The 110,504-nt window shown below is 42.1% G+C and overlaps 1 protein-coding gene across 1 annotated transcript; it reads right to left on the reverse strand.

Annotated features, from left to right (window-relative positions):
* Window positions 1–13,081: 13,081 nt before the first annotated feature.
* On the reverse strand, window positions 13,082–97,674 carry LOC132867306 (ankyrin repeat and SAM domain-containing protein 6-like). The gene is made up of 16 exons (XM_060900129.1): window positions 97,211–97,674; window positions 71,217–71,743; window positions 61,256–61,300; window positions 60,895–61,099; window positions 60,628–60,734; window positions 60,358–60,497; window positions 56,319–56,565; window positions 49,078–49,127; window positions 48,795–49,004; window positions 46,398–46,566; window positions 32,690–32,880; window positions 20,008–20,221; window positions 18,053–18,120; window positions 16,820–16,936; window positions 16,606–16,690; window positions 13,082–16,446 (listed from the first exon to the last, which is right to left on the reverse strand). Exons 1-16 carry the CDS (start codon window positions 97,543–97,545, stop codon window positions 16,406–16,408), a joined length of 2,751 nt encoding a protein of 916 aa, XP_060756112.1. The 5' UTR covers window positions 97,546–97,674; the 3' UTR covers window positions 13,082–16,405.
* Window positions 97,675–110,504: the final 12,830 nt, after the last annotated feature.

Genomic DNA, 110,504 nt, shown 5'->3' on the forward strand with positions numbered 1-110,504 from the left:
GTGAATCCAGAGCCTGACACTGGGTGTGAGGCAGGAATACACTCCGGATTTGATGCCAGTCCATGCACTCACACGCATTCACACACCCATTCACACCTTGAGGCAATTTATCTTAGCTAATCCACCCACCTCTGTGTTTTTGGGAGGTGAGAGGGTGCCAGAGAACCTGGAGGAAACACATACAGACACGGGGCGAATATGAATAGAAATTTCACATAGTCACCTGAGCTCAGGATTGAAACAGGTACCCTCGAGCTATGATGTGGCAATGCTACCTTTGATGTCACTATGCTTACTGAATAAATGATTGATTTAAACATATTTGTACGCAAACTGTGTGACCATAGATACATATAATGTAATATGTTTGCACACAACAAACAAAAATGATTTTTATGGAATACTGCAATATGAATTCCCCAGTATTTGGAAAATACCATCAAAGCTTTAGCCAAACTCTGGAAAGACCATGCCTTCAGTAAATCCCTGAAGGTCAGACTTCTTGAAACACTCGTCTGGCCCATCGCAATCTATGGTGCCGAAAGTTGGACCTTCAGGAAAGATGATATGAAGCACATATGAAGCATTCTAGTTGTTCGGATAACGCAGGATTTTACAGGTTAGCTGGGTAGAACATAGAACTAATGAGTCCATTCTGCAGGAACTGAACACTCAAAGGAAACTCCTGCCTGCTATCACCAGACGTAAGCTAGCCTATTTTGGTCACATAACAAGAGCTGGAGGTCTAATATGCACTATCTTGGAGGGCTGAGTGGAGGGGACTAGATCAAGAGGTTGGCCTAGGAGGAGATGGATGGATGACATTCAAGACTGGACAGCCCTGACCGGTGCTGCGTACTCTGCCTTGGCACGGGACAGGCAGGGTTGGAGGAATGTGTGTACGTCTCCTAGGATCGCTGACCCTCAAACATGAGGATGGCCATTGAGAGAGAGAGAGAGAGAGAGAGAGAGAGAGAGAGAGAGAGAGTATTTGGAAAAGTGATCAAGGTTAGTAAAAAAAAAAAATCACTCAAATTTGAAAGGAATGGGTCCTCATCAAATTAAGGCTGAGTCATGTTCCAAGTCTTTAGTTGGGAACTTTAGTTATTGCCTTAAATTGTTAGTTGTAGGCATTTTATTAAGCAAACATAAAACACTGGTATATTAATTTAAAGGAATGCACTGCTGTGCACATTGTAAATGGAAACCTTTTTCCTGATTAATGCCAGAAGTTAACATTCTATTGTATGTAACAGAAAAAAAAAACTTTATTGCACTTTCTCTGCTCATATTCTTATTATGGTGAATGTACTGAAAGCATAAAAACAAAAACATATATTCTTCATTTATTAACAACATATTTTGATCAAACCAGACCCAGGACAGCTTCTCCAGCTGATCACCTGCAATAACGAGACTAAACAACAGTTCAACAATACCCTACTTCTGGCTCGAGCCTCATCACATCGCTCCTCTGGAGGACGGCCCCATATGGACAGTTGAAATACACACTTAGAAGATGGTTCTGGACACTTAGCTTTGCTATGATGGTGGAGGACTAGAACTGACATGCTAACTTTAGGACTGCAGTTGTCATGAACAGTTTTGCACTCAAGTCAATCAATGAATATTTGATAACTTCAACAAAATAGACTCCATGCTAAAACTACAATGAATTTCCTGGTTACACAGTTGTACTTTGTGATGGCACAACATAGGGCGCAGTTATAGAAGCGAGTTATTTATAACCATGCTATCTGATATCACCCAGGTGAGGATGGGCTCCCTTTTGAGTCTCCATCCATCCATCCATCCATCCATCCATTATCTGTAGCCGCTTATCCTGTTCTACAGAGTCGCAGGCAACCTGGAGCCTATCCCAGCTGACTATGGGCGAGAGGCGGGGTACACCCTGGACAAGTCACCAGGTCATCACAGGGCTGACACATAGAGACACAAACAACCATTCACACTCACATTCACACCTACGGTCAGTTTAGAGCCACCAATAGATAGTTTTCACATGATGTCACAGAGTCGGGGATTCCCTGGTGGCGGCCATCTTGGAGGGCAAGCTTACCGTACGGGTCACTGAGCACACATTGTAGTGCGCGAGTTACATTCATTTATATATTATTTACATTTATTTAAAGCTAGCAATGGTGCAAACTTGTTGTATTCACAGCTGTCGTAATAGGTCAGATGATGACGTCAAGCGGAGGTTTTATGGAATTCCCACTGTACGGGAGCACGAAGGCGAGCAAACAAAGAAACTCAGCATACAAAGGAGAAATCTATGGCTTGCGAGAATCAACTGCAAGGATTATCAGCCTTCCAAACACAGCAAAGTCTGCTCCGATCATTTTATAAGTGGCAAGTTGTTTAAATAAACAATCAATTGTGTTTAAGTTTGTTTTTGGAAACCAAAACATCATGCGAACAATCTCTGGAGAATGCCTAACTGGAACCGCTGAGTGTACGTTTACATTGTAATGTACACTTAATATCGCTCGTTTGTCACGTTTCTATTTGAAACTTGTCACTTCACTCACGCAAGGGTCATTTTTGAAAAACATTTTAGGTCTATTCTGTAGTCCTGAGCGGTGTGCAGGACTGCGCAAATGTGCGCAGCTTCCCGATTTAAACTGTTTTTTTCTCATCCTTATACTTCCTGTTTCATGGACTGTAACGGAATTGCTTATTTAGTAATTTTAATACAGAATTTACTTTGAAATTATAATCAGACACTCCAACGCCCCCCCCCAAAAAAAATCGGATCTGCGCGATTCAGGCGGCATCCGCCAAAAGGCGCGCTGTGAATATATATAAGTTATATATATCAGACAGCCTTTAAAGTTTGATGAAGTCAGTTTCAGGCTTTGGAACAGGCTTTAGCAGTTTCAGGCTTTGGCAGCCCTGCATAGTCACTTGAAAATGCACCTTTGTCCACTTCGTAGGGGTCAATTCCCCCAGTCAAGGCCAGTTTGGCTGCATACCGTGAGATGTGTATCTATATACTTCTGTTTGCTTGATTTTGCCGACATTGATCTTTATTTTAGAAAACTGACTATATAACTTCATAAATTCGTCCGAGATAATGTAGCCGGTAGTGGCGATGGTCCGTTTTGTTTGCCCTCCAAGATGGCGGCTGGGGGGGCATTCCCCGGAATGCCGTGACGTCAGTGAAAACTAACTATTAGCCTAATCTGCATGCCTTTGGACTGTGGGGGAAACCGGAGCACCCATAGGAAACCCATGCAGACACGGAGAGAGCATGCAAACTCCACACAGAAAGGCCCTTGTCTGCCACTGGGCTCAAACCCAGGACCTTCTTGCTGTGAGGTGACAGTACTAACCACTACACCACCGTGCCGCCCCCCCTTTTGAGTCTGGTTCCTCTCAAAATTTCTTCATTGTGTCGTCTGAGGGAGTTTTTCCTTGCCACCGTTGCCACAGGCTTTCTCACTGGGGATGAATAAATTTATTAGGGATAAAATTAGTTCATATGTTTAAAGTCTTTATTTTTCTGTAAAGCTGATTTGCAACAGTGTCTGTTGTTAAAAGCGCAATACAAATAAACTGACTTGACTTCAAGAAAGGACACAAACATTTGTGTAGCAGAGGCATCTTTCACTGATCATGTTTTTATAGATCAAGATATAAATGAAATTTTTCTAATAATTTCTACCATACATTTCCATGCTACCTGCACTGTCTTTGGAAGAGATATAACAATAAAAGACAATAATATACTTTATGCCACAGCACTGTTGAATCCTCAAATCTGATTGGTCAGAAGGTGTTGAAGTTTCTGTAACAGCACGGTTCAGACAATAGTACCGATTGCAAGACAAATCACAGGTTTATATTAATACTAATATAATTAATTATACTAATATAATGAATATTAATTGTAATCTGAGTCATTATTTCTAATAGTAACGGCTAATTCACAGGTATTCAAAGGCTAATAATAACTGCATGGAAAAAATATTATTTAACAAAGAAAATGATATATAACAAAGAAAATGCTTTCTGTAAGGAAACATCCATCCATTATCTGTAGCTGCTTATCCTGTTCTACAGGGTCACAGGCAAGCTGGAGCCTATCCCAGCTGACTATGGGCGAGAGGCGGGGTACACCCTGGACAAGTCGCCAGATCATCACAGGGCTGACACATAGAAACAAACAACCATTCACACTCACACCTACGGTCAATTTAGAGTCACCAGTTAACCTAACCTGCATGTCTTTGGACTGTGGGGGAAACCGGAGCAAACCCACACAGATACGGGGAGAACATGCAAACTCCACACAGAAAGGCCCCCATTGGCCACTGGGCTCGAACCCAGGACCTTCTTGCTGTGAGGCGACGGTGCTAACCACTACACCACCGTGTCGCCTCTGTAAGGAAACATTTAAATAAAATTTATTGAATTACTCTTGGATATCAGTGCTTTGTAATGGTCTTTTTTAAAGTTTTCTGCCATGGTAAGGTCTTCAAGATAGACGACTTTATGCTTTTACACTAGAAGAGAAAAAAAATCGAAGTAAACAATATCTGACAGACAGTCCACACATAAAAAAGTAACTATAAACTGTTAAAAAAAATGTCATTTATAAATTAAAAAATTGCAATCATTGGTAAAATGCTGTGGTTATGACAGGAATAAAACAGTTCCGGATATGCGGTAATGGAACAGCACACAATGTCGTGCTTTATTCCTTACTCTTTATTTTTTGTTCTTTAAAGAGGTGTCAAGGAGGTGTGGGTCTAGACAGTAAGATATAATGAACAACAGTGACAATAATCAACATTTCAATGGAGTATTGCTAACTTACTAAAAATGCATTTCATATGAGGGAAAACAGAATTCCTCTCAGCTTATTTGCATTTTGGATATGGTTTCCAAAATATCGCTTCCCTTGCCAAGGCAAACAGTATTAAATGTGTTTAAGCAATACAGAATGTTAAGTACAACCACAATTCCCAAAAAGGTTGGGACACTGTGTAAAACATGAATAAAAACAGAATGTGAAGATTTGCAAATCCTGGAAACCCGAAATTTAATTGAAAATAGTACAAAGACAGCATATCAAATGTTGAAAATAAGAAATTGTATTGGGTTTTTTGTTTTGTTTTTTAAGTATATGCTCATTTTGAATTGGATGTCAGCAACATGTTTCAGAAAAGTTGGGACACCGGCAACAAAAGACTTGTGTAATGCTAAAAAAAAAAATGCTAACTTGGTTAATTGGCAACAGGTCAGTAACATGATTGGGTATAAAAAGAGCATCCCAGAGAGTCTGAGTCTCTCAGAAGTAAAGATGAGGAGGGGTTCACCGCTCTGTGAAAGACTGCATGGGCAAACAGTGCAACAATTTAAGAATAACGTTCCTCAGAGTAACATTGCAAAGAATCTGGGTATCACATCATCTATCGTACATAATATCATTAAAAGATTCAGAGAATCTGGAGAAATCTCTGTATGCAAGAGACAAGGCTGAAAACTGACACTGGATGCCTGCGATCTTCAGGCCCTCAGGAGACACTGCATTAAAAGCAGACACGTGTCTGTAGTGGAAATCACTGTGTGGGCTCAGGAACACTTCAGAAAACTATTGTCTGTGAAAATAGTTCATTACTGCATCCACAAACGCAAGTTAAAACCAGATATAAACAATATCCAGACGGCCACCTTCTCTGGGCCCGAGCTCTTTTACGATGGACTGAGGCGAAGTGGAAAATTGTCCTGAGGTCTGACAAATCAAAAGTAGAAATTCTTTTTAGAAATCATGGACACCATGCCCTCCAGGCTAAAGAGGAGAGGGACCATCCGGCTTGTTATCAGTGCACAGTTCAAAAGCCAGCATCTGTGATGGTATGAGGCTGCATTAGTGCACATGACATGGGTAGCTTGTACATCTGGGGAAGCATCATTAATGCTGAATGATATATACACGTTTCAGAGCAATATGCTACCATCCAGACAAAATCTTTTTCAGGGAAGACCTTCCTTCTTTCGGCAAGACAATGCCAAACCGCTTTCTGCAAGACAATGCCGAACCGCTTTCTGCACATATTAAAACTGCATGGCTCTGTAGTAAGAGTCTGGGTGCTAAACTGGCTTGCCTGCAGTCCAGACCTGTCTCCCATTTAAAACATTTGGCGCATTATGAAGTGCAAAATACGACAAAGGAGACCCCAAACTGTTGAGCCACTGAAATTGTATATCAGACAAGAATGGGACAACATTTCTCTTTCAAAACTACAGCAGTTGGTCTCCTCAGTTCCCAAATTACAGAGTGTTGTTAAAAGTAGAGGTGATGCAACACAGTGGTAACCATGCTCCTATTCCAACTTTTTGAAATGTGTTGCTGACATCAAATTCAAAATGAGCATATATTTTTCATAAAATAAAATTTCTCAGTTTCAACATTTGATATGTTGCCTTTGTACTATTTTTAATGAAATATCGGGTTTCCGGGCGGCACGGTGGTGTAGTGGTTAGCGCTGTCGCCTCACAGCAAGAAGGTCCTGGGTTTGAGCCCCGGGGCCGGCGAGGGCCTTTCTGTGTGGAGTTTGCATGCTCTCCCCGTGTCCGCGTGGGTTTCCTCCGGGTGCTCCGGTTTCCCCCACAGTCCAAAGACATGCAGGTTAGGTTAACTGGTGACTCTAAATTGACTGTAGGTGTGAATGGTTGTTTGTCTATGTGTCAGCCCTGTGATGACCTGGCAACTTGTCCAGGGTGTACCCCGCCTTTCGCCCATAGTCAGCTTGGATAGGCTCCAGCTTGCCTGCGACCCTGTAGAAGGATAAAGCGGCTAGAGATAATGAGATGAGATATCGGGTTTCCATTATTTGCAAATGATCGCATTCTGTTTTTATTTACAGTTTGCACAGTGTCCCAACTTTTTTGGAACTGGGGTAGTAGAGCAACACCTTAATAGGCAGTTGACAGTTAACAACATACAGGTATACGGTCCAACAGTTCATTTTGATTGTTTTATAATTCCCTTTGTTCAACTGTGCTTGATACAGCAGGTGTGTTTCACATTGTGATGTGTGAGGCAATCACAGATGAGCTAACATCATCTAGGGTTGCTAGGCTTCAGCAAAACTTCCAGCCCATTCAAATCTCAAAAACCATCCAAAAGATCTAAAAAACAATTTGACCATTTTTCTTTATTTTCTGAGTCTGCATGGGAAACAAAATCACTGTGGTGCACACACACGCACAATGATATACACACATTGATGTACAGTACCAGCCAAAAGTGTGGACACACTCATTCATAGTATGGAATAAGTGTGTCCAAACATTTGGCTTGTACTGTGTGGACAGTATTTGTAAAGATTGCAAGAGGGAAAAGGGATTATGGAGTTTGGTGAAGGGGATTATGGAGTGGATAAACTCCATAATCCCCTTTTTCCTCTTGCAGTCTTTCCAGTATCTTACAATCAAAATGTACATCACGGACTGTCGCACTTACAGTGTTTCCTTGCCCAATGGGCCTTGTTCCAGTTCCCATTTTTTATCACTCGGAGTAATAACTCTCTGGAGCTAAATGGTTCTCACCTGCCCATGTTAGCGTACATGTGTGTCCATGCTTCATTACCTAAAATGCAACTTAATATGGTGCAGCCACTAATTCAAAGTCATGAGTACAGATTTACTAAGAGGTAAAATGCTAAACTGGAGTTGTGTAACTTTCACAGGTGTACTGATTTTGCCATTGTCAGGAAAAGATTTCAGAGCACTGAGTCTTCACTGACTGAGCTACTGTTTGCTAGCTAGCTGACATTATCCATCATTTTAATCAAAGTAATGTAAGTATAAGTAGTGCATGTAAGGTACCGCCTGAAAATATACTGGTAAACAGCAATCAACTTAAGGAAAAAGTTCTCCATGATTTTAATCTAGCAAACACTTGCAGTCAGTAGATTACCCAAGTGAATGAAGAAGTGCTCTTATTGTGATGATCATTCTGTTGGTGGATTTAGTTAAAATAATCAGATTATAAAGAAATGTAGGGGTGGCACAGTGGTGTAGTGGTTAGCGCTGTCGCCTCACAGCAAGAAGGTCCGGGTTCGAGCCCCGTGGTTGACAAGGGCCTTTCTGTGCGGAGTTTGCATGTTGTCTGTGTGGGTCCCCTCTGGGTGCTCCGGTTTCCCCCACAGTCCAAAGACATGCAGGTTAGGTTAACTAGTGACTCTAAATTGAGTGTGAATGGTTGTCTGTGTCTATGTGTCAGCCCTGTGATGACCTGGCGACTTGTCCAGGGTGTACCCCGCCTTTCGCCCATAGTCAGCTGGGATAGGCTCCAGCTTGCCTGCGACCCTGTAGAACAGGATAAAGCGGCTAGAGATAATGAGACGAGATGAGATAAAGAAATGTAGTTAGTATTCACTGTCTTGATTTACGCCGTCACTTCATTCAATGATGTTGGTTTCCTAGTTATAAAATCAGTACAATGAGCCAGCTTAGACATCAAAATAAGCAAAATACCAAAAAAACCCAGCAAAGAACTTGCTGAGGGTTCCCTATCCTGGGTCCCATTCTCTAACGTGAATGAGCAGGGTTAAAATTTGTCCAGCAGCCAGCCACGACTCACTTCACTTTTGACTCCCTGTTATGACTTCTAATTTAAGCCTGATTTATAGTTGTACATAGGCTCTACACAGAGCCTACACAAGTGACCTGCACTGTTGTGAGCATTTACACCAATCAGCCATAAAATTAAAAACACTGACAGGTAAAGTGAATTACATTGAATACGTTGTTACAATGGCACCCATCAAGGGGTGGGAACATATTAGGCAGCAAGAGAACAGTCAGTTCTTGAAGTTGATGTGTCAAAAGCAGGGAAAAAATGGGTAAGCGTAAGGATCTGAGTGACTTTGACAAGGGCCAAATTGTGATGGCTGGATGACTCGGTCTGAGCATCTCCAAAATGGCACATCTCGTGGGGTGTTCCCGGTATGCAGTGGTTAGTACTGAACAAAAGGGGTCCAAGGAAGGACAACCGGTGAACCGGTGACAGGGTCATGGGCAGCCAAGGCTCACTGATTTGCATGGGGCATGAAGGCTTGTCCATATGGTCCAATCCCACAGAAGAGCTACTGTAGCACAGACTGCTGGCTAAAACAGAAAGGTGTCAGCATTAACTTTTTCAGCAGTTTGTGCTACAGTAGCTCTTCTGTGGGATTGGCCTTCGACACCCATGACCCTGTCATTGGTTCACAGGTTGTCCTTCCTTTGAAGACTTTTGGTAGGTACTAACCACTGCATACTGGGAACAACCCCACAAGATGTGCCATTTTGGAGATGCTCAGACCCAGTCACCTCGTCATCACAATTTGGCCCTAGTCAAAGTCACTCAGATCCTTACACTTGCCCATTTTTTTCCTGCTTCCAACACATCAACTTCGAGAACTGACTGTTCTCTTGCTGCCTAATATATTCCACCCCTTGACAGGTGCCATTGTAATAACAATCACTTCACCTGTCTCTGTTTTTCATTTTATGGCTGACTGGTATATATTTGCACACTGGTGTGTCTGCATTACTCTGCAGAGTTCCTGCTTATGTGGGTTTCTCTCCTCAGTTTCCTCTTCAGGAGATAAGATGTATGCTCGCGTGAGTTAAGGTCTGGTGACTGACTTGATCTAAAACCTTCTATGCTTTCCCCTGACTAAGTCCTTTGTTGTGTTGGCAGTGTGTTATTGGTCCTTGTCTTGTTGCGTAATAAAGTTCCTTCTAATTAGATTGGATACATTTCTCTGTATGCTGGCAGACAAAATGCTTCTGTAGACTTCTGAATTCATTCTATTACTACCATTATGAATTCATCAATAAAGATAAGTTGGCCCATTCCAAAAGCAGCCATGCAAGCCAAGATACTGCCTCCACCATGCTTGGCCAATGAGCTCAAACGTTTTGGATTTTGAGCAGATTTTTTGTTTCCTCACACTTTAGCCTTTCCATCATGTTGGTAGAGGTTAATTTTGGTTCCAGAACTTTTGCAAATTCCAAATCTGGATTTGCAATTATTAGTGCAATGAGTGGTTGGCTTATTTTGATATGGCCTCTATATTTCTATTCTCAGAGTCTACTTCAAACTGTAGCTTGTGATCCCTTCACCCCTGCACTATGGAAGTTCTTTACATCACTGACTGTTGTTCTTGGGGTTTTCTAACTCTAACAATGTTTTGGTTACTTGCTGTTTATCTCATCTCATTATCTCTAGCCGCTTTATCCTGTTCTACAGGGTCGCAGGCAAGCTGGAGCCTATCCCAGCTGACTACGGGCGAAAGGCGGGGTACACCCTGGACAAGTCCCCAGGTCATCACAGGGCTGACACATAGACACAGACAACCAGTCACACTCACATTCACACCTATGGTCAATTTAGAGCCACCAGTTAACCTAACCTGCATGTCTTTGGACTGTGGGGGAAACCGGAGCACCCGGAGGAAACCCACGCGGACACGGGGAGAACATACAAACTCCGCACAGAAGGGCCCTCGCCAGCCACGGGTCTCAAACCCGGACCTTCTTGTTGTGAGGCGACAGCGCTAACCACTACACCACTGTGCTGCCCACGTGTATATATCATTCAGCATTAATAATGCTTCCCCAGATGTACAAGCTACCCATGTCATGTGCACTAATGCACCCTCATACCATCAGAGATGCTGGCTTTTGAACTGTGCACTGATAACAAGCCAGATGGTCCATCTCCTCTTTAGCCTGGAGGACATGGTGTCCATGATTTCTAAATAGAATTTCTACTTTTGATTTGTCAGACCTCAGGACAATTTTCCACTTCGCCCCAGTCCATTGTAAAAGAGCTCGGGCCCAGAGAAGGTGGCCGTCTGGATATTGTTTATATCTGGTTTTAACTTGCATTTGTGGATGCAGTAATGAACTATTTTCACAGACAATAGTTTTCTGAAGTGTTCCTGAGCCCACACAGTGATTTCCACTACAGACATGTGTCTGCTTTTAATGCAGTGTCACCGGACGGCCTGAAGATCGCAGGCATCCAGTGTCAGTTTTCAGCCTTGTCTCTTGCATACAGAGATTTCTCCAGATTCTCTGAATCTTTTAATGATATTATGTACCATAGATGATGTAATACCCAAATTCTTTGCAATGTTACTCTGAGGAACATTATTCTTAAATTGTTGCATTGTTTGCCCACACAGTCTTTCACAGAGCGGTGAACCCCTCCTCATCTTTACTTCTCAGAGACTCACTCTCTGGGATGCTCTTTTTATACACAATCGTGTTACTGACCTGTTGCCAGTTAACCAAATTAGGTTTTTTTTTTAGCATTACACAACTTTTTTAGTCTTTTTTTGCCCCGTTCCAACTTTTCTGAAACATGTTGCTGACATGCTCATTTTGAATTTGATATATTTTTCAAAAAACAGTAAACATTTCTGTTTCAACATCTGATATGCTGTCTTTGTACTATTTTCAATTAAATTTTGGGTTTCCATGATTTGCAAATCTTCACATTCTGTTTTTATTTATGTTTGACACAGCGCCCCAACCTTTTTGGAAAGTGGGGTTGTAAATAATTCCTCTTGTTCAGATTCATTACACCCACAAATGTATTTCATATGGACCTTTGCACATCATCATTGCTGATGAAATATTATGTGTCAGTGAAATCTAAGGGTTGTTTCACTGTGTTGTTTCAACTGTTGGTGATGCTTTTGCACTTGATTCCACAAAAGAGCCAAATAATTTACTAATTTTATTGTGCAAATTTTCAAACAGTTTACCATATGATGGTGGGTAGAATTTCAGGTTCTCCATGTCTTTTACTAAACAATTGTTCTAGAACTTCTGGCATGTTTGTTGAAATGTGTTATGTTTTATCAAATGGGTGTAGCTAAGGGTCTGTTCCAGTTAACAAACAGAAATAAGGCCTGCCAAACCTTGAAATTCATGAGAAAACCTGAAAGCAATGGGAGAAAAATTATCTTCTGGAAACGTCTCATCTCATTATCTCTAGCCGCTTTATCCTGTTCTACAGGGTCACAGGCAAGCTGGAGCCTATCCCAGCTGACTACGGGCGAAAGGCGGGGTACACCCTGGACAAGTCCCCAGGTCATCACAGGGCTGACACATAGACACAGACAACCATTCACACTCACATCTATGGTCAATTTAGAGTCACCAGTTAACCTAACCTGCATGTCTTTGGACTGTGGGGGAAACTGGAGCACCCGGAAGAAACCCACGCGGACAACATGCAAACTCCATACAGAAAGGCCCTCGCCAGCCACGGGTCTCAAACCCGTACCTTCTTGCTGTGAGGCGACAGCGCTAACCACTACACCACTGTGCCGCCCCTCTGGAAACATGGTTTAATTAATTTATTTTCCCCCATATGTGTCCTACTAAATGTAATTAAGTAATGCAGGCAAGTCTTACTTATACCAAATGCTGCAGGAGGGCTGTTTGTTTTTTGCTTTCCATTCTCACAAATCAGTTAAAAACCAGACTTGTCTTTTAATAATATCTGAAGCAAAAGAATGAGCCATGTCCCACTATTGTATACATCAAATGCAAGAGCTTACATGCTCAGTTTCCCTGACTGTCATTGAAAGTGCCCACAAACACTATTATAATTTGACCCATATTTGAGTTCCCCCACAAAAACCAACTGAGAAAAGATTTAGGTTATAGAACACTGATGGCCTCTTGACTAAATTTACATTATAGGCATTTAGCAGATGCTCTTACCCAGAGCAACATACAACAGGACCCCAACATACCCACAGCAGTGGGCAGCCTGGGGGTTAGGTGCCTTGCTCAACAGCACTTCAGCCATTCCTGCTGGTCCTGGGAATCAAACCAGCGACCTTTTGGTCCCAAAGCTGCTTCTCTAACCTTTAGGCCATGGCATGCAATGTTGCTAAAGTTTAATTAACTCTCTCTGTGTTGAGAAAATCCCTGTATAAACTCAAAACCTCTGTAAAAGACAGGAACACCACTCTATTTTTAAAGTGAGGTACCAGCTTAAACTTAAGTGTTTATTTTTGCATTTATATTAAAAAAAAAACTTTTTATGCAGTGTACATATTGCACTTTACATGGGCTAATTATACACAAAGTTCACATCATAAAATTAAAATCATTTCATAGAACCATGATTTAACAAAACACAAACAGTATTTGGCGATTACTCTAGAAGCCATATGATTGACTGTTGGCAGTTATACTACTGCTTTGCGAAAGAGTATGGATTCTTATCTTGCAGCTTGTACATATTAATACATGCATCTACAATACATGAAGCATCATTTTCCTAATTCCAGGCTTCATTATTCTCCTTACAGCTGAAAACAGGGCCTGTTCTAAAATTCTCAATATGTGTATTAGTCTATGGCCAAGTTTACATTAGACCGTATCAGCGGATCATCAGATTAACGTTTTTAAAACGATTAGTGTGCACACAGCAACACCAATACACGATTCGCGTGCACACAGCAACACCAATACACGGATACGCTCGGCTCCGCAGGCATCCTGCGCTCCAAATCACTCCGCCCTGAACAGCGAGTGCCCTCTGGAGGGTGCGCACTCCGGCCCTGCGCAGCTCACAGAGCGTGCGAGTGAAGTGCACAAGCAATGATTCGGGACTGAGCCGCTGTGTGTGTGATCTCAGTGCATATCACTTACCACTTGCAAGTGGAAGGATGGCAAGCCTAAAGACAATCATAACTACACAATGCGCAGTATTTGCATCAGTATTTGCAGTATTTTCATACTTTTATACTCTTTAATGAAAGGTGATACAAGGCGGAAGTCCGCGCCGTTTTTCAGCAGTCGCGTCACATGACCAACGCCAGCGAATCAGGAAGGTGGATGTCACAGTGACGTTGTCCAATGACGACGCCAGCTAGAGCTCAGCACAGCGTATCCGCGTATCCTCAATGTTTACACAGCACCGGACCAGACACGATCTAGATTGAATACGTGGACCCTGGTGGATTCCCGTTTCCCGGCGTTTTAATGTAAACGGACAGTGCATCCGCGAAGAAAACGAGACAGATACGGTCTAATGTAAACTTGGCCTATGTTAGGCAGTACAGTATCGCAGCAGGTCATGTTGGCTCCTAACTCAGGTTACTGCCTGTGCATGTTCTCCACTGGTAACACCATTTCTCTCATTTGTTTGTATATACACTTGTTTTTAATTAAAAACAACAAACAAACAAACAAACAAACAAACAAAAAAAAAACCTATCCAATAATAACCCAATAACACCCGTCTCTGGTATCATTTGTCACAGCTGCCCACTGCTCTGGGTGTGTGCTCATTGCTCACGTGTGTGTTCACTGCTTCAGATGGGTTAAATGCTGCAGTGCTTTAGAGTTGTTTTTTTAAAATCAAATAAAAATGTTTTTATTTGATTAAAAAAAATCATTACTGACTCTAAATACTCTAAAATTGTTTTTGAGGTGCTGCAAATTGCCCTGTTAAGCCTGTAATATTAATTCATACTCAATTTTGATTTGGCAGGGGCTCTGAAATGCATACACCAATCAGGCACAACATTAAAATCACTGACAGGTGAAGTGAATATACAGAGGATATTACACAGTCTCCTCTTTATTATATCGACACATATTTAAAAAGGGGGGGGGGGGGGGTTCCCAGCGGGAAAACACCAGGAGTGACATCATTGGAGTGAAATACATCACTCCAATCCATGACGTATTTCATACGAAAAATGCGAGTTTTTCAACACAAGAAGATAAACTTCATATCTTCAAGCCAACGTGTGATGTTCTTTTTATTATATAGACACATTCACAAACAAAGTACCCAAATTTATCAAAACAACTCATCCATTTCCTCATGAGTGAAGATATTAAAAAATATGTTACTCAATGTCCTGGATGTAGCTTGTATGAAAAATACGAGTGGCATATTTCCCACTAAAACACTTGTGTCTATATCATCATACTGGTTACCTCATTACAACTGCATTTGTCAAGGGGTGGGCTATATTAGACAGCAAGTAAACACTGAGTCCTCAAAGTTGCTGTGTTGGAAGCAGGAAAAATGGACAAGCGTAAGAATCTGAGCGATTTTGAAAAGGGCCAAATTGTGATGGCGAGATGACTGTCAGAGCATCTTCAAAATGGCAGGTCTTGTGGGGTGTTCCCAGCATGCAGTCAACAGTACCTATCAAAAGTGATCCAAGAAAGGACAACTAGTGACTCAGTAACACAGTCATGGACGTCCAAGGCTCCTTGATGTGCATGGGGAGCAAAGGCTACCCTGTCTGCTCCGATGACACAGAAGAGCGAGTGTAGCACAAATTGCGGAAAAAGTTCATACTGTCTCTGATAGAAAGGTGTCAAAATACATCGTGCATCACGACTTGCTGCACATGGGGCTATGTAGCCACAAACATGTCCGAGTGCACATACTGACTCCTGTCCACTGCCGAAGGCACCTACACTGGGCAAGTGAGCATCAGAGCTGGTGTTACTTTGCCATGTATCACCCACCTAAACGTTATTTCAGACCAAGTACTACCCTTCATAGCAATAGTATTCCCTAATGGCAGTGGCCTTGTTCGGGAATGGTTTGAGGAACATGACAAAGAATTCAAGGTCTTGACTTTGCCTCCAAATTCCCCAGATCTCAATCTGATCAAGCATCTGTGGTACGTGCTGGACAAATAAATCCAATCTATGGAGGTCCTACCTCACAACTCATAGGACAAAGGATCTGCTGCTAATGTCTTGGTGCCAGATACCACAGCACACCTTCAGAGGTCTTATGGAGTCCATGCCTCGAAAGCTCAGAGCCGTTTTGCGGCACAAGAAGAACCTACACAATATTAGATAGGTTGTTTTAATGTTATGGCTGACCGGTGTACATCGTGTCATCTGAGATACCTTATTTGTCATCATGCCTCAACTTAACTGTACACAGAACCAACGTTGGTAGAAGATGAATTTGGATGGCAAAAAATACACATATCAGATAATAAAAATACAAAAACAAGAAATGACCTAGACATCATAAAACGCTCTAGGACTGTTCCTTATAATGACCGTTCATATTTGCCATCCAACTTTGCAACACTATCTCAGTGTTTGCATGCATTATTCTAGATGAGACTGCTTATGCAGAGTAATGTGTGAGGTCCTTTGCGACTTTTCAGCTGCTTTGGGTATGATGATACAATCCGTCTTGGATGTAACCAGGATGTTCTTTGTCTTGGAGGTGGACAGATCCTCCAGTAGCTTGTTAGCAACTGAACTTCAGAGTTTCTTGAAAAAGTTAGAGCACTAAATAGAAGTTCCAGGAATAGCACTGTGAGAAGGCACTATTCTCCCACCCTTCATCTGGCCAAACGCGTTACCTTTTATTAAGGGTGTGCAGCTGATGTCTTGCCCAAACTGGAGTTTAAAAGATAAAGAGAAAGTGAAAGTATATTAGAGCATCCAGATACACTGAAATGGTAATAAGTGCACAAAGATTCTACAAAAAACCTGTGAAAATACACAGTATATCTCTAAAGGCTGAGCTTTTTGTGTAATAGGCAAAAAGTGATTAACCTGCAGGATGCTGGTTGCTTGCACTACTCCCAAAAGAGGACTGGAAATTGTGGATAGTTTCTTGCAGTATCTGTCTTTCTCTTCCCTGAAATTAATGCATGAGATTATAACAAAATAGTTTATAAACATGGCACCAAAGTACTTTGAATATTAACAGGAAAAGGTATCAAAATTAGGACAAAGTTGTCAACCAGTTTTTAACAGAAAAAGGCACCTTTCCAGCGTTAAGTTCAGAAATGGCTGCCAGAATCTGTTGTCTAGGCCCATCTGTTTTAATCCCTAGCTCCTGCAGATCTCTGTCAGTCAGAGTCAAAAAGGCCTCCATGTCTACCTGCAGATAAAACAATAAGAGTAAATTAGAAAGATGAATACACATAAGCATCCAATCAGGGCTCAACATTAACAGTCGTCCGACTGTCCAGGACAATCAAATGTTTGGACCGGACAAATCAAATCCGCATCTGCATATCCGACAGGCCAAGCTGAATAGTTGTTGAAAATCACCATTTTGATAGTAATTATTCAAGCGTTACATCAATAAAGTTCCAACAAAACCAATTCAATCCCCTCAGTGATCTGGCCGTGTTATCGCTTACGAAATTCCAGGAAAGCCGAGTACAGCAGGTGTATGTATAAAAATAACCAAGTTGTACTATCGAATTATAGATTGACTTTGAATTCATCGAAATCAGAGAAATGGTGATCAAATACTTCAATAAATTAAATATCTGTGGCGAATTTTCATTTCATTCAGACATTCATTCCATTTTTCTTTTATATGGTACACATTAACGATCACAAATTTTGTCAAATATTTTGCAGGAATTTTACGACAGTGCCAAACTCACTTATGGTTTGTCTTCATTCACAACGTGATCCTGTCACCCTTATCATGTCCAACTTGTTTTCTTTCGGTTTCATTTCTTTAATTTAATTTATACTTCAGGTTTTACTGGATTAATCAAGATTTAACTTTATTTCCTCCAGAAGAATTGAATTTGGGTGAGCCTAACTCCTAAACCTGCAGATCAGGTAATGGGTTATAGCAACACATGCACCATAATGGGGCATCGGATAGTTTTTGTTTATTGTTACAGTTAAAGTTTTAATGAAAAATTATAAATCATTAAAGCATAATGATCATCATAATGATACCTGCTTTTTGTTAACCGCTTTATTTTCATTTGAACTAGTGAATACATAGTAATAAAATGATTATGGTCAGGACAAGTGAAAAATCTTGCTGCTTGTCCGAATGGACAATTGGATTAAAAAAGTTAATGTCAAGCCTTGATAATTACAGTGATTGGGAATAGGTGTAACTTAGTCAAAGAAAAAATCAAATATTTGTGCTTATTCTCAACATTTGCTTTCTTTGTCATAAAAGTTATTTAGATAACATTTAAATACAAGTTGTTACAGACTTTACAGACATCCCTTTCGATACCTCCTGTTCTTCAAAGATGGGCTGATATTTCTCCAGGGAAAGTTTTCTTAGTATACCTGAAAGCTCGTCTGTAAAAAGGAATAAGGGGAAGGTAAAAATCACAACATTATCAGTGAGTTTGGAAATTATTCAAACCACTTCACACATATGATTTTTGTACATTTTACTGTGTTTTATATTTACAGCACCAATTCTTCTGGGGTAAGTCTCTACAGTCTACAAGGGTTTGAACTGCCATCTTCAGGTCTTTCCACAAAAGTCCAATGGGGTTGAAGTCTGGGATTTGGCTGGGCCACTCAAGGACATTCAGAGACTCGTCACAAAACCATTTAAGCATCGTCTTAGGTGGGGTTTACATTAGACCGTATCAGCGGATCATCAGATTAACGTTTTTAAAAACGATTAGCGTGCACACAGCAATGCCAATACACGATTCGCGTGCACACAGCAACGCCAATACACGGATACGCTAATCACATGACTAATCCGGCACGTAAGTTGAAATGTGTCAGTGCGGCTCATCGCTTCCTCCTCAGCGGCTGCGCTCCAAATCACTCCGCCCTGAACAGCGAGTGCCCTCTGGAGGGTGCGCACTCTGGCCCTGTGCAGCTCACAGAGCGCGCGAGTGAAGCGCACGAGCAGTGATTCGGGACTGAGCCGCTGTGCGCAAGTCACTTACCACTTGCAAGTGGAAGGATGGCAAGCCTAAAGACAATCATAACTACACAATGGGCAGTATTTGCATCAGTATTTGCAGTATTTTCATACTTTTATACTCTTTAATGAAAGGTGATACAAGGCGGAAGTCCGCGACGTTTTTCAGCAGTCGCGTCACACGACCAACACCAGCGAATCAGGAAGGTGGATGTCACAGTGACGTTGTCCAATGACGATGCCAGCTAGAGCTCAGCACAGCGTATCCGCGTATTCTCAATATTTACACAGCACCGGACCAGACACGATCTGGATTGAATACGTGGACCCTGGCGGATTCCCGTTTCCTGGCGTTTCCAGGCGTTTTAATGTAAACGGACAGTGCATCCGCGAAGAAAACGAGACAGATACAGTCTAATGTAAACCTGGCCTTAGCTGTATTTTTCAAGTTATTGTCCTGCTGAAAGGTTAAACCTCACCATAGTCTGAGGATGTATCCACTCTAGAGCAAGTTTTCAATAACCTCTCTATATTTGGCTACATTCATCCTTCCCTCAATTCTGACCAGTCTCCCTTTCCTGCCACTGAGAATTACTTCCATACTTTGATACTGCCACCACCATGCTTCACAGTAAGGATGATATTAGCCAGTTGATGAGTAGTAATTTTACTGAGCAGTGGCTTTCATTTAGCCAATTCTTCCATAAGACTCTGATGGATGGCTGTCTTTCTGGTAGGTTCTCCCTTTTCTGCAGAGGACTTCTAAAGTTCTCTTAAAGTGACCAATGGGTTTGTGTTCACTCCCTGACCAAAGCCATTCTAGCCTGGTTACTGAATTTGGATGGACAGACAGCTCTAAGAAGAGCCCTGGTGATTTCAAACCCCCTGTACTCCTTGGAGCATTCAAAACTTTAGATATAGTTATATACCCATGCCCAGATCCATGTCTTGACACAATCTGATCAGGGTGGTCTATGGAAGGTTCCTTGGACTTCATGGCTTGGTTTTTGGTCCTTATACAGATGGACATATACCTTTCTATATATCCTGTCTAAGTTATTGGTCCAGTACTAAGAACACCATACTGGTAAGGTGATCAAGCTCCAGACACAACTCCACCAAGTAATACAGGCTGATGATGCCGGCTCAGGTATGTTAGGAATATATGAATTGGTACACAAAAAAACCCAAAAACAACAACAAAAACTGATATATCTGGTATACCTAGTCAAGTCACAGTAGTGTAAAAGACCATGCATTCCTAAACACCATCAAGTCTGATCAATTCTGTTTGTACTGACCTTCATCAGTGATGGTGCCACTACTAGATCCACCACTACTTTTAGAACACGGCTGGGAGGAAGCAGAAGATAAAGTTTCACCACTGAGAGGTTTTGGAGTTGGGGATGGCGATGGAGTCAGGGTGGGGGATGTACTCTTAGATGTGGAGGAATTCCCAGACTGAGGCCTCTTCTTTAGATCAACCTTCTGTGGAGCTTGGAGGCTGACATTATACTGATAAAAATTAACAATAAGACTCCTAAGACACACTTATGTGGTGTAGCTAATATGACTTCCAAAAGAGAAGCACACTCACTGATCACATTATTAAGAAAACCTGCACAGTCCCCTCCAAAAATACTGGAACAGAAAGGGCATTTCTTTTGTTTTTGCTATACATTGAAGGCAATTTGGGTTTGAGTTCAAAAGATAAATATAAGAATATTAGTGTTTTAGTATCCAAGATCAGTCGAGCACTGAGACCCCTTTTTCGAGGCCTCATCTCGGAATCAACTGCATTTTTACTCGGATTTGTCTGGGTCTCAGACATAGAGGACTCTGGATTTTATTTCAATACCGGTCAAGACCACAGTTGTGGGGGCATCACTAAATTGCCTGCTTCAAATGCAACCAATAACATGATTCATTACTAATTTGAAAATGTTGTTACTGTTAATGGTTGTCACCCTGCCCACTTTCACATGCACTGGTCTGGTCCTGGTCTTTACTCAGTCTCGCACTGTCTTGGTCTTAGTCTTGACTTGGTCTCAACCTGTAAAAGTTTTGGTCTCGTCTCAGTACACTCTGATCTTGGTCATGACTTGATCTTGGTACATTTGGTCTTGACTATAACACTAGAGAAGATAGATCAGAATTTCAGCTTTCATTTTCTGCTATTTACATCTAGAGGTGTGAAATGGAATGGCCATGGAACCTTTTGTTTGAACCCATACATTTTTCAGGCAATCAAAAAAATATTGAACAGGTGACTGATGAATGTTTGCCCAAGTGTGCCCTGTTAGATTAACTGTTTAAACAGTTAATGGCTCTGAATGTCTACTTTTGGTTTGAGCCCTGGGTTTCACCTGTGAAGACTGCATTTGTTGTTGCCAAGGAGAACAATAGCAGTTGATGATAAACATTCTGAGCTGTGAAGAAAACCCCCCAAATAGTCAGTAATATCACCAACAACCTCCACAGGGCAGGGGTGAAGGTATCGCAATCCACTGTTTGAAGAAGACTTTGAGGGAAGAAATAAAGAGGCCATACCACAAGATGCAAACCACTCATTAGCAGTAAGAACTAGAAGGGCACTCGGTAGAGTGCATACCTTCACCAAGCCACATATCTGGATTTGCATCAGAATTTAAATGAATTGTTCCTTGGCCCATGGCCCACCCATCCTCAAACTTTATTCAAAATCTGTTCACTACTTTTTGGGTTACATTGGGAACAGACAAACAAACAGAGGCGAAAACATAACCTCATCCAAAAAAAGTTGACAGAAGAAAGCCAGATAGGAATTAATAAAGAAATACAGCAACCACCCACAAAAATTCTGGAACTATAAGAAGTTTATCAAGATTAAGTGATGGAAAGGCCAAAGTGTGGAGAAAGAAAGGATCTGTACATGATCCAAAACATACAAGCTCATCAGTCAAGCATGGTGGAGGTAGTGCTACGGCTTGGGTGGTCTCCCACCAGAGGTACCATGTTCCAAGTTGTTTAAAACACATCTAGATGGAAATATCAGGAAATGAAAGCTAAAATTCCGATCTATCGTCTCACATCCATCTTTTGATCTCATACCCAGATGTTTTCAATGTACAACCCCGATTCCAAAAAAGTTGGGACAGAGTACAAATTGTAAATAAAAACGGAATGCAATAATGTGGAAGTTTCAAAATTCCATATTTTATTCAGAATAGAACATAGATGACATATCAAATGTTTAAACTGAGAAAATGTATCATTTAAAGAGAAAAATTAGGTGATTTTAAATTTCATGACAACAACACATCTCAAAAAAGTTGGGACAAGGCCATGTTTACCACTGTGAGACATCCCCTTTTCTCTTTACAACAGTCTGTAAACGTCTGGGGACTGAGGAGACAAGTTGCTCAAGTTTAGGGATAGGAATGTTAACCCATTCTTGTCTAATGTAGGATTCTAGTTGCTCAACTGTCTTAGGTCTTTTTTGTCGTATCTTCCGTTTTATGATGCGCCAAATGTTTTCTATGGGTGAAAGATCTGGACTGCAGGCTGGCCAGTTCAGTACCCGGACCCTTCTTCTACGCAGCCATGATGCTGTAATTGATGCAGTACGTGGTTTGGCATTGTCATGTTGGAAAATGCAAGGTCTTCCCTGAAAGAGACGTCGTCTGGATGGGAGCATATGTTGCTCTAGAACCTGGATATACCTTTCAGTATTGATGGTGTCTTTCCAGATGTGTAAGCTGCCCATGCCACACGCACTAATGCAACCCCATACCATCAGAGATGCAGGCTTCTGAACTGAGCGCTGATAACAACTTGGGTCGTCCTTCTCCTCTTTAGTCTGAATGACACGGCGTCCCTGATTTCCATAAAGAACTTCAAATTTTGATTCGTCTGACCACAGAACAGTCTTCCACTTTGCCACAGTCCATTTTAAATGAGCCTTGGCCCAGAGAAGACATCTGCGCTTCTGGATCACGTTTAGATACGGCTTCTTCTTTGAACTACAAAGTTTTAGCTGGCAACGGCGGATGGCACGGTGAATTGTGTTCACAGATAATGTTCTCTGGAAATATTCCTGAGCCCATTTTGTGATTTTCAATACAGAAGCATGCCTGTACAGTATGCGATGCAGTGCCGTCTAAGGGCCTGAAGATCACGGGCACCCAGTATAGTTTTCCGGCCTTGACCCTTACGCACAGAGATTCTTCCAGATTCTCTGAATCTTTTGATATTATGCACTGTAGATGATATGTTCAAACTCTTTGCAATTTTACACTGTCGAACTCCTTTCTGATATTGCTCCACTATTTGTCGGCGCAGAATTAGGGGGATTGGTGATCCTCTTCCCATCTTTACTTCTGAGAGCCGCTGCCACTCCAAGATGCTCTTTTTATACCCAGTCATGTTAATGACCTATTGCCAATTGACCTAATGAGTTGCAATTTGGTCCTCCAGCTGTTCCTTTTTTGTACCTTTAACTTTTCCAGCCTCTTATTGCCTCTGTCCCAACTTTTTTGAGATGTGTTGCTGTCATGAAATTTCAAATGAGCCAATATTTGGCATGAAACTTCAAAATGTCTCACTTTCGACATTTGATATGTTGTCTATGTTCTACTGTGAATACAATATCAGTTTTTGAGATTTGTAAATAAAAACGCATTCCGTTTTTATTTACAATTTGCACTTTGTCCCAACTTTTTTGGAATCAAGGTTGTATAGCAACGATAAATTAACTGGCCTTGCTGTTCCAATACTTTCAGAGGGGACTGAGTATACAGTACCAGTCAAACATTTGTATACCAACTCATTCATAGGTTTTCTGTAGTTTGACTATTTTCTACATAACACTGAAGACATCAAAACTATGAAATAACATACATGGAGTGCAGAATTATTAGGCAAGTTGTATTTTTGAGGATTAGTTTTATTATTGAACAACAACTATGTTCTCAATCAAACAAAAAGACTCATAAATATCAAAGCTGAATATGTATGGAAGTTAGAGTGGGGTGTTTTTAGTTTTGGCCATTTTAGGAGAATATGTATGTGTTCAGGTAACTTTCACTGTGCAGAATTATTAGGCAACTTAATAAAAACCAAATATGTAGCCATTTCACTTATTTATTTTCACCAGGTACACTGATATGACAACTCCAGATTTGCAAATAAACATATCTGACATTCAAACACAAAACAAAAACAAATCAGTGACCAATATAGCCACCCTTCTTCATGAGGACACTCAAAAGCCTTCCATCCATAGATTCTGTCAATTTCTTTATCTGTTCACGACCAACATTGTGTGCAGCAGCAACCACGGCCTCCCAGACGCTGTTCAGAGAGGTGTACTGTTTTCCCTCTTTGTAGACCTCACGTTTTATAATGGACCACAGGTTCTCTATGGGGTTTAGGTCAGGTGAACAAGGGGGCCATGTCATTATTTTTTTCACCTTTCAGACCTTTACTGGCTAGCCACGCAGTGGAGTATTTGGACGCATGAGATGGAGCGTTATCCTGCATGAAAATCATGTTGTTCTTGAAAGATGCTGACTTTTTCCTATACCACTGCTTGAAGAAGGTTTCTTCCAGGAACTGGCAGTAGGTCTGGGAGTTGAGTTTGAGTCCATCCTCAACTCAAAAAGGTCCAACAAGCTCGTCTTTGATGATACCAGCCCACAGCAGTACTCCACCTCCACCTTGCTGGCGTCTGAGTCGGAGTGGAGCTCTGTGCCCATTACTGATCCAGCCACAGGCCCATTCATCTGGCCCATCAAGAGTCACTCTCATCTCATCAGACCACAGCACCTTAGAAAAATCAGTCTTAAGATATTTCTTGGCCCAGTCTTGACGTTTTATCTTGTGTGCCTTACTCAGTGGTGGTCGTTTTTCAGCCTTCCTTACCTTGGCCATGTCCCTCAGTATTGCACACCTTGTACTCTTTGACACTCCAGGAATGTTGCAACTCTGGAATATGGCAGAACTGGATGCTAATGGCTGCTTGTTAGCTTCACGCTTGATTTTCCACAGATCATGTGCAGTTATTTTGCGCCTTTTTTTTCCCCACACGCTTCTTTCGACCCTGTTGACTATTTGCAATGAAACGCTTGATTGTTCGGTGATCACGTTTCAACATCTTCACAATTTCAAGAGTGCTGCATCCGTCTGCAAGACATCTCACAATTTTATACTTTTCAAAGTCTGTCAGATCTCTCTTCTGACCCATTTTGCCAGAGGAAAAGAGGTTGCCTAATAATTATGCACACCTGATATAGCGTGTTGATGTCATTAGACCACACCCCCTCTCATTACACAGATGCACAGCACCTGATATACTTAATTGGTAGTAGGCTTTCAAGCCTAAACAGCTTGGAGTGGGACAACATGCATTAAAAGGATGTTGTGGTCAAAATACTCACTTGCCTAATAATTCTGCACTCAGTGTATGGAATATGGAATTATGTGGTGAATAACATGTTAAACCCCCTCACCCCAAATGTTTCATATTTTAGATTCTAAAATAAAAGTAGCCACTGTTTACCTTGATGATGCTTTACACACTATTGGCATTATCTTAACCAGATTCATGAGGTAGCCACCTGGAATGCTCATCAATTAACAGGTGTGCCTCGTCAAAAGTTAATTAGTGGAATTTCTTGCCTTCTTAATGTGTTTGAGATCAAACCGTAAATAGTAAATAATAAAAATTCAGTAAATAGCCCTGTTCCACAACTGTAGTAACCCATATTCTTTCCCTCATCAAAAAATTCCCGTGCAGGGTTTGGCCAAGGATGGCTTACATGACATAAAATAGCGCCACCATTGATTAACCAATGCATCTCGTGACGTCCAAAAAATATAATAAATATATAATAAATACATAAATATATTAATGTGAGTCAATCATGGTATATCATGGATATACCATGAACTGACGTCACGATTTCAAGCTCTATGGCCGATTTGAGTCACAGCTGTGGCTCAGCGAGCATTTCTGTGTGCATATCATGATCACGCCTAGCAAGGCATGGTATATGGTACAGTGCACATGCACAGGTCGAAGGTCGCCCTGACATACAGTGGTGCTTGAAAGTTTGTGAACCCTTTAGAATTTTCTATATTTCTGCATAAATATGACCTAAAACATCATCAGATTTTCACACAAGTCCTAAAAGTAGATAAAGAGAACCCAGTTAAACAAATGAGACAAAAATATTATATTTGGTCATTTATTTATTGAGGAAAATGATCCAATATTGCATATCTGTGACTGGCAAAAGTATGTGAACCTTTGCTTTCAGTATCTGGTGTGACCCCCTTGTGCAGCAATAACTGCAACTAAATGTTTCCGGTAACTGTTGATCAGTCCTGCACACCGGCTTGGAGGAATTTTAGCCCATTCCTCCGTACAGAACAGCTTCAACTCTGGGATGTTGGTGGGTTTCCTCACATGAACTGCTTGCTTCAGGTCCTTCCCCAACATTTTGATTGGATTAAGGTCAGGACTTTGACTTGGCCATTCCAAAGCATTAACTTTATTCTTCTTTAACCATTCTTTGGTAGAACGACTTGTGCGCTTAGGGTCGTTGTCTTGCTACATGACCCACCTTCTCTTGAGATTCAGGCCCTGTCCACACGGCAACGGATTCAGGTGAATCTGATAAAATTGTTTATCGTTTCGGCCTGGCGTCCACACGGCACTGGCGTTTTGGGTGCCCCCAAAACGAAATCTTTTGAGAACGGGTTCCAGAGTGAAAAAATCTGGCAATGGCACCGTTGCGAAGTCGTCTGGATGAGTAGAACGGATTTGTTTACGATGACGTTACAACCACATGACTAGAACAAGCAGCACTCTTGCGCGCATCATTCGTAACAACAGAAATTGGAATTGTTTACACATTAACCTGACTGACCTGCCAGACAGACAATTTACACCTGCTTTGATGAACAGAAAGTACAGCCTTCCACACAAAGCAACAGTTACCTGACTATAATGGAGGCAGAGGGGAAAAGGGAGAAGAAGGGGTTTATGCGTGTAACAGACGTTGCGTTGTGTTGTTCACCAGTCTTTTTATTCTGAAGAAATGAGACACAAATACACTGCTGAGGACGGGCTGCAAACGTCCAGTGGCATTGGCGCTTACATTTCCAAAACGAACTGAAAGAGGCCAGCGCCTCGTTCCCATAACTACCTGCACTCTTAAAGGGCCAGCGCAGAATTTCCCCACCACTACACACAATGGCAAGTGGAAAAAAAATAAACCCGTTACATGCGCATGCGTCCTACTACTTCTTCTATTGGTCTGATGTCTCCGATGGGACCGTCTTACAGCGCACATAGAGGTGTGGCATGTGTATTGCATCATTTTCAGCAAGCGTTGCGTTGCCATATGGACCTGATATTTTACTGATCCGTTGCCCATGTGGACGCAATTTTTTTTTTTACACGCTAAAAAAAAAAATCTCGTTGCCGTTGTCGTGTGGATGTAGCCTCAGTTCATGGACAGATGTCCATGATAAAATGTTTGTAATTTAGTGTTTAGTATCATATATTGTTAGGTTATTATTTTTAAATTTATTGTATGGTATTGTATTTGAATTTTGTTTTATTTATGTTCTTAATTGATTAAAGGTCATAGGCAATGTTTTTCAATTTATGCACATTTGAAACTCTATATGTTAAAAAACCCTCTGTAATTTTCTTCTGGTCCCAAGAAGTATTGTTAATAAGTAATAATTAAAATAAAGTTAGTGTGGATCGCGGCGAATTTCTGTTCGGCGATTTTCGTGACCACTCGGCGCGTGACGTCATTCAAGACAATCAAACCGCTTGAGTTGAGTCCACTTCCGTTTACTTGCATTGCCGTTCGGCTTGAGTGCAGACGTGTGTTCGGGAATTTCCAAAGAAAAACCATGCCTTATTGTTGTGCAGTGAACTGTAACAACGGGACTGGTTCAAGAAGAAGTTTTTACCTTTTTCTGAGAGAGGAGAAGAGGTAGAGAGAGTGGATTGGCTTTTTCTGGAAGAGGAGAAGAGGCGGAGTGAGGGGATTGGCTTTTTCCGAAAAAGGAGAAGAGGCAGAGCGAGTGGGTTGGCTTTTTCCGAAAAAGGAGAAGAGGCAGAGCGAGAGGGTTGGCCTTTCCCGAAAAAGGAGAAGAGGCAGAGCGAGTGGGTTGGCTTTTTCCAAAAGAGGAGACAAGGCGGAGAGAGTGAATTGTGCGTGTGAAGCCAGAGGGTTGTTTTTTTCCGAAGAGGAGAAGAGGCGGAGAGAGTGGATTGTGCTGGTGAAACAAAATCAAGCAGTCAAAGAAGAAACGGACCACCAACGCTCAAGCAAAAAGGAGAAGATTGGAGGTAAACATTTTTACTTTTGCTTGCAATTGACAAGTCAAGAATCCTGAGGATCCTGTACAATCATTGTGGAAATGAGACAAAGGGATATTTCCTCGCTCAGAGCAGGCTATAAATAGTATAATGCCGCGGATGGCAGGCTAATGTGGCCTACCGGCGCACTGTCAAGTAATCGTTACCTATATCCACTAGGGAGGGCGGTTTAATTATTCTTCAAAAGGGCTCTTATTTAGTATTATAATGAAAGTAAGAATTCATCATAACTACCAGGATAAATAGTTTGGGCGCGAGTCTTGTTGAGGTCCGGCATTACCGCGATCAGAGTCGGCAGAGTCGCTGTCCGATTCCAAGGCTGCACGGTCAAACCAGTGAGCCACATTCACTGATTGCTTCGCAACAGCCATAGGTTCATACATATATGGTTTCACCTCTCGATATTCAATGTGGAGACTTCCTACTTCAAAATTGCTATAACTTTCAGACATTTTACACAACCTCTCACGACCAAAGTCCGTACACGGGTGCTCGGTTTGCAAGTAAACACAGAGCTGCTCCCAGTCTGTTTGGCTTGAATGACGTCACGACGATGGTCCTCTGGCGGTGAAAGTGCGCATAAGTGAGATGTAAACAAACTTTCGGAAATTGGGCAAAACAGTACATTTTATCAGTTTTATTCAATTTTAGGGGGCAAAACAGACACTAGGAAGATTGAATTCGCTTTTTGGGTCGTTCTTCTATACAATAAAGTTAATATTCTACGTTTCACCTCCGACCCTTACCTATAACCTTTAATAATCACTGTTATTTACTTAAGCAGTTTAAAGGAGGAGGGCTTAGTATAAGCTTTTTTTAGGCTTCTCTCCTCCTCCTGCACATAGATTTTATGATTATTGTCTATTCTTGTTTTGTTTTCTTTTGTGCAAATAAATAAATTAAATGAAAGTATCCTGACATTTTTCTTTAGAATTCTATCTACCATCATTTAGAAAACTATCTACCATCAAACATAATAAGTTATCTATAGTTATGTTGTTTGTTTATTTATTGTCTTAGTCCACTCTGGGTTTTTTTCTATTTTTATTTATGTATTGTATCTTTGTTTTACATTATTCATTTATGTATGTATATATTTGTTTCTCTTCTTATATTCACTGCATAATCACTCAGTTTGCTTTTTTCTTTTATTTATTCTGTTTTTCATTTAATTGTTTCTTATTTTTTGTCTTTGTTTGTAACAAATGTGGTGTTTGATTATTGTTTTCATGGGTCAGGTTTTTTTTATATAAGCCCTCTTGGGTTTCATACCTCTCCTTCGCACATCTCAATTATAATAATTGTTTACATTATTTTAAATGATATGCTTGTGCATAAATAAATAAATAAATAAATAAATTCACTGGTATAATTCAGAATTCATTGTTCCATCAATGATGGCAAGTCATCTTGGCCCAGATGCAGCAAAACAGGCCCAAACCATGATACTACCACCACCATGTTTCACAGACGGGATAAGGTTCTTATGCTGGAATGCAGTGTTTCCTTTCTCCAAACATAACGCTTCTCATTTAAACCAAAAAGTTCTATTTTGTTCTCATCCGTCCACAAAACATTTGTCCAATAGTCTTTCTGGCTTGTCCATGTGATATTTAGCAAACTGCAGACGAGCAGCAATGTTCTTTTTGGAGAGCAGTGGCTTTCTCCTTGCAACCCTGCCACGCACACCATTGTTGTTCAGTGTTCTCCTGATGGTGGACTCATGGACATTAGCATTAGCCAATGTGAGAGAGGCCTTCAGTTGCTTAGAAGTTACCCTGGGGTCCTTTGTGACCTTGCTGACTATTACACGCCTTGCTCTTGGAGTGATCTTTGTTGGTTGACCACTCCTGTGGAGGATAACAATGGTCTTGAATTTCCTCCATTTGTACACAATCTGTCTGACTGTGAATTGGTGGAGTCCAAACTCTTTAGAGATGGTTTTGTAACCTTTTCCAGCCTGATGAGCATCAACAACGCTTTTTCTGAGGCCCTCAGAAATCTCCTTTGTTCATGCCATGATACACTTCACCAAACATGTGTTGTGAAGATCAGACTTTGATAGATCCCTGTTCTTTAAATAAAACAGGGTGCCCACTCGCACCTGATTGTCATCCCATTGATTGAAAACACCTGACTTTAATTTCACCTTCAAATTAACTGCTAATCCTAGAGGTTCACATACTTTTGCCACTCACAGATATGTAATATTGGATCATTTTCCTCAATAAATAAATGACCAAGTATAATATTTTTGTCTCATTTGTTTAACTGGGTTCTCTTTACTTTTAGGACTTGTGTGAAAATCTGATGATGTTTTAGGTCATATTTACGCAGAAATATAGAACATTCTAAAGGGTTCACAAACTTTCAAGCACCACTGTATACAACAAACATGGCTGCGTCCTATGTGGAGTTAATGCTGAGATTCAACCTTAACACTTTTAGTTTTGAATTTTTTGATGAGGGATATAAACCAAATGATTTCTTTGACTTTAACTGTGGCATGGTTGTTGGTGCCAAATGGGCTGTTCTGCATATTTCACAAATTGCTGATCTGGGATTTTCACACAACACAGTCTCTACAGTTTACACAGAGTGGCGCGAAAAACAAATAACATCCTGTGAGCAGAGGGTCGATAGGCTGAAAAACCTTGTTCATGAGAGAGATCAGACGAGAATGACCAGATTGGTTTGAGCTGACAGGAAGTCAACAGTAACTCAAATAAGCACACTTTACTGTGGTGATCAGAAAAGCATCGTAGAACGAGCATCTCGGACCACCTCACCAAAACTGAAAAGATGAAGACTAGACAAAGACCAGGTGATTTCCCCCCCCTAATCTTCAACTGCTCAACTTCTCTGAGCCTGTGCCCATAATTGCCTCAGATTCCTGTTCTTGTCCAAGAGGCGTGGAAGTCAATGTTGTCCTGCTATTATAGCCCATCCACCTCAAGGTTCCATGTTCTGCACATAATGAGATGCTGTTCTGCTCACTCTGGTTGTAGAAAGTGATTGGTTCAAGCTGCCAGGAAATACTCACATCATTTTCCTTACACCTCTCATCAATAAGCTGCTTCCATCCACCAAACTGTCACTTACTCAATGTTTTTTTGTTTTTCACACCATGCTGTGTAAACTCTAGAGACTTGTGTGTGAAAATCCCAGGAAACCAGCAGTTTCTGAAATACTCAAACTTGCCCATTCATCTGGCACCAACAACCATGCCATAGAGATCACACATTTTCCCCCCATTCTGATGTTTGATATGAACATTAAAGGTAGACTGCCTTTCATATTTTTCAAGTGTAGGTCATAAAAAGAATTTTCCCCGACACCCAATTATTTTGTTTAGTGGACCGAAAGCTACTGAATTCAAATCACAGACTTCCAATTTTAGTTTTTTTTTTTTTTTTAAATAGAGCAACTAATGAATTTAGGGCCACATGGCCCTAAATTCTCCGCTATTTTTTCCTGCTTCACCATGACCCAATTCAAGATACTACAGTACGTCATGCATTACGTTGTGGGCTTTCCCCGTTTGCGCAAGGCATTGTGGGATACAAATTTGAAACAGGAAAGAAAAATGGAGGATGTGAATGAAACGTGAAAAACCGACTACAGTAACGGAACATGAGAAGAAAAGACGTTATGTTGCGAAGGAAAGGAAACACAGGACCAAACTAATAAATCAATATCAGCAGTCAGCGAGCACCTCGGTGTGATCAGCTGTTCGTTTAGCGATAGAATGATGGAACTGTCAGTGCACGGTCAAAGTAAACCTGTAGATGGCAGTAATGCAACACTGGATGCCAGCTGCTGTAAAACCCAAAAGAAGGAAAAGAAGAAGGTGGTAGACCTGCGCATGCGCACCGGACTTCCTCTGTCCGCTTGACTGCGTGAAGCGAGCGATTTCATGCACATTATTTGCCCGGGAATCCCCTCAAATTAAATAACTTCCCAGCCACAGTATAGCCTGTTTTTTTTTAAGATATTGCAGAAATAAACATACATCACAATGACCAAATTTCAGAGGGAGCTAAATTTCACCGATTTTATGAAATCGAAAGGCCGTCTAGCTTTAACTGATTGCTCTTGACCTGTATCTGCATGCTTTTATACACTGCGCTGCTGCCACATGATTGAATAACCAGATAAATGCCTAAATGAGCAGAGGTACAGGTGTTTCTATTAAAGTGGACGGTGAGTGTACAGTTCAAGAAAAATCCTAAACCATATTCACAAGCTAATCTTAACATTAACAAATCTTAGCTAAGAATCTGAATCAAGTTAAACAGGAGCCTAAAATTTAAATTAGCATGCAACTTAGCTCAACAAACATATTGTCAGAAATTTCACCTGCGATAAGTGGTTCGGTGAAGTGTCTCAGTGATTCTTAGATCCAAATGTTGCACAACATGTTGAATTAAAAAAAAAAAAAAACTTATCCGACACTAATTTCATCTACTTGCCTAAAAGGCATCTACCTTTTCTACCATAGCTGTGTTTAGCAACAAGTAAATTATTTAAAGGCAATATAAAAATAGACCAAATTACTTTGTATCTCCTGATAAGAAAACAATATATCAACAAGCCCATACCCATCTGGAGTCACTTGTCACTAGGCTAGTGGTGGGGTTGCTTTGAATACTGGGCAGGTTAATGTCAGGCACAGTGGGCAGCGGCGTAGAGGCTGATGATTCATGGGTTGGTGTTTTGACATCCAGCAGGCCTGCAGCCCTTTTCCTTTGGGCAGCAATTTGAGACAGTACGTTGTCAGATGCACTGCCACCTGAGGAGAGAGTTGATTGAGACAAAACGGGTACGACGATTAAGAAAAGCTCCCTGAAACAAGCACCCAGAGCAAGGGTTTCATCTTTGCAGCATAAATATATCATTCTTGTGTTAACCCTGATGCAAAACAAGATGCATTATATGTCAAACATGGTAAATCGAGTCCAAACAGAGCTTTTTCCTACAAAACCTAGGAAAATTTATTAATTAGAAAGCTTTTCTCTTAGTAAATTGAAATGATGTACTGTAACGTTTCATCAAAATGCAATTTCCTGGAAAATGGGGGGGGGGCTTAACTAAATTTAGGTAACAGGCTAACATTAATTATTCTATCCACATTCACCGGATAGGAGCAATCGCGTGCGCTGATCGTGTACTCCACTACTAGGCTATCAGCTCATATACTGTGAGTAGAGAAAAACAAAATGGCAGAGCGTGTTGCTGAACCAACCGAGGACGAAATAAAAACTTTACTCGAAAACAACCCCCCCAAAAAAAGCAACAAAACATGGAATGAAAGTATTTGAAGGTAAGAACATATCTTTTTTTTATTTTTCAAGAATTATTATTATTATAGCATTTTTCACAAATCACTACCATCATTTCACCAGTTTGTTAACATTCTAAGTAGAAATGATTTTGTCGGACGTTTTGTATAAAGTTATTAGTTATCGAATTTGCAAAAAATAAAAATGCTCCTGTGGCAGCGGGGGCATGGTCAAGCGCCGGTCTGTGACAGGAGGGCGGAGTCAGGGAAGGTAAGTGGCAGAATCACTACACCTGACATCAATTAACCTGTGTTTGTGTGTGTCTTCCCAGTGACCGCGCCCTACTTAAGGAGGGAGAACGAGGGCAGAGGAGCCCAGCCCGAACTAGACGCCGGTTGCGTGTGTGTGTATGGTTGTCTAGGAAATTGTCCACTGAAAAGTGTGGCAATAAAGCCTATTTGCAAACCTGATCTCTATCCTGCCATCCTCTGTGCTCCACCCACTCATATAGAATCGCTACAGTGGTGCCGAAACCCAGGACATAGTGGAGCACAGCAGCCGATCAGCCCCATGGAGTCCTCCCCGTTCGCCGACCTGGTCCACGCTCTCGCCACGGCCCAGCAAAGCCAGCACCAGGCACTAGTCACCCTCCGCAAGGAACAAGAGCGGCGCTTCGAGGCCCTGGTGCTGGCCCAGCAAGAAGATCGGGAGGCGTTCCGGCACCTCCTCGCGTCGGCGGGGTCCACCAGCGCTCCCACCGCGGGCCCATCCCCCTTCACCTTAACCAAGATGGGTCCGCAGGACGACCCCGAGGCTTTTATCACGCTCTTCGAGCAAGTCGCAGAGGCCTCGGGGTGGCCGATGGAGCAGCACGCGGCGCGCCTCCTCCCCCTGCTAACGGGAGAGGCGCAGCAGGCCGCGCTACAGCTCCCCGCTGACCGCCGGCTGGCCTACGCGGACCTCCGCCGGGCCATCCTCCAGCGCATGGGGTGCACCCCGGAGCAGCAGCGCCAGCGCTTCCGCGCCTTGCGCTTGGAGGAAGTTGGCCGGCCGTTCGCATTCGGCCAGCAGCTCCGGGACGCCTGCTGGCAGTGGTTGAGGGCCGACAACCGCAACGCCAAGGGGATCATCGACCAGGTGGTGCTGGAGCAATTCATCGCTCACTTGCCAGTAGGAACCGCGGAGGGGGTCCAGTGCCACCGCCCGGCGTCGCTGGATCAGGCAGTCGAACTGGCGGAGGACCATTTGGCGGCTGTTCCGGCAGCAGGACAGCAGACAGCGTCTTCTCTTCTCTCCTCTTCTCTCTCTCTCTCTCTCCCCCTCCTCCTGTGTCCCATCCTCGCCCCATTCCCCCACCGCGGAGGCGGGGGCCGGCACCACCCCAGCCGGCCCGCCGCACCCGCGGTGCCCTCCCGTTTCTCCCTTCTGTGTCTGTCTCTCCCCCCCCCCTCAGGTGAGTGAGTTGGCGCTCACGGTTTGCTGGCGCTGCGGGGAGCCGGGCCACCTTCAACAGCAGTGCACGGCGATGGAGGTGGGCGCGGTGGTTCGGCTCCCCGACGCGCCAGAGGCCGCCCTCGATCGGGCCGGAGCGTATCGCATACCGGGGAGTATTCAAGGGGATACATATCAGGCGTTGGTGGATTCTGGTTGTAATCAGACCTCAATTCACCAAAGCCTGGTGCAAAACGAGGCATTGGGGGGAGCACAGGGGGTTAAGGTGTTGTGTGTGCACGGGACATTCACAGCTACCCTTTGGTGTCGGTCCACATTTTTTTCCGAGGGGAAAAAGTTATAGTGAAGGCGGCGGTTAATCCTCGCCTTACCCACTCTTTAATTTTGGGGACTGATTGGCCGGGATTTCGGGATTTAATGACACACTTAGTAAAGAGTGGGTCCTGCCATTTAACAGGGGGAGGTCCTGGTGTCGCTTTGGCGGGAGCAGCTGTCACAGAGCCGTCTACGTCACCTCCGCATCAGAGTGAGGAGCCGCAGGCCCCTCCTCTCTCTGTTGGGGAATCCCTCGCAGATTTCCCATTAGAGCAGTCGCGAGACGAGACTCTGCGGCATGCGTTTGACCAAGTGAGAGTAATCAATGGTCAAATGCTCCAGCCAAACGCCACCCCGTCCTTCCCCTACTTCGCGATTATGAAGGATAGGTTATACCGAGTGACGCAGGACACTCAAACTAAAGAGTGAGTCACGCAACTTTTAATTCCGAAGAGCCGCCGGGAATTGGTATTCCAGGCGGCTCACTTTAATCCCATAGCTGGACACTTAGGGCAGGATAAGACACTAGCCCGAATAATGGCCCGATTCTATTGGCCGGGGATTAGCGGCGATGTTCGTAGGTGGTGTACGGCGTGCTGCGAATGCCAGTTAGTAAATCCAGCGGCCATTCCAAAAGCGCCTTTGCGCCCCCTACCATTAATCGAGACCCCGTTTGAAAGAATTGGGATGGATCTCATCGGGCCGTTAGATCGGTCAGCACGAGGGTACCACTATATATTAGTTCTGGTGGACTATGCAACACGATACCCGGAAGCAGTGCCCCTGCGCAATATCTCAGCACGCAGTATTGCGGAGGCGCTCTTCCGCGTCATCTCCCGAGTTGGAATCCCGAAAGAGATTCTGACTGATCAAGGCACCACGTTTATGTCACGGACACTACGCGAACTGTATGGGTTACTGGGAATTAAGCTGATCCGCACCAGTGTGTATCACCCACAAACAGACGGTTTAGTGGAACAGTTCAATCGCACGCTCAAGAATATCATTAAAAAATTCGTAAGTGAGGACGCACGTAATTGGGATAAGTGGCTTGAGCCCTTGTTGTTTTCAGTGCGAGAGGTCCCCCAAGCCTCCACGGGGTTCTCCCTGTTTGAATTATTATATGGGCGTAAGCCGCGCGGCATTCTAGACGTGCTGCAGGAAAATTGGGAGGAGGGACCTTCACAAAGTAAAAGCGAAATTCAATACGTTATGGACTTGCGCGCAAAACTCCACACGCTCACCCACCTAACCCAGGAGAATTTGCGGCAGGCCCAAGAATGGCAAGCCCGCCTGTATAACAAGGGTGCGTGCCTTAGGGAGTTCACACCGGGAGATAAGGTACTCGTACTGTTGCCCACATCGAGCTCCAAATTGATCGCCAAGTGGCAAGGACCCTTTGAGGTCACACGGCGAGTCAGGGACGTCGACTACGAGGTGAGGCGAACGGACAGGGGTGGCATCATGTACCTCTCCGGTCCCCTGTGGAGACCACCTCTCCCCGACCCAACTCACAGAGGTCGCCCAGTTGCAGACTGAGTTTTCGGACGTGTTCTCGCCCCTGCCCGGTCACACCGACCTCATAGAGCACCACACTGAGACACCCCCGGGGTGGTAGTGCGTAGCCGCCCTTACAGGCTACCTGAACACACAAAAAAAAAAAGTGGTTCAGGAAGAACTCGAGGCCATGCTCGAAATGGGCATCGTCGAGGAGTCCCACAGTGACTGGAGCAGCCCGGTGGTCTTGGTACCCAAGGCCGATGGGTCGGTCCGGTTCTGTGTGGACTATAGGAAAGTGTCTAAATTCGACGCGTACCCAATGCCTCGTATTGATGAGTTGCTCGATCGACTCGGCACTGCTCGCTTTTATTCGACACTGGATTTGACGAAGGGATATTGGCAGATCCCCTTGACTCCACTATCCCGAGAGAAAACAGCCTTTTCCACACCGTTTGGTTTACACCAATTCGTCACACTTCCGTTTGGGCTGTTTGGGGTGCCCGCTACGTTTCAGCGGCTGATGGACAGGGTCCTCCGCCCCCACGCCACCTATGCGGCTGCCTACCTCGACGACATCATCGTCTATAGTAATGACTGGCCGAGGCACCTTGAACACCTAAGGGCCGTCCTTAGGTCGCTGAGGCGAGCGGGTCTCATAGCCAACCTGAAGAAGTGTGCGATTGGGCGGGTGGAAGTACGGTATCTGGGCTTCCACTTGGGCAACGGGCAGGTGCGTCCCCAAATTAACAAGACCGCAGCAATTGCGGCCTGCCCGAAGCCCAAGACCAAAAAGGGGGTGAGACAGTTCCTGGGGCTGGCTGGCTATTATCGTAGGTTTATACCTAATTATTCGGACGTCACCAGCCCACTGACTGATCTCACTAAAAAGGGGGCACCAGATCCGGTCCAGTGGACGGAGCAATGCCAGCGGGCTTTTTCGGAGGTAAAGGCTGCACTGTGTGGGGGGCCACTTTTACACTCCCCTGACTTTTCTCTCCCCTTTATGTTGCAGACCGATGCGTCGGACAGAGGGCTGGGGGCGGTTTTGTCCCAGGAGGTGGAGGGGGAGGACCGCCCCGTCCTGTACATCAGCAGGAAGCTGTCAGTGCGTGAGGGGCGCTACAGCACCATAGAGAAAGAGTGTCTGGCCATCAAGTGGGCAGTCCTCGCCCTCCGGTACTACCTGCTGGGGCGCCCTTTCATCCTCTGTTCGGACCACGCGCCCCTCCAGTGGCTCCACCGCATGAAGGATGCCAACGCGCGGATCACCTGTTGGTATCTGGCACTCCAACCCTTTAATTTCAAGGTGGTCCACAGGCCGGGGGCGCAGATGGTCGTGGCGGACTTCCTCTCCCGTCGGGGGGGGGGGGGGGGGGGGGGGGGGGGGGTCGGCTGCAGGTGGTGGGGGTATGTGGCAGCGGGGGCGTGGTCAAGCGCCGGTCTGTGACAGGAGGGCGGAGTCAGGGAAGGTAAGTGGCAGAATCACTACACCTGACATCAATTAACCTGTGTTTGTGTGTGTCTTCCCAGTGACCGCGCCCTACTTAAGGAGGGAGAGCGAGAGCAGAGGAGCCCAGCCCGAACTAGACGCCGGTTGCGTGTGTGTGTATGGTTGTCTAGGAAATTGTTCACTGAAAAGTGTGGCAATAAAGCCTATTTGCAAACCTGATCTCTGTCCTGCCGTCCTCTGTGCTCCACCCACTCATATAGAATCGCTACAGCTCCGTTTCTCAAAATCCAGTGAATGTGGATAGAATAAAACAAACAATTATCCCACTCAATCTTGTCGTACGTGGCTTATGGCCAACTCGGTGCTACGCGTCTCGCTGGCTATCAGCTCATGTACGACTTGATTTCGTGGAATAACTGTTGAACATTTTTTTCTTTAACTTTGCGACATTAAAAGGTGCAATGTGTACGAATTGGCCACCTGGCAAATTCATGCTCCACATTCCAAACAAATAGGGCAAAATATAATCGCCAGAAAATTGGGGTGTCCACCCCATCATAAGAAACAAGGAAATGCACATTTTTTTCTTTTGATTACGTTCATTATGTCTTATATTAAATATAGTTAGTTTTTGTTTTTTTCTTTTTTATCAGACATCTAATTTTTGGGTTTGTTTACCTGACATGTTTCGACGTACAACTTCCGTCTTCCTCAGAGTGTCACCGGATGTTATTGGTGACGCATCTTTTATCAGCTGCTGTTTCTGAAGGCGTGGCCTTCCTGTCTGGTTTGACAGGTCGGTCACGCCTTATACTGTCTGTTCGTCCCCTGCAAGATGTCACTCCAGGTATGGGAGAGCATGTATGCTCCCTCATCCCGGTTGATGGTCCTCGGGCTTCGCTTACGGATCTCCATGGCCTCCCTGATCCAGCGCTGATGTTTGTTATCTTCTGTGCGGATGACTCTGGCATTCCCCCAGTCCATAATGTGATTTTCCCTTTTGCAATGATCTGTTATAGCTGACTTATAATTTTCCTGTTGTGCCTTTTCTTTTATTGTTCGGGTTTGTCTTGTAGCTGTCTCCTTTTCGCACTCTTTCTTATGTTCATTTTTTCTTGTGTTGAAACTCCTTCCTGTCTCCCCAATATAAGTTTTATTGCATAATTGACATGGAATCTCATATATGGTGTTGCATCTGTTGTCCGGATGTATTCTGTCTTTGGGATGAACCAGGATCTGACGGAGTGTTGTGTGTGGTTTGACAGGTGTGTTAATGTTGTGTTTCCTCATTACTCTTTGAATGCGTTCAGTTATTCCCCTGATGTATGGTAATGTAACTACTCCCCTGTGTTCTTGTTTGTTAGTTTGTTTTTTCTCTTTCTTCTGTGTTTTGTTGTTCTTAACCTGTTCCTGTCAAACCACACACAACACTCCGTCAGATCCTGGTTCATCCCAAAGACAGAATACATCCGGACAACAGATGCAACACCATATATGAGATTCCATGTCAATTATGCAATAAAACTTATATTGGGGAGACAGGAAGGAGTTTCAACACAAGAAAAAATGAACATAAGAAAGAGTGCGAAAAGGAGACAGCTACAAGACAAACCCGAACAATAAAAGAAAAGGCATAACAGGAAAATTATAAGTCAGCTATAACAGATCATTGCAAAAGGGAAAATCACATTATGGACTGGGGGAATGCCAGAGTCATCCGCACAGAAGATAACAAACATCAGCGCTGGATCAGGGAGGCCATGGAGATCCGTAAGCGAAGCCCGAGGACCATCAACCGGGATGAGGGAGCATACATGCTCTCCCATACCTGGAGTGACATCTTGCAGGGGACGAACAGACAGTATAAGGCGTGACCGACCTGTCAAACCAGACAGGAAGGCCACGCCTTCAGAAACAGCAGCTGATAAAAGGTGCGTCACCAATAACATCCGGTGATACTCTGAGGAAGACGGAAGTTGTACGTCGAAACATGTCAGGTAAACAAACCCAAAAATTAGATGTCTGATAAAAAAGAAAAAAACAAAAACTAACTATAAGGAAATGCACAGTCCCCCTCCCCCCCAAACGCACCACCACCAATAAAGCTATTTTTAGGTGCACTGGGTTCAGTACACTCACTTTATCGTCATCAGCTATTAAAAAAAGGCAACTACTAACTAATAGCAGGGTAAGAATAGGCAAAATTCAACCAAACTGCTGAAACTCAGAGCTGATCAAGATAACACTGCTATCTTGTAATCTTCATGTGTGGCATTAGCCTATAATTTACATTATAGCTTGCTTTGCTCAGTTTTTAGCAAGAAAAGAGCCACAACAACTTGCACATCAGCAGTGCATGACACTGCTATGCCTTGCAAAACGGCAGATATGTAACCAAACCCGACAGATGCAGATTGCATCCAAATTCACATCCCATCTTCTTGGTTGAATTGCTCATGAAATGTTCATCACAGCAAGGTGTATTTCCAACGATGCCAGTCTATACTTGTCTATGCGATGAAGGGTTGGTGAAAATAATTATTTTGAATTACAATTATGTTACGTCTCCATAATCTCCACACCCATTACTCTTGTTTGAATTACTCAGGAACTCATCACTACATAGATAAGAAACATATCACAAGAAGACAGAGGGAAGCCATGGCCTAATGGTTAGAGAAGCAGCTTTGGGACCACAAGGTTGCTGGTTTGATTCGCTGGACCAGCAGGAATGGCTGAAGTGCCCTTGAACAAGGCACATAACCCCCAACTGCTCCCCGGGATGCTCTGGGCATGTTGTACATCGCTCTGGATAAGAGCGTCTGCTAAATGCCATTCATGTAATTAATGTATATCAAACTTCTGTAAAGTAATATCTTTACCGTTTTCACATTCATGATTCTTGGTTGGATTACAGGTGTTTCTATGAATTGCAGCGACACATCTTTTCCTTAGCTTCCTGTTGTCTGTAAAAGATAGCGGTGATTTCTTGTTGCATCTATTTGTACATTCAATCGCAAAACAGCTCTTTCCCATTTTAGATGTTTTTTGTGCGTTTTCACGACTGAAAGGTAACACTGCCACTCAGTGGATCTAACCACACGGTGTCTTCTGCATACAGTGACGTCACGTGCGCAACTTATTTTCGTCTCATTCTGGACTGAGGGCATCCTGGACGCTGTAGTAACTCACTATCACCTCTTGACGTACAAAGTGATATTAGGAGACGGACTGTGCATCCAGTCTCGGGGCTAACTTAACAAGCTAACTTGTTAAGCTAACTTAAGCTAGCATGCTAACTTCAGGAGATATCTTTGCAACACTATCCTTGACTTGCAAGTGACGTCAAATCAAAATAGAAACCCGGATGTCAGCCATGTTGGTGAATATACAAATGCGGGGTCAAGCGACATTCCATACAAAACAGTCACGCGTGCGCAACTCTCTTTGTTTTTCCACTGCTTTAAGCATTTTGTTTTATCTATGTCATATCTTTGTGCTGTATATGGTTGTGGTCACAACAGTACTCGTGATCGTGGCACATTCTGATTTTTTAGGATTTTGTCCATGATTCGGAAAGAGGGCGAGGAAACCCTGAGGCTTAGTACAGAGAGGAGACGATCACGGCTGAACAACATCAGCAGGGCTGATCTAACAGAGGCTAAAACCAAAACAGTTCTTGTTTGCAGTAATCATTTTATCTCCGGTGAGATTCAAAAGCTTTCTCAATAATATCACAGAAGAATTTTATTTCATGTTGCTAGATTTTGCTATAAAATGAGCGACCTCTTGTCGTAGTTCACTCAGTCGTTGTTATAATTTTAACATGTGAATTATCATTTCGCTTCTAGGAGCGCCAGCAAAATTATACGATAGAAACAATCCAGACTGGGCACCCACTCAGAAAATGGCTATGTTTTATCCAAGGTCAGACTTGATTCTTTGGCAGCCAAACCAGTTAGAACGCAGTATCTGGGTACTCAATGGTTGGTAGAAGCGTCTTATCTTCAGAAAAGTCTGACTTTTTCAATAATATGGATCAAAACCACACATATCTATCTTCTCTTTGTATCGAATCTTCACTCGACTGTTCAAATCGTGGTAATACTGAGAAAATTCAGCATTGTTTACAGGACACGCTTTCAGCAGCTGCCATCCTAGTTGTTTTGTACAGTATATCCACCATCATGGTGGACACTCATGACGGAGCACATTTTGATCATGTGGTTGCAAGTCATCTATACAGAGACACCTTTGACATAACATCAGAGCTGTTATTTCTTCACATTGTGTTGAGAATTCTGGTCTATTATTTCAATGTTTTAAATGTAAATTCTTACAAACTTTTACAGATAGCACCTTTAAAATTACAATCTCCACATTCCACTTTTAAACTGGACATTTGATTTTTAAAAGGCTGCATACCTTTATATGTCATAAAGTGGTGCTTGAAAGTTTGTGAACCCTTTAGAATTTTCTATATTTCTGCATAAATATGACCTAAAACATCATCAGATTTTCACACAAGTCCTAAAAGTAGATAAAGAGAACCCAGTTAAACAAATGAGACAAAAATATTATACTTGGTCATTTATTTATTGAGGAAAATGATCCAATATTACATATCTGTGAGTGGCAAAAGTATGTGAACCTCTAGGATTAGCAGTTAATTTGAAGGCGAAATTAGAGTCAGGTGTTTTCAATCAGTGGGATGACAATCAGGTGTGAGTGGGCACCCTGTTTTATTTAAAGAACAGGGATCTATCAAAGTCTGATCTTCACAATATGTTTGTGGAAGTGTATCATGGCACGAACAAAGGAGGTTTCTGAGGACTTCAGAAAAAGTGTTGTTGATGCTCATCAGGCTGGAAAAGGTTAAAAAACCATCTCTAAAGAGTTTGGACTCCACCAATCCACAGTCAGACAGATTGTATACAAATGGAGGAAATTCAAGACATTTGTTACCCTCCCCAGGAGTGGTCAACCAACAAAAATCACTCCAAGAGCAAGGCGTGTAATAGTCGGCGAGGTCACAAAGGACCCCAGGGTAACTTCTAAGCAACTGAAGACCTCTCTCACATTGGTTAATGTTCATGAGTCCACCATCAGGAGAATACTGAACAACAATGGTGTACATGTCAGGGTTGCAAGGAGAAAGCCACTGCTCTCCAAAAAGAACATTGCTGCTCGTCTGCAGTTTGCTAAAGATCACGTAGACAAGCCAGAAGACTATTGGAAAAAATGTTTTGTGGACGGATGAGACCAAAATAGAACTTTTTGGTTTAAAAGAGAAGCGTTATGTTTGGAGAAAGAAAAACACTGCATTCCAGCATAAGAACCTTATCCCATCTGTGAAACATGGTAGTATCATGGTTTGGGCCTGTTTTGCTGCATCTGGGCCAGGACGGCTTGCCATCATTGATGGAACAATGAATTCTGAATTATACCAGTGAATTCGAAAGGAAAAGGTCAGGACATCTGTCCATGAACTGAATCTCAAGAGAAGGTGGGTCATGCAGCAAGACAACAACCCTAAGCACACAAGTTGTTCTACCAAAGAATGGTTAAAGAAGAATAAAGTTCATGTTTTGGAATGGCCAAGTTAAAGTCCTGACCTTAATCCAATCGAAATGTTGTGGAAGGACCTGAAGCGAGCAGTTCATGTGAGGAAACCCACCAACATCCCAGAGTTGAAGCTGTTCTGTATGGAGGAATGGGCTAAAATTCCTCCAAGCCGGTGTGCAGGACTGATCAACAGTTACCGGAAACGTTTAGTTGCAGTTATTGCTGCACAAGGGGGTCACACCAGATACTGAAAGCAAAGGTTCACATACTTTTGCCACTCACAGATTTGCAATATTGGATCATTTTCCTCAATAAATAAATGACCAAGTATAATATTTTTGTCTCATTTGTTTAACTGGGTTCTCTTTATCTACGTTTAGGACTTGTGTGAAAATCTGATGATGTTTTAGGTCATATTTATGCAAAAATATAGAAAATTCTAAAGGGTTCACAAACTTTCAAGCACCATTGTATGTACTTCTTAAGAGACTAATTTTGTTTATATTTAGCTTTTCATCATCATATTAATAACTTGGGAGCAGTTTTATACATGTGAACAATTCCATTCTTAAAACACAGCTTATAACGTGATCCGATATACTTAGGCTAAATCCCAAATGGCCTCCTACTCATTATTTCCATTCACTACTTGAGGTACATCAGTGATGCTGTACAACATACACTTTATCCAATTGGAAGCCATTTGGAATTCAGCCACCAGAAGATGCAAGTCAGATAATGCCCATTGGGAATTAAACAAGCAATCTAATATTACTTTAAATTGTACATCATTTACAGACTTTCGAATGTAGACTTGTGCACAAAAAAACATGCGGCGAGCACCTGAGCACCTGTCTGGGCCTGTGCTTACTTCTACCACATAACATAGCATTAGTACATTAGCCATGCAGCACAGAGGACATGCAGGCAGTACCAATTTGCACAGCGGATGTATTCGAACCAGGTGTGGCACTGTGGTGTGCATATTCAAAAACTACCTACAGTTCTGTGAAATCAGAACTCATAGAGATATGCATGGTGACATTATGTGGCCAGGGCAAAGCACGACTCTGGTTCAAAAATCTGCTCATGCAAAACAGAAAATAGTCACGGGTGTCAAGCACCTCTGTGGCGGAGAGGATGCACCGTGGTTGTCTGTCATTGGTTCGAAAGTTAACACACAAAAAAAAACACGGAGCCTCAAAATCTTCGCAGCACTTTCAAACATATGTGTTTTTAATACACTACGAGCATTTCTACGACTACTACTACTACTACTACTAATAATAATAATAATCTCATCTCATTATCTCTAGCCGCTTTATCCTGTTCTACAGGGTCGCAGGCAAGCTGGAGCCTATCCCAGCTGACTACGGGCGAAAGGCGGGGTACACCCTGGACAAGTCTCCAGGTCATCACAGGGCTGACATATAGACACAGACAACCATTCACACTCACATTCACACCTACGGTCAATTTAGAGTCACCAGTTAACCTAACCTGCATGTCTTTGGACTGTGGGGGAAACCGGAGCACCCAGAGGAAACCCACGCAGACACGGGGAGAACATGCAATCTCCGCACAGAAAGGCCCTCGCCGGCCACGGGGCTCAAACCCGGACCTTCTTGCTGTGAGGCGACAGCGCCAACCACTACACCACCGTGCCGCTGGGGGAAAGGCTAATTTATGCAATTTAATTTCTGACTACAAGGTAGCACATTATGCATGCAGATCCCAACCTTCATTACACTGTTGGCTGTAATCAATAAAAGCAAAACCTAGCAAAAGATTTCTTTTTATATTTAAGTTATTCCGGGGCGGCATGGTGGTGTAGTGGTTAGCGCTGTCGCCTCACAGCAAGAAGGTCCGGGTTTGAGCCCCGTGGCCGGCGAAGGCCTTTCTGTGCGGAGTTTGCATGTTCTCCCCGTGTCCGCGTGGGTTTCCTCCGGGTGCTCCGGTTTCCCCCACAGTCCAAAGACATGCAGGTTAGGTTAACTGGTGACTCTAAATTGACCGTAGGTGTGAATGTGAGTGTGAATGGTTGTCTGTGTCTATGTGTCAGCCCTGTGATGACCTGGCGACTTGTCCAGGGTGTACCCCGCCTTTCACCCGTAGTCAGCTGGGATAGGCTCCAGCTTGCCTGCGACCCTGTAGAACAGGATAAAGCGGCTAGAGATAATGAGATGAGATGAGATTTAAGTTATTCCATGAAATCGAGTCGCACATGAGCTGATAGCCGATGAGTCACGTAGCACAGAGTTGGCTATAAACCACGTACGACGAGATTGAGTGGAATAACTGTTTTATTCTATCCACATTCACTGGATTTTGAGAAACAGATTTTTATTTTTTGCAAATTTGATAAATAAAAACTAAATACAAAACGTCTGACAAAATAACTTCCGCTTAGAACGTAAACAAACTGGCGAAACGGCAGTAGCAATTTGTGAAAAATGCTATAATAATAATAATTCTTGAAAAAAAAAAAGAAGTTCTTACCATCAAATACTTTTATTCCATATTTTGGTGCTTTTTTTTTGGGGGGGGGGGGGGGGTTTGTTTTCAAGCAGAGTTTTTATTTCGTCCTCGGTTGGTTCAGCAACACACTCCGCCATTTTGTTTTTCTCTACTCACAGTATATGAGCTGATAGCCTAGTAGTAGAGTAGCCAATCAGAGCACGCGATTGCTCATATCCAGTGAATGTGCACAGAACAACAATGATTATACTGGTTGTTTGGGTGTACCTGAACGGTTATGTAAGTCTGATGTATGACGGTTGACTCCTCCTACTCCGTTGGATCCTCCTGATGAGTGAGGTGAGTTATAGTTGCCAGAGTTGGAGGGGGAGGAGGATGGGACCTTACTGATACTGGGAAACTTCATGGATCTGCTCACTACCCGACTTATGGATGTCTGAAACGTCAGCAGCAAGCAGGTACAGGTGATCAGGAAAAAAACACACACAACTTCGGCACCAATATTACTGCACCCCTTTTGTATGAATCTCTGCTCCTTACTGACTGCTACTATTTACGTTTTAGAACACTTAACTGAAATGTGTTCTTCTTCATGGTCCATGGATTCTATAGTCTAAATGAACAACAACAATCTCATCTCATCATCTCTAGTCGCTTTATCCTGTTCTACAGGGTCGCAGGCAAGCTGGAGCCTATCCCAGCTGACTACGGGCAAAAGGCGGGGTACACCCTGGACAAGTCGCCAGGTCATCACAGGGCTGACACATAGACACAGACAACCATTCACACTCACACCTACGGTCAATTTAGAGTCACCAGTTAACCTAACCTGCATGTCTTTGGACTGTGGGGGAAACTAGAGCACCCGGAGGAAACCCACGCAGACACGGGGGGGAACATGCAAACTCCACACAGAAAGGCCCTCGCCGGCCACGGGGCTCGAACCCGGACCTTCTTGCTGTGAGGCGACAGCGCTAACCACTACACCACCGTGCTGCCCCAACAACAACAATTTATTTATTTATTTTTGAGTTTGCTTATTCTCCCCGTGTCTGCATGGGTTTCCTCCGGGTGCTCTGGTTTCCCCCCACAGTCCAAAGACATGCAGTTAGGTTAACTGGTACTCTTAATTGCCCATAGGTGTGAATATCTGAGCACGAGTAGTATGGTGGCTGCCAGCGGCACCTTTGTATGCCTTCGACTCAGCCATGTTGAGCTGTGTCCTTCATAACTCAGCTATAAGAAAGGATGATTCCAGCGCTATTGAACTCACGGAAATGGCGCTATAGAAGTCCATTATCAGTTATCAGTAACCAGGCTTGTAGTACTCAAGTCCAGGACTTGGAGTCGAGACTGACTCGTGCCCTAATTTTAAGGACTCATGACTCGACTTGGACTTGAGCACTGATGACTCGGACTCGTGCATTAAATGCATTCGGACTCATAAATCGGAGATGAGGACTCGGATTTTTTCTTTATTTTTTTGTAATATGCCATAATAATTTGGCACAAGATATTTACATCTACATTAATTTTGTACTAATTTTGTCCAGAAGTGTGCGCCTTGGCGCGTGCGCTATCCCGAGTGCGTCCGAGAGTCTCTCTGATGCATTTTGTACATATCTATTTGTACTAATTTCATGCAAGAGTGTCACACCTGAGTGCCTTGGTGCGTGTATCAGAGAGACTCTCAGGCGCGCTCCGGACAGCACGCACGCCAAGCGGACTCTTGCGCACACCGTAAACGACTCGCACCTGCACAGGATTAAGGTGCAATCAGCATACCTATATAAAAATATGAAAACACATTTACTTTGCGAAGTATTGAGTTGCATTGCTGACACATTACCGAGCCTTATTTGGTTTCCTGATCCCTGATTTCCTGTTTCTCGTCTTTGATTCTGCCGTCTACAATAGCCTTTTTGTGCCTCGCTCGAACTGTTTGTGCCTGTTTCACCATTTTACGATTTTGCCTGCCATTCTGGATTATTTACCTGTCTTCACTTGTATTAATAAACACACCTTCTACTCTCCCAACCATCTCTGACAGAATACTTCGCACTCCCTGACAAAGAGAACACACATTCACCTGTTCATACGTCATGTTCAGGAACAAACTAATGTTAATGGAGCTAAAACAGCCACCGCCAAATGGCACGGTTGGAATCTTGTTCTCGGACTCGACTCGGATCAATAGCGGATTCTAATCGACTTGGACTTGAACACTGGGGACTTGAGACTGGACTCGGACTTGAGGTTTAGTGACCCGACTACAACCCTGTCAGTAACATCTTAATGTTGAATTCACACCACACAATTTTAGCCCTGATTTCCCTGTTGGAGCCTCATTTTGAGGATTCATTTGCTGTTGTGCGCAGCAGAACCCTGAATCCAGTTCTATCATCCATCTACTTTTGTGGGAGGACAAAGGCAAAATGTAAACACAATATATTATACAAAATCACTTCTATAAGCAATGAATTGCCATGTCATACCTTAAAGATTGTTAGGAATGACAAAAAATACAGGAGAAAAACAGAACAGCTAAATGGCAGAACTAAAGTCAAGTGATATGCACAGTACTGCAATTCTGAGATACTGAAAATGATGCCAGGTGGACACTACATGAATCATACCATAGATAAGGCCATATCAGACACTTACAATATCAGAGTTTCCACTGGTGTTGAAGTTGGCTTTGCTTGGTCTCTGAGGCATAGTCAGACGAGACTGCTCACTTGTCTTGCCTCCCTCTTTCAAAACTCGTGAGCGGTCCGAGTTCCATGGCTCAAAGTTGGATGGAGGCAGAAAGGGTGGGATAACGGCTTTAAGTTTGTCATTGGGTAAGCGAGTCAGTGGTGCGCCATTTCTCAGCTAAACAGAGAGATAATTATAATTTATTGCAAAATAAGGTTTCAAATCCATGAGAGGTTATGAAAATGCTTACCATTGTGGTAATGAGAAAGTCATCTTTGTCACTGCTGTTTCTGCCCAGACCTTCAAAAATCAAAGAATGCCACAACTGATTTATATTCCTCAGGGCTCTACATTAACTTTTGAAACCACTTGTCCTGTCGGGCAAGTTGAAAGGAAATTTACTTGTCCGAATGTGAAGTTGACTTGTCCGAAGAAATATTTGAGAGAAAAAAAAAACTATTTGTAATCCAACAATCTTTATGGCATTTGTTTCCGAATTCACAACATATGCATAATATCTATGAATCAAAAGTAATCAGTACTTGATGTACTGAGGCAAAAGTTAAAAAATATAGTAAAACAGACTGATTGATACCATAATTCACCAATTATTATGCTGAAGTTCAGAAGCAATATATTCCAATAGAGTAGAAATTATGAACATAAAATTTTAAGAACAAAATAACTGTACTATGAGATCCAGAAACACTAACCATTATATATACACAGATCAGTACTCTGCAGTTCAGTAACAAATATCACAAAAAGTAACATTATCATAAAATTTATGACTTGATGAGATATCACTAGTTTGGACAAGAGAAACAAATAACAATGCTACAAATAAAAACAACTGATAACAAAATTGACTGATTAATACTGTAAATCACTGATTATTATACACTGAAATCTAGTTATCAAATGACAAGATAATACATCTTGTTATGAAAACCTCCACACCTCTATTGACTCACAGATGAATGGATACAAATAAAGTTTCTATTCATCTTCATCTATCAACCCTTGAGTTCTGCTCCATCAATCATTAATTTATTTATGAGAAATTGAAAACCAGAAAATTAAAATTTTATATATATATATATATATATATATATATATATTGTTAGGACTAGGACTGTTTTGGCCTCTAGAGGCCGCTGTTATTTCCTTTTCATGTCGTGTTTATTTTGGCCTCTAGAGGCCGCCACTGTTCCTGTGTTTTGTGTTTGTGTTAATTGCCTAATTATCTTCACCTGTGTCCTTAATTAGTTTGTCTATTTATACCCCTGAGTTCAGTCCTCTTGTCACGGAGTCTTTGTGCTGTTATGTTTATCTCCAGTTTCCTTTGTACTGTGTTTTTTGATCTTCTTAGCTTTTGTATTTTTGCACTTTGCTTTTCTTTTGGATTATACTCTTTGGTTTTTTTTTGTCTTTTGTTTTGCCCTGTATATAGTGTATATAGTTTAAATAAACCTTTTGATTCTTTTTCTACTTCCGCCTCACGCCTCTGCATTTGAGTCATCCCCCTGGTGGCCTAGTGGGGGTTTGCTGGATTATCACACCAACGAACCAGGTTCGAATCCCAGCAAAACCCTAACAGAAAGACTCCGTCATGACCGACTCAGCAGAGGCTGCTTCAACTGTCTACCCGGCCAACCTTCAGGGAATTATGGCAGCTTTGACACGCTTCGGAGCGACCATGGACGCTCATGGACGTACGCTCACCAGCCAACGTGAGGCCCTTGCTCGCCACGAGGAACTGCTTCAGCAAATTGGGAAAACCCTGGCACAGCTGACATCTCTGCCTGCATCTCCTGCTCCTGATCCAGTTCCTGCTCCTGATCCAGTTCCTGCTCCTGATCCAGCTCCCACTCCTGCTCCAGTGCCTCCTGCAATGCTGCCTTCTTCACCTCGCGAACCCAGCCTTCCTGCACCACAGAGGTATGACGGCAAGCACAGTGAGTGCCGAGAGTTCCTTACCCAGTGTCAACTCACCTTTGAGCTTCAGCCTACCACCTACACTACGGATCGCCGCAAGATTGCCTTTGTGATCACCTTATTAGCTGGTAAGGCGCGAGCCTGGGCTACTGCTATCTGGCAAAGACAGGGACCTGAGTGCTTTGATTTCCAGCTGTTTTCTGAAGAGATGCTTCGGGTCTTCGATCAGGCAGACATCAGTACCGACGCAGCCCGAAAGCTCATGTCCATCCAGCAGGGAGGAAGCGTCGCAGATTACGCCATCTCGTTCCGAACACTCGCAGCAGTAAGTGGATGGAACGAGACTGCCCTGGTGTCAGCCTTCCACCATGGTCTGTCTGACCCCATCAAGGACGGTCTGGCCTCTATTGGATGCCCAAGTGACCTCGAAACCCTCATCTCACATGCTATTCGTCTGGACAACAGGATGAGAGAACGCCACCAAGCCTTGAGCCCCCCCAGCCTCCCTACCTCTACCTGGAGACCGTCTACCTCCTTCAGTGACTGTCCAGAACCCATGCAAGTGGGTCGTACTCGCCTCTCCGCATCTGAGAGGGAGCGCAGAAGGAGGGACAAGTGCTGCATCTACTGTGGCAAGCCTGGTCACTTCCGAGCATCATGTCCCGAACTCTTGGGAAAAGGACCGCCCCGTCCAGCCGAGGGAGGGTTGTGACGGGGCCTACCCTCTCTCCCGGACTCCCTGGCCAAGGAATCTACATCCCGGTCTCCATCTCCTGGGGTGAGTCTGTCCACTCTTGTCAAGCTTTGATAGACTCAGGGGCGGCTGGGAACTTTATGGATATTCACTTCGCCCAAAGCATCAATATTCCGACTGCACCTCTTGAAGTCCCACTGTCTGTGTCTGCCCTCGATGGCCAAGCGTTAGGTGATGGAAGAGTCACCCAAGTTACTTCTCCAGTTTTCCTCCAGTCTCAAGGTCACAAGGAAGAAATATCCCTGCACCTTATTCCTTCACCTGAGTTCCCAGTTATTCTAGGCCTTCCTTGGCTTACTCGCCACAACCCTCGCATAGACTGGGTAACAAGCCAGGTTGTGGAATGGGGCCCTGCATGCCATGCCTCTTGTCTGCTCTCTAGCTCTCCTGTGTCTCCTGCTGAGCCCCCTGATCTCACCGAGTTATCTCAAGTTCCCACAGAGTACTGGGATCTCAAGGAGGTATTCAGCAAGAGCAGGGCCGCCGTTCTTCCTCCGCACCGGGCCTACGACTGTGCCATCGACTTGTTCCCTGGGACTACCCCTCCTCGTGGCAGACTGTTTTCACTCTCTCAGCCAGAACGCAAGGCCATGGAGGAATACCTCAAAGATGCCCTGGTCTCTGGGTTTATTCGACCCTCCACTTCACCTGCTGGAGCCGGCTTCTTCTTTGTCGGCAAGAAGGATGGGGGGCTCCGACCATGTATTGATTACAGGGGCCTGAATAAGATCACTGTGCGCAACCGATATCCCCTTCCGCTGATGTCCACAGCTTTCGACCTGCTCCAAGGCGCCACCGTCTTCACCAAGTTGGACCTACGGAACGCATACCACCTCATCCGTATCCGACAGGGAGACGAGTGGAAGACTGCCTTTAACACCCCGTCTGGGCACTACGAATACCAGGTGATGCCCTTCGGACTCACCAACGCACCAGCTGTTTTTCAGGCCCTAATCAACGACGTCTTAAGGGACATGATTAACCTATACGTTTTTGTCTACCTCGACGACATCCTTATCTTTTCCAAGACCGTGCAGGAGCACCGCCACCATGTCCGCCAGGTTCTCCAGAGGCTGCTACAGAACAATCTGTTCGCCAAGGCCCAGAAATGCGAATTTCATGTTCCCGAGGTCTCCTTTCTGGGATTTATTGTACGGACAGGCCAACTCCAAATGGACCCTGCCAAGACCCTGGCCGTCCGGGACTGGCCTACTCCCAAGTCCGTTAAGGAGGTTCAGCGGTTCTTAGGATTCGCTAACTTCTACCGCAAGTTCATCAGGAACTTCAGTTCTGTGGCAGCACCCATGTCAGACCTCACCAAAGGGACAGGTGGATCTTATGGCTGGTCTCCTCAGGCAGAAAAGGCGTTCAAAGACCTCAAGGACCGCTTCTGCACGGCACCCATTCTGGTTCTCCCGGACACCTCCCAACCATTCATCGTGGAGGTGGACGCCTCGGACAGTGGTGTCGGCGCGGTGCTCTCTCAACGTTCGGAAGGAAAGCTGCACCCCTGCGCTTACTTCTCCCACCGCCTGAGTCCTGCTGAGTCCCGGTACGATGTGGGGGATCGAGAACTGCTAGCGGTCAAACTGGCCCTTGAGGAGTGGAGGCACTGGCTGGAGGGAGCACAACATCCATTCCTGGTTTGGACTGACCACAAGAACCTGGAGTACCTCCAGCAAGCCAAGAGACTGAACCCTCGACAGGCTAGGTGGGCCCTGTTTTTCAGTCGGTTTGACTTCACCCTCTCATACCGCCCCGGCTCCAAGAACACCAAACCTGACGCACTGTCCAGACTGTTCTCTGCCACTAACAGGGAGAATGAAGTCGGGCCTATTATCCCTGTGTCCCGGATTGTGGCCCCTGTCCGCTGGGGTATTGAGGAGGCTGTCCGACGAGCCCAACGCCAGGACCCCGGTCCTGGGACGGGGCCACCAGGCCTCTTGTACGTCCCACATCAAGCCCGGGCCAAGGTTCTCCAGTGGGGTCACTCTTCCCCTCTCACCGCCCACCCGGGAGCTCGGAGGACCCTGGACTTCCTGAAAAGACGCTTCTGGTGGCCTAACATGGAGAAGGAAGTAAGGTCATTTGTCCTGTCCTGTGAGGTTTGCACCAGAACCAAGAACCCACGACAGCGTCCCCAGGGTCTCCTGCATCCTCTGACCATTCCCCGGCGTCCCTGGTCCCACGTGGCAGTCGACTTTATCACGGGTCTCCCTGAGTCACAAGGTAACACGGTCATTTTGGTCTTAGTTGACAGATTCTCCAAGGCCTGCCGCTTCATACCACTGTGCAAACTCCCCTCTGCTCTTGAAACTGCGAAACTTTTGTTTAATCATGTCTTCCGAGTCTTTGGTCTTCCACAGGACATCGTCTCAGACCGAGGGCCCCAGTTCTCCTCCCGAGTGTGGCACGGGTTCTGCAAGGTCATCGGAGCCACTGCCAGCCTCTCCTCTGGGTTTCACCCACAGTCCAATGGTCAGACGGAGAGGCTCAACCAGGACCTGGAAACCACCCTGCGAGGCCTGGCTATGGATAACCCGACATCGTGGAGCACCTGGCTGCCATGGGCGGAGTACGCCCACAACACCCTGCAGTCATCGGCCACCAAGCTGTCGCCATTCCAGTGCCAATTCGGGTTCCAGCCACCTCTGTTCCCGGACCAGGAGGAGGACGCGGGGGTGCCCTCGGTCAACCAATATGTGAGACGGTGTCGCAAGACCTGGAGCAAGGTCAGGAAGACCCTCATACAGACCTCCAGAACCAACCAGACTCAGGCCAACCGCCATAGAAGACCTGCACACGCTTTCCGCCCTGGGCAGCGTGTTTGGCTGTCCACTAAGGACCTTCCACTGCGGGTGGAGAACCGCAAGCTTGCTCCTCGCTACATTGGCCCCTTCAAGGTGGTGCGCAGGGTGAACCCTGTCTCCTACCGGCTCCAGTTGCCCCGGACTCTGAGGATCAACCCCACTTTCCATGTTTCCCTGTTACGGCCCATACTGACATCTACGTATGCCCCTGCCCCTAGGAACCCCCCACCCCCCCGCATCTTCCAGGGGCAGACTGTGTTCACTGTGAATCGCCTGCTTGACTCCCGCCGGGTCCGCGGCGGGTTGCAATATCTGGTGGACTGGGAGGGCTATGGTCCTGAGGAGCGCTGCTGGGTTCCTGCTCGGGATGTCCTTGATAAAGAACTATGTCGGGACTTCCATTCGGCCCATCCGGATCGCCCTGGGAACGTCAGGAGACGCTCCTAGAGGGGGGGGTCCTGTTAGGACTAGGACTGTTTTGGCCTCTAGAGGCCGCTGTTATTTCCTTTTCATGTCGTGTTTATTTTGGCCTCTAGAGGCCGCCACTGTTCCTGTGTTTTGTGTTTGTGTTAATTGCCTAATTATCTTCACCTGTGTCCTTAATTAGTTTGTCTATTTATACCCCTGAGTTCAGTCCTCTTGTCACGGAGTCTTTGTGCTGTTATGTTTATCTCCAGTTTCCTTTGTACTGTGTTTTTTGATCTTCTTAGCTTTTGTATTTTTGCACTTTGCTTTTCTTTTGGATTATACTCTTTGGTTTTTTTTTGTCTTTTGTTTTGCCCTGTATATAGTGTATATAGTTTAAATAAACCTTTTGATTCTTTTTCTACTTCCGCCTCACGCCTCTGCATTTGAGTCATCCCCCTGGTGGCCTAGTGGGGGTTTGCTGGATTATCACACCAACGAACCAGGTTCGAATCCCAGCAAAACCCTAACATATATATATATTTTTTTTTTTTTTTTTTTAATTATTAACTTTGAATATATATCCTCCACTGATTAATTGTTGTCTAATTATTCAGTGTGGCTCCTGTATGGTATTTAATGGTCAAAAAAAGATAATAATTTAAAATAATCCATAATTATATCTAAATTATAGAGCCCTATGTTTCAAATCCCTAAACTCCCATTACTAATTAGTTAATTAATACAGCCGGTAACCTAATTAGCAGCCATTTGACAGCTTGGTATTTCATAGATAACTTTCCCCACTCCTACCTCACTCCCTGTCAATCCACACGCATGCAGGCGCACATTCCAAGCCCAGCACACGCTCGGCTATATAATGAACACCATCAACAACAATTCAAAGATTTGGAAATTACCACATACTCAACGTAAATATACAGTTGAATAATGATCCCGCCAACAGAAATGTCAACAAATCCACGTGTATGACACGATTAAAACCAATCATAAACGACCGTTTACTTTTCAGCTCAAATAGAAGAAGCGGTATTGGCCGGTTTCGCAAGTGGAATATTGTGCATGCGCACATCGCTCTTTCCGAACAGAAACATCCAGCGATTCTTCAAAACAATATGTCGAGTGAGATGCTTCGGAAATCATGTGAATAAACTGATAAATTTGATATGTAACCTGAATATCGGCGTATTTTGGCACTTGTCCGATCGGACAAGTAACTGAGATGATGAACTTGTCCGACATTAAGTATCACTTGTCCCGGACAAGCGGACAACCGTTAATGTCAAGCCCTGTTCCTCATAAATTTTTATACCTTTTTGACAACTTGAAAAAGTCAGTATCGTTTTTACTTATATAGAACTCATCTAGCAGTTTACAGTGAAACATCACTCATGCTGAACATTGCTTACCTTTAAAGAATCTTAAACTAAAATTCTAATTAAATTAAATTATTTTTATCTACAGATTTTTTTCAGGGCTGAGTAAAAACGAGATATATCGACCTGAAGAAATATTACTCTTGACAAAGAGTAGCAATACTGAAAATCAAGAATAGCATCTTACCACTGTCTTTGCTCTTATCAGTCCAGGCGATGGTGAGGTCATCCATAGGTGCTCCAGCAGGAGAAACCATTGCTCCACTTGGTTCAGAGCTGCTCGTGTCTTTTCTGTTCTCTGCCTTCATGGTAGCATCCAGCAGAACCCCTGGGTTATCATGGAATGGAGCTAAGCGATTGGGAGGGAGCCCATGCCTCAGTGTGTGTGTTAGCTTCAGTCTACGAAAACGATTGGACATGCGGTTCCACCAGGACTGGAGAGGTGGAGAAGAGAACAAAAGAAACGAGACCATCAATGACGGCATAGCTCACTCCGGCCCCGTCTAGTCCAGAAGGAACGATCTAAAGTGGGCCACCTTGCGCAATAAACATTGCAAGCTAAATACACTATAGACGAGATATATATAGAAGCTATATACACCTCAGGAATACCTACTTCTTTGCCAGAAAGAATCCAAAATGACAAGGAATCGATCAAGAAGAAACAATTTTTCTTGAACTGCTCATTAAGGCTTAATTAGTCCATCACTTCATTAATAATTGTAATTAAGTAATTCTGGGTAGAAGTTATATGCACCCTAGGTACCCCTACCTTCATGCCAGAAAGAATCAAAATTGGTGAAGAACTGAGGGAGAAGCAGCGATTTGTGTGGAAACTACTCGTTAGGGCTTAATTACTCCATATCTTCGTTATTAATTACAATTATGCCAATTTGGGTAGAAGCTATATTTCACCCCAAGCAGACCTACCTTCCTGCCTAAAAGAATAAAAATCAGTGAAGAATTAAGAGAGAAGAAGCGATTTTCGTGAAATGTGGACAACACCAGACGGACGGACAGACAACATGCTGGCATAAGCTCGTCACCTGCCGGCCAGATGAGCTAATAACTGTCATACTGTCTGTTAGGGCAGCAATGTCTTGTTTGTAAGGGGTCATATTCCAGCCAAGCAAGAGCATTAGTAATGACTTAAAGCTATACAGCCTTTCGATTTCATAAAATCGGTGAAATTTAGTTCCCTCCGAAATTTGGTCATTGTGATATAGGTTTATTTCTGTAATATCTCAAAAAAACAGGCCATTCTGTGGCTGGGAAGTTATTTAATTTGAAGGGATTCCTGAGCAAATAACGTGCATGAAATCACTCGCTTCACGCAGTCAAGCAGACAGAGGAAGTCCATGTGAGCATGCGCAGGTTTATCTTCTTCTTCTTTTCCTTCTTCTTCTGGGTTTTGTGGCAGCTGGCATCCAGTGTTGCATTACTGCCATCTACAGGTTTACCTTGACCGTGCACTGACAGTTCCATCATTCTGTCGCTAAACACAGAGGTGCTCGCTGACCACCGATATTTATTAGTTTGGTCTCGCGTTTCCTTTCCTTTACAACATAACGTCTTTTCTTCTCGCTTTCCGTTACTGTAGTTGGTCTTTCATGTTTCATTCGCATCCTCCATTTTTCTCTCCTGTTTCAAATTTGTATCCCACAATGCCTTGCACGAACGGGGAAAGCCCACCACGTGATGCATGACATAGTATCTTGAATTGGGTCATGGTGAAGCAGGAAAAAATAGCGGAGAATTTAGGGCCAGGTGGCCCTAAATTCATTAATTGTTCTACAACCCCGATTCCAAAAAAGTTGGGACAAAGTACAAATTGTAAATAAAAACAGAATGCAATGATGTGGAAGTTTCAAAATTCCATATTTTATTCAGAATAGAACATAGATGACATATCAAATGTTTAAACTGAGAAAATGTATCATTTAAAGAGAAAAATTAGGTGATTTTAAATTTCACGACAACACCACATCTCAAAAAAGTTGGGGCAAGGCCATGTTTACCACTGTGAGACATCCCCTTTTCTCTTTACAACAGTCTGTAAACGTCTGGGGACTGAGGAGACAAGTTGCTCAAGTTTAGGGATAGGAATGTTAACCCATTCTTGTCTAATATAGGATTCTAGTTGCTCAACTGTCTTAGGTCTTTTTTGTCGTATCTTCCGTTTTATGATGCGCCAAATGTTTTCTATGGGTGAAAGATCTGGACTGCAGGCTGGCCAGTTCAGTACCTGGACCCTTCTTCTACGCAGCCATGATGCTGTAATTGATGCAGTATGTGGTTTGGCATTGTCATGTTGGAAAATGCAAGGTCTTCCCTGAAAGAGACGTCGTCTGGATGGGAGCATATGTTGCTCTAGAACCTGGATATACCCTTCAGCATTGATGGTGTCTTTCCAGATGTGTAAGCTGCCCATGCCACACGCACTAATGCAACCCCATACCATCAGAGATGCAGGCTTCTGAACTGAGCGCTGATAACATCTTGGGTCGTCCTTCTCCTCTTTAGTCCGAATGACACGGCGTCCCTGATTTCCATAAAGAACTTCAAATTTTGACTCGTCTGACCACAGAACAGTTTTCCACTTTGCCACAGTCCATTTTAAATGAGCCTTGGCCCAGAGAAGACATCTGCGCTTCTGGATCATGTTTAGATACGGCTTTTTCTTTGAACTATAGAGTTTTAGCTGGCAACGGCGGATGACACGGTGAATTGTGTTCACAGATAATGTTCTCTGGAAATATTCCTGAGCCCATTTTGTGATTTCCAATACAGAAGCATGCCTGTATGTGATGCAGTGCCGTCTAAGGGCCCGAAGATCACGGGCACCCAGTATGGTTTTCCGGCCTTGACCCTTACGCACAGAGATTCTTCCAGATTCTCTGAATCTTTTGATGATATTATGCACTGTAGATGATGATGTGTTCAAACTCTTTGCAATTTTACACTGTCGAACTCCTTTCTGATATTGCTCCACTATTTGTCGGCGCAGAATTAGGGGGATTGGTGATCCTCTTCCCATCTTTACTTCTGAGAGCCGCTGCCACTCCAAGATGCTCTTTTTATAGCCAGTCATGTTAGGTGGTGTTTACATTAGACCGTATCAGCGGATCATCAGATTAACGTTTTTAAAATGATTAGTGTGCACACAGCAACGCCAATACACGATTCGCGTGCACACAGCAACGCCAATACACGGATACGCTCGGCTCCGCAGGCATCCTGCGCTCCAAATCACTCCGCCCTGAACAGCGAGTGCCCTCTGAAGGGTGCGCACTCCGGCCCTGCGCAGCTCACAGAGCGCGCGAGTGAAGCGCACGAGCAGTGATTCGGGACAAATAGCAGGAAGTGAAAGTCTGCGCCGTTTTTCAGCAGTCGCGTCACATGACCAACGTGGCATGACCAACGCCAGCGAATCAGGAAGGTGGATGTCACAGTGATGTTGTCCAATGACGACGTCAGCTAGAGCTCAGCACAGCGTATCCTCGTTCCTCAATGTTTACACAGCACCGGATCAGATACGTAATGGATTGAATACGTGGGCCCTGGCGGATCCAAGTTGCTCCGCCTGTGGAGTCGTTTCCCGGCGTTTTAATGTGAACGGACAGTGCATCCGCGACGAAAACGAGACGGATACGGTCTAATGTAAACACCACCTAAATGATCTATTGCCAATTGACCTAATGAGTTGCAATTTGGTCCTCCAGCTGTTCCTTTTTTGTACCTTTAACTTTTCCAGCCTCTTATTGCCCCTGTCCCAACTTTTTTGAGATGTGTTGCTGTCATGAAACTTCAAATGAGCCAATATTTGGCATGAAATTTCAAAATGTCTCACTTTTGACATCTGATATGTTGTCTATGTTCTATTGTGAATACAATATCAGTTTTTGAGATTTGTAAATTATTGCATTCCGTTTTTATTTACAATTTGTACTTTGTCCCAACTTTTTTGGAATCGGGGTTGTATTTTAAAAAAAACTAATAAAATTGCAAGTCTGTTATTCGAATTCAGTAGCTTTTAGTCCACTAAACAAAAATAATTGGATGTTGGGGAAAATTCTTTTTATGACCCACACTTGAAAAATCTGAAAGGTGGTCTACCTTTAAACTGTAGTAAGGCATATTTTTGACATGAATCTACTACAGACCAGTAGGACATACACACATTAAATTATACATCAGATACTGTGTATATGTGCATACAGCCCCACCTTTAGGCCTCCTTTATCATCTGGTGGTACAAGTACACTGGGAGACAGGTGTTTCTTGGTGGAGATCTTCTCTCTGTGCCTATTCTTGTCTTTATCGACCATCATACACACAGCAGCCAACAGTCTCACTAATTCAGTGTCTTGCATAAGATAGAGAAGAATAAGAAAAGAAAAGGAATGAATTAATTTTTTTCATTTAAATCACTCAAAAAAAAAAAGTGCGTGATGATTATGTTTCCAAAGCAGTACCTCAAGTACTTTTCACTCTACCTGGATCATTTAATAGCATGACTAGGTCAAAGGCTGTGTAGCCATTCTTGGCTCTTAGGTTTACATCAGCTCCTTGACTCAGCAGGTATTTCACCACATCCTTATTCCTGCAAAAGGAAAAAGAAAAAAGAGCAGGGCGTCTAAACAGTCAGTTTGTCTAAGAAGTGCAGGATATATTCTAAAAAAAAAAAATTTAATTAAAAAAATTATTCGGGAAATTGCAGTTTTTGGTTTTTTTAAAGAAAAATTCAGATATGCAACCCTTACCCATGATATGTTGCCTGCATAAGAGCTGTCCAGCCATGGACCCCATCCTGTTTGTCTATATCTGCATTCCTCTCGACCAGAAGCTGCACTACTTCCAATAGTCCACTCACAGCTGCAATCATCAAGGGCGATGCCCCATCTGCATTCGCCATGTTCACCTGAGATGGATCCTCCTCTAATATCTCTTTCACCAGTTGAGCATTTCCTTTAACACACACACACAAAATTAAAAACAAGCCTGGGGGCATCAGTATGAATAATTTACTGTTTATACATTTATCCATATCATATTATTGTATTATCAGTCCAACCCTAATCAACGGGGTATTTTAAAACATTCATTATCCTCAGTGGCACTCACCTAGCTTTAAAGCATTGAAAACATCAGGCCTTTTCTTCTCATCATCTAGTGGGAAAAGGTTAGAAAGAAAAATACCAGAAAATAAAGAAAACATTTACAGCATTAACTTTATTTACGGTCATGCTTTTTAATATATACATACTCTATTCCAAACACATATGCCTCTATTTCAAACAGCTGACATACCTGGGGTTATATTTACCAGTTACGATAGACACTGACATGTCCGTGACCTACTTGATAATGCACTCTGCATTATATGCCTGCATGTTGCCCATGTTATAGATTGGAATAATTGGATATTATTCTATCCACATTTACTGGATATGATTGGCTACGCTACTACTAGGTTACCAGCTCATATACCATGAGTAGAGAAAAACAAAATGGCGGAGTGTGTTGCTGAACCAACCACGGACAACATAAAAATTCTACTCGAAAACAAAACCCCAAAAATACACACACAAAATAAAAGAGCAACAAAATATGGAATAAAAGTATTTGATGGTAAGATAATCAAATACTTTTTTATTTTTCCAAGAATTATTATTATAGCATTTTTCACAAACTGCTACTGTCATTTCACTGAAAGTGTATATATCATCTCATCTCATTATCTCTAGCCGCTTTATCCTGTTCTACAGGGTCGCAGGCAAGCTGGAGCCTATCCCAGCTGACTACGGGCGAAAGGTGGGGTACACCCTGGACAAGTCGCCAGGTCATCACAGGGCTGACACACAGACACACAACCATTCACACTCACATTCACACCTACGGTCAATTTAGAGTCACCAGTTAGTAGTAGTAGTAGTAAAACTTTATTGTCCCCCATGGGGGAAATTTCCTTCAGAAAATGAAACGTTAGACATGGAAAAAAAAAAAATCAAAACAAGCAAACACTCACAAACCCCATTTTGTTGCTACACATATACCCAAGACACCACATTTATCCCAGTACATGACAAGACATTGGACAGATGTCAGCCATCAACAATCAGTCAACAATCCCAGTTTATCCATAGCATTCCCATAGCATAAGAGCTGTACAAAGCTGCAAAGGTGGTAAAAAAAATAAATGGTAAAACTATAAAAATAGCATACCTGCTCAGGCCAGCTGAACAGGGGGACGCAAATTAAGATCTATATTTTTGTTTCACATATTTGTTAAAAAGGCTAATGGCTTGTGGGATAAAAGATTGCTTCGTCCTGTTTTTAAAAATAGCGGGGCATCGAAATCTGCTGCCTCATGGCAGCAGCTCAAAAGTATAAAATAATGGATGTCTTTCATCTGTTAAAATTGTATCAATTTTACCAAGTGATCGTTCCCTGTATATGAATTCCAGACTTTTCTGATTTATGCCCATCAGCTTGCTAGACGTTGTTACCAGTTTCCTAAGTCTACCTTTTTGCGCCTCTGTTGCATTGCCAAACCAACAAAGAATCCCAAAGGTTAAAACACTCTCCACAAAGGCACTGTAGAACATCTTGGCTATTCTGTTGTCAACCTGAAATGAAACCAGTTTTTTTAAAAAGTGAAGTCTCTGTTGTCCTTTTTTCTGGATCATTTCTGTGTGCTGCTCCCACCGCAACTTGTCATCTAAAACTACCCCCAGATACTTGTACTCGGTGACTGGCTGCATGTCTTGGGACTGTGGGGGAAACCGGAGCACCTGGAGGAAACCCACATGGACACGGGGAGAACATGCAAACTCCGCACAGAAAGGCCCTCGCCGGCCACGGGGCTCGAACCCGGACCTTCTTGCTGTGAGGCGACAGCGCTAACCACTACACCACCGTGCCGCCCATATATACACACACACACTTTTTTTTCTTCTATCCACATTCACTGGATATGAGCAATCATACACTCTGATTGGCTCCTCTACTACTAAGATATCAGCTTATATACCGTGAGTAGAGAAAAACAAAATGGCGGAGTGCATCAAGTCAAATATATAACTTTATCAAGTATTTAAAATAAACAGAAATGACTAAAAGAATATAGGGTTTTTTTCATGAATTGTAATGACTTTCACATTCAGGTTCATCATACTTCTGCCCTCAAGTCAATAAATAGTTTAAGTTATAAACAAGGCTCCCCTATTCCTTATTCAGCAATTCAGTGTTTGAGTCAGTGAATCCTCTTGTCTGAAAATAAAGTTTAAGCATCTTTGTTGTCTTGTGTGTTGTCTCCCAATATATCAACAATAAATTACACAAGACACCAAGATGTTTTACTAGATTACTATCTATCTATCTATCTATCTATCTATCTATCTATCTATCTATCTATCTATCTATCTATAAAAAAGAGACCATAAATGCAGCGTATGAAAAATAAATAAGAGAAGATTTTAGCTGGATTCACTTATTCTTTATATTTCCTACTTTAAAATTGAAAGGAAACTGAATAGACCATTAACATTTTGTTTGTATTCGAAGACGTATGCATTGGGTGGGGTGGGGTGTTACAGGTGAGCTACCCTGAAATCTGATAGTATCATTTTATAGGTCAAAACACTCATCTTTCACACATCATTTAATTTTTTATTTTTTTATTTTGCTAACAGGGATATAAAAGTAAACACAGTTTATACATTCCAACTGTCTCCACACAGACACACATGGCCAGTCCCTGGGTGGAAAGGACTGTTGGTTTGAGTTACCTTTTACAGATTTTCGACATACCCTTCAGTTTTCTTGTGTTTTAAATGTGACGGACAGATGTGATAATAATCAGACCAAATACTTTTTTTTTGGCTTTGGCACAAACCATGATGTACATCACTCCGAAAACACCCATCTCCAGAGTGAAGCATGGTGGTGGTAGTAGCACGATGATGTGTGGACCATTGACTGTATATACACATGAGTAGACATTGTAACAGTGATTGAAAAGTGAAGCCAAAATGTCCCAGAGGCCCTCTAGTGGCTGGCTGCAGTACAATTTTTACAACCTCACTTATTGCTATGCAAGTGAATGGAACGCAAATGAAACATCCTTTTTAAGTTGCATTTCCACAAATTATTTCAGGAATAGTCTTCTGTTGTTTTTCCAAGTTTAGTTCATGCATTTCAGTTGGTAAACTATGATTATCATGATGCAATCCATCATCACCAGGAGTTGCTCAGCCAGTCATGTCTCAAAAATCAAAGCAGACAATGTTAAATATACTCGCCAGGGCAGGAATTTCACGAGGGCCATAGCCCTCGTGCCCTCTCAATTTGGCCTTGTGCCCTTAGAAAAAAATATCTGCCGTAAGGCCACAGTGGCCTTGATGCCCTGCAGTTTTGCGGTTTTGTAGTCTGCCTTGTGACTGCCAATAGGCTTTAACATCACCTGCGTCTATTGAGAAAAAAAATACGTCTTTTGATGACATTCTGGATTCTTATTGGGCAACTCATCAGTGGTGGATCGGACTCGAGCCTGGCATGAACCGCTCCGACGTGCTATAATGACACCAATCTATCACCAGCCAACCAGGAGACTTAATCAAACGCATCCCCCACCCACTTGTGTCTGCGTCTGAGACATTGAATTTTCACAGAAGGAGGGAAGAAGTTGACTGAGGTAAGACTGTGTGATAAATTAACGAACGAATAAGATAGGAATTTCAACATATAGGGCTTAAGTTTGTTACCGTTAAATAAGCATTGCTTGTACAGTAACGTTATGTCATTACAGCATTGACCCACTTTTAACGTGCCGAGTACCGACTGTAGCCGGTAACAAATGCTAATTAGCTTGCTGTCAAAAGTGCAAAGACCTTAAATTGCTCTGTGTAAATTAGAAAATGGCGCAACTTCCTCTGTAGCCGTCAATGGACAAACACAGACTTGTCTTGAGTTTTGAGCCAATCACAGCAGGGCAGCACTGTGGTCTGAGGTAAAACATGATAGTTTAAGTTAGTTTAAATTACAAAAATGAGTACATTGTCTCATATACTCTTCATATACTCATACTGTTTAAGTAACGCAATAAAACTAATCTTTAAAAGTGGTATTTACTCAAACTGTTTGCACAGAATGAACTTTCGGGTTAACAGTGTAATAGTGTTGCAGTGTTCTGCAAATTTGCAATTTAATATTTCAGATCTTGAGACATGAAAGTGCTATTTTATAAAATAAAAGGTCAGAAATGTTTTCTTTGTCGTCTATTTAGCTCATTTTATTTCCTCAATAATTTTCCTTGATTGAGAACTCGGTCTGGGCTCTTATGGGTTAATCAGTAGTCTGCATGCTAGTATATGTTCCATTTACAGTCAAACATTTTGATGAACTCCAGACTCAATTTTGATTAATCAAAAGTCTGCGCAGTAGTACAGTCTGAAGGTGCTCTTGCACATTCGGTGTCAATTGAACAAAAATTATGGGAGGATATAGGTTTAATAAGTTTTACAATTTTTGAATTGAGTGATGGATTGATAAGTTTAGATGTGTTCAATATTTTCTTATCTTCAGACATAATAGTGTAGGAGATGTTTCTTTACCTGCTTGATAGTTTCGACTGAGACTTCAATCTTCCTCGGAAGAGTCATTAGTCCTTAAATTAAATTCATTATAGACGTGAACTTGGGCGGCACGGTGGTGTAGTGGTTAGCGCTGTCGCCTCACAGCAAGAAGGTCCGGGTTCGAGCCCTGTGGCCGGCGAAGGCCTTTCTGTGTGGAGTTTGCATGTTCTCCCTGTGTCTGCGTGAGTTTCCTCCGGGTGCTCCGGTTTCCCCCACAGTCCAAAGACATGCAGGTTAGGTTAACTGGTGACTCTAAATTGACCGTAGGTGTGAATGTGAGTGTGAATGGTTGTCTGTGTCTATGTGTCAGCCCTGTGATGACCTGGCGACTTGTCCAGGGTGTACCCCGCCTTTCGCCCGTAGTCAGCTGGGATAGGCTCCAGCTTGCCTGCGACCCTGTAGAACAGGATGAAGCGGCTAGAGATAATGAGATGAGACATGAACTTAAAATCATTGTTTTATTTTATGGCCTTGGTGCCCTGGCTTTTGGCCTTCATGCCCTCAAAAAATTGACAACACAAAAGGCCAAGTGGCCTTGCCCCTAAAATGACGAAATTCCAGGCCTGATACTCGCACAAACTATTTGACTGAAATTTAGCATTTTACATAAATTAATGACCAACTGAGCTTGTGTTTGATGCACCATCTTAAGTTGCACTTCAGGTAATAGCTCTTAATATGCACGCTACTGGCATGAAACAAAGGAGAGGTGCAAGCAAGACCCACAGACCCACAATGTGATTGGCCGTATCTTCTGCACAGGCTCTGATGCCAAGGTCTGAATTGTGCAAACTCTGGTTCCTATTTTGACCTACTGCACAAATCAGTCAAGATGACAACATTCAATCTGACAAAACTTAAAAATTCAAAACTGTACAACTAGAATAATTAACACCACATTTCCACCATGTGGCTCAATGGCACTGGGAAACGTGTCAGGGTTGAGGGCAAGATGGATGCAATCAAATGCTAAAAGAAAACCTGTTCCACACTGCAAGAGACTTGAAACTGGGTTGGAGAGTCCGCTTCCAATAGGACAGCGACTGAAGTGTGGGCTTTGACTGGGCCATTCTAACACATTCAGGTTCTTCATTTTGATCATCAGTGTAGCTTTGCCAAAATTATGATATACTGAAACCTTTTAAACACTTTCATCTGCCTCAGGATTTTCATAACTTACCTAAGCTCAAATGATTAGTAAGGAGCCATACTGCTTTCTTCCATATTAATTAGGAGTTGAAAACACTGAATTAAATGAATTACTTGTGTAATGCCAGGCAGCACAGTGGTGTAGTGGTTAGCACTGTCACTTCACTGCAAGAAGGTTCTGTGTTCGAGCCCACCGGCTGATGGAGGCCTTTCTGCGTGGAGTTTGCATGTTCTCCCCGTATCTGCATGGGTTTCTTCTGGGTACTCCCACACAGTCCAAAGACATGAAGGTTAGACTAATTGGTGGCTCTAAACTGACCATGAGTGTGAATGGTTGTTTGTCTCTATGTGTCAGCCCTGCGATGATCTGGCGACTTGTCCAAGGTATACCCCACCTCTTGCCTATAGTCAACTGGGATAGGCTCCAGCTTGCCCGCAACCCTGAACAGGATAAGTGGTTATGGCTTATGGATGGATGGATTGTGTAATGCTAAGGGCACAGATAGCCGGTTGATCCATGAAAACCATGGTTGGGGCTACCGTGGCTATTCTAGCAGATTTTGGAGGTGATCCGTCGCATAAATTTGGGCGGCGTAAACATGTAAATGAAACCATGGTAGCCGTAACGGTAATGACAGAAGACGCCAGTAAAACCAATGACGGCAGCGTGTATGGTTTTCGCGGCTGCAGTACAGCATAGCCATGGCAAGACAAAATAAGCCATGCCCCCAAGGCAAACTTTTCATTTTCTGCAGAATGCTGTTCCGTGACCATTTTGAGCTTGATGGTTGCGATGGAATGCTATGGTAATGCCTGGTAGCCCTCGTAACCCTCACATCTGCCTCAAGGATGCCCACAGATGCCTTCATGGCAATTTTCAACACAACTAAACTTTCCAGGAATGGAAGCCACGCCCTCCTGGTTGACAAGGTAGTGCCTCAGCTCTCACATATTCTGATGGAAGGGCCTGGAACTAGGGCTGCTCGATATTGGAAAAAATCAATATCACGATTTTTTCAGTAAATATTGATATCGCGATTTTTAAAACGATATACACCTTTTTTTAAAGCCCCGATCATCAACACCCGAGGCACCGGGCCACATTTTTATAGTACAGGCCTCATAGGCTACCTGTCAACCCTTCCCGTTGTACCCTGAAACGCCTTTTACTTAAACTATTTACTGTGCAAGCGCGTACTTTGCATAGGTCCTATCGCCTGCACAAGGCTCACGTTCTCCTCACTCAACATTTCTGATCACAGAGGATGGAGCCAGCGCTGGTATTACCAGTGATTACTGCGTAACGTCCACACTGGCTCGTAGCCAGCCAAGGATAAAATCTCTCTCTCACACACACACACACACTACAACGTAAGCTTGTGTGTTGTTAAGACACCAACAGTAAACACGCACACACACGGACTGGCCATTGGGAGTAGCGGGAGTTTTCCTGGTGTGCCGGTGGTTCAGTGTGGGCCGGCGGAGGAAAAAAAAAAAAAAACAGTTGCGCGCTGGCCTTTAATATGATAAGCAATGTTAACAGTTTCTTTAAGAAACTGTTAACATTGCTTATCATATTAAAGGCCAGCACGCAACTGTAATAAGCAATGTTAACAGTTTCTTAAAGAAACTGTTAACATTGCTTATCATATTAAAGGCCAGCGCGCAACTTTTTTTTTTTTTTTTTTCCTCCGCCGGCCCACACTGAACCACCGGCCCACCGGGAAAACTCCCGCTACTCCCGATGGCCAGTCCGTGTGTGAACACGCACAATATAGAGACAAGTCCTTAAGAATTAACATACATGAAAATAGCTCAGCGGCATGTAAACATTCCCTGAAAGTGTAGGTGGCACTGCGGCTAGATGCTACGTGAAATGGCACAAGGCAAACACCATGCTTCGCTCAGTCAACAGACAAAATCCACGAACCTAGTAGTCCTCCTACTACTGTGGGTTAGTGTTCTGTGGCCAAAAACACCCCATGCACAGTCATTCCAAAACATCCCCACTAGTTGCAGGTTATGTCTCAAATACAGATATGCGTTGTGGATTAAGCGATCTATTTTCAAGCATCAGGCTTCTCTTCCTTCATCTTCCAAATGTGGACTCCGCTATCTTTTTGGCACGTCAGCATTGAAATACCATTTGCAGAGATATTTCACTCACCATTAAGAAAAGTAAAAGCAACACATGATTAGGGCTACATGATTAGAAGGGGGACACCGTTTTAAGCGCACGGAATTTTAATAACAATGTAATTACATCTGAGTCCGTCTACATCGCGCAATAAACCCGTCCTTAGCAGAACCTACTTCAAAGCATGATGCTAGCTGCAGATGCACAAGTCAAAATCAAATGAACCCAAGTAAACATGCCGCGGTGGGCAACATTAATAACCAAATTGCCTTACCTTAAAACGCTGCCTTGACCACAGGACGACTCGCAATTATTCCACTTAAATCCACACGGTTTAACACATCTAACACAGCTAGCAAGCTGGATATGTGCTAATATTGTTGTGCTTGTTTTCTTCCGTAGATGCCATTTTTACATTACCCAGTCCCACATCCAAAAATATGATGTAAATATATGTTAATTGTATTATTATAACTATTAGCAAGCAAATCAAACAACATATTAACAAATCAATATATCAAATCACCCGACACGTATGAAAACAGAAGAACTGATTTTTTACTGTTGCGGAGATATCGCGGGAGTAGAATGGATGACGTATACAAGGCTACAGTGTGCCTTAGGGGACAGAAGGGTTCGTTTTACCTTACAAATGACAAAAAAATCGTTTCATATCGATATTATGAATTTTGATATCGTTTGACACCAATATCGATATCGTGATAAAAATACGATATATTGTACAGCTCTACCTGGAACGTGTGCCGGTTGACCCCCGGAAGACCCAAAATCGTCTACTGGCCTCTACCGTGAAGTGATTTCAACTATGTGAGACCGCGGTGTAAATCAGAAGCTTTACCTTTATCAGTGTTTATTATTATTATTGCACAAGAGCCATGGTTATATGCTGTAATATATGTATATAAATCACGGCTCGAAATTTGCGGTGGTCCGGTCGCCCGAGGCGACTTAATTTGTCATTTGGCAGGTAATTCCTGTCACTAGCCAGCCCGGCTGGCTAGTTGAAAATAAAAAATATATATGAAGCGAAGATTCAGACACACCGTCAACTAAAGCCGTCACATATTAAGCGTGTGCCGTGTCTGTGTTAACCGATGTGTTTATCGGCAGGACGGAAAATACCGAAGAATTCCGAATCATATCGTGTACGAGTCAGGCTGTCGTTTTTTTCACTACTGCGCATGCATATAACGCATCTCGTTGAATATCGCGGTAATCACATTATCAATTTCAATAGATGTGGCCACATCATCGCCCATTTAAACACGTGTTTTTGTTGTTGTTTACATCTACATCTGCCAAAGCTATGTTGCGATGTGGAATTTTCTGAAAGGTGGACAGAAACCGCCAGAGACGGGGACAAAGCGACCTCGGTCTGAAGAGGAGAAAAAGGCCGCCGATAAAGCGTACGAGAAGGAGAAACGACAAAGGACTTATAAGCAAACGTGGGAGCAGGGTAGGCCTTGGCTGCGATACGATTTTTATGGAATAATTAATTTTTTTCAAGTTGATTCCTAGTCAATATGAAGCTCCTAATGCTTTCTCTCTCATAAATGGTTAATACAGAAAGCATGTTGGACATATTTTGGGTGCTATAGTCATGATAGTAAGTATATTTGTTTTCAATACTCATACACCAAGTTTTCCAATATATTATTATTTGTTGATATTACATTATGGTGCTCTGTGTTGTTCTCATTTATGTATTTAACAACAGTATCAAAATACTCGGGCCTTGAAATAAATGCACATTAGTCATGAACAATGGTAACTACTCTCTTTTGCATTATTTTTGACAGAAGTAAAATTCATACATGAACAAATTTAGCTAGTTGATTTTCTGTTTGGATAGTTACTTTGGAAGGTAACTAGTCCGGCTGGCTGGTGAAAAAAAAAAAAAAAGACTTTCTAGGCCTGTAAATATATATATTTTTAAATTTGCGTATATTAGAATTCCCCAGACTATGTGTTGGTTGGTAGGCCAGTATAATTAGAATTTGCAACCAAGGGATAGATTTGTTAACGCAGCCTTGGCCCAACACCCTTCTGTAGACATTTATTTAATAGACTTGACCATGTGTGCTTTGGTCAGTATCATAGGTCCTCATGAGCCACTGAAACTCCTTCCATCTACTGATCTTACCTGGTTGTGGACGAACTGTGGTGATGGAATCCAGATAACTCTTCACTTCCTTTTGCTTAAGATGCAGTGCCACTTCAAAAGCCGTTTTGGACAGTACATTAAGGTGATCAGGATCAGCGCCCCTCTCTACAAGCTGCTGAGCTATACTAGCCTTCCCGCTCAATGTGGCCAACATTAGTGCACTCCAACCCGTGGTCTTCTGCGAAAAGTTCACGTCGGCTCCCCACTCCAAAAGCAGTCTGACCATCGCCTCGTGACCCTGCTGAGCGCTAACCAATAAAGACGTGATATCCAAGAAGTTCTTCCCATTATCACCGTGGTTACTGTTGTTCCCATTAACGTTTCTTTCAGCAGCAGAAAGGTGGTCAAAGTCATCCACAAATGCTCCGTGCTCAAGGAGGAGTTTTGCAACATGTGTATGGCCCCCACGAGCAGCCATAGTGAGTACACTAGCTCCCATGCGATTCCTGCCATTGATCTCTGCCCCATTCTCAAGCAAGATGTGAGACACATTCAAATGGCCAAACCTGTATACAAAAAACACAGACAGAGAGAGAAAGAGAGAGAAAGTCAATCCACAGAGGTCCGGGAATTGAGATCTTGCACTGTAAAGTCATTATAAAAGAAAATCCCACAGTATTTAAGAAATAATGTACATGTATATGTAGCTAGTCATCTATACCTTTTGGCCCTTTTCCACTACCCTTTTTCAGCTCACTTCAGCTCGCTTCAGCCCAACACGGCTCGCGTTTCGACTATCTAAGAACAGCACGACTCAGCTCACTTCAGCCCTGCTCAGCCCCCAAAACTCGCACGGTTTTGGAGTAGGGCTGAAGCGAGCCAAACCTTGCTGAGTGAGGCTAGGGGCGTGAGGAGACACTCCCCTGTGCACTGATTGGTGAGGAGGAGTGTCCTCACACGCCCCGCGAGCACGCTGGGATCTGTAAACACCGTAAACCCGGAAGAAGGAGAATTACGAATTACGAGAATTATGAAGCCTTATGCGCCTCGCCTCATCTATACGCTCTTGCCAGTATCTGTTGGCGTTGTCGGTGACAACAAGCCACAGCACCAAGACCAGCAACACTAACGACTCCATGTCCTCCATGTTTATTGTTTACTATCCGGGTTGTGAGACTACCGCTTAAAAGGTCACTGATGTCACTGTTTGCGCCGCCTAACGACATCACCTGACATCCACCCACTTTCGCTAACTCCACCCAATGTGTCCACCCACTTCCAGCCAGCACGGTTCAGCGCGGTTGTAGTCGAAATGTAACTCCAACAGCCCCACTCAGCTCGACTCAGCCCGACTCAGCACGGCACGGCTCAGCCCAACTCAGCCGCGTTGGTAGTGGAAAAGCGGCATTTGAAACACCACTTGTGGGGGAAAAATTAGCAAAATATTAGGGGTGTAACAATATAGTGTATCATATCATATACTGCATCATTTGATATGAGATGCTTGATTTGATACGTCTATCAAACAATAAATGCAACAACCTGCATAATAAAGCAAACTCACTGAAAAATACTGCATATATTATGCAAGGTGTAATAAACTTTTACAGTAAAATTTTGACAGCACAACACAGTACATTTTTTAAATTTTACCTCCTCTGAAAAGTAGCCTCCTCTTTATCTCACATCTGGAACAGCTACTTGGGTTTGGGGGGAAAAAAAAAAAACCACCCACTCTTCTAAGCACACTGTCTATACAAAGTTTTGAAACTATAACCCCCTCAAACCTCCCAACCATATTTTCAAGCATATGCATACAGTAGTGGTAAGTTGTATAATATTCTTGGGTTTCAGTCACGTGACTTTTCTTAGCGGTTTTACTGGAAGTGAAATAGCTGGTGGTCGAGCAAACCAAAACAGCTGCCATAGTGCAAACAACTAGTGATAACTTATCAGAGTATGCTCGTTATCTAGAAGCCACTGCTTGCTTTAGATATATTCAGAAGATTGCTACAGTTGTGGCCAGAAGTTTACATTCAGTGACATGTCATCCTGGATATGAATGTCATGGTAATATTTGGGCTTTCAGTCATTTCTTTGAACTGTTCTTTTCAAATCAAATCCATCGATAGGTGGAGCTTCTAGGGGCTGCCACGTTGTAGAAACAGCTCCTCGGACGTGGTCGTCTTTATGCTTTTTTTAGCTTTTAATCTGTTGTGAATGTCAGTAAATATTATTGTAAATGTATGGGAAGATGTCTGGACAAGCTTGGGATGACATTTGGCTGTACTGAACAGATATAACCGCAGAAAATCAGTCTTCACCGCTGACGTCCCCTATATAGAGAATTACAATGGCTACCAGGGTGTGGTTCAGGTATTCCTTGGATTTTATGAGGAGTCTCAAAAGTGTCTTTCAACAGCAAGGCCACACATGAAACAACTCCTACATGACAACAAAATACTCCAGGGCTCAAGAAGGCTGAGAGGGAAAAAAGCGGGTAAGAGCTGTTTACGCAAAATGGAAACTGTAGTTGGAAGAAGAAATGATTTGATTAACTTCCATCGCCCTTCTTTGTTGTCTGCACTCGTTTCCCGTGCAAACCTGATGAGCATCAAACTTGTAAACAACCGCTCTCCCAGTTGTGCTACATCAGTGCCGACATTCCTACTTACGAATCCAAGATCTTTATTCAACAAAATAGATGAATTCCAGGCCGTTTTATCAGGCAATAATGTGGATATTGCAGCAATATCAGAGTCATGGTTCTTACCTTCCACGCCACAAGAACTATACTACCGTTCAAAAGTTTGGGGTCACCCAGACAATTTTGTGTTTTCCATGAAAAGTCACACTTTTATTTCCCACCATAAGTTGTAAAATGAATAGAAAATATAGTCAAGACATTTTTCTGGCCATTTTGAGCATTTAATCGACCCCACAAATGTGATGCTCCAGAAACTCAATCTGCTCAAAGGAAGGTCAGTTTTATAGCTTCTCTAAAGAGCTAAACTGTTTTCAGCTGTGCTAACATGATTGTACAAGGGTTTTCTAATCATCCATTAGCCTTCTGAGGCAATGAGCAAACACATTGTACCATTAGAACACTGGAGTGATAGTTGCTGGAAATGGGCCTCTATACACCTATGGAGATATTGCACCAAAAACCAGACATTTAGTAGAATTTAGCTAGAATAGTCAGTTACCACATTAGCAATGTATAGAGTGTATTTCTGATTAGTTTAAAGTGATCTTCATTGAAAAGAACAGTGCTTTTCTTTCAAAAATAAGGAAATTTCAAAGTGACCCCAAACTTTTGAACGGTAGTGTACAGTCAATTGACGGATATACTGTCTATTCAAAATGCCGCAATAATCGTTGCGGTGGTGGTGTAGCAATTTACGTACAAGACAACATACCGTCCTGTCTCATCCCTGCAATCAGCGTTCCAGAACAACGTGAGTGTCTCTGGGTCAAGGTACGACCACACCGCCTGACTCGCAGGTTCTCGTCCATTGCCGTCTGTGCAGTTTATTCACCACCACAATCTCCGCACGTGGCAGACCTCATTGAACACCTCATCTCAGAACAATCTACCCAAATATCGGACTAGCCCTTCTCGGTGGCTTTAATCATCTCAATATTCGTGATATCCTTCTCAACAGTGACCTCTCTCAAGTGGTTCAGAATAACACTAGAGGTGACGCCATCTTAGATCTCATCATCTCCAACATGAAGCCGAGTTACAAGAAACCTGTGATCCTTCCACCAGTCGGTCTTAGCGACTACTATTGTGTCCTTTGGGAACCACAAGTTCAAGTCAAGCACAATACTTGCACAAGGCAACTCATCCGTCCCATGCGTGAGCCAAACCTCAGTGAATTTGGCAGATGGATTACCACCCACCCCTGGGAAGAAGTCCTCACAGCAATCTCAACAGAGGCAAAGGCCAATGCGTTCTATCATACACTGACGTCTGCCATCAACGAGCACTTTCCTACCAAAATAGTGAAAATCCACCCCAAAGACAAACTATGGATGACACCTGTGATTAAGCACCTAATAAAACAAAGACAGAAATCATTCTCGACTGGTCCCCCCTCAGACCTGAGCAAGTTCTACAGAAATAAGGTGCAAATCGCGATCCGCAAAGCACAACACAATTTCTACAAGGTCAAAGTGGAAGGTCACAAGAAAGCCAACCCCCGGTCGTGGCATAATGATATTAAATCAATATGTAACATGAACAAGAAACCCAGCCGTATCCACACACCGGGCATTAATCAAAACAACTTCTCAACGATAGCCAACGCCATCAATGCCAAGTTTGCAGACGTGTCCCAGTCACTACCACCACTGGACTCATCATCCCTCCCAGCATTCCTACCTGTCCTGGGACCACTACCAGTCATTCAAGTTTCGGAAGTCTACTCTCAACTCAAGTCAATCAACCCCTATAAGAGTCCCAGCCCTGATGGTATTCCTACTCGTATCCTGAAGGAGTTTGCATGTGAAATCAGTACTCCCCTCTGTGACTTATTCAACTCGTCATTTAAGGAGGGTGTGATCCCACCACAGTGGAAAGAAGCCAATGTTATCCCTTTACCTAAATCACCACCACCACATATAGATGGGTCATTCCGTGCCAACTCACCTAAGGGTCCCCACATCACCGTCTCAGATTTTGCTCAAAAAATTCTATAATCAAGAATCATATGTTTGTACCACACATGCAAAATATTAGCCCCCAATTCATTGTAGTTTTGGAACTACAGGCCTTTGAAATTTTGATGTCAAAATACCACATGACGAAATGGCTCTTTCCCCAACTTCAGAGACCCATAACTTTTTATTGCAGCTATCTAGACAGTTGTGTTTGCAGATTCTTACTGAATGATACCCACTCTTTTCAAATCTGTTGCCACAAAGCCTCTGAAGGACATACGTTTTGCATAATGGGAAGCCAAAAATGACGTTTTGGCCAAAATCACTTAAAATTCATTAAAACTCTAGGGGGCATAGTAGAAATATGAAGCTAGTTAGATTTTTTTCCTCACTACATAGTAATTGTAGGGTTGTTATCTGTTCACAGAAACATATTTTGCCATGAAATTTCAATTCCTGAATTTAAAAAAAAAATTTTAACATCTTACGTCCTTTCCGAGGGGGCTAAAATAGGGCATTTTTGCCATCTTATTTGGTCATGTGGCTAGGGGTTTAGGATCTTCTAATTTTTTGTGAAGATGCTCTCATATAAGATGTAACTACTCCCTGATTTTTTTTAACAAACGCCCCTTGCTTCATATTTTAATAATTTGTTTTGTACATGGACAGTTTCATCATTTTTCACTTTTTTCCACATTCAGAACTCTGTAACTCTAAATTGGAAGATTCCTACTAGCAGCTATTTCAGATTTACATACACTGACACACAAATTTTCATATTTTAGTAGTAGTATGCCCAAGAAATTCATATTTTTCTTTCTATTGGGACCTAAAAACAGCTATTTGGCCAAAAATGACAAAAACGCTGGGCAGCTTTTAATAAACAAGGGAATAATGAAGGGGTGTTTTGCACACAAATTAAGGCTTATAAGAACCTAATCTAGGCATACACATTTCCTGAACAACTTTTACTGTATTGTATTTTTGCAATTAGAAAATTTTAGGTATAATTGCAATTTTTGTTGAATATCCTTGGAAAATATAGAAAAATAACAACAAAATTCTGGAGTAGTATTTTTAATATACTTCAAGGTTGTGTAAGCACAAAACATTTAGCAATGAGGTTTTATTTACATATTAACACATTCAATGATCCATGATCATGATGTTGAAAAACATCACAAGATTTGTACATAATTTAAAGTCAAATATGGGCATCCGTGATAATGGGTAATTCATTCACAGGCAGTACAGTTTCATGTGATGTGCTAAGACACTCATAAACTGTCATCTAGTAGTACATAAGTTAAAACTTAAGTCTTTCACAAGTTTGAAGTCATCCTCTGTTAGTTGGTATTGGCGTCCCCCACTTTTTATGTTTGGGGCCTCTACCACACAAAGGACATGAAGCAAAGGCACCCAACATTCATCTTTCCTGCTTTGTGGTGGCCATGAGAATGTGTTGCCTCGTCCTTGTCTCATGAAATTGACATACACATCATTTTCTTCTTCATTTCTGGTGACAATATTTCCAATGTACCATTTTCTGTCATAAACACAGGCAATATATTTGCCCGGCTGGTACATATTTGGTGCAGATTGGGACATTTGGCTTGGGGCCTGTAACTGGGACTGTAAAACTGGTGTGGTTTCAGGTCCTATGTCCACTACCGATGATGGTACCACATCAGAAGAAACCCTTCTCATCTCCAGCTGAGTGGGTGCAATTGGGCTAAGGATATCATTGCTAATATATATATATATATATATATATATATATATATATATATATATATGGATAGAAAAAGTCACCACATCTTTATGAGGAAAATAGCCCATTCCCTCCAGAACTTGAAAAATATCAAGTCAACATTTTTGTCATTTTTGGCCAAATAGCTGTTTTTAGGTCCCAATAGAAAGAAAAATATGAATTTCTTGGGCATACTACTACTAAAATATGAAAATTTGTATGTCAGTGTATGTAAATCTGAAATAGCTGCTAGTAGGAATTTTCCAATGTAGAGTTACAGAGTTCTGAATGTGGAAAAAAGTGAAAAATGATGAAACTGTCCATGTACAAAACAAATTATTAAAATATGAAGCAAGGGGCGTTTGTTAAAAAAAATCAGGGAGTAGTTACATCTTATATGAGAGCATCTTCACAAAAAATTAGAAGATCCTAAACCCCTAGCCACATTACCAAATAAGATGGCAAAAATGCCCTATTTTAGCCCCCTCGGAAAGGACGTAAGATGTTAAAAAAAAATTTAAAAATTCAGGAATATAATTTTCATCGCAAAATATGTTTCTGTGAACAGATAACAACCCTACAATTACTATGTAATGAGGAAAAAAATCTAACTAGTTTCATATTTCTACTAGGCCCCTTAGAGTTTTAATGAATTTTAAGCGATTTTGGCCAAAATGCCATTTTTGGCTTCCTATTATGCAAAAAGTATGTCCTTCAGAGGCTTTCTGGCAACAGATTTGAAAAGAGTGGGTATCATTCAGTAAGAATCTGCACACACAACTTTCTAGATAGCTGCAATAAAAAGTTATGGGTCTCTGAAGTTGGGGAAAGAGCCAATTTCGACATGTGGTGTTTTGACATCAATATTTCAAAGGCCTGTAGTTCCAAAACTACAACATAATTGGGGGCTAATATTTTGCATGTGTGGTACAAACATATGATTCTTGATTAGAGAATTTTTTGAGTAAAATCTGAGACGGTGATGTGGGGGAGTTCCTGAAATTTAGGTGAGTTGGCACGGAATGACCCAGATGAACTTAGACCTATATCTCTGACTGCTCAAATATCAAAGGTCTGTGAACGCTTTGCCGCAAACTGGATCCTTCAGGACATTTCCCTTAGGCTTGATCCGTACCAGTTCGGTAGCACAAAGAAAAGATCCACAACTCACGCACTGGTGAGTCTACTAGATTTCCTGTACAAATCAAGCTCCCTACCAAGCTCCATCTGCACTCTCGTGACAACTGATCTGGCTAAATCTTTCAATAGAGTTGATCATTTAACAGCTATTCAATGTTTGATAGGCCTGGGAGTACGCCCTTCCATCTTGCCGTGGCTATGTAGCTTTATTTCCGACTGTCGCCAGAGGGTCTACTGGCTGTGTCTTACCTGTGGGGTTGCTCAAGGTACAATCTTAGGGCCAATCATGTTCCTGGCAGTCATAGATGACGTGTTATGCAACTACACTAACCGATGGAAATATGTCGACGACATGAACCTGGCACAAGTCAGACGTATCACCCAATCTTGCTCCCTTCAGCCGACTTTGAATAAACTGAATGATTGGGTCGAAAACCACAGAATGACGTTAAATCCTGGTAAATGTAAAGTCCTACATGTAAGCTTTGTGAGAGCTATTCCTACTCCTGCACCATTGCTAATTAATGGACAAACCCTGGAAATCGTGAAAGCCATCAAGGTGCTTGGACTCACTATACAGTGTGACTTGAAATGGAACTTGTAAGTCGACAACATGGTCTCATCTGCAAACAGAAAACTCTTCATTCTCCATCGACTAAAGCGTTTTGGAGTATCAGTTCCTGACTTGATGACAGTCTACACAGGTTATGTCCGACCCTCTTTGGAGTACACTGCACCCTGGAATAAGTACAGAAAAGGGCATGCAAGATAATCCTCGGGACCAAATACAATGACTATGTTGCATCCTTGTCCACGCTGAATCTCTGTTCCCTAGCGCATCGACGCACCACCATCTGTGCCAAATTCGCTCAAACTCTTTTGAACTCAGAGTTCCGAGAGTGGCTTCCACCATTCCGGCAACGTATTACAGGTCGGAACGCACGCAGTTCTAACAAATTTGACACTCCCCTTTGTTGCACCAGTAGGCACAGGAACTCAGCTATACCTTATCCAGTAGACATATTGAACAAGAACTGATCAATACAATAATTGTACTCAAATCCTTCCATGTTGCCCCAAAACTGGTCCTCAAGATCCTGTCACATCTTCTGAATTAACTTGGATTGCTTTAATCATCCTGTTGTTTTTAATCAGTCTTAAATTGTGCATTAGATGAGGCGGTGACTTTCCGTTAGATTTTGATTTTAATTTGTATAATATGTACGTATTTTTAACTTTTGACATCTTTGTATAACAAATTGTTAAATCACCTCAATTCAGACTATGTCTGCAATGTTGATGAATAAAAAGTTTTGATATGAAAAATTTGATTTGAATACAGACTCTTCATTAATATATTCATGAGGGTAAAAACACTGCAGCTACCTTGTCATTTCTGGAGGATATTTCTGCTAAAATGCGATACATTAGTCACAATATTAAGTTTTCTGATGATATGAATGGCCATACTGCGATACCAATTTTTTTTTTTTGGATATATCGCCCAGCCTGGCACGGTGGTGTAGTGGTTAGCGCTGTCGCTTCACAACAAGAAGGTCTGGGTTCAAGCCCCGTGGCCGGTGAGGGCCTTTCTGTGCGGAGCTTGCATGTTCTCCCTGTGTCCGCGTGGGTTTCCCCCACAGTCCAAAGACATGCAGGTTAGGTTAACTGGTGACTCTAAATTGACTGTAGGTGTGAATGCGAGTGTGAATGGTTGTCTGTGTCTATGTGTCAGCCCTGTGATAACCTGGCGACTTGTCCAGGGTGTACCCCGCCTTACGCCTGTAGTCAGCTGGGATAGGCTCCAGCTTGCCTGCGACCCTGTAGAACAGGATAAAGCAGCTAGAGATAATGAGATGAGGACCCTGAGTGAGATACTGCACTGCACAGTGTATCACTTGGCCAAAAAAAGTAACTTCATCAGTATACACCAAATAAATCGTAAAGTATTCACTTTATTATAATTTTGTAACTATTTAACATGCAGAAGACCATTAAACGAATGCATACGGGGTAGAGGTCTGCACTGGGATTGGGTCCCGCGGGACCCAACGCAAATCTCACGGGAACGGGCGGTTTGCACTTAGCTGCGGGCGGGAATGGGCGGCCATAGTAAAACACTGCGGGATCGTAAACTAGCCTAGCGACAGCACGAGTCAAACAAGTGATATAGAAAATAAACTCAAACAAGGATTGTACAGTACAAAAACGAAACAAGGAAAGTCTGATATCTGGCAAAATTTCTCAGTTGTGTGCGACGCAGACGGCAACGAACTTGACTACGTTCGTTGTGACAAATGCTCAAAAATCCTAATTTACAATGGACACAAATCCGGCACCTCTGGGTTGAGGCGTCACACCTGCTCTGTCCTCCCAGGTCAGAGTAAGCTGCATTTCAATCAAAAACAACTTCTCCCTGCACACATTAAACAGGAAACTACAGAGAAATGTGTGGAAGTGTGCTGTCTAGACATACGGCCATATGATTTGGTCGCCGGGAGAGGCTTTGTTGACATATTGCAACACTTTGTTAATGTTGCTGCCAAGTATGGCAAGTTTGACATTAAAGATGTTTTACCTCATCCAACCACTGTATCCAGACATGTCGAGGGGCGAGCACAAGCACTGCAGGAGTCAGTGGCAGCAGAAATAAAGCCCATCATCGAAACATATGGATGTGCCATCACAACCGATATATGGACGGAGGATTACCGTAAGTCTTCATTCATATCTGGCACCATTCATTATACAAACAACAACTTCGACCTTGTTTCCAGGGTGTTATTCGCAGCTCCCTTCGAGAGTGGTATGTCAAAAACAGGGGAGAATATCAGGAGTCTGCTGTTCCAGAAACTCCGTGAATTTGGAATAGATGCGTCACTACTATCTGGCCGTGTTGTGTTTGTTACTGACCGTGGAGCAAACATAGTCGCCGCCCTGCGTGGCTACACCAGGTTGAATTGCAACGCGCACATTCTGAATGTCACCCTATCAAGTGCATTTGCACCAGGTGTGTTGGCTGAAACTGAGCTGTCTGAACTGTTGACCAATGCAAAAAAGCTGGTGAAATATTTCAAGCATTCAGGTCTGCAAAACAACTTGAAGAAATCCCTCAAGCAATCCATCGAGACCCGATGGAATTCAAATTATGATATGCTGGATTCCATACTGCAACAGCATGAGGAGATTTCAACATTACTGCTGAGCAACAACCAGTATGAAAGAATTGCGCAGATTAATGCAAACACTTTGAAAACAGTAGTTGCGTTCCTTAAGTTATTCAAGGATGCTACTAATGACTTAGAATCCAGCACCACTCCCAGCGCATCATTTCCACTGCTGTGGTCCGTGAGACTCAGGCTACGTTCACACTGCAGGCTGAAGTGACTCAAATCCGATCTTTTCGCCCATATGTGACCTGTATCCGATCTTTTATTGACAATATGAACGACACAGATCCGATTTTTTCAAATCCGACCCAGGCCGTTTGGATATGTGGTCCTAATTCTGATTCCTATCCGCTCTTTTCATATGCGACTTCAGTCTGAACCGCCAGGTCGCATTCATCCGACTTACACATCATCAACAAGCCACAAACGTCACTATTCTGCGCTGAAGTAGGCGGCGGGTCTCTCAAAAAAAGTTACAACAACATGGTGCATAATCACGGGCGCAGATAGAGGGTGGGACTCGTCCCACCCAGATTTAAATTCACCTTGCTCGGTCCCCCCCCACTTATAGGGAGGAAAAAACGTCTATGCTGTCTTTCTTTGCATAAGGCAAACCTCACGGAAAAATCAAAAGACTAATTACCATTCGGTTTATTGAGGTGCACAGCAGTGTATACATAGTTGCAACAACTCACATAAAACAAAACAAAGACTGATATTCGGTTGGTTGAGCTGCGCAGACTGCACAGGTTGCGAGCTCGAGCTTGGTTGCTATGGTAACCCACAACAAGTTTGACAGGCATATCGGGGTTGGTTTGCTGGCAGCTTTGTCCCCCCCAGTTTTTTGTCCCCCCCAGTTCAAAAAAACGTATCTGCGCCCCTGCACATGACATCAATGCGAGGGACGCTTCGGGCTGTGAAGGTTCTGAATCTTCTCAATGGAAGGACGCAGAGGTTAGGGAGCTGATTTCCATTTGGGGGGATACAGCTATTCAAGCTAGATTGGATGGGTTATACCGCAACCGGGCGGTTTTACTTCCGTAAACACTGGCCATGCTCACTGCGTGTGACGTTGTCGTATCCTGCAATGCGCATGTGGAACACTTTTAGGTCGCTTTTCGTTCATACTGAGGATCACATACAAGTCGCATATATTTGTTAATGTGAACGACCTCACAAAAAAATCGGATTTCACAAAAAAATCGGAATTGAGCATTAAGCCTTGCAGTGTGAACGTAGCGTCATTGAACACTGTCAAGCAGCATCCCTCGAGCCCTTACTCTCTGAAGTTGCCAATGTGTGTGCCTCACGTCTGGAAGAACTGATGGGCACCAGTGACGCATCTGCATTCCCTCTCCACATGATCTACAGGATTGCAACGCTCCTGACTCCTAAAATGCGACTGCTACGGATGCTGCCCCCAGATGCGAGAGACGAGGTGGTTAAAGGTAGGCCTACTAGCCAAGACACAAAAACAGAAAATAGAACGCTTTAGGCCTAGTTGAATAACAGCATGAGACATTTTATTAATATATATTTAGGCTATATATCGTAATAAATAATAGCATGAGCCATTTTAGAAATAGATTGCCTATATATTTATAAATTAAATCCTATCCAAAGGTGCAAAGGAAATTATTCAGAAGATTATACAGTTTGACCTGGTCATGGCCACAGCAGCAGAGGATGAGCCATCAGCCAAAAAACAACGCACAGCCACAGACCAATTCGCTGACTGGGAAGATGATGCGCCCTTTACGGTCGATGACGAAATTACTGATTATCTCAGCTCCAGGCTCTCTGATAACCCAGACAGAGTGCTTGAATGGTGGAAGTTCAACAAAGAGAGCTTCCAAGCGCTCTCAAAGTTGGCACGTTTCATATTCTGTATCCCCGCATCGAGTGCGCCTTCAGAGCGGGCCTTTAGTGTCTGTGGGCGCATCTTGGAAGAGAGACGCACGAGATTGGGACCGCAGTCGGTCAGCAATATTCTCTTCCTCCATAGCAATATTAGAAAGTGATTCAGTTTGTTAAATTCATTTCTTACATTTGTTTATTTGATTTATTCATTTCATTTGAGCCATTCACAGCCATTGTTAATTAGGTGCTACATAAAGAGGCTGATGATGGCGGTGTTGAGAAGCCTACGCTGCCCAAGTTAGAATGTTTCTATTCGTAGCCTATTTTTTCGAACAAGATACCTGCGACATCTGCCAAATAATTTTCATGTTGTGTATTGGCCCATTTTATGCAAAGCAGGCTGTTTTTATGTGCCATGTGATGGTGCAAGGGTTTTGATAAAACTGAGATACATTTAAACGTATTGTGTGTTGCGTTTTCTGTGTTCTAATTAATGTTTCTTATTTATGCCTGTCGAAAAGAAACCTTAACCTCAATCACTGCGTGATTATAGGCTATAAAGGTAATTCCAAATAAAAAAAATACAGAGAAGGAGAATAGAATATGAAACTGCCTTCATTTCATTTAAAAACTACACGAAAATAACGAAATAGGAGCGCTATTCCCGACCAGTGCGTCAAAAGCCACACAGGCCGAAAACGAAACAAACAACCCCAATAATCTCTTTATTAATAGCCTATATTACGTTTTCTCCTGCGGGATGGGAGAAGACACAAAATCAGTGCATCTCTTTCAGTGTGCGGGAATAATTCTCATAGCTTCGCGGGTTGCGGGCGGGAGTGGACATACACATCGCGGGAATGGGCGGACACGTTGCACACACGTTGCGGTCGCGGGTGGCAATGGTCAGAAATTCAGCGGGAGCGGGCAGGAGCGGGATGAAGAAAACAGTCCCGCACAGTTCTCTAACCCAGAGCTCTGCAGATTGAGGTCTATCCCTGCGTTACACTACACCGCACCACATTACGCTATACTGACACATAGTAACGCTGGAAGCTACAAGCTGCAGCTAGCCAGCAGATAAATAACTTTGCGGGTGTTTGTAGCATTATTGTGCAACGGTTACACTTATCTATCATCTTTTCTGACCATACACAGTTACAGTAATCATATAACAGCACACACACACACACACACATTAGTAAAGTTCAGGTCTTTTATTTTACGTATCTGTGATTGTATAGGCGAGAGCTGCATTTTCCCGTTGCTTCCCTGTGGTTGTTTACTGCAGGACTTCCGGGTTCCTGGGTTAAAGGACCCGAACTACGGAGGCCGAGGTGGCTTTGTAGTGCCAGTCTCGGGCACGCGCACCAGCTCATGCATTGATTGGAGTGGTTTCACCCAATTAATATTATGTGTATTATAAAAAATATATGAGTGATTCCACGCTTATGGGTACTGAAATGGGGACATGAACTTATTTTTAAAAATTCACCTAAAACCATTTCTTTTTTTACCATCAGGTCACAAAACATGTAATCTTTAATGAATGATATGTTAAAAGATAACTTTAATTTTCTGAGATGTAATAAAAACATATTTATATGCCAAAGTCAGAACGTAACAGAAGTGTTGTGGACATATATATTCTCAATTTTAACAATGTAGAATTACTTTTTGAAACATAGGAAGGTGATGTTTTAGCAAATATAATTAATAAACATGTGTAGTAGAATAAACATACACATTCTTTCAATAAGATTAACATGGTATATAGCTAGATTGTAATTAATTTGTAACAGACGCAAGATGGACAATCGTAACAGAAGTAATGTAACAGACATCATTTTGGAACTCATAGGCTTGACTTTGGCATATAAATATGTTTTTATTACATCTCAGAAAATTAAAGTTATCTTTTAACATATCATTCATTAAAGATTACATGTTTTGTGACCTGATGGTAAAAAAAGAAATGGTTTTAGGTGAATTTTTAAAAATAAGTTCATGTCCCCATTTCAGTACCCATAAGCGTGGAATCACTCATATGCATTTATTGTAATTGGGTATTTTGTTTATGCATGGAAGTTCATTTAATTTTTCACACACAGAAAAAAAAAAATTAATTCAGGGATGCACAACAGGGACTTCTCTTCTCTCCATTCACGACATTGCACCAAGGCGTTGCATGTCTCGAGCCAGAAACATCATCAGTGACCCCTCACACCCTCATTATGGACTGTTCTCATCTCTGGCCTCTGGAAAGAGGTTCGGCAGCATTAGGTGCAGGACCACCAGGTTCTGTAACAGCTTTTCCCCCAGGTCATCAGACTGCTGAACTCCAAACCCAAACTTCTATTTATACTTGAACATTCCTAATTCCACAGGTATTATACTATTGCACTTTATAATATTTTTGCTGCTGCATAATTTAATTTAATTTAATTCACTTCATATTTAATTCTGCGCTGAGCCAAAGTGCAATGAAATTTCATTCGGTGTACACTTGTTGCATACTGAATGACAATAAAGGTTGTCTAAGGAACATCAGTCTCAACTGAAATGTCAAATGAGTCTCAGATTGACAATAAAGATATGTACAGTAAGAATGTGTTTAATTTTTTGTAAAATGGTTTTAACAATGATTTAGCATTTCCTATCCATTTGTTATCCCTGTCTTATCCACACTGCATTGGCTCCCAAGCAAATTTTGTATTGATTATAAAATACTGCTACTGACCTTTAAAGCACTGAATGGTCTCGCACCACAGTACCTGAGTGAATTTCTGGTCCTCTATGACCCACCACGCCTACTTAGATCAAAAGGTGCAGGCTATCTGCTGGTACCTTGTATAGTGAAGGCTACATCAGGGGGCGGAGCCTTTTCTTACAAAGCCCCACAGTTATGGAACAGCCTTCCAAGTAATGTTCGGGAATCAGACACAGTCTCAGCGTTTAAGTCTAGGCTGAAAACATATCTGTTTAGTCAAGCCTTGTGTTAATGGTGTTTATGAGGTAAAGGAGTAGATCTGGAGGGTCCTCAGGCATAGAGTGTTTGGTAAACTGGGATGTATGGATGCTGTCAGTCCCCCACTCGCTTGCTCACTCGAGTTTGTTGACGGTGTAGTGGCTGCTGCTTTATGTCCCAGGGTGCCTTCATTACCTTCTTGCTCTCCCCTTTTAGTTATGCTGTCATAGTTAGTTGCCGGAATCCCTGCTTGTCCTCAGTGCAATGTGTATACTGTTCCTACTTATTCAGGTGACAATGGACATACCTAACAACCTGTGTTTTCTCTCTCTCGCCCAAAAAATCTGTCCCTGTGAGTTACATGTGAATCCTGGGATCGAGATGCTGACCTCTTCTGCTCCTCGGACCTGCCTGATCCATCCTGGTGCCCTGTGTCTGGTTGGAGTCTCATCGCATCGCTCCTGTACAGGACGGCCCCATATGGACAGTTGAAAGTCACACCTGGAGGACGCTCTGGACACTTACAGTAATGCTTTTATGGCTGAGGACTACAGTTGACTTGCTAACTTTAGGACTGCAGTTGTCATGAACAGTTTTGCACTCAAGTTTCCATCAATGAAGAGTTAGAACATCACCGAAACTGATTTCATGTTAAAACTGTTACGGTAGTATCTCACTGGGCTGCGACAGCCCGCGACTAGTTGGAGACACAACAATTGCGATAAAATATGTGAATTAGCGACAATTTTCACTTGGAATCACACTGAATTGATATTCGCATATTTTACTGTAATTGTTGTGTCTCCAACTAGTCGCAGGCTGTCGCAGCCCGGCTTTCCCTCGGCATGCAGGGAAGTAGAGGAAGCCTCATGGAAACTGACTTGAGAAGGGTTCGCGACGGCTTTGCAACACCAGCGACGCATTTGCGGCTATTTTGAGAGAAATTTTGTCGCACGAATTTTTTGAACATGTTCAAAATTTCAGCGACGAAGGAGCGACACTTTGCGACTCATGCGAGGAAATTGAGAAGCCCCGCGAATGTTTCAAGACACTTTTGAAACTCTCGCGCGAATGACGTTCGCAATTTGTTGCAAGCTGTCGCAGCCCAGTGAGATACTGGATTTAAAGTGCATATCCTGGACCAAATTCTTTTTTTTTTTTTTTTAAATATATGAAAGAATGTCCCTTTACACACTCATCCAGAAGGGTAATTTTGCACAAGGCCATCTGTCTACAGCAGAAAAAAATAAAATAAAACACGTCTGGAAAAATCCCAAGGGGGTCATTCCGTGCCAACTCACCTAAATTTCAGGAACTCCCCCACATCACCGTCTCAGATTTTACTCAAAAAATTCTCTAATCAAGAATCATATGTTTGTACCACACATGCAAAATATTAGCCCCCAATTATGTTGTAGTTTTGGAACTACAGGCCTTTGAAATATTGATGTCAAAACACCACGTCGAAATTGGCTCTTTCCCCAACTTCAGAGACCCATAACTTTTTATTGCAGCTATCTAGAAAGTTGTGTGTGCAGATTCTTACTGAATGATACCCACTCTTTTCAAATCTGTTGCCAGAAAGCCTCTGAAGGACATACTTTTTGCATAATAGGAAGCCAAAAATGGCATTTTGGCCAAAATCGCTTAAAATTCATTAAAACTCTAAGGGGCCTAGTAGAAATATGAAACTAGTTAGATTTTTTTCCTCATTACATAGTAATTGTAGGGTTGTTATCTGTTCACAGAAACATATTTTGCGATGAAAATTATATTCCTGAATTTTTAAAATTTTTTTTAACATCTTACGTCCTTTCCGAGGGGGCTAAAATAGGGCATTTTTGCCATCTTATTTGGTAATGTGGCTAGGGGTTTAGGATCTTCTAATTTTTTGTGAAGATGCTCTCATATAAGATGTAACTACTCCCTGATTTTTTTTAACAAACGCCCCTTGCTTCATATTTTAATAATTTGTTTTGTACATGGACAGTTTCATCATTTTTCACTTTTTTCCACATTCAGAACTCTGTAACTCTACATTGGAAAATTCCTACTAGCAGCTATTTCAGATTTACATACACTGACATACAAATTTTCATATTTTAGTAGTAGTATGCCCAAGAAATTCATATTTTTCTTTCTATTGGGACCTAAAAACAGCTATTTGGCCAAAAATGACAAAAATGTTGACTTGATATTTTTCAAGTTCTGGAGGGAATGGGCTATTTTCCTCATAAATTAAAGATGTGGTGACTTTTTCTATCCATATATATATATATATATATATATATATATATATATATATATTAGCAATTATATCCTTAGCCCAACTGCACCCACTCAGCTGGAGATGAGAAGGGTTTCTTCTGATGTGGTACCATCATCGGTAGTGGACATAGGACCTGAAACCACACCAGTTTTACAGTCCCAGTTACAGGCCCCAAGCCAAATGTCCCAATCTGCACCAAATATATACCAGCCGGGCAAATATATTGCCTGTGTTTATGACAGAAAATGGTACACTGGAAATATTGTCACCAGAAATGAAGAAGAAAATGATGTGTATGTCAATTTCATGAGACAAGGACGAGGCAACACATTCTCATGGCCACCACAAAGCAGGAAAGATGAATGTTGGGTGCCTTTGCTTCATGTCCTTTGTGTGGTAGAGGCCCCAAACATAAAAAGTGGGGGACGCCAATACCAACTAACAGAGGATGACTTCAAACTTGTGAAAGACTTAAGTTTTAACTTATGTACTACTAGATGACAGTTTATGAGTGTCTTAGCACATCACATGAAACTGTACTGCCTGTGAATGAATTACCCATTATCACGGATGCCCATATTTGACTTTAAATTATGTACAAATCTTGTGATGTTTTTCAACATCATGATCATGGATCATTGAATGTGTTAATATGTAAATAAAACCTCATTGCTAAATGTTTTGTGCTTACACAACCTTGAAGTATATTAAAAATACTACTCCAGAATTTTGTTGTTATTTTTCTATATTTTCCAAGGATATTCAACAAAAATTGCAATTATACCTAAAATTTTCTAATTGCAAAAAATACTATACAATACAGTAAAAGTTGTTCAGGAAATGTGTATGCCTAGATTAGGTTCTTATAAGCCTTAATTTGTGTGCAAAACACCCCTTCATTATTCCCTTGTTTATTAAAAGCTGCCCAGCGTTTTTGTCATTTTTGGCCAAATAGCTGTTTTTAGGTCCCAATAGAAAGAAAAATATGAATTTCTTGGGCATACTACTACTAAAATATGAAAATTTGTGTGTCAGTGTATGTAAATCTGAAATAGCTGCTAGTAGGAATCTTCCAATTTAGAGTTACAGAGTTCTGAATGTGGAAAAAAGTGAAAAATGATGAAACTGTCCATGTACAAAACAAATTATTAAAATATGAAGCAAGGGGCGTTTGTTAAAAAAAATCAGGGAGTAGTTACATCTTATATGAGAGCATCTTCACAAAAAATTAGAAGATCCTAAACCCCTAGCCACATTACCAAATAAGATGGCAAAAATGCCCTATTTTAGCCCCCTCGGAAAGGACGTAAGATGTTAAAAAAAATTTTTTTAATTCAGGAATTGAAATTTCATGGCAAAATATGTTTCTGTGAACAGATAACAACCCTACAATTACTATGTAGTGAGGAAAAAAATCTAACTAGCTTCATATTTCTACTATGCCCCCTAGAGTTTTAATGAATTTTAAGTGATTTTGGCCAAAACGTCATTTTTGGCTTCCCATTATGCAAAACGTATGTCCTTCAGAGGCTTTGTGGCAACAGATTTGAAAAGAGTGGGTATCATTCAGTAAGAATCTGCAAACACAACTGTCTAGATAGCTGCAATAAAAAGTTATGGGTCTCTGAAGTTGGGGAAAGAGCCATTTCGTCATGTGGTATTTTGACATCAAAATTTCAAAGGCCTGTAGTTCCAAAACTACAATGAATTGGGAGCTAATATTTTGCATGTGTGGTACAAACATATGATTCTTGATTATAGAATTTTTTGAGCAAAATCTGAGACGGTGATGTGGGGACCCTTAGGTGAGTTGGCACGGAATGACCCAAGGGAGTCTGGAGCCAGATTCGTGACGTCACCTGTGGAAGCGCCAGCAGGCTGCGAGAGCTTGCACGGTTTCAGTGCACAGCCTGTGTAGACCAAGTTTAGCAGCTAGCAATTTTGCACTGAAATATGGAATTGTCACCTGAGTGCAAGGTTACTTCACCTTTGGATGAAGAATGTAATGTTGCTACACCCTCCTACGATACATCTGTTAACCATTTTAATAATTACGCGATAACGTTGAAGAAATTTGCAGAAAACCACCAGGTCGTTTTCTCATAAACAAACCAGCGCTGACGTAGGATTCAGAAGGAGGCATTCCACACGTGACGTCATGAAAATCAATGTTTGCCGGGAAATCCAAATGGCAAGTTTTTTCAGAGGCGGACCAATTCGCCTCAAATGGCTTGATTTCAACTGAATTTTTCTGGTATTGCGCAAGGTAAAAAAACTGCACAAAATGCAACAGATATTTGACCAAAGTTCAATATAAAATAAGAGAATTATATTGATCTTGCTCCTGAATTTACCCGTGATATGCACTTTTGTAGCTGCCATCAGAATCAGTTGTGCAATTTAAGTTCATTTAATATTTTGAGACAATTAAAAGAATGATTAACATTACTGATGAACAAATAAATTCATAAATTAGTTAATAAATAATTGGGAACATAAAGCCTAGTAAATATATTTAAGGTATACTAAATATAGCAGAACTAATGTTCGGTCACTGTGAGGAAGGGGGGTTTTGTTTGTTGCTGCGCCCTATGCTTGCATGCTCGTCGGAGTGTACCTGTAACCTAAGGTTACCTGTTGTTTTAAGTTTATGAAGACTTGTTGAGCCTGAAGTTTCCTTTTACTCCTGAGTTAATGCGGCCAATGAGGTATGCCGTTATTTGTGTTTAATTATGATCATTTATGTGAACTTATTCTAATCACAACCGCTAACGCTGTTTACTTGATAACAGAATAACTCATGTTTCATTATCTGTATATTTAAGTTATATTTCCTTTGTGAGATGTTTATTTTTATCATAATTCTCTATGAGAATGTTCTGGAAGGCTGTAGAGTCATTTGTCTGTGAAGATTCTCAGTCATCCAGGTCATAGTAAACTGTGGGTGATAGAAAAGAGCAACTGGACTTGTTTGAAGATTCTTGAAAACGTTTCACCCCTCATCCGAAAGGCTTCCTCAGTTCTGTCTGACTAATAGGGAGTATCAGGTATTTATCCTCTCATGGATCATAATAGAATTCAAATTCTGATGGCTGCATAGTAGGTGGCTGATAAAAGATGTCTTATGGCCCTTTTCCACTACCCTTTTTCAGCTCACTTCAGCTCACTTCAGCCCGACACGGCTCGCGTTTCGACTATCTAAGAACAGCACGACTCAGCTCGCTTCAGCCCTGCTCAGCCCCCAAAACTCGCACGGTTTTGGAGTGGGGCTGAAGTGAGCCAAACCGAGCTGAGTGAGGCTAGGGGCGTGAGGAGACACTCCCCTGTGCACTGATTGGTGAGGAGGAGTGTCCTCACATGCCCACACACGCCCCGCGAGCACGCTGGGATCTGTAAACACCGTAAACCCGGAAGAAGGAGAATTACGAATTACGAGAATTATGAAGCCTTATGCGCCTCGCCTCATCTATACGCTCTTGCCAGTATCTGTTGGCGTTGTCGGTGACAACAAGCCACAGCACCAAGACCAGCAACACTAACGACTCCATGTCCTCCATGTTTATTGTTTACTATCCGGGTCGTGAGACTACCGCTTAAAAGATCACTGATGTCACTGTTTGCGCCGCCTAACGACATCACGTGACGTCCACCCACTTTCGCTAACTCCACCCAATGTGTCCACCCACTTCCAGCCAGCACGGTTCAGCGCGGTTGTAGTCGAAATGCAACTCCAACAGCCCCACTCAGCTCGACTCAGCACGGCACGGCTCAGCCCAACTCAGCCACGTTGGTAGTGGAAAAGCGGCATTAGAGCCCCACCTCTGTTCAGTGATGGCCGTTCCAGGTTGACAAAAAAAGAACGATCCTCTCTGGCTAAGATGTCTGCCAGTTTTCTGGAAGTCCTCTCATACTCCCGCACCAGTCGAAGGGATCTCATCCCAAAGTGCGTAGAAACATGTCTTCAAACAAGTCCAGTTGCTCTTTTCTACCACCCACAGTTTACTATGACCTGGATGACTGAGAAGCTTCACAGACATGTTTCTACGCACTTCAGGATGAGATCCCTTCGACTGGTGCGGGAGTATGAGAGGACTTCCAGAAAACTGGAAGACATTTTAGCCAGAGAGGATCGTTCTTTTTTGTCAACCTGGAATGGCCATCACTGAACAGAGGTGGGGGTCTAGGACATCATTTATCAGCCACCTACTATGCAGCCATCAGAATTCTGATTCTATTATGATCCATGAAAGGATAAATACCTGATACTCCCTATTAGTCAGACAGAACTGAGGAAGCCTTTCGGATGAGAGGTGAAACGTTTTCAAGAATCTTCAAACAAGTCCAGTTGCTCTTTTCTATCACCCACAGTGTAGAGTCATTTATGTTTTTGTATTTTATTTTATCTAGTTCTCACGGCACGTTGAAAGCATGGATGTGCAATAAAAGCCCTTAACTCCAAGAACGCCTTGTGCTGGAGGGGAGCTATAACTTTTAAATGTTAGTCATGTTATCTGTTGATGCCCAAATGAGGATGGGTTCCCTTTTGAGTCTGGTTCCACTCGAGGTTTCTTCCTCATGTCGTCTGAGGGAGTTTTTCCTTCCCACCGTCGCCACAGGCTTGCTCATTGGGGATAGATTAGGGATAAAATTAGCTCATGTTAAGTCGCTCAAATAGTGTAAAGCTGCTTTTATTGTTAAAAGTGTGGAGAACACTGCATTATACTGAAACCGTTGTCACGGTCTGATCGTGCGCTGGTATAAACTTACCATGCGCAGACCGATTTTTTTTTTCCCGGTCAACTTCCGGGAAGTCTAAATTTACCATCGCTTGCTGTGATTTTGTACCGAGCATTTCAACACATTTATGGACTAATAGAACACGAATTGTGACTACAATTGTGAGATTTGATTATCAGTAGACAAGAATGGTTTGGACTGAATTTTATTAGTATATGTGTAAATGAAGTTAATAAAGTTGTTCAAAAACGCTTTACATTCTGACTTCATTCTTTCATATATACTTAAACAAATCAATATTCATGAAGATAAAGTTCATCATTCCTGGCTGCTGGCTGGTCCTGATCAGCCTACTTGGTGCATAAACTGGAACTAAAACACGGGTCATTCATTCATTCATCAAGATAAAGTGAAAATTTATTTGTGGATCAAGTATGAACGTAAATCACATATCATATTGGGCTGGTAAATTCTGACTAGGTCCAATGACAGGAGTCTAATTATACCAGGTTGGTAAATTTGACAGAATAACTATATTATAATCATAATGAGTCTCAAGCAAACAAATCAATATTCATCAAGATAAAGTGAAAATTTATTTGTGGATCAAGTATGATCATAAATCTCCTATCATATTGGGCTGGTAAATTCTGACTAGGCCCAATGACAGCAGTCTAATTATACCAAGTTGGTAAATTTGAGAGAATAACTAAATTATTATAATCAAGGCAAGGCAAGTTTATTTATATAGCGCATTTCATACACAGTGGCAGTTCAATGTGCTTTACAGAGGTAAAAGCAAAACAGTAAACAATAGAAAATAAAATTACATAAAATAAAGGGGGAAGAAGAGAGAGAAAAATAATAATTAAACAATAGTAGAAATAAAATAATAAAATGAAGTAAAAGTTCAGTAAAAAACAGCAGAATAAAACAGAATAAAAGTTAAGTAAAGTTTAAAACATGCAGAGACTGTAAAAGTTAAGTAAAGTTTAAAACATGCAGAGACTGTAAAAGTTAAGTAAAGTTTAAAACATGTAAAGATGATGATATTTATCAGTTAGCAGAAAGCATCTGAGAACAGCTTGGTCTTAAGGCCCTGTCCACACGGCAACGGATTCAGGTGAATCTGATAAAATTGTTTATCATTTCGGCCTGGCGTCCACACGGCACCGGCATTTTTGGGTGCCCCAAAACGAAATCTTTTGAGAACGGGTCCCAGAGTGGAAAAATCTGGCAACGGCCCCGTTGCGAAGTCGTCTGGACGAGTAGAACGGATTTGTTTACGATGACGTCACAACCACGTGACGGTCAGTGCTTCACACCGGGTAGAAGTGTAACAAACTCGATGCGAGTTGTCAACAAATCCTATAACTAGTCCAAACGCTGCGGAAGCAGTAACCAAAACCGCGCACCGCCCGTGCGCTTTCCAAAAACAAAACAAATCCCGCCAGCAAAAATAGGAAAAAAAAAGGAGCGATCTCACCTCTTCATATGTTGGTTTAAGTCCGACAATACATTCCTCAAAAAGGGCGTAGAAGAAAGTAATCCATCAACGTGTAGCATTCAATTTATTCCGGACCATTAAAGAATTCTGGAGGATATCAGAATGTTGGCGTACCGGCTTCCATCTACCCCCATTCATTCCTCTCTCTCTCCATCTACCCCCATTCATTCCTCTTTCCGCGTCTTTCGTTTTACGCTACTGATTAATAATCAAAACTTTATGTGGCTAAGCGCCTCTGCATGCTCTTGCGACAAGGCTTTCGCAGACAGCTTTTCGCAGACAGTTGTAATTTATTGTTGAGCGGGGAGTAATAGGCGTGCGCGATGTTATTCACCGCCACAACGCAAGGGGGCGCGAAGTCGCGAAATCGCTAGGAGTAGTTGGTGGGTGTGGTTAGTGGAGTGTTTATCCTCCGGTTACTTATAATGACTAGAACTGGAGTCGTATAGATGTACGTACTTCCTCACTTCCTCGATCAACCGCTCTTCGTGCTGCTCCATCTTCGCTTGTGTTTTTAAAAATGGTGGTAGTGAAAACAAACCAAACCGGGAAAGTAGGGAAGCGGAAGTGCGTGTACAGCGGATGTAGAGTGGACCAATCAGAGCCCTCTTGTCTGCGACGCTGTCTGCGAGGCTTCTGCGGTGGTCACAATTTTTGGGAGCGTCTGCGAAGGGGGGGGGCTACGCAGACGCCATCTGTGACGCCATCTGCGAGGACTGCGTTGTCAGCATAAATTGGCCTTAAAGCTACAGAAGAAGGGGTTTATGCGCATGCGTCTACTTCTATTGTTCTGGTGTCTCCGATGGGACCGTCTTACAGCGCACCTAGAGGTGTGGCATGTGTATTGCATCGTTTTCAGCAAGCGTTCCGTTGCCATATGGACCTGAAATGTAACTGATCTGTTGCCCATGTGGACGCGATATTTAAAAAAAAAAAATCTCGTTGCCGTTGTCGTGTGGATGTAGCCTTAGTCTAGATTTAAAGCTGCCAACAGCAGGAGCATTTTTGATGTCCTCTGGGAGTTGGTTCCATAGCTGTACTGCATAGTAGCTAAAAGCTGCTTCACCACACTTTGTTTTAACAACAGGTTTTACCAGTAAATTTTTCTGTTGCGATCTGGTAGATCTGATTGGGTTAGGCCGGTGCAACATATCAGAGAGGTAATTGGGCCCTGTACCATTTAGAGATTTGTACACCAGCAGCAATACTTTAAAGTCAATTCTGTAGTTTACTGGAAGCCAGTGAAGGGACCTTAGAATTGGAGTAATGTGCTCTGTTCTTTTTGTTCGTGTGAGAACCCTAGCCGCTGCATTTTGAACCAGCTGAAGTCGTTTGATGGTCTTTTTTGGCAAGCCTGTGAAAAGGCCATTGCAGTAATCAACCCTACTAGAGATGAAGGCATGTATAAGTTTTTCCAGATCATTTTTTGACACAAGTCTTCTTAGTTTGGAAATGTTTTTTAGGTGATAAAATGCCGATTTAGTGATTGCTTTCATGTGACTGTCAAAGTTTAGCTCGCTGTCAATGAAAACACCAAGATTTTTAACCATATCTTTTGTTTTAATCCCCTTTGTGTCAAGAATAGTGGTAATCCTGAGTCTTTCATCTTTTTTCCCCCAAATAGAATTACTTCTGTTTTATCTGTGTTCAGCTGAAGAAAATTTTGTGACATCCAGCTGTTGATTTGGTCGATACACTGGTAGAGACATTCATGAGGAGTCTTACTTAAACAAATCAATATTCATCAAGATAAAGCGTAAATAATTCAAGTATGAACATGAACATAAATCTCATATTAGGCTGGTACATTCAGACTAGGCCCAATCATACCAAGTTGGTAAATTCAGACCGTGACACCGTTAATCAGTCTCTTCGTTGGCATGGCAACAAGCAACGCTCTTTCCAGCTGTGGTTTCTTCGGGAACTATTCTGCAGTATCAGATCAGTAAAAAGAGGAGATGTCCTACCTAGCTGCCTGCATTAGCGGTGTCCAGCCATAATTATTCCGGCTATCCACAGACGCCCCTTTTCTCAGTAAGAATCTCACTAAGTGCTCGTGTCCACTGGCAGCCGCGAAGTGCAATGCTGTGTTGCCTTCTTCGTCGGTACAATCCACGGGTACGAGTGGCAGTCCTCCCCGCACAATGTCCACACTGCACTCCGAGACAGAATCCACGCGTGTTTTGGACTGTCTCCCTGAATCAGTCCCAGCAGGCTCGAGAATGCTCTTTGCACTCTCATAGTCGCCCTCATCACAAGCCCGGAACAACAAGAGCGAATTTGCTGGAACGCCGAAATTCATTTCGGAATTTTCAGTAAAGCCGCAGTTTTTTCTTTTCTTGTTCTACGAATCTGTGCATGCATTAATGACATCATCGGCATACACTAATGTTATTCACCGCAGGAGCAAAAAAAAAACCACATTCTCCAGTAATCCTGTTCAAGCACTTCAAAACTTTTCCCCCTCGTGCGCGCGCACACTCATAGCTGCGCATGCTCATTGGAAGGGCCGTTCAGCCTCCATAGAAGAGCACTTCCGTTTATCAAAATACATGTTGAATACAATTTTTTTCCCCCCCAGGCGAGATTCTTTATCATGGGCAATTCCATGTAAATGTCAACCTCACCATGCAAAAATAAAGCAACATGTAATACATCAAAACCACTCCCAGAGATATCACCTAGGCCTGTATTTTACAGATGTGAATAAGTTGAACCAATTTGTAACCAACCTAATACGTCACTGTCAGTCTTTCTTTCTTATAATGTAAAACCCAAGCTAAAATCAACTTTGGTCATGTACAATTCTATATTATTGCCACAAGCCACAGAAATGTATGCTAAAATCCACAAAACAGCAAAACAATAGCCATCCTAAATATTATTTAAGAACTTTGATAGTTTTAGCGGGGCGGCACAGTGGTGTAGTGGTTAGCGCTGTCACCTCACAGCAAGAAGGTCCTGGGTTCGAGCCCCGGGGCCGGCGAGGGCCTTTCTGTGTGGAGTTTGCATGTTCTCCCCGTGTCCGCGTGGGTTTCCTCCGGGTGCTCCGGTTTCCCCCACAGTCCAAAGACATGCAGGTTAGGTTAACTGGTGACTCTAAATTGACCGTAGGTGTGAATGTGAGTGTGAATGGTTGTCTGTGTCTATGTGTCAGCCCTGTGATGACCTGGCGACTTGTCCAGGGTGTACCCCGCCTTTCGCCCGTAGTCAGCTGGGATAGGCTCCAGCTTGCCTGTGACCCTGTAGAAGGATAAAGCGGCTAGAGATAATGAGATGAGATGAGATAGTTTTAGCTGATATTTATAGAGTTTTTCAAAGGGTTATGATGGTTAAATTGCTGATTTTCTAAACATATGCCATGTCTATTTCAGACGCGTCACATCCATAACGGAATTTCGTCGCATCCATAACGCTGACTTTTCCTTCTGAAACTCTGCATGAAATACAAAATATTTTAAACAAAGATTTTTTAATATTCACCTTGGACCCCTCTATCAAATGGATATCTCCATTTTGACATTAGGTTTACAATTTCACAGAGTTTGATAAAAATGTACAGTCACCCAAGAAAAGTGATACTTTTTCTGTCACATCCATAACGCATCTTTTATTGGCGTTTTCTGGCATGCCCTAGATGTACTATGGGAATTGTTCTTGTTCTATCACTTCTCCAGTATGGTACAGCCTTAAACTATGCAACACCTGTTTAAATACTGGGAGACAATAAAACATGCACTGGGTCATTTGTTGCCATTTTGAGTTCAAGTGTCACGTCCATAACGCTGGAATTGCTCTCATATCAAACATCCAAAAGAGTCTCGTCAGTAATACCATTTAATTAGTAAGTCTTAGATGCAGAGCATTTTTTAACATAGTTACTGGGGTGGCCAGATTTGGTCTCCTAGTCAATGCCAAACCAGCTTCACTGGGAGACCAAATTTTAAACCAAGTTATGTCTTATCATTTGGTTCAATCAGTTACCATTAATTAACCAAGTACCATGTAAGTATACATTTAACAAGGAAAACGAATATCTATGTTATAAGATATTAGGGTTGATTGTTATATTAGAACTAACTTAGTATATGGTATATATTTATTTATGGGGATAGTTTATATATTTATATTTACAGGGATAGGTATGTAGTAGATATTTATTTTTGTAATTATATATTTATATAGATATTTATGGTATGTAGTATATATTTATTTTTGTAATTAAATATTTATATAGGGGCGGCACGGTGGTGTAGTGGTTAGCGCTGTCGCCTCACAGCAAGAAGGTCCGGGTTCGAGCCCCGTGGCCGGCGAGGGCCTTTCTGTGTGGAGTTTGCATGTTCTCCCCATGTCCGCGTGGGTTTCCTCCGGGTGCTCCGGTTTCCCCCACAGTCCCAAGACATGCAGGTTAGGTTAACTGGTGACTCTAAATTGACCGTAGGTGTGAATGTGAGTGTGAATGGTTGTCTGTGTCTATGTGTCAGCCCTGTGATGACCTGGCGACTTGTCCAGGGTGTACCCCGCCTTTCGCCTGTAGTCAGCTGGGATAGGCTCCAGCTTGCCTGCGACCCTGTAGAACAGGATAAAGCGGCTAGAGATAATGAGATGAGATATTTATATAGATATTCATGAAGTGTGTATATGGTGTATATATATATTTTGTAGTTATATATTTATATAGATATTTATGAAGTGTATATATGGTATGTAGTATATATTTATTTTTGTAATTAAATATTTATATAGATATTTATGAAGTGTATATATATATATTTATGAAGTGTATATATATATATATATATATATATATATATATATATGGTATGTAGTATATATTTATTTTTGTAATTATATATTTATATAGATATTCATGAAGTGTATATATGGTATATATTTTTATAGGTGTATTAATGTAGTTTGGATTTCGGGGTAGTTAAAAAGGGGTGGGAAATTAAAAAAGTATTGTACTTCTTCCCACTCATTTTTCGAACAATGTGCGGTGTTTTGTAATGTCTTAGCTCTTTATGTTATTTTATTTTTTTTAATTTCTCGTTTTCTTTCTTTTGTATGTACAAATAGTTACATACATTTTTTATACATGTTCGAAATAAAAATAAATTCATTCATTCATTCATTCAATTCATATACACACAAGATCATGTTGGTTAAGAAAAACAAAACTAAAATTTGGTTACTGAGATGGCTGATGTCAGAATCCGATGCCATTACTGTGTGTCTTTGACATAACATTTGTGCTTGGTAATTGCTCCTGATAGCTGTGTAGTCACTGTAGTGTACCCTAAACCAAACTATAAATATTAAGGTATCAAGTACGGCATGTTTTACGATAGACGGAAATGCTGTTTTAAGGCATATTACAATGCAATTACAAACCTACAGTGCAGGAAAAACAACAACCTTAAAAATACTTTATTTGAAGAGCTTAAACAGTGTATTGATTTGCTTTTCCACAAGTATATATGGAAGTATATACTGCCTGCCAGTTGATGTAAGTGGGGCATCAATGATTTTCATGACATGCACCATGAGGACCATGAGGATGCATAAATGTTACTTGTACATCTTGTTCCTCCTCTGATAATGCACGAATGTTGCCTATCCACCACTCTGTCATACAACATATTTACCAGGAATTGTATCTGCCAGGGGGCGGCACGGTGGTGTAGTGGTTAGCACTGTCACCTCACAGCAAGAAGGTCCGGGTTCAAGCCCTGTGACCGGCGAGGGCCTTTCTGTGCGGAGTTTGCATGTTCTCCCCGTGTCCGCGTGGGTTTCCTCCGGGTGCTCCGGTTTCCCCCAGAGTCCAAAGACATGCAGGTTAGGTTAACTGATGACTCTAAATTGACCGTAGGTGTGAGTATGAATGGTTCTCTGTGTCTATGTGTCAGCCTTGTGATGACCTGACGACTTGTCCAGGGTGTACCCTGCCTTTCGCCCATAGTCAGCTGGGATAGGCTCCAGCTTGCCTGCAACCCTGTAGAACAGGATAAAGCGGCTAGAGATAATGAGATGAGATGAGATGAGATGAGATGAGATGAGATGAGATAATGAGATGAGATGAGATGTATCTGCCAGAGAGACTGCTGATTTAACAGGGGTTTTATGCATTACTTGTGGCCGATTCCCACTCATATCCACAATGAAGCTAGGACCACCTGACACCCTGCTGACCTGCAGCTGGTTGGACATAATTGGAACGAATGAGTGGTTGTCTCTTGTTCTAGGAATAGTAGCTGACCTTGAAAATCTTGTCTCCAATGCTTTTCCACTCTCCATAACTTCCCCTGTACCAACCCAGATAAAATGGATGTTTTTCTGCCCACAAAAACAGATCAGATGGGGTTAGTATGTGACCACTCGTGACTGCCTGTAAGCTAGCTCAAGCTGCTGACCACTTTACAATGCCTCCAATACCATCCCAGGGTGATTTACCATGAGAAGTGGCAAAGAAATGCCATTCTGCCAAAAGTCCAAAATTGTCTGCATGCTTTATTAGATTTGTGAAATTTTTTTATAGTTTTTGTATTGGGCTGCTGATCCGTCACTGAAATAAATGACCTTTTTCAGCTGGGGATGTAAATGGCATACATATGGTAAAACCTTTTTTAAGAATGCATGCACGGCCACTGTATCATGCTTAAGGCAGTCACTTATTATGCAGATAGAGACGCATTTCGTTACTTTTGTACTATCTTCATTCTTTGCTCTAATGTACACTGCAAATGGATGAAGGGTGCATTGGCTGTTGTCCCAGTAGTATCCCTGGGCAGAATCATGTACACAGGATGAATAGTTTTCAGCAAAATCCAAAAGCATAATACATTCATCCGCTGACAGATTTTCCTTCAGATTCTTCAAATATCCACTCTGGTGTTTGGCAATTAAATGATGTTTTGCTAGTTTGTCTGCTAGTAGATTATATGCCTTAAAACAGCATTTCTGTCTATCGTAAAACATGCCGTACTTGATACCTTAATATTTATAGTTTGGTTTAGGGTACCAACTTCATATTTTGTCCATTTGCTAATCAAAACAAGCTCTTTCCAGTGGTATAATTGTTTTTATGGTAGACCTTGTCATACATTTGTAATATGCATTTGAATTATAGGCGCAAAATGTTTTTTTTTTTATTTTTAAAGCCTAATAAATCAGAAAGTTTGATTTCTTTTGAACACATACCTAGTTGCCTAAAGAGTACTATAACATGAGTAATAAATAAGAAAATTTGAAAGCTCTGGTGTGCTTTAATGTGGAGATATGGGGCATCAAAGTTGCTCCAAAGCACATTTTTTAAAGGAACAGTCCACCGTACTTCCATAATGAAATATGCTCTTATCTGAATTGAGACGAGCTGCTCCGTACCTGTCCGAGCTTTGCGCGACCTCCCAGTCAGTCAGACGCAGTCAGACGCGCTGTCACTCCTGTTAGCAATGTAGCTAGGCTCAGTATGGCCAATGGTATTTTTTGGGGCTGTAGTTAGATGCAACCAAACTCTTCCGCGTTTTTCCTGTTTACATAGGTTTATATGACCAGTGACATGAAACAAGTTCAGTTACACAAATTGAAACGTAGCGATTTTCTATGCTATGGAAAGTCCACACTATAATGGCAGGCGTACTAACACCTTCAGCGCGCTTCGGCAGCGCATTGATATCTGAGCTCCGTATCAATGCGCTGTCGAAGCGCGCAGAAGGTGTTAGTACGCCTGTCATTATAGTGTGGACTTTCCATAGCATAGAAAATCGCTACGTTTCAATTTTTTAAATTTTTTTTTCCCATATATCTCCTGAGTGTTTGGATTATACTTTTTTTTTTGCATTGTAAATAAACTGTTTTTTCTACTCTACTTTCGCCTCACTCCTCTGCACTTGAGTTATTCCCCTGGTGGCCTAGTGGGGGTTTGCTGGATTACTACACCATTGACCCGGGTTCAATTCCCAGCAAAACCCTAACAGGGGTCTCCTTTGTCATATTTTGTGCTTCATAATGCGGCAAATGTTTTAAATGGGAGACAGGTCTGGACTGCAGGCAGGCCAGTTTAGCACCGGGACTCTTTTACTATGGAGCCATGCAGTTTTAATATGTGCAGAAAGTAGTTTGGTGTTGTCTTGCTGAAAGAAGGAAGGTCTTCCCTGAAAAGATTTTGTCTGGATGGCAGCATATTGCTCTGAAATGTGTATTGTTCAGCATTAATGATGCCTTCCCAGATGTACAAGCTACACATGTCATGTGCACTAATGCTACCTTATACCATTGCAGATGCTGGCTTTTGAACTGTGCACTGATAACAAGCCGGATGGTCCCTCTCCTCTTTAGCCTGGAGGACGTCGTGTCCATGATTTCAAAAAAAGAATTTCTGCTTTTGATTCATCAGACCTTGGGACAATTTTTCCACTTTGCCTCAGTCCATCATAAAAGAGCTCAGGCCTTCTCGATGGTGGTGTTTCTGGATATTATTTATATCTGGTTTTAACTTGCATTTGTGGATGCAGTAATGAACTGTTTTCACAGACGATGGTTTTCTGAAGTGTTCCTGAGCCCACACAGTGATTTCCACTCCAGACACGTGTCTGCTTTTAATGCAGTGTCTCCTGAGGGCCTGAAGATCACAGGCATCCAGTGTTAGTTTTCAGCCTTGTCTCTTGCATACAGAGATTTCTCCAGATTCTCTGAATCTTTTAATGACATTATGTACCATAGATCTCATCTCATCTCATTATCTCTAGCCGCTTTATCCTGTTCTGCAGGGTCGCAGGCAAGCTGGAGCCTATCCCAGCTGACTACGGGCGAAAGGCGGGGTACACCCTGGACAAGTCGCCAGGTCATCACAGTGTACCATAGATGTGATCCCCAAATTATTTGCTATTTTACATTAAGGAACCTTATTCTTAAATTGTTATACTGTTTGCCCATGCAGTCTTTCACAGAGCGGTGAATCCCTCCCCATCTTTAACTCTGAGAGACTCCGTGTCTCTGGGATGCTTTTATATATATATATATATATATATATATATATATATATATACATACCCAATCATGTTACTGACCTGTTGCCAATTAACCAATTAGTTTTTTTAAGCATTACACAACTTTTTCAGTCATTTGTTGCCCTGTCCCAGCTTTTCTGAAACGTGTTGACATCAAATTCAAAATGAGCATATATTTTTCAAAAAACAATTAAATTTCTCAGTTTCAACATTTGATATGTTGTCTTTGTACTATTTTCAGTGAAATATAGGGTTTCCTTCACATTCTGTTTTTATGTTTTACACAGTGCCCTTTTTTGGAATTAGGGTTAGTGTTTGTAATGTATGCAATGTGTGGAGTTTGATTTTATTTTTGAAGAACTGTGTATGTGTTTAACAACCACAGAACAAGCTTTTCAAGGCAGAAACTTTAATGACTTGGAGTACAGTAATTATGTTGATCACGTCCATCTCTTCACCAGTTTCTTTCTGGATTTTTAGTCCCATCTTAAAAGGTCCAGTAGTTATGTTCTTGTGCCTGTAGATGGCGCAGTTAAACACTAATACACTTGAGTCACTTAGGCTACACAAGAAAATATGGGATGAATATTTCTTTTGCCATTTTCTCCTCATTCACAAAGCATCTCACAAAATTGTGAGACGGAATGTAGCATGCTGCCAAAATACTCAGTAATATATTCTAAAACCTTTTTTCTTTTATCACTTTTTATAAATTCATTCTAGAAAATATTGCCATAGTTACCACAGAACCCCTGGTATGTAGCAGTATATGGTCAACCACTAATAAAGGTTAGTGAGTTTGAGCATTATTTGTTGAAGTCCAACCCTTTCAGTATTGAGGAATTTAAAAAATGACAGTCATGAAAGGCAACATTGTAACTTAAAAAGAAAAAAGATCAGTGTGAAAAATATATAATGTTCAAAATATTTTATCATGTTAGATGTTATTGGTGAACAATGAAATTGACATTTTACATGCCATAGCCCAGACCCACTCAAGAAGCTGAATTCATGAATACTCATTAAATATATAAATTTAGAAATAGTTTTTATACCTGTAACATGTTAAACATATACTAGCAGTATGAATAAAATGGTAATACAGTGCACTTTATTCACTCAAAATGTTTCTTTTGCTATAAAAATAATTTAAATATATTACTTAAAATAAAATAAATTTCCTTAGCAGATAGAACTTTCCCTTTGAACGTTTGTTTCGAACATTAATCAGTTTCAAACAGTGAGTGTACCGTATATGTAGCTTACTCTTAATGGCTGTTTCTTGTAGGAGAAACTTTCTACGGATTTTAAAAACCGCAATTTGCACACCAGATCACAAGCATTGTTCATGAGGTCAAAATCCTCTAAATCCTGAACATAATCCAACTTTTCAAATATTAGGCTCATTAATTAAATCTTCAGTAATACTCTGCCTATTTATTGGGGAAATAGATTTTATTTATTTCTGAAATGTCCACTAACTGAACACATTAGGTACAAATGGCATCAGATTCAGATTTGCCCATACAGTAACTCTTTTTAAAACAGTCCTTGTGTACATCAACATCATTTGTGTATAACAGTAGCCCTAGCCTAGACTCTGTTAAATCATATTGCAGCAGTAGTATCATAAATTATTATACATACAGGCCACTTTTTCCATGGAATAAAAACATATTCTATTCCCTTCTAGTGGGTTTATTGATAGCATGCAATATTATCATATCGCTTATCCTCTATGTATTACACCACTCTTCCCAATGGAGAATGAGCGTGCAATATTGTTATAATATTGCACGTTGTCAAGACAACACTGTCACACGTCAGAGCTCATGCGACGATCCGATGACAAAACTTTTCTGCTGCGCATGTGCACAATCATTTTTTTGTTGGCCAGGAAAGAGAGAAGACGAGGCTAATCTAGTGCTAGGTTTAAGCACAAAATAAATAAACTGAAAACTGAAACTAAAGACGCACTGAACACCCGAAAGGCTACCAAAATTTCATTAAATATTCTTCACGCATATTTACAAGAGAAAAACATACCAACGGACATCAAAAAACTGGAAAAGAGACACGTTGGAGATGTAAAACTTCTGCACTGGGAAGTGACTGACAGTTTGTAAACAAACATGGCCACCAGGTTTGCTTCATTAAAAGCGGAAGATTTTGAGAGAATTTTGGCTGCCAGGTAGCTTTGTTGTGTGTAGTTGTCAATGTTGATTTTAAAATCAACAAAGTAAATTACACAGGGAAAATAATAATAATAATAATAATAATAATAATAATAATTTGGCTTGACTGCACTAACATTGGCCTACACTAGCATTGGCCTGCGCTAACACTACACCAGCTAGAAGGTAATTGGACTGCCATGCTAACAGCACCGAGTCACGGGTAAGCTAGCATCGGCCTTCGCTAACACTACTGCTACACCGGATAGTTCAATATATTATTGTATAGTTCAATTATCAGCATCTTTCCTTAGTTTTTAGATAATCTAAAACTACTGCGGATCAATATCGATTAGTTCTTATGTTCGATAATATTGGATGGTAAGTATATAGTAATGATGTAAACTGAAAGCGCTGGTTCACAGCTGTCCACCAGGCACCCAGCAGAGTCACACTATAATAAACGTCGTGGTGTTTTTTCTGGCGGATGGAATGCCGTGTCAAAGAAAGGAATAAATATGTATTCGTAACTGCGATGCACATCTATTTATTACAAATTATTTTTTTAATTATCATATACCTATTGTACCACTGTACAGTTATTTATCCACATACTGTCACTTTGCACACTGTCATAAATATGTTTCATGTTTGTTTTGTTTTTTATTTATGTGTTTAACTGTACTTCTCTGTGTGCCTTTTAAATTGCCCCTAGGGGACAAATAAAGTGTTTTGAACTGAACTGAATTGAAATCTCATTATTGGTATCACTGTTACGAGACAATGCAGCAATTTATTTGACGTGAAATATACTACACTACACAATTCGATGCTTCGTATGCTATAATATTATTATTCTATTCAGGTTGATTTTGTGCCCTTGCAAATAATTTTCTCAAACTCATCAGGAGCTCTGATTTTAGGCAGTGCCTAAATACATATTACTGTATGGAGTCCTGATGTTTACACCCGTACCCAGTAGTACACAACCTAGGCCCATAAACCCCAAATGGCAGCCCACGGGCCAGGTCCAGCCCGTAAGAGCCAAATGTCTGGCCCACACTGACCCATTGTCATTAACTCACCTGTCAAAACACGTTAAATAAAATATACATTGTTCTACCTTATTTTGACCTCATCTCACACCATACACTTGACCTCCGATCTATGCTGTCAAGTGCACATAGACATCAGAAGACATGCATGCTCTCTGCAGTCTTTGATTAGCAGCTTAAAGGAGATACGCAGAACCTTCATTTTTAAATACATTTCTGAGTGGATAGTATCTCCAATCTTGACTCTTGTATGCTGCATAAATGGGGATAAATATATATATATTTTTGAGAGTTAAAGGAAAAGGCAACTTTTGTACAAAATCACCACAAATAGATAGATAAATATATAAAGTAATCAATCATGGAATTTATAGAGAAAGAACAGACCGCATAACAGTATCTTTTAACTTTTAATAATATGGACTTGCGCTGAGCTCAGCGAAGATGCGTTCCGCCATATTGATCTACTGCGTGATGTCATGCGGCCCACCACTGAAAAGAACTCTTCAGTGCTTCATGGTAATAAGGTAAAAAACCAGTACAATCGCTTCTTCAAAGTTTCACCAAATGGTTTTATTTATGCAACTTAAAGCTCATAATACTGTATAACTTTGGTTGAGTAAAAACACGGAGCAAAAACACGGCTGAATCCTGAATGACTCCTATTTGGATTTGTCCTACCAAGCCTACTGCGCATGCGTGAAGCGGCTCGGCTCGGTTTTCCCTTTCGGGCGCTCTCGTTTTCTGTTAGAATTTGGTAAAGAAAAAAATAAATAAATATTATTTACCAGCTTACCGGGTCCATGAACATAAATCTGACAGCTGACAAGGTCGGGATATAAACGAATCGAATACAAGCCACCTGCCGGGACTCCTAATCACAGTGATCTGCTTGTAAACACTGTTTTCATGGGCCCAGTGACGTCACAGATCAGAGGGAGGCGCATTAACGAAAGATTCTGATTGGTTTATAGTTGCCCACAATCTCAAAATGGCTGACTCCTCCAACTTCGACTCCTCTGTGTCAATTCATGATTTCAAAGTTAAAAATATTTTTTCATGTTCGATATATAATGGAAATAATTAACGGAATTGATCACGTATATATTTTTCTCCTATTACACACCTGGTTTTGTACAAAAGTTGCCTTTTCCTTTAAAATTGACCGCAAAGTTGGCATTTGAGCTGCCCCGCTGAGCCAGCCAGCCGAGTGCAGGACGTCATAGCAGGAACCGGTTTTAAGGCAGAGGCCTTTGACAGCTATAGATCAAAGTCATATAAATAAAAATTTATGGTGAAGGTAAGAAATACCGTTACCGACTTGCTCAACTAAGACTGACTTGACTTCGCTGATTGTGGGCTGACTCTCATTAAAACAGGATAGGTGTTATAACTTATGCAACACACATGTACATGCATGCATTTTCACTGATAAAACATAAAAAGCTAATTAAATAATCAGATGAACTGAGACAATCACATTCTGAAGCAAATTAAATAATCTTATACCGGTAACTTAAACACACAATACAGTTATTAATGTATTATATGTGTACATATAATATAATATATAATATATGTATTAATCTAAATACAGGTAAACAACGAGTGGTGTTCTTTTTGTTGTTTTGTATCCAAATGAGAGTCGCATCTTACCCGTTTGTGTTCTCGCTTCTTGAAGGCCGACCTTGTGGCCGATTGTTTTGAAACAATCTGACTTTCAGTTTTTTGTTCAGTTCTCCGTTCAACGCTTAAAACTATTCCTGTGCCATTCTTGAGGTCTCAAGGCATTTACAAACAAAAAGTGAGGCCATGGTTCTGCATATCTCCTTTAAAGTCTCCTGTCATAAGTAACAGATAATCATTAGCTGTCCTAAACCAAGGACATCATGGCCTGCACAAAAAAGTGTAAAGCTGACCAGGAAATCTTTCAGTTTAAATTTGATTGGAGAAAAAAAAATCACAAGCATTAAATAAACAGCCTCAAAGCATGTCCAACTAAAAATATCTGAATAAAATGGATATATAGGAAAAATAAAAATAAAAAAAATAATAATCTGACTGGACTGATCCTTTTTTTTTTTTGACCAGACCACAATAGTGCAGAACTGACATGCTTGATACGCACGTAGACCACAGCTGTCTGTGTAAAATCCAATTATATTGTTTACAACAAGAAAAGCATAATACAATTTGGTATTTGTAGCCTGATGTTATTTGGTAAGTACATATTTTAAAAGCGTCAAAATAATAATATTGTGTTGGTGTGTTGTTGGGGTGTTTAACCTCATATTTTAAAAGTGACAAAGTGAAAATATCTCTCTCTCTCTCTCTCTCTCTCTCTCTCTCTCACCGTGTGTGTGTGCACGTTCTCCAGTCCACCCCTTTGTTCATAGTCTCATTTGACTCTTCTTGAGGTCAGTGTGTTTGCTGACACATAGATATGCTGCTGAAAGTTATTTAGACATTTTACAGATGTTTGCACTGTTTAACAATCAACATTAAATGTTACTGTCGGTATTCAGACATATGTCAGGCCTTTGTAGAAAAGTTAACACCGTTATCTTTGCCTCAGGATACTCAATCTTTTCCCGCAGTGTGCTGCTTGCTGTAATGTTGTTAGTCTTTTTTGTTTCTTGCTATTAGAGGTGCAATAGTGACAAATGTTTTTGGTTTAAAGGTATATTGACTTTCAGATTTTTCAAGTTTAGGCCATAAAAAGAATTTTCCCTGACATCATCCAATTATTTTTGTCTAGTGGACCGAAAGCTACTGAATTCAAATCACAGACTTCCAAATTTATTAGGTTATTTAAATAGAACAATTACGTGGCCCTAAATTCTCCGCTATTTTTTCCTGCTTCACCATGACCCAATTCAAGATACTACGTCATACATAGGGTGGGCTTTCCCTGTTCGTGCAAGGCATTGTGGGATACAAATTTGAAACAGGAGAGAAAAATGGAGGACGTGAGCATGCGAATGAAACGTGAAAGACGGACTACGGTAACGGAAAGCAAAAAGA

Source organism: Neoarius graeffei, chromosome 19 (genome assembly GCF_027579695.1).
Source record: "Neoarius graeffei isolate fNeoGra1 chromosome 19, fNeoGra1.pri, whole genome shotgun sequence".
NCBI lineage: Eukaryota > Metazoa > Chordata > Actinopteri > Siluriformes > Ariidae > Neoarius > Neoarius graeffei.

Excerpts from the sequence above, each read along its gene's own strand:
- LOC132867306 (XM_060900129.1), bottom strand. The coding sequence starts at position 97,545 with ATGAATTTCGGCGTTCCAGCAAATTCGCTCTTGTTGTTCCGGGCTTGT. Across the intron at positions 60,735-60,894 it reads ATGCAGGCAACATATCATGG|GAATAAGGATGTGGTGAAAT; the intron begins GTAAGGGTTGCA and ends TTCCTTTTGCAG. Across the intron at positions 20,222-32,689 it reads TGACAAGTGACTCCAGATGG|TATAATGTCAGCCTCCAAGC; the intron begins GTATGGGCTTGT and ends AATTTTTATCAG.